The 132529-nt window shown below is 40.3% G+C and overlaps 2 long non-coding RNA genes, 1 other non-coding gene and 1 pseudogene across 5 annotated transcripts; 2 read left to right on the forward strand and 2 right to left on the reverse strand.

The window, feature by feature from the left end:
* Positions 1 to 8267: 8267 nt before the first annotated feature.
* On the reverse strand, positions 8268 to 9965 carry LOC136153194 (E3 ubiquitin-protein ligase RNF168 pseudogene; annotated as a pseudogene).
* Positions 9966 to 39686: 29721 nt separating this feature from the next.
* On the forward strand, positions 39687 to 91093 carry LOC136153257 (uncharacterized). 3 transcript variants are annotated; one of them, XR_010660379.1, is made up of 6 exons: positions 39687 to 39792; positions 40402 to 40534; positions 44182 to 44646; positions 77092 to 77226; positions 87294 to 87429; positions 88885 to 91093. It is a non-coding gene; the product is annotated as an uncharacterized lncRNA (long non-coding RNA). The 3 variants fall into 3 exon arrangements; XR_010660381.1 differs by lacking the exons at positions 44182 to 44646; positions 77092 to 77226 and having other exon boundaries at positions 87264 to 87429; XR_010660380.1 differs by lacking the exons at positions 44182 to 44646; positions 77092 to 77226.
* On the reverse strand, positions 52283 to 52389 carry LOC136154850 (U6 spliceosomal RNA). The gene has a single exon (XR_010660558.1). It is a non-coding gene; the product is annotated as a U6 spliceosomal RNA (small nuclear RNA).
* A 7-nt stretch (positions 91094 to 91100) lies between the features above and the next one.
* Positions 91101 to 96730, forward strand: LOC136153258 (uncharacterized). Its single transcript, XR_010660382.1, has 3 exons — positions 91101 to 91307; positions 94493 to 94541; positions 95784 to 96730. It is a non-coding gene; the product is annotated as an uncharacterized lncRNA (long non-coding RNA).
* Positions 96731 to 132529: the final 35799 nt, after the last annotated feature.

A 132529-nucleotide genomic window follows, 5' to 3' on the forward strand; every position in this document is an offset into this window, starting at 1 on the left:
GAAAATGTCTATTTAGATCTGTCCAGTTTTAAATAGGATTATTATTATTATTATTAGCTATTGAGCTGTATGAGTTCTTTGTATATTTTGGACATTAGCCCCTTGTCAGATATTTGCAATTATTTTATCCCATTTGGTAGGTTGTCTTTTAATTCTGTTGATGGTTTCCTTTGCTGTGCAGAAGCTTTGTAGTCTGATGTAGTCCCATTTGTTTTTGTTGCTTTTGCTTTGGTTTCAGATTAAAAAATCACTACCAAGATCTATGTCAAGGGGTGTACTGCTTGTTTTCTTCTAGGAGTTTAATGATTTCAGGTCTTATGTTCAAGTCTTTAACCCCATTTTGAGTTCATTTTTATGTATGGTTGAAGATACTGGCCAAGTTTCATTATTTTGGTTGTCTAATTTTCTCAACACCATTTCTTGAGGAGACTGTCCTTTCCCCAGTGTATATTCTTGGTTCCTTTTGTCATAAATTAATTGACCAGGGACTTCGCTGGTGTTCCAGTGATTAAGAATCAGCCTGCCAATACAGGGGACACAGTTTCCATCCCTGGTCAAGGAAGATCCCACATACTGAGAAGCAACTAAGCCTGTGCACCCCAACTACCGAGCCCATACTCTAGAGCCCACGAGCCGCAACTACTGAAGCCTGTGTGCCTAGAGCCCATGCTTGCAACAAGAGAAGCCACCACAATGAGAAACCTGCACACCAGAACTAGAGAGTAGCCCCTACTCACTGCAACTAGAGAAAGCCCACACACAGCAACAAAGACCCAGTGCAACCAAAAATAAACAAATAAATAAAAAATAATAAATAATCTATAAAAATAAATTAGTTGATTACACATGTGTCTAAATCTATATTTTTAAGAAATTGAGTGAACCCAAAGCAGAGTACAACTAAAGAAGTTTAGGAAAAGACATATCATAGTCAAAGCTCAGAAAAGTAAAGGCAAAAGGGAAGTCAGGGAAAGAAACACAACATACTACCTCTAGGAGAAAGTGAAGTGAAGTGGCTCAGTCATGTCTGACTCTTTGTGACCCCATGGACTGTAGCCTACCAGGTTTCTCCATCCATGGGATTTTCCAGGCAAGAATACTGGAGTGAGCTGCCATTTCCTTCTCCAGGAGATCTTCCCGACCCAGAGATTGAACGTGGGCCTTCCCCTTTGTAGGCAGACGCTTTACCATCTGAGCCACCAGGGAAGGAGAAAAGTGGTATATAAAGGACAGCAATTTCTTATCAGAAATGATGTGGTCCACAAGAAAGTGGCACATTTTTCACGTGCTAAAATAAAGGAACTGACAACCTCAAATCCTGTATCTAGCTTAATTATCCTTCAGAAATTATTGGGGATTAAAAAGGCATTCTCAAGTGAAGAAAGACTAAGAAAAAGTTTTCACCAGCAGATACACCCTGAAGAATGAATAAAGGAAACAGAAAGGAATTAGTAAAAGAATAAATCTAGAAACATCTGGAAGGAAGAACAGCCCCAAAATATGATTAAGTACTTTCGTTTTCTTCTTGAAATTTCCAAATTCTGTTTAATAGTATAAGCAAAATATATAACACCAGGGATGTCGCCGGAGGTCCAGTGGTTAAAACTCCACACTTCTACTAAGGAGCATGGGTTTAATCCCCAGTTGGGGAACTAAGATTCTGCACGCCATGCAACATGGTCCAAAAACAACAACAACAACAACAACAACCAAAAAACGCAGTATGATACTAAAGGATGTAATTTCAATGTATATAGCAGAAAACTTAGTGTCTTGTTCTACAAACCGTAGATGATAAAGGGACTTTATTGACCACACCAGTGGGAAGAGCTGGGCGTGCAGACACTCACCGCTGTTTGGGGCACATGTTATTTATTAATATGAATGTATAAGTCAATGAATGAATGACAGATAAGGATACACATTTTCTCCATATCCTAAACAGGCAGTTGGGAAGTGAACATTACCTCCTTGGATATTTGGTTACTTTGATTTCAATGACTTTTTCTCTTTCTTTAAAACATACCTCTGTTTGAACATGATGTTCCAAACTGTACTAACGCCTTTTATCTGATTTTGTCAGATCAATTCCCTGGTTATTAAATACTTCTTCTCTAAGGTCAAAGGACTCAGGGAAGCCTCGGAATTAGCCCTTGCATCTTTGTTAATCCCAATCTTCAGGAGGTTGGCAGAGAGATGAATTTAAGATAAATGAAAGGGGCATTGTGGGCCCACCTGGTAAAGCATGAAATCTACCAATAAAAGAATCCGAAGTGACAGGGCCAACCGTGTATGAAGGAACCTCTCCAGATAACCCATTTCTATTTACAGAAACAAACTATTATATCCCAGGGGAGATCCTGTGCAGAGATTCTACTAAACAGAGTTTGAAAAGGTCAGTTAGTGTGGACAACAGTAAAATGCACATTTGAGTAAGATAGGAATAACCCATGTGCCTCCCACAGCACAGAATTACCCAAACATAAGGGGGTGGTTTAGTCAACAAATGCAGTTCTGTTTGGGATGTGGTCATGATGTTGGATTTAACTCTGCAGAAATAAGTGCACAAAAGCTAGGTCCAGCCTGCCCAAGGCCCACTTCTCTTCAGGGCCCCCACTCAAGTACATGGCTCCATGCAGCAGGAGGAGGAGGCAGAATGCAAGGGGTCCCATACACCTTGGCTGTGTCTGAGCCAGGAAGAAAGGTATAGGAAGAAGGAAAAGAACCAGAAGGAGGAAAACTCATTTCCAAGACAAAATAGCGTCTTGTCTCTGTTCTCCAGGAAATAAAGACTTTCTGCTTCCAGGTTCTGCAGAATTCCAGAACTCAAGCCTTGAAACAGAATGAGCTCCACTTGAGCCCAAGTTGGCAGCATGTGCTGTTTGGGGTCAAGAAGCCCAAGTTAGCTGGAAGTAAAACACGCAGTCACAGAAACCTGTCCTCAATTGTAGTTCAGGACCTCTTCAAAACCACCAGCCCATGCATGGCAGCATGTGTCGAGCTTAACTCTGGGACCTGTCGGTGCTCCCATTGTGTGAATGAATACTGCATTGTCTTCATTTAATTTATTAAAAAAATCATTTGGTGGGCTTCCCTGGTGGCTCGGTGGTGAAGAATCCACCTGAAAATGCAGGACACACTAGTTCGATCCGTGGTCCAGGAAGATACTACATGCTGTGGGACAACTAAGCCCACACAACATAACTGCTGCGCCAGCACTCTAGAGCCTGTGAACTGCAACTACTGAGCACACATGCTGTAAAAACAGATGCCTGCATGCCTAGAGCCCGTCTTCCACCAGAAGAGAAGCCACCGCAATGAGACGCTACTGCACCACAACTAGAGAGTAGCCCCTGCTCGCTGCAACTGGAGAAGGCCCGTGTGCAGCATTGAAGACTCATTGCAACCATAAATAAGTCAATACATCTTTAAAGAAAAAGTATGTGGTGATGGTGCGGCTTTACTAAATGGGAAAATATTCAAGTCAAAATATCTGAGTTTTCTTCTGCCAGGAATGGGAGAGGGGGAGAAGCGACACAATCTAAGAAACCATACATGTGCTCTTCAAGACACCGCTGTCTCATTTCTTGGAAGAAATGGGTGAGAGTGAGCAGATTTGCTTGCCACCATCCTCTGCTGTTCATGAGAACACAGAATGTGCAATGAAACATCAGGATGGGGCTGATGTCAGAATGCCCTGGGCCAGGCTGCATCACCCCATCTTACTGTTGTGCTGCATTCTCACATCCTGCCCCTTTCCCCTTGCAACATCAATGAAAAATTTTTGAACATGAAGGGATTGTTCTTTTTATGTAGAATTCATGGTTTTATTTGCCAAGATAATAAAATTACTTTCTGCAATAACATATGACATGAATTTTTCAGAGTAGAGTGGTCATTTACAATTTATTTTAAAAACCTGTAACTCCATGAATTCACAGAAATCTAATGGATATGATTATCACATGGACAAAAAGGCGTAATTTGTTAAGAATTAGCACAGAATCCAGGGTATGAATATGACCTTGACCCCTTTGTTCATTTAACCTTCATCTTCACAATGTTTGCTTTTAAAGAATCTGTGTAATTCTCATTGCCAGTATTGACCCTTGTGTCATTTGATGGGATGCTCAGATGCCATCTGCCTGGAAGAAGCTTTATCATACATTTGCACTAATCAGGTGATTGTGAAATAGCTTCTAGGAAAAGATAATATTTTCTTTCTTCCTTGAAACAGAAAATTTCGCTACATACACCGATTGCTAGATGTTTTAGCAAGAGCAAATGTCACAGTAGGATACTAGTTTTCTCATTAACACCAAAACAGGCAGGGGTTGTTATAAACAAATGTGATGACAGGTACTGTTAGGTGCCAAGGATTGATATCAGGATGGTCAACTCTGGACTAAACCACCCACCTTCAATTTGCACAACAGTATCAATACTCAAGGTTATACTCACTACTGTTGAATTGTTTGATGTTAAAAGTTGTGTTTGATTTCTAAAGGTTAAAAAAAGCATAAAAACATTAATGCTAAACTTTCAGCCCTGAGCATGTTTAGTGAGACTGGTCATGCAAACATTTATAGTGCCATGCTCTTCAAGCCTATATTTTCTGATAGAAATGTTGCCCTATTTGTCTTCCCCAGTATATAGTGTTTTTATTTCATTGAGGGTGGGATCCATTACCTGCCATTTAACAAAATGAAGACAAAATAGAGAAAAAAAAGGAAGTGTGGGGGAAAAACTAGTGCACAAGAGTTGGGCTAGTTAAGTCCAGCACCACACTGAAGTAGACTCAGTGGTTTTGGAGCAAAGAAGATTTACTCTCGCATATTCTCTCATGCTCCCACAAAAGTCCATCAACAAATGTTCTCAAGTTCCTCTTGCCTTGTCATGGGGACTCAGGAATTGACCAAGAAAAACTACTTGGCCTCATGAAGGATGGCACTGTCAGTGTCTGTCCTGAAAGGAGCCTAGTCAGGAAGCAGTCTCAAAGTATACGGTCTTGATCATCTCATGAAGATGTGTGGCAAGTGACTCTCAGGAAGAATATTAAGTCTGGATCATTCACATGGCACCGTTGCATGGGAACATGGTGGCTCTGAACTGGAACTGAACTGCCTTCCACGCACTTGACCAAAGCAATGAGACTGACCAGTATGGGTGAAGTGAGTGTGAGTGTGTGTGTGTGTGTGTGTGTGTGTGCGTGCGTGCGTGTGCGCGCCCATGTGCATGCTCAGTTGTGTCACATTATTTGCGACCCCATAAACTGTAGCCTGCCAGACTCCTCTGTCCATGGAATTTTCCAGGCAAGAGTACTGGAGTGGGTTGCCATTTCCTACTCCAGGCGATCTTCCCAACCCAGGAATCGAACCTGTGTCTCTTGTGTATCCTGCATTTGAAGGTAGATTATTTACCATTGTGCCACCTGGAGAGCCCAAGGTAGGTTTAAAGAGAAAGGAAGGTTTTCTAATTTCCTTTGTCTTTGAGGGCTCAAGCTGAAGAAAATGTAACCACTGTTTTAAAGGAACCAGTTCCACTTGGCTGGATTGGATCAGAACTCATTTCATCCCAAGTCTTTAGGGCCTTTTGGTCTGGAAAAGTGACTTATCTCCTACTATTCACAACTGGTACACTCTCTCTGTAATTATGAATTGTTTTACATAAACTAAAAGAGAATGTCTTTGATCACTAGAGTTTGTCAGTGTTGGATTGCTTCCACTGTGATGTTCTGAAACTTTTTCACCTCGAAATATTAAAGCAGCTCATGTTAGAGACACTTTAACATGAACGTTTTATAGTTGAGACATTATATATATTTTACTGTTTATAATAAATGCCATCTATACAAAAGCCTGGGTGTTAAGTTTAATAATGGCACAAGATCTGTTTTCCATGATATGTTAACACCTACAATTTCACTAACTGTTGAGGGTATTTTCTATTGAGATTCTGAAGCCAAAGAAGCCTTGTGTTCTTTCTGTCCATTTTTCTTATTTCCTTGAAATAAGAGACTTTTGTATTGTCTTCACTGTGAAGATTTCAGATCAATCTTTGTATCACAGTTGGTTGTCTCTTAGCTATATAACTTCTAAGTGTAAATCATTGAACTCTTCAAAGAAACATTATAAGAGATAAATCATAATAGGTGTGAAGGAAAGCACAGTGTTGTGATACACCTCACTGAGTTGATGAAAGGAGTTGAGGCAACGAAGGAGGAGAAAAGCCTGAGTGATCTCAGTGATGATACAGAGATGGAACAAACCAGATTGTGGGGAGAGCTAATGGGTGGACAGAGTGTTCTGGTTAGGAATGTGACCCCAGGAGGCAGACAGGACCTCACTGGCAGATGGAGTCCACGGGACCTGGGGTCAGAGAGAGAAACTAAAGAGGGTGTATGGTCTCTAAGAGGTGTGGGGGACCCCTTAGTCACGAATCCTTCTGCTTTATGCCTGCTTCCTACTTTAAAGGAGGCTCTGGGAACTTCCCTACTGTCAGTGGACCTGGTCCTTCTCTGCCCTGTAGACCAGTGTCGGAAGTATATACTAATGACTGACACAAAACATTTACTGGTTTATCACAAAAATGCATTCATGGTAGGAGTACCAGAAAGAGTAATTGAAAAATTAAAATTTACCTTAAAAAAGATGTTAGGAAAACTTTACACAGACAAATAAGTGGCTATGTGTGCAAATCCTAAATACATTACACTGTTTTATATCCTTTTTGGTCATGGACTACTCCAGGAAGATGTAATTACAAAACTTTAATTCAAGGAGTCCTTAAAACATAAAGCAAAACAGGTCTTAAAAAACATTGGTTTGATGAAAAGAGAGATTTTAGTCTGTTTTAGACAAATTTGGTTAGTTTCTAACTACACTTCATTTCAGCACAATCATCACTCAGAGGACAATCATTTATGAAAGTGGAAATTAAAGTTTAAATTAGCTTCAGAATTTTACCCATTATCACCCAATTAACATTGAAGTATATGTCATCAAGTATGCAAAGATTACAGAATTTCAGTTATGTAATTTGCAGGCAAAAAACATAATAATGTATAAAATCATTGACAAACTTAAGCTAGAATTATTAGCTCTAGGATGTTTTATTGTATTATTACCTTAAAAGGATGGCAAACTAGACATCAGCAGAAATGCTGTTAAAACTGTTGTTTTTTTCACTCCAAGTTTTTCATATTAATGAAATAAAAGTTTAACAGTCTCTAAGTTAAATTTCACAAGTGAAATTGCTGCTCTCTGATTTAACTTTCAGGGATAAGACAGGGCAAAATCCCAGGATCATCCTTTCCATTTTTGTGCATAAACACAAATGAGTCAGTATCAATACAAATGACAACGTAAGGAAACAACATGTTTAGTCAGGTTCTACATCACAGGATATTATGACATAATTACTGCTACAGTAAATTCCCATTTTGTGTTTTGGAATAGCAGATTACATAGTATGGTGTGAAAAGCAGTAAAACACACATGCTTTCTGTGTCACTTAGCAAAGAAAGGACAAGAAAGAATACATTGCCAAACTCCACCTGCTACTCCATCCTAGACCCAGCTGTCTATCATCCACTCAGCTCCAGTACTTCCAAATTCTCAATCTAACCCACTCAGTCTCAAGCCAAGATTAACCCCTTTTGCACCAACTCTCCTTTCTCTCAGCTAAGTCATCATTTTCCAGAAAAGTCTGATTTTTCTGACTTCATGATTTAACCCATCTGAAGTCAAAGAAAATGCTGTAATACTGAAAGCAATTAAACTAGAGATGGAAATTAGTGTTGTGGAAGATACATTTCAAGTGCTCTGCGAGTGTAATGAGAAAGTTGCAAGAAAACAGATTTTAAACTCTGCCTGGCTTCCTTAGTTACTTGGTATATTATAATGTTGCTCTGATTACTAGTCAGGACAAAGAAGTGCTCAAAGTCACTAAAATATGCATCTTGGAGGGAAATGCATGGACATTAAGATTTCTTGGGAGTTGGCCAAGGCATTTTTACATCCATAAGGACCGTCAACTTAAACTTAGACCATCACAGTTGTTAAAAAATGAAAGGAGTGGAACTCTTGCTTACGACTGGGTTTGGCAGAAACACATCTGTATACTCTGCCCCTGTAATCACACAGGCCTTTAATTAGGGACAATGAGTGTGCCCACAGAGCAGCACTAATGAAAAATTTATAAAGAATCTATGATAGAGCTTCACAATCCAGCTTTACTAGGTTGTAAACACTCTTCTTACCCAAGCATTACTTTGTGTATCTGTAAAACATCTGAAAAATACTTTTCTTTGACTTGTCAGGCTGTAGGGAATGAGTCATTTTATGTACAAGTATCTATAGTAGAAGTTGGTAATTTCTTGCATTAACTGAACAATGTTACAACTGGAACTTAAAAGAAGGTTGCCAATTTTTACTTTTTGAGGCTCTGTGAGGTACTGGATGCTCTAGATCAGTTTGTCTTTTGAAGCTTCTCTCTTTGGCATTCTCCCTCTGTCCATTTAGTAATTTGCCTGGAGGTGAAGACATAGCCCGTAACTGATATTCATCTGGGGATCCTTTTAACCAAGTTGGCCTCATTTGTTCCTGATTCACCTCTTTCTGAAGCTGCAATGCTAATAACCTATCCTGTTCATCTTGTTTAATGTCTCTCAAAAAACAGACGTTCCAAATCTATCAGTTTTGGGGTGAAGTGGACTTGTTTACTCTTGGTCTGAGGAAGCTTTGAGGAACATTTTTCTTCTTTTTGTAGAACAGCATGGATTGCTGACTGCTTCAGACAAAGATTCCTGTTTTTTGCTCTGGAGATATCCTTATTGGTCAGTAGGTGAGACTCCCCATTTTCTGTCACAACTGTGTTATTTTTCAGTGTCTGTGTCACATCTGACACTGTACATCCACTCTCTGTTTCACCATAAGGCTTAACTGCAGCTTCTCCAGAAGAGGAAACTCCAGCTTTAGGTTCTTCATGACTGATGACACATGACTCTCTTTCATGACTGCTTTGTTCACTTTTCCTTCAAGGTACCATTCTCCACCACTGGCATATAACTGAGGTCTAGGTGACTCCACTGAAGCTTCTGCATCTTGCTTTTGAACTTCAAGGCATATTTGAGGAGAAAGTGCTGGCACATCTTCCTCAATTTCTGTGTCTTGCCATGTAGGGTTCTTCCTATCACTGCTGTCAGTTTCCTTGGACCTGGAGGTTTTCCTGTCTTCTTCTATAACTTCAGACTGTGACGCTGACTCAAGTTGAGAATTTGGTGACAAATACTTCTGAATGTCGCCAGTGTTTTTTTGTTTGCTCTTCCTTTTCCTTTGTGACTCGGTTGTGACGGGATTAGATTTTTTGGAATCCGAGCAGAAAGCCGAGACACTTTCCTCACAGACATTGCTAATAATAAGGCTTAGCCTTCTTGCCAGCGCTTCATCACTTTTCAGTTGTTCTTCCATCTCTCTGTGCCTTTTTTCTGCCTGTCTCTTTTCCTCTCTTCCTCCTCTGCCAGTAGTCTCCGTATGTATTCTTCACTGGCTTTGTTTTCTTCCTCCTGAATGGCTTGTCGCTCTGCCTCCACCTTGCTTCTCTCCTCTTCATATTCTCTTCTTAATTCCCCAGGTTGACTTAATAGATGAACTGGCTGAGAGTCATCAACGATTTCCTCTGATTGTTGCTCAGAGACTCTAAGCCGGGATTCCTCTGGATAGTGTTTTTGAATTATCTCCCACAGTTCCATATTGACAATTTCTTCGGGTGTGCTACCCAGTCCATGAAGAGACCCGGTGGCGACAGAAAGGACAGCACAAATTTGCCTTCTCTACAGTCGATTTGAAGCATGCTTTACAGAGCGTGTGGTTGCAAGGCAGTGTCACAGGCTCGATGAGGATTTCCACACAGATGTGGCACTGGCATTCCAACAAGGAAGGGACGGTGTCTTTGGGTACAGCCATTTTAATATGCTAATAAGGTGTATTCAACATCAATACCAGAATTCCAGGATTGGGAGCACCGGAATGTCTTTAAGTAAAAAGGTTCTGTGGGCCAGGTAAACAGTATGACCCCAGAAGGCGGTGTATTTGTCCGTGTTAAAGACAAGTATCCCAAAAGGAAGCAAACGAATGTTGACTGCCCCCAGGCACGGACAACCGTTGCAGTATGGCAGTGGTGGGCACAGGGCTCTCTAGTGAGGCAGAAGGCAGGCGCCAAGTTCCATTCCTCCCTGTTCCCAGGTGAGGCTTCTCCCTTAGTTCTGAGCAGCTAGGGCCAAGACCGCTGAGGTGCGCAGGCCCCGGGCCACCACTCCACGAAGACCAAAGCTTCTTCCAGGATGCCGCCCCAGCAGAGGGACTTCCGTTTGACCTTTGCTGTGGGGTCGCGCCTGTGCACTTCTCCGAGCGCGGAGCTGACCCTCCTCTCTCTTGTGCAGTGCAAGTCGCTCAGGGGTGTCTGACTCTTTGAGACCCTGTGGACTATACAGTCCATGGAATTCTCCAGGCCAGAATACTGGAGTGGGTAGCCTTTCCCTTCTCCAGGGGATCTTCCCAACCCGGGGATCGAACCCAGGTCTCCCGCATTGCAGGTGGATTCTTTACGAACGGAGCTATCAGGGAAACCTAATCTTGGAGGGGGAGGGGGTGCTGTAGCAATCTCAAAAGGGCTAGTGAGGTCACTACGCTCTCCCTCTCACCTTTTTCTTATAGGACACCAATCATTAGATGTAGAGTCTACGCTAAATACAGGATGGTTTCATGTCAATTGCATGATTTCATGTAGTTTCATGCCACAGACCTTATTCACCAAAATGGTCTCATCACAGGTTCAGGGATTGCAGTTTGGACATGTTTTTCATATGTCAGCCCATTATAGTGATACCAGGGTTGGGAAACTAAAATGAGATCTTACCTTTCCAGTATACAAACACATGCCTACATGCATGAATATATAAGTGCCTGCATAAGAAAGACTATAACGCATTCTTGAACAATGAAATGCAGATAAAAACATTCAGCAGGTGTTTTGGGGTTGTATGTTTTGGGGGAAGGTTGCTTTTCCGCTCTTTATTATATTATTTATTTTTTACCTAGAAGAGATGTCTATTGTTCTTGCAAGTGTTAAAAACATAAAATGGCAGGGAAGCAAGTACATTCTTACTACATCCCCAGAAAAGCCTTTAGAACGGTAATATTTTTCAGGGACAGGAAGCTAGATGAGAGGTTGAGGAAGCCCCTTCTTCCATATAACAAGAAAAAAAAATTCCCCTCCAATAGCAACCAAAATGATGAATATCAATTCTTTAAATTTCTTGTTATTAAATTGGAAGAAAATATTGGACCTCAGTTTGACATTTTAAATTTTTAAATGGAGGATAATTGCATTACAATGTTGTGCTGGTTTCTGCCATAGAACGTTACAAATCAGTTGTAGCTATGTATATGTATCCTCTCCCTCTCCCCTCCCCCCATCCTGCCCCTTTAGTTCATACAAAGCTGGAGTCTAGGTTCCCTGTGTTATATAGCAACTTCTCACTAGCTGTCTCTTCTACACATGGTAGAGCGTGTGTGTGTGTGTGTGTGTGTGTGTGTGTGTGTGTGTGTGTGTATAGTGCTACTTTTTCAATTCATCTCACCCTCTCATTCCCCTGCTATGTCCTCAAGTCTGTTCTCTGTTCTGTTTCTCCATTCCTTCCCTGCAAATAGGTTCATCAGTGCCATTTGTCTAGATTTCATATATATGCTTTAATATACTATATTTGGTTTTCTGTGACTTACATCACTCTGTATAACAGTCTCTAGGTTCATCTACCTCATTATGACTGACTCAAATTCATTCCTTTTTATGGCTGAGTAATATTCCATGGTATATATGTACCACTACTTCTTTGTCTATTCATCCATTGATGTATATGTAGGTTGCCCCTGTGTCCTGGCTATTGTAAATAGTGCTGCAGTAAAGATTAGGGTACATGTTTCTTTTTGAGTTGTGGGTTTCTCAGGGTATATGCCCAGTCGTGGAATTGCTGGATCATATGATAGTTTTGTTCTTAGTTTTTTTCAGGAGTCTCCATACTGCTCCCCATAGTGGCTGTATCAATTTACATTCCCACCAACAGTGTGCAAGAGGGTTCCCTTTTCTCCACATCTTCTTCAGCATTTATTGTTTATAGATTTTTTGATGATAGCCATTCTGACTGGTATGAGGTGGTACTTCATTGTAGTTTTGAATTGCATTTCTCTAATGATGAGTAATGTTGAGCAGCTTTTCATGTGTTTATTGGCCATCTGCATGTCTTTGGAGAAGTTTCAGTCTTCTGCCTATTTTTTTGATTGGGTTGTTTGTATTTCTGATATTGAGCTGACTGAGATGCTTATATCTTTTGGAGATTCATCCTTTGTCAGTTTTTTTGTTTGGAATACTTTTTGCTCCTATTCTGAGGGCTGACTTTTCATTTTGTTTATACTTTCCCTTGCTGTGCAAAAACCTTTACGTTTCATTAGATTGCATTTGTTAATTTCTGCTTTTATTTCCATTAGTTCAGGAGGCGGGTCCAAGAGGATCATGCTACGATTTATGGCATAGAGTGTTCTGCCTATGTTTTCTTCAAACAGTTTTATAATTTCTGGCCTTACACTTAAGTCTTTAGTTCAGTTTGAATTTTTGTGTATGGTTTTCCAGAGAGTTGTGTGCCCTGATGACAGTGAGTCTTATCAGGTGAGAATTAGCAGTGGGCACTAGTTAGAGGTGGGGCTCAGCAGGCACCTAGAATCTGTTCACATCTTAGTCTTGTAATTGCTTAGCCCTGCCCTCAATGTGCCTCATTTCCCTGATGTTTAAAGTTGGGCAACAGTAGCTTCTCCTCGTAGATTGTGGTGAGGGTTTAATGAGAAACTACAAGTTTAGCACTTACAACAGTGTGGGGAACTGAGGGAGTCAGCAATAATAATCAACAATTCTTAGGATTATCATACCTAAATTGGTCATTGGTGTTTCTATTACCATTTTTATGATTATATGGGCCTATATTATGTGTGACTTTTTGTGACCCCATGGACTCTAGCCCACCAGGCTCCTCTGTGCATGAGATTCTCCAGGCAAGAATATTGAAATGTGTTGTCATGACCTCCTCGAAGTCATCTTCTTAACCCAGGGATTGAGCCCCTGTCTCTCAGCTCTCCTGCACTTGCAGATGGGTTCTTTTATCACTAGCACCACCCAGGAAGCCCACATGGGTATTCCTCCAAAGAAAGCAGTTGTATAAAATGATAAGTAGGCCATCACCTGATTACTATGCTATAAGGTAAACACTTCCATTTATATAGCAAAATGTCTCAAAAACAAACATATACTCAAATGTTAAGAATTCTTCTCCATAAATAATATGGTTTTAAGAGGTTTTAATGATTTTTTCCTAAGTGCATTTTTCATTTTTTTCTACAAATAGAGTGTCTTGGATAAATCATCTTAAGTGAATAATGCAAAGAAATAAAAGAGAACAACAGGATGGGAAAGACTAGAGATATCATCAAGAAAATTAAGATATCAAAGGAACATTTTATTGCAAGGATGGGCAGAATGAAAGATGGAAACAGCAAGGACCTAACAAAAGCAAAAGAGATTAAGAAGTGGCAAAAACACATAAGAACTATACAAAAAAGATAGTAGTGACCCAGAAAGCCACGATGGTGTGACTACTCACCTAGAGCCAGACATCCTGCAGTGTGAAGTCAATTGGGCCTTAGGAAACATGATTATGAAAAGCCAGTGGAAGTGATGGAATTCCAGCTGAGCTATTTAAATCCTAAAAGATGATGTTGTTAAAGTGTTGCACTCAACATGTCAGCAAATTTGGAAAACTCAGCAGTGGCCATGGGACTAGAAAAGTCAGTTTTCATTCCAATCCCAAAGAAGGCCAAGGCCCAAAATGCTCAAACTACCATACAGTTGAGATCATTTCACATGCCAGCAAGGTCATGCTCAAAAACCATCAAGTTAGGGTTCATCAGTATGTGAACTGAGAACTTTCAGAGGCACAGATGGATTTAGAAAAGGCAGAGGAACCAGAGATCAACTGGCAGCCTCCATTGGGTCATAGAAAAAGCAAGGGGCTTCCAGAAAAACACCTGTACTAAGTCGCTTCAGCTGTGTCTGATGCTTTGCGACACTATGGACCATAGCCTGCCAGGCCCCTCTGTCCAAGGGATTCTCCAGGCAAGAATACTGGAGTGGATTGCCATGCCCTCCTCCAGGGGATCTTCCTGACCCAGGGATTGAAACTGTTTTGCTGATGTCTCTTGCACTGGCAGGCGGGTTCTTTACCACTACTGCCACCTGTTAGCATATGAAGTGAGCACAGCTGTACCATAGTCTGTGCATTCTTTGGCATTGCGTTTCTTTGGGATTGGATTGAAAACTGACCTTTTCCAGTCCTGCAGCCACTGCTGAGTTTTCCAAATTTTCTGGTCTATTAAGTGCAGCACTTTAACACCATTCATGTTTTAGGATTTGAAATAGCTCAGCTTGAATTCCATCACATCCAGTAGCTGTGTTCCTGGTAATGCTAGTTCCTAAGGCCCACTTGACTTCACACTCCAGGATGTCTGGATCTAGGTGAGTGATCACACCACTGTGGTTATCTGGGTCATTAAGGTCTTTCTGTATAGTTCTTCTGTGTATTCTTGCCACCTCTTCTTAATATCTTCTGCTTCTGTTAGGTCCATATCATATCTGTTCTTTATTGTGCCCATCTTTGCATGAAATATTCCTTGGTATCTCTAATTTTCTTGAAGTGATCTCTAGTCTTTCCCATTCTATTGTTTTCCTCTTTTTCTTTGCGTTGTCCACTTAAGAAAGCTTTCTTATCTCTCCTTGCTATTCTTTGAAACTCTGCATTCAGATGAGTATATCTTTCCTTTTTTCTTTTGCCTTTTGCTTCTCTTTTTCCCTCAGCTATTTGTAATGCTTTCTCAGACAACCATTTTGCCCTTTGAAACTTCATCTTCTTGGGGATGGTTTTGATCACCATCTCCTGTGAAATGTTATGAACCTCTGTCCATAGTTCTGAGAGGGTAACAGGCAGGAAGGCCAGGGGTCACCAAATGGAGGAAATAGGCTGCAAGTGCCAGACATTTTTATCTCTAGTAAGCAGCAGGAGGAAACAAACTAGCAATATTTTTTTCCTTCTCTATACAAATTTAAAAGGAGGTTTCTCTTAAAATACTGTGTTGCCATGACACCTGGTTTCACCTGAAGCTAACTATTCTCAAACCTTGAGTTAACCAATACATTTTTCTTATGGAAATGTTTGTCTTAAGCTATGTTAATGTGCTATGCATTTACCCCAGACTCTGTCATCAAGTGGGTTCCGCCAAATGGCTCAGAACCTACTTGACAATGTTATACTCAGATATTGTCCCCTTAATCTATGTAAATGAAACTATTTGTATGGTAATCTGCCCTTCTACAAGATTGGAGTCAATCATTTTATGGCCTGGGATGAATCATCTGGTGCCAGGATTATCACAAAATGCAATTTATGGATGAGGGGCCTGGTGCCATTCTGAGTTTTAAGACATTCCTTTCTTTTCATTAATAGACTGCTAGTGACTATATAACATCCAGCTGAGGACTAGAGGGGGATACTCTTTCTGTCCCTTTCTGATGCCTATGTCAGAAGCTTTCTCTATCTCCTTTATACTTTAATAAAACTTTATTACACAAAAGCTCTGAGCAATTCAGCCTCGTCTCTGGCCCCGGATTGAATCCATCTCCTCTGGAGGCCAAGAATCCCAGCGTCTTTTCGTTCAGCAACAACCTTTCAGTTCTTCAGGCATTCTATCAGATCTAATCCCCTGAATCTATTTTTCACTTGTACTGTATAACCATAAGGGATTTGATTTAGGTCATGCCTGAATGACCTAGTGGTTTTCCCTACTTTCTTCAATTTAATCCTGAATTTAACATTAAGCAGCTCCTGATCTGAGCTGCAGTCAACTCCCGGTCTTGTTTTTTCTGAGTGCATAAAAATTCTCTACCTTTGGCTGCAAAGAATATAATCAGTCTGATTTTGGTATTGACCGTCTAGTGATATCCATGTGTAGAGTCATCTCTTGTGTTGTTGGAAGAGGGTGTTTGCTATGACCAGTGCATTCTCTTGGCAAAACTCTATTGGGCTTTGCCCAGCTTCATTTTGTACTCCAAGGCAAACTTTGCTTGAAACTCCAGGTATCTCTTGACTTCCTCCTTTTGCATTCCAATGCCCTATGAAGAAATGGACATCTTTTTCTGGTGTTTGTTCTAGATGTTCTCTGGGAATGCTTCAATATCATGTGAACTCACTTCATATAATTTGAAATTACTTACTCCAGCCTTGTCAAGCAAGATTTAATGATTACTTTGTAATACAGTTTTCAATGTTATAATTTGAAAATAACATGGCTCATTACATTTTAAAAAATTGCTACCCTGGACAGAATGAAATGTGAGTACTGAAAGAAATTAGGATTCTGACATGTTCTGGAGGCTTCAGGACATAATGGGAAAAACTTTAGTGAAATCTAGGTTACATGACTAAGCACATATTAAAGAGCAGTTTTCCCCTTTTACCTAGCTTCTCCTAACTTCTAATTATGCTTGTTTTTGTTGTTCAGTTGCTAAATCATGTCGACCCTTTGCGACCCCATGGACTGCAGCATGCCAGGCTTCCCTGTCCTTCACCATCTCACGGAGTTTGCTTCAATTCATGTCCATTGAGTCGGTGATGTCATCCAATCATCTCATCCTCTGCCACCAACTTCTTTTGCCTTCTATCTTTTCCAGCATCAGGATCTTTCCCAGTGACTCAGCTCTTCACATCAAGTGGCCAAAGTATTGGAGTTTCAGCTTCAGCATCAAGTGCTTCCAATAAATATTCAGGATTGATTTCCCCTAAGATTGACTGGTTTGATCTCCTTGCTCTCCAAGGGTCTCTCAGGAGTCTTCTCTAGCACCACAAATCAAAGACATCTATTCTTCAGGACTATATTCAGACTTAAATTGAAGAAAGTAGGGAAAACCACTAGGTGATTCAGGTATGACCTAAATCAAGTCCCTAATGATTATACAAGGAACATGACAAATAGATTCAGGGGATTAGATATGGTAGACAGAGCACCTGAAGAACTACAGACAGAGGTTACTAATACTGTTCAGAAGGCAGTGATCAAAACCATCCCCAAGAAAAAGAAATGCAAAAGGGCAAAATGGTTGTCTGAGGAGGCCTTACAAATAGCTGAGAAAAGAAGAGAAGCAAAAGGCAAAGGAGAAAAGGAAACATATACCCGTCTGAACGCAGAGTTTCAAAGAATAGCAAGGAGAGATAAGCAGGGATTCTTAAGTGGACAATGCAAAGGAATAGAGGAAAACAATAGAATGGGAAAACCTAGCGATCTCCTCAAGAAAACCAGAGATGCCAAAAGAACATTCCATGCAAAGATGGGCACAATAAAGGACAGAAACTGTTTGGACCTAACAGAAGCAGAAGGTATTAAGAAGAGGTGGCAAGAATACACAAAAGAACTGCACAAAAAAAGGCCTTAATGACCAAGATAACCACGATGGTGTGATCACTCACCTAGAGCCAGATGTCCTGGAATGCTAAGTCAAGTGGGCCTTAGGCAGCATTACTAAGAACACAGCTCGTGAAGGTGATGGAATTCCAGCTAAGATATTTCAAGTTGTAAACGATGCTGCTGTTGAAGTACTGCATTCAATACGTCAGCAAACTTGGAAAACTCAGAAGTGGCCACAGGACAGGAAAAGTTGTTTTCTTCCAATCCCAAAGAAAGGCAATGCCAAAGGTTGTTCAAACGACCACACAGCTGTACTCATTTCACGTGTTAGCAAGGTAATGCTCAAAATCTTTCACGCTGGGCTTCAAGTATGTGAACTGAAATCTTCCAGAGGTCCAATATGGATTTAGAAAAGGCAGAGGAATGAACCAGACATCAAATTGCCACCGTCCTTTGGATCATATACAAAGCAAGAGAGTTCCAGAAAAACATCTACTTCTGCTTCATTGACTACACTAAAGCTTTTAACTGTGTTCAGTTCAGTCGCTCAGTTGTGTCTGACTCTTTGCGACTCCATGGACTGTGGCACTCCACAGCTTCGCTGTTCATCACCAACCCCCTGAGCTTGCTCAAACTCATGTCCATCGAGCCGGTGATGCCATCCAACCATCTTATGCTCTGTTGTCCTCTTCTCCTCCCACCTTCAATCTTTCCCAGCATCAGGGTCTTCTCCAATGAGTCACTTCTTTGCATCAGGTGGCCAAAGCATTGGAGCTTCAGCTTCAGTATCAGTCCTTCCAATGAATATTCAGGACTGATTTCCTTTAGAATTGACTGGTTTGAAAACCTTGCAGTCCAGTTCAGTTCAGTTCAGTCGCTCAGTTGTGTCCAACACTTTGTGACCCCATGAATCGCAGCACGCCAGGCCTCCCTGTCCATCACAAACTCCCGGAGTGTACACAAACTCATGCCCGTCGAGTCGGTGATGCCATCCAGCCATCTCATCCTCTGTCGTCCCCTTCTCCTCCTGCCCCCAATCACTCCCAGCATCAGGATTTTTTCCAATGAGTCAATTCTTCGCATGAGGTGGCCAAAGTATTGGAGTTTCAGCTTCAGCATCAGTCCTTCCAGTGAACACCCAGGACTTATCTCCTTCAGGATGGACTGGTTGGATCTCCTTTCAGTCCAAGGGACTCTCAAGAGTCTTCTCCAACACCACAGTTCAAAAGTATCAATTTTTCGGCACTCAGCTTTCTCCACAGTCCAGCTCTCACACCCATACATGACCACTGGAAAAACCATAGCCTTGACCAGATGGACCTTTGTTGGCAAAGTAATGTCTCTGCTTTTTAATATGCTATCTAGGTTGGTCATAACTTTCCTTCCAAGGAGTAAGCGTCTTTTAACTTCGTGGCTACAGTCACCATCTGCAGTGATTTTGGAGCCCCCCAAAATAAAGTCTGACACTGTTTCCACTGTCTCCCAATCTATTTCCCATGAGGTGGTGGGACCAGATGCCATGATCTTAGTTTTCTGAATGTTGAGCAATCTTAATTCCAGCATGTGCTTCTTCCAGTCCAGCGTTTCTCATGATGTACTCTGCATATAAGTTAAATAAGCAGGGTGACAATATACAGCCTTGACGTACTCCTTTTCCTATTTGGAACCAGTCTGTTGTTCCATGTCCAGTTCTAACTGTTGTTTCCTGACCTGCATACAGATTTCTCAAGAGGCAGGTCAGGTGGTCTGGTATTCCCATCTCCTTCAGAATTTTCCACAGTTTATTGTGACCTTGCAGTCCAAGGAACTCTCAATAGTCTTCCCCAATACCACAGTTCAAAAGCCTCAATTCTTCTGCACTCAGGTTTCTTTTGGTCCAACTCTCACATCCACATAAGACTATTGGAAAAACCATAGCTTTGACTAGATGGACTTTGTCAGTTAAATAATATCTCTGCTTTTTATTTTTTTTTTTAGTTTTATTTATTTATTTTTTTTAATATCTCTGCTTTTTAATATGCCGTCTAGGTTTGTCACAGCTGTTCTTCCAGGGAGCAAGTGTCTTAATTTCATGGCTGCAGTAACCATCTGCAGTGATTTTGGAGCCCAAGAAAATAGTTGGTCACTGTTTCCATTGTTTACCTATCTATTTGCCATGAAGTGATGGGACCGGATGCAAGATCTTCATTTTTTGAGTGTTGAGTTTTAAGCCAGCTTTCTCACTCTCCCTTTCACTTTCATCAAGAGGCTCTTTAGTTCGTCTTCACTTTCTGCCACAAGAGTGGTGTCATCTGCATATCTGAGGTTATTGATATTTCTCCCGGCAATCGCGATTCCAGCTTGCTCTTCATCCAGCCCGGCATTTCCCATGATGTACTCTGCATATAAGTTCAATAAGTAGGGTGACAATAAACAGACCTGACATACTCCTTTCCCAATTTGGAAGCAGTCCGTTGTTCCCTGTCCAGTTCTAACTGTTGCTTCTTGACCTGCACACAGATTTCTCAGGAGGCAGGTCAGGTGGTCTGGTATTCCCATCTCTATAAGAATTTTCCACAGTTTGTTGTGATCCATACAGTCAAAGGCTTTGGCATAGTCAACAAAGCGGAAGTAGATGCTTTTCTGGAACTCTGTTGCTTTTTCTATGATCCAATGGACATTGGCAATTTGATCTCTGGTTCTCTGCCTTTTCTAAATCCACCTTACTGGATTTCATATAAATGATTCCAGATCACTATGAACTAGAATCATTTATATGAAGTGTTCAAAAAGACTGTGTATATAGCTGTACCCAGCGAATTTCCCTCTTTTACGCAGACTTCTGGAAAGTTTCTATCTGGTGGGTTTGGGCTCCAGCACATGCCTGTTTAGGTGTGCCCCACTCTTTGTGACTCCATGGACTATAGCCCACCAGACTCCTCTCTTCATGGAATTTTCCAGGCAAAAGTACTGAAGTGGGTTGCCATTTCCTCTTCCAGGGCATCTACCTGACCCAGGGATCGAACTCGTGTCTCCTGCCGCTCTTGCTTGGCACACAGATTCTTTACCACTGTGCCACTTGTGAAGCCCCCAACGGTCCCTACATCCTTCCCTCAGGCTGCAATTAATGCTTCTGTCACAAGTGGCAGTAGTACACTGCCATTTTCAAATCTCTCTACAAAGATATTTATTTATTAAAGAGCGACAAATGAAACACAATACCCTTTCTTAAAATCCAACCTATGAATGGTAAGAACAGAATGATTCCAACACTGTCTGAAAAAAAACCTGACAATGTATAAGACTGTGAAAACATATTCTGAGCCTACATGTGATGAACTACCAGGTGGCAGAACTGCATGTAGACAGTGGTGGGTGAAAGGCAGTGCTGGTCCAGGGACATAACCGAGAGATTGGGGAATGAGATCAGCCTCTGGGCAGCTGTGTCCACTATCCTGGCCAGAAGATGATAGGCGGTGGGAGAAAGACTTGGTAGCAAGTACAAGGGTGGGATAATGCAGGGTGAATGCCCTGCTCCCTGCTCCCTAAGACAGACTTCTGCTGTGGTGCACATTGTACATAATGTGACTCTGATCAGGGATGAATCAATGAACGTGAAGTACACCTGGGGTCAACAACAAGCAGAACTGATTAATATGCACATCAATATGCCAAATAGAATTGCTATTGTTGTAAACAAACCATTTCATCACATCTTCTTACTCTGAGAATTGTAGTGCTTTCCATTAAAAGAAAAAAAAAAAAAAGACCAAACAGTTATGACGCCACATGGGGGCCAAATCCAGTATGGAAGCTCTGAGAGTGCCTGGAGAGAGGGTGCTGAGCAAGTAGGAGGGAGAGATGGAGTTTGGGAGCTTGACTTAATGGGAACGGCCAGGGTTTTCTGGATTTTCACGTAACTGGAGCAATCCTCTCTATCCATCACTTTTCTGTGATGTTAAAAAATTTCATTTCCTGAAATATGTAAACCTTAAATTGGAAGTCCACCTCCGGTCTGAACTGAGGGTTAAGCTGCAACTGTGAGTGAGTATTTGATATAGAAGAACCAGAGGGGACAGGGACAGAAACACACACACACAAAGTTAGCTCAGTTTGAAAAATCTATTTCATTTCCTCATGAAATTGAATATAAGGAATACTTTCACAAAATAATGAACAGTACACAGTAATTTTTGTCACTTGTTTACAAGTATTTTCTGCTTTCAAAGTTTTACCCACATACTAGCTTTCCTGAGTAGAGCATTTCAAACACTATATATGAGTATATTTATAAATTGAAATTATCCTACCACTTTCACCAGTCCTACTCCTACCCCCAACCCAAAGGGGGCTGTTGTCATAGGATGGTGCCTCCTTTCCAGGGACCTGTAGGTGAAGGCACACTTGCACGTGCTCAAGGTCTTTTCCAAGAGATTTTGTATATTTTCTTTTCCACTTGATATTATTCATAGGATTTAAAGAAGATTTTCATGATATTAGTTCCTGTGATTTTGGTATACTTTAACAGTTCATTGTTTCTCTATATTTTTTATGTGAATCTCAGTTGAAATTACTTGATTATCTCTTTGAAAGTAAGGATGTTGGGCAAATCACAGACACTAACCCAATTTCTGGGGCATAGCTTGCAAACATTTCCCCCAAATTCGTCACAAACTTCTCTGGGGTTTAAAATTTAGAATCTGCTTTTCAATTTCAATCATGTTGTGACTTTAAAACTTTACAGATCATAATACTAAAAAGCATTGAACGGCACTTCGAGAGCATGCAATATCATTCTACAGGGAGTTAAATCACTCAGAGCCCAGAAGGCATAAAGACAAGACGTGAAAAGTTTAGAGTAATTCCAGATGAGCTGCATAGGAAGACTATAAAAAGTGTTCCCTGGCTCACATTATCTCCTCTAAAGTCAGTACCCTGGTATGAATGCTGGTCATAATGATAGGTAATTTGAATAGCTGCTAGGATTAAAGATCATGAAATATAAAGTACAATTCCTTTAAGTACTTTCTTACATATCACTTTCCCTCCCTCCAGATCCCCTGCTCAAGGGCAATACCTGAGCTTCTGCCCGAGCCCCAGGGATGAGCCAATGCATGTGGCCCGGACACTGGGGTCAGCTGCCAGAAGTGGTGGGGTTTCATCTCCTCTGTCCTCTTCCTCACCCAGAGGGGTAGGTGAGTGAGTACTGCGGGACCACAACAGCAGGGGTGTGTGACCGTTTCTCCAGCCCTGGAAGCCCATCTTTGGAAAGGGAGGCTCCTCTGTGTCTCAGGGAGGGTGAGAAATAGGACCTCATCCCATCTGGACACTTAACTGCAGAGGTGACCCAGGCTCTGTCACCATGAGCTTGGGCATCTGTGACTTGGACTGACAATATCTTTGATACAGAGCTGTCCTGAGGGGTGAATGAGGAAACCTTCCCATAGTGGACAGCACGTGGTGGGACTTCAGTGACCTTTAAGTGTCGGGGGAAAGCCGTAGGGGCTGTCTGAGCCTTGGTCTTAAGGAAGGCACTGTGAAAAGTCGTATCTCAATTTTTTCTCCTTTAGGAAGGAAGGATATCTTTATGAAGGAAGCAAGTTATCTCTCTGTTATATCATGAGACAAACTTTTGAAATGGGATGACTCCTTCTAATTAACTGGTAATCTTTCAAAGAACTAATGATTTTAAAGAGAGAATAGCATTGAAACATACATTACCATATGTAAAAGAGCTAGTCAGTATCTCCATCTGTCCTTCTCTATTGTGCAAGTGACTTTCTTGATGCCCTTCCTGGAAAGATAGATATAGAGGAATGCCCACAGAAAGGAAAGTAATTTACACTATCTTGGATTGAAAGAGAAAGGCGTTGGAAAAGTGTTTTCCCTTTCTGTACACTATATGCAAATGCGGCCTTGTGTAGAGGCAACATCTGATTGGTTGGAATGCCATAACGGAAACCGAGTCACAAAACACTAGGGAGTTACCTGTGCTTGCGATATCTACTATGGTATCTCTATCTGTTCACACAGTCTGTTTTCAAAGTGGCTTTTCAGCCACCCTTCTGGACGAAGACAATCAGGGAAATGTTCAGCCACCAAGGACACACACTTACTCACAGTGCCTTGGATTGAAAGACAGAGGCGGCAGTGGTGCTAGTATTCCTATCTCTCTTTCTCCAGAAGGCCGGTAAGAAACCCACTTCCAACACAGACAAGGCTAGATGGATAGAGATAGCCCAGTAACAACTGCAAGCACATATAACTCCTGGAACTATTTGACAAGGTTTCCTTCCATTGTATTTCATAAAGTCAGATGGCGCTTGTGTTCAAGGCCTCATTTAGATACTATGATCCCCATCGACTTACTCTTTGATTTGATACTGTAAATGTCTATGCTCGTTAACTGAGAACTCCTCTATCTTTGCCCAGAAGCACATCAAGAATGCCACTTGGGAAACAGAATAACACGCAGATCAAGATAGCCCAGTAGATTGCAAGCCAAGGTAAATCTCTCGGGTTTTGTGACACGGTTACCGGTGCATTTCATCCAATCAGATGCTGCATTTACACAAGACCTCCTTTGCTTATAGGAAGGGTAAAAACATTTGCCAACATCGTTGTCTTTCATCTAAGACTGTAAACGTTTGTTCTTTCTGAGTGGGCATTCCTGTATATCTGTCTTTCCCAGAAAGGGCTTTAAAGAAGCACCTTCCACATCAGAGAAGGAGAGACAGAGAGAGATACTCCAGTAACACTTCCAGGCACACTTAACTTCCCGGAATTTTCTTGACATGGTTTCCTGTAGATCATTTCATCCAATCAGATGTTGTCTGTTCACACGGCCTCATTTGCATACAGCATATATAAACGGAAAACACTAGCACCACAGCTGCTTTTCTTTCAGTCCAAGGCACTTTAAATGTGTGTGCTTGGTGGCTGAACATTTCCCTAATTCTCTCATTGAACAGAGGCGTGCCTGAAAAGCCACTTTGAAAACAGATTTTGATGAACAGATAGACATAGCATAGGAGATCGCAAGCACAGGTAACTCCCTATGTTTTGTGATTCAGTTTCTGTATGACATATCATCCAATGAGATGCTGCCTCTACATAAGGCCTCAATTGCATACAATGTGTAAAATGGAAAATATGTTTGAGACAGCCATTCTCTTTCAATCCTAGAGACATTAAATGTCTGTCCTTCCCGGCTGAGCATTCCACACTCTCTATGTTTCCCCAGGAACCTGGCAAGGAAGCCATGTCCAATAAATACCTGTTCAAACATTATGTCTTCGTTGCAGTGTGTAGGTTCTTCATTGTGGTGCACAGGCTTCTCTAGTTGTGGCATGTGGGCTTCAGAGTGAGCGGGCTCAGTATTTGTGGTGGGTGAGCTTAGTTGCCCCACAGCATGTGGGATCTTAGGTCCCAAACTAGGGACTGAACTTGTGTCCCCAGGATTGAAAGGCAGATTCTTAACCACTGGAATGCCAGAGAAGTCCTGCAAAAATTAACATTTCTTTTTGGCTGTGTCACATGGCATGCAGGGTCTAGTTCCCCAACCATGGATTGGACCAGTGCTTCCCACAGTGGAAGCTCAGAGTCTTAACCACTGGACCTCCAGGGATGTCCCCAGGGTACATTTATCTTTTTGAATTAAGGTTTTTGTATTTTTCAGATATATGCCCAGGAGTGGAATTGCTGGATGATATGATAGCTCCATTTGTAGTTTTCTAGGGAACCTCCATACTGTTTTCCATAGTAGCTGTTCTAATTTACATTCCCACCAACAGTGCAGGAGGGTTCCTTTTTCTCCACACTCTCTCCCGCATTTATTATTTGTAGACTTTTTGATAATAGCCATTCTGGCTACTCTGAGGTGATACTTCATTGTAGTTTTTGAAACTGTGACCCTTAGATTGGGACTCAAGCCTGCATGACCTGCACTTCAGACGGAACTTGAACCCACAATCTCTGGCTTAGGAGGGGACTTGAACTCACAATCTTCCAGCTGAATCCGCACATCTGATCTCAGGATAATGAAATTCAGGTTGTTTATGTCTCGCTGCAGAAGGAATTCAGAGAGGAGCACAGTGATAGGTAAGAAGTAGATTTATTTGAGAGAGAGAGACAGGCTTCATGGACAGAGCATGGGCCATCTCAGAAGATGAGAATGGACCCCAAAATATGGGGTGGTTACTTTTTAAGGGCTGGGTAATTTCATAGACTAAGTGTAAAGATTATTCCAACAATTTTGGAGAAGGGGAAAGGACTTCCAGGAATTGGGCCAAAGACCAGTTTTTGGCCTTTTTTACCCTGGGAACTGCCATGGAGCCTGTGGGTGTGTCCTTTAGCATGCTAATGTGTTACAATGAATGTATAATGAGGCTCAGGGTCAACTAGAAGTCTTCTATCATCTTGGGCCTAGTAGGTTCTAACTAAGAAAGGAAGGAAGGGGGCAGGGCACAACCATTAAAAAATGACACTGCCATTAAGAGCAGGATGTCACAAAATCCCATGAGAACCTACCTAGAAACTATTCAGGGACAAGATGCCAATATTCCCCCATAACATTTTCTCTATTACAATCATACCCAGTCACAGTTCCTGATCATTTGATGTTCTTAAAAGATACTATTATTATTCACCAAGGATAGAACGTCTTTCCTTTTGTTGTTGGTCACTCGCTAAGTCACGTCTGACTCTTTGCAACTCCATGGACTGCAGCACACCAGGTGTCCCTGTCCTTCACCATCTCCTGGAGCTTGCTCAAACTTGTGTCCACTGAGTCCATGATGCCATCCAGCCCACTCATCATCCTCTGTCACCCTCTTCTCCTCCTGCCCTCAATCTTTCCCAGCATCAGGGTCTTTTCCAATGAGTTGGCTCTTCACATCATGTGGTCAAAGTATTGGAGCTTCAACATCAGCATCAGTCCTTCCAATGAATATTCAGGGTTAAAATGAACTATAATTCTGAAGGAACATAGATCACATTTATTTAAATTTTTAGCTGTAGCCACTGAACTTGATTTTATTTTTTGCCTTTTTAGATTATAAACCATATGAGCTAATTATCATTCCTACATTAATTTCAGTGGATCAAAGAGTTAGACAAATGTGTTTTAAGTGTATATTGAATATTATTTTATGCTCTTCAGTACTCTCACTGTTTATCATAATATCTTCCATATATACTGTTTCATGATGGATTATAAATATAAATAATTTATGTGTGATTTAAAATGCCTCACAGCTGGACAAAGTGAAATCCTTTGCATTCCACTCCCCAAAGGCAACCACTGCTACTGTTTGATTGGTACTTGGTATACGATTTTCTATGTATATTGAAATACATATACATAAATAGATACACTGGTCTACTCATCAACTGTTTTATTTATTTGTTAGATATGAAATTGGAATCACAGAATAATACTGGTCTGCTATTTATGTTCTTCACTTAACAAGATGCATACTTTTATTTTTTTATTTTTATTTTTTTAGATGCATGCTTTTAAATTGTTTTCATTAAGGTATAATTTAGAGAAAATAAAATTCACTTCTTTTAGTGTCCAGTTCGGTAAGCCTTGAAAATTACATACAATTGTATAACCACAACACAATCAGGATATACAAGAGTTCCATTATGCCAAAAATAGCTCCTGTGTCTTTTTGTAGTCAACCTGAAAACGACCTATGTGTTTTCTGACTCCCCAACTTTGATAGCTGTAGGTTTTTGCTTTTATTTTCATGTTAATACTGTTCTATGTATTTTTAATTGAAATATATTTGATTTCTGTTCTATGTATTTTTCATTTCCCTTGAGACTTCCTCTTTGACTCATGAATTAAATACGTGTTGTTCAGTTTCCCAGTTCTTGGAGATTTTCATGTTATCTTTCTATTATTGATTTCTAGAGTTTTATTCCATTATTGTCCGATAACACAATCTGTTTGGTTTCAGTTTTTTTTTAATTATTAAGATTTGGTTCTTGACTCAGGATATAGTCTATCTTGCTGAATGTTCTGTGTGCATTTGAAAAGAATGTGCATTCTGCTGTTTTGGAGTGGACCACTCTGCTGCTACTGCTGTTGCTAAATCACTTCAGTCGTGTCCGACTCTGTGCGACCCCATAGATGGCAGCCCACCAGGCTCCCCATCCCTGGGATTCTCCAGGCAAGAACACTGGAGTGGGTTGCCATTTCCTCTCCAATGCATCAAAGTGAAAAGTGAAAATGAAGTCGCTCAGTCATGTTCAACTCTTCGCGACCCCATGGACTGCAGCCTACCAGGCTCCTCCATCCATGGGATTTTCCAGGCAAGAGTACTGGAGTGGGTTGCCATTGCCTTCTCCGGGCCACTCTATATATGTCAATTAAATCTAGTTGGTTGATGGTGGTGGTCAGTTCATCTATAACTTTGCTGATTTTTTTTTGGCTACTGATTCTATCTATTAGTGAGAGAGGAATATTGAAGATCCCAATTATAATTGTGGATTTGTCTATTTCCCTTTCAGTTCCTTCAGTTTTGCTTCATGTATTTTAAGACTGTTGTTAGGTATAATACATATTTATAATTATTGTATCTTCCTGGTGAATTGACTGCCCCTCTTTACCCCTGGTAACTATGTTTGTTTTCAAGTTGACATTGTCTGATAATATAATCTATAGGTTCTCCTGCTTTCTTCTGATCAGTGTTTGCATGGTGTGTTTTTATTCATTGTTTTACTCTTACGCTACCTATGTCACTATATTTGAATTGAGTTTCCCGTAGCCAACATATAGTTGGAGCATTATTTGTGTTTCTCTTTATTGTTTTTTAAATCCATTCTGACAATCTAGTTCATTTAATTATGTATTTAGGCCATTGACAATTAATTATTGGTGGTATGTTTTGATTTAGATCTACCACTATTTTTCATGTTTTGTTGGTCCTCTCTGTTTTTCTTTACCCTGTTTCCCCTTTCTTTCTTTCCTCCGGTTTATCTGAATGCCTTGGAGTACTTCATTTTAATTTTTTTTACTCTGATTTTGAATATCTCTCTTTGTATAACATTTTTGTTGTTTCTCTGTGGACTATAAACTACCTACTTAACTTTTCACAGTCTATTCAGAATCAGTATGTTACTACTTCAATTGATATGTAGAAACCTCACCTTAATTGGTTCCTGTTACCACCCCCTTTATGGTATATTTGCCTTATGTATTATATATACATTGAAATGTACATAGGTATCTACTCTAGCTACTTTATTGAAAACTCCATCGGTTGGTGTTATATTTTGCTGTGGTTTTGCACTGCTTACCATTCTTTTAGAAACCCACTCAGCAGCGTCTTCATATTCACTTCCTCCCTAGATCTCTGTGAATCCCAAATTGGGGGAGGAGGCTGTGGGAATAATAAATTGCCATTCATAGTGTTTTCAAATGTGTAATTATAGCATAATTTTAAAGTAATATCTAGGTCATTATTCATACAAATGGCCAATTGCACATGAAAAGATGCTTAACATCACTAATTATTAGAGAAACGCAGATCAAAATTACAATGAGGTATTACCTCACAGTGTTCAGAATGGCCATCATTAAAAAATTCCACAAATAACAAATGCTGAAGAGGGTGTGGAGAAAAGGGAACCCTCCTACACTGTGGGTGGGAATGTAAATTGGTGCAGCCAAGAGGGAAAGCAATACGGAAGTTCCTTGTAGTTGTTGTTCAGTCACTAAGTCATGTTTGACTCTTTGCAACCCCATGAACTGCAGCATGCCAGGCTTCCCTGTCCTTCACTGTCTCCCAGAGTTTGCTCAAACTCATGTCCATTGAGTCCGTGATGCCATCCAACCATCTCCTCTGTTGCCCCCTTCTCCTCCTGCCCTCAATATTTCCCAGCATCAGGGTATTTTCCAATGACTTGGCTCTTTGCATCAGGTGGCCAAAGTATTGGAGTTTCAGCTTCAGCATCAGTTTTTCTAAAGAATGTTCAGGGTTGATTTCCTTTAGGATTGACTGGTTTGATTTCATTGCTGTCCAAGGGACTCCCAAGAGATCTCCAGCACCACAATTCAAAAGCATCAATTCTTCAGTGCTCAGCCCTCTTTATGGTCCAACTTTTACATCTGTACATGACAAGTGAAAAAAAACCATAGCTTTGAATATATGGACCTTTGTCAACAAAGTGATATCTCTGTTAGTTAATATGCTGTCTAGGTTTGTCATAGCTTTTCTAACAAGGAGCAAACGTCTTTCAATTTCATGACTGCAATCACTGTTCACAGTGATTTGGGAGCCCAAGAAAATAAAGTCTGTCACTGTTTCCATTATTTCCCCATCTATTTGCCATGAAGTAATGGGACTGGATGCCATGATCTTCATTTTTCAAATGTTGAGTTTTAAGCCAGCCTTTTCACTCTCTTCTTTCACCTTCACCAAGAGGCTCTTTAGTTCCTTATCACTTTCTGCCGTTAGAATGGTATCATCTACATATCCGAAGTTGTTGATAGTTCTCACAGCAATCTTGATTCCTGCTTGAGCTTCATCCAGCCTGTCATTTCACATGATGTATTCTGCATAAAGTTAAATAAGCAAGGTGACAACATACACCCTTTTTCTACTTCTTTCCCAATCTGGAACCAGTCCATTTTTCCATGTCTGGTTCTATTGCTTCTTGCCCTGCATACAGGTTTCTCAGGAGATGGGTAAGGTGGTCTGGTACTCCCATATCTAAGAATTTTCCACATTTTCTTGTGATCCACACTGTCAAAGACTTTAGTCAATGAAGCAGATTTTTTTTTTAAATTCCCTTGCTATTTCTATGATCCAACAGATATTGCCAATTTGATCTCTGGTTCCTCTGCCTTTTCTTTCTTTCTTTTTTTTTTCCATTTATTTTTTATTAGTTGGAGGCTAATTACTTTACAATATTGTAGTGGTTTTTGCCATACGTTGACATGAATCAGCCATGGATTTACATGTGTCCCCCATCCTGAACCCCCCTCCCACCTCTCCCTATCCCATACCTCTGGGTCATCCCAGTGCACCAGCCCCGAGCACTTGTCTCATGCATTCAACCTGGACTGGCGATCTGTTTCATGCTTGATAATATACATGTTTCAATGATATTCTCTCAGATCATCCCACCCTCGACTTATCCCACAGAGTCCAAAAGTCTGTTCTGTACATCTGTGTCTCTTTTTCTGTCTTGCATATAGGGTTATCATTACCATCTTTCTAAATTCCATATATATGCATTAGTATACTGTATTGGTGTTTATCTTTCTGGCTTACTTCACTCTGTATAATAGGCTCCAGTTTTATCCATCTCATTAGAACTGATTCAGATGTATTCTTTTTAATGGCTGAGTAATATTCCATTGTGAATGTACCATAGCTTCCTTATCCATTCGTCTGCTGATGGACTTCTAGGTTGCTTCCATGTCCTGTCTATTATAAACAGTGCTGTGATGAACATTGGGGTGCACGTGTCTCTTTCAGATCTGGTTTCCTCAGTGTGTATGCCCAGGAATGGGATTGCTGGGTCATATGGCAGTTCTATTTCCAGTTTTTAAAGAAATCTCCACACTGTTCTCCATAGTGCCTATACTAGTGTGCATTCCCACCAACAGTGTAAGAGGGTTCCCTTTTCTCCACACCCTCTCCAGCATTTATTGTTTGTATATTTTTGGATAGCAGTCATTCTGACTGGCATGTAATGGTATCTCATTGAGGTTTTGATTTGCATTTCTCTGATAATGAGTGATGTTGAGCATCTTTCCATGTGTTTGTTAGCCATCTGCATGTCTTCTTTGGGGAAATGTGTTTAGATCTTTGGCCCATTTATTGATTGGGTCATTTATTTTTCTGGAGTTGAGCTGCAGGAGTTGCTTGTATATTTTTGAGATTAATCCTTTGTCTGTTGCTTCATTTGCTGTTATTTTCTCCCAATCTGAGGGCTGTCTTTTCACCTTGCTTATAGTTTCCTTTGTGGGTGCTAAAGCTTTTAAGTTTCATTAGGTCCCATTTGTTTATTTTTGCTTTTATTTCCAATATTCTGGGAGGTGGGTAGAGGATCTTGCTGCGATTTATGTTGGAGAGTGTTTTGCCTATGTTCTCCTCTAGGAGTTTTATAGTTTCTGATCTTACATTTAGGTCTTTAATCCATTTTGAGTTTATTTTTGTGTATGGTGTTAGAGAGTGTTCTAGTTTCATTCTTTTACAAGTAGTTGACCAGTTTTCCCAGCACCACTTGTTAAAGAGGTTGTCTTTTTTCCATTGTATATTCTTGCCTCCTTTCTCGAAGGTAATGTGTCCATAGGTATGTGGATTCATTTGTGGGCTTTCTATTTTGTTCCACTGATCTATATTTCTGTCTTTGTGCCAGTGCCATACTGTCTTGATGACTGTGGCTTTGTAGTAGAGCCTGACCTTTTCTAAATCCAGCCTGCACATCTGGATGTTCTTAGTTCACATACTGCTGAAGCCTAGCTTGAAAGATTTGGAGCATTACCTTGCTAGCTTGTGAAATAAGTGCAACTGTGTGGTAGTTTGAACATTCTTTGGCAGTGCCTTTCTTTGGGATTGGAATGAAAACTGACCTTTTCCAGTCCTGTGGCCATGCAGAGTTTTCCAAATTTGCTGGCATACTGGAAGTTCCTTAGAAAACTAAAAATAGAGTTGCCTTGTGACTCAGCAATTATACTTCTGGGCATATATCTTGGAAAAAAAACCTCTAATTTGAAAAGATACATGTGTCCTAATATTCATAGCAGCACATTTTACAGTAGCCAAGACATGGTAGCAACCTAAACATCCATCAGCTGATGAATGGATAAAGAGGATGTGGTGTGTGTGTGTATATATACATGCTATTTGGCCATTAAAAAAGGATAAAATAATGACATTTGCAGCAACATGGACGAACCAAGCGATTATGATACTGAGTAAAGTAAGTCAGAAAGAGAAAGGCAAATGTCATAGGATATCACCTATATGTGGAATCTAAAATATATGTGATCTTATTTATAGAACAGAAACACACTCATAGACACAGAAGATGCACTTACAGTTACAAAAGGGGAAAAGGGGTGCAGGGAGGGATAAATTAGGAATTTGGGATTAGCAGATGCACACTAACATCTATAAAATAGATAAACAACACGGTCTTATTGTATAACACAGAGAACTATATTCAGTATCTTGTAATAAACTGTAATGAAAAAGACTATTAAAAAGGATATATATATATATATATATATATATGTATGTATAACTGAATCACTTTGCTCTATACTAGAAACTAACATATTTTAAATCAATTACACTTCAATGAAAAAGTAATATAGATCATTATTAACAAATCGAGCAATACCTTGGGCAGCACTGAATGCCAGTGTCAAGAGAGAAAAGAGTATTTAGAGCCCTGATAGCTTCAGAATATAATGGGAAAAGTTTTAGGGTTATTTCAAGTTCAAGTACTGTGCAGGCATTCAAAGCAGTTTCCCTGGTTTACTTCACCTCTCTTAACTTCTTACCCTTATCTGAAGTATAGGATTAAACAGGTAACTGAATAAGTGTTAAGTTTAAAGGAAATACATTTTAGAGAACCACTTGTCTACTTTAATTTTGTAAATATTAATTTCCTTTAACCTCCATATCATCTTTCATAGGGGAAGCATCTGTTGCTAATTCACATAATCCCCATACACTATTCTCTTGACCCCCGGGGCAGGATTCTATTGCTTTCATCATCATCAATCATCATTACCATCATCAACACCAACAGCAACAAGAGTGTTGTTGAATGAGTACTTGTGGGGAGTTTTAAATGACCTGTCCTTAACTCCTGATGGCCTATCACCTACATAAGAGGTCACTGTGTATATGCAGTGTTTGTCAATCTTCTTTCATTGTCAGGAACCTTTTCAGACTTTTTTTTTTGCCTAATCACCTCTAATCCCAATCGCCAGAAGAATGTGAAATTTTTAATACTCCAGATGTAGTTGATCTGTTTGTGTACTATGGCTGTGGTCTTTTGGAGGTTCACAGACCATTGTGGGTTGTTTTGTTTTTTGGTCTGCACCACACAGCTTGTGGGATTTTAGTTCCCTGACCAAGTATGGACTAACCACTGGACTGCCAAGGAATTCCCCCCCAGGATCATTATAATATCTATCAAACCTGACCCTCAAGAGCCCATCTTCGATCCCTTGGGCATGGTGTCACCTGTTGAGAATGCATGGTACATTGTTATTAGGGGAAAAGCTGGAATCCCATTCCTCCTACATCCATTCCTCGATTCATACTAGAAAAATATCATGATCAGATGCCAGGTCTCGATGGACCATCCATGGAGCCACCCCAAGCATTGATATAGAGCAGTGCTCAAGTCCCATCTCTTGGAGAGACCTGTAGACCTCCAACCTCATCCCTCTCTGGGAGAAATCTCACTTTCTTCTCTATTACCTGAGATCTCCTTTCTCCCCACCAGGTACAAGCAGCCTAGTCATTTCCATGCATGCATGTGCCTGCTTAGTCGCTCAGTCGTGTCTAACTCTTTGCAACTCCATAGACTGTAGCCTGCCAGACTCCTCTGTCAAAGGGATTATCTGGTTAAGAATCCTGGAGTGGGTTCCCAGGCCCTCCTCCAGGGGATCTTCCTGACTTGGGGATCAAACCACATCTCCAGTCTCCTGCATCACAGGTGGATTCTTTACCGGCTGAGCCACAAGGGAAGCCCGATCATTTCCATAAGGTTTCACAAAGGACAGAGGAAACACTGGCTTCAGACAACTTCTGCTTCCAGCTCTGTTATAAACCTCCCATGCAGCAAGGGGCAGGAGCCCAAGGCCTGGCTTCCTGTTGCAGAGAGGGTAAACACAGGGAGAGCAAAGATTAACCACTTCGGAAGTACATGTCCTGATACCTTTGCTAAAGCTCTGCCACCAGCAACTAAAAGTACCCAGGCTACCTGCTTCCAACCCTGGCTATGGCAGTTGTCATGGGGAACAACCTCTTGTTTGTTTCTCTCTGTGCTCAGGAGCACATGCTTTGAAGTCACACACATCCACGAAGAGATGATAATGACACCTCACTAGTACGGTTGTTGTGATATGAAATCTAGTCACTAACATGAAGAATCTAGATCTGGGTCCCTCTAAACAATCTGCCTCATAAATAGTAGCTCTCTCCTTTGTTGACTAGAGAACTCATGTGGTCCTGACCTGCTCATTCAGTCAGGGTCCCTTACCCAGATTGCAGGCCAGAATCACCTTTGGGATCTTTCTCTAAACCCTCATATAAAATTCCCTTGTTGGTGAAAATAGGGCTTCTGTATCAAAAGCCATTCAAGTTATTCAGCCATAATGATATGGGCCTTAAAAGATACATATGCCCACTTGGCAACAATAGTGTATCAGTCAGTTAGTCAGTTCAGTGGCTCAGTCGTGTCTGACTTTTTGTGACCCCATGGACTTCAGCAGCCCAGGCTTCCCTGGCCATCACCAACTCCTGGAGTTTGCTCAAACTCATGTCCTTTGAGTCGGTGATGCCATCCAACCATCTCACCCTCTGTTGTCCCCTTTTCCTTCCATCTTCAATCTTTCCCAGCATCAGGGTCTTTTCAAATGAGTCAGTTCTTCATATCAGGTGGCCAAAGTATTGGAGTTTCAGCTTCAGCATCAGTCCTTCCAATTGAATATTCAGGACTGATTTCCTTTAGGATGGACTGGTTGAATCTCCTTGCCATCCAAAGGACTCTCAAGAGTCTTCTCCAACACCACAGTTCAAAAGCATCAATTCTTCGGTGCTCAGCTTTCTTTATATCCAACACTCACATGCATACATAACTACTGGAAAAACTATAGTTTTGACTAGATGGACTTTTGTCGGCAAAGTAATGTCTCTGCTTTTTAATATGCTGTCTAGGTTGCTCATAACCTTTCTTCCAAGGAGTAAGTGCCTTTTAATTTCATGGCTGCAGTCACTATCTGCAGTGATTTTGGAGCCCCCCAAAAATAGTCTGTCACTGTTTCCACTGTTTCCCTGTCTATTTCCCATGAAGTGATGGGACCAGATGCCATGATCTTAGTTTTCTGAATGTTGAGTTTTAAGCCAGCTTTTTCACTCTGTTCTTTCATTTTCATCAAGAGGCTCTTTAGTTCTCTTCACTTTTTGCCTAAGGGTGGTGTTATCTGCATATCTGAGGTTATTGATATTTCTCCTGGCAATCTTCACTCCAGCTTCTGTTTCATCCAGCCCAGCGTTTCTCATGATGTACTCTGCATATAAGTTCAATAAGCAAGGTGACAATATACAGCCTTAATGTACTCCTTTCCAGATTTGGAACCATTCTGTTGTTCCATGTCCAGTTCTAACTGTTGCTTCCTGACTTACATACAGATTTCTCAGGAGGCAGGTAAGGTGGTCTGGTATTCCCATCTCTTTCAGAATTTTCCACAGTTTATGGTGATCCACACAGTCAAAGGCTTTGGCATTGTCAATAAGGCAGAAATAGATGTTTTTCTGGAACTCTCTTGCTTTTTCTGTGATCCAACAGATGTTGGCAATTTAATCTCTGGTTCTTCTGCCTTTTCTAAATCCAGCTTGAATATCTGGAAGTTCATGGTTCATGTACTGTTGAAGCCTGACTTGGAGAATTTTGAACATTACTAAGATGTGAGATGAGTACAATTGTATGGTAGTTTGAGTATTCTTTGGTATTGCCTTTCTTTTGGATTGGAATGAAAAGTGACCTTTTCCAGTGGTGTGGCCACTGCTGAGTTTTCCCAGTTTGCTGGCATATTGAGTCCAGCGCTTTCACAGCATCATCTTTCAGGATTTGAAATAGCTCAACTGGAATTCCATCACCTCCACTAGCTTTGTTCGTAGTGATGCTTCCTAAGGTCCACTGAAGTTCTCATTCCAGGATGGCTGGCTCTAGTTGGGTGATCATTCCATCATGATTATCTGGGCTGTGAAGATCTTTTCTGTATAGTTCTTCTGTGTATTCTTGCCACCTCTTCTTAATATCTTCTGCTTCTGTTATGTCCATACCATTTCTGTCCTTTATTGTGCCCATCTTTGCATGAGATGTTCCCTTGGTATCTCTGATTTTCTTGAAGAGATCTCTAGTCTTTCCCATTCTACTATTTTCCTCTATTTCTTTGCACTGATCACTGAGGAAGGGTTTCTTATCTCTCCTTGCTATTCTTTGGAAGTCTACATTCAAATGAGTGTATCTTTCCTTTTCTCCTTTGCCTTTTGCTTCTCTTCTTTTCACAGCTATTTGTAAGGTCTCCTCAGACAACTGTTTTGATTTTTTGCATTTCTTTCTCTTGGGGATGATCTCGATCCCTGTCTCCTGTACAATGCCACAAACCTCCGTCCATAGTTCTTCAGGCACTCTGTCTATCAGATCTAATCCCTTGAATCTATTTGTCACTTCCACTGTATAATCCTAAGGGATTGATTTACATCATACCCGAATGGGTTTTCCCTGCTTTCTTCAGTTTAAGTCTGAATTTGGCAATAAGGAGTTCATGATCTGAGCCACAGTCAGCTGCCAGTCTTGTTTTTGCTGAAGCTTTGTTTAGAGCTTTCCCATCTTCAGCTGCAAAGAACATAATCAATATGATTTCGGTATTGACCATCTGGTGATGTCCACGTGTGGAGACTTCTCTTGTGTTGTTGGAAGAGGGTCATTGCTATGACCAGTACGTTCTCTTGGGAAAACTCTATTAGCCTTTGCCCTGCTTCATTCTGTACTCCAAGGCCAATAATGTATGGCAATGTCCACTTACCCTTCATTCTACCAGCGTCAGTCATTAACAGCTTTCTTCTTTACTTCCAAATGTGATCTCTTCATTTTTCCCTGGCAGTCCCCAGTGAAGAATCACCTCAGAAGGTCTGTTCTTAGACTTATAGGTTCACATGCTCCTTTGCTACGGTTGCCAGATTTAGCAAGTAAACACACAGAATGCCCAGTTGCACTTGAACTTCAGATGAAGAAAGAAATATTTCTTGCAACAAATTTACACTAAGAATATTTGTTTTCTATTTTAAATTCAAATTTAAATGGTTTAAATATAATCCAGTAACCCTACACATGGAGCGATCTGGAGGACAACCAAGATGCTCCTATCAACAGCCCCAGCTGATTCCCCAGCAGAAGCCAGTACCAATGCTCATCCATGTGAATGAGCTTTCTTGGATGTTCCAGCCTAGTGGAGCCTCCAGCTGACAACAGCCACAGGTGAGACTCCACGTGGAGCAGAAAACCACCCAGCTGAACCCAGTCAACCCACAGTATCCTGAGAGATGAAAATATGGCTATTGTATTGGTGGTGTTTGTCAAACACAAATGGATATCTGAGCCATATGGTTTTGGTGATTTCTCTTTTTCTACAGTTTTAACCATTGTATAAGACAGGGTTTTGCTGATCTTTGAAGGTTTGGTAGGATTTCATAATTTTAGCTATAGTCTGTGTGTGGGTTTATATGTGGGGATAGGTTTTGAACATTTCCTCAATTCCTTTTTGGATTCCCAGGATAAAATTTCATGATGTATGATTTTCATCATATTCTTGGAATATCAGAATTTTTTTCCAATCCCGTTGCCCAGACAAGGCTTTGCTGCAGCCATGTTTGTGCAGGGAAGAAGAGGGTATTGCTGCAAACTGCTCCCTGAGATGCATAGAAAGCCATATCCTCAGAAGATGGCTTTGTGAGTACACAGTCAGAACAAGCAGAGTTTACCCATTTTGAGAAGAGTTTCTCAAAGAAGGTGTCCTGAAACACTTTCTCCTGCTACAAGGATAGACTTGCAAGGAAGCCACTCTTCTTGAGTACACATAGGATGCCTTCACTAGAACGCAGAGAGATATGCATTGCAGTCCTGGTCCTTTCTGACTGTCCAGATATATCACTGCAGGTTGGATAAATCTGTGCAGTTCTGGGGTTCATGAATACGAAGCCCACTTGCCTTGTGTGAAATCTTAGGCACATTCTACAGTATCAGCTTTATGAGGAACAAAGTTGATGTATTTTTCTCCTTAATTTTCGTATTTCTTAATTGCTTTGGAGTCAAGATGTGGAAGAATGTAATTGGAGCAAAACCGTAGGAATAGTTTGGGAGTCAGTGAGACAGAAAAGAGCAGAAGAGCTGTGGATCTGTTTGTAGACCCACTCCTGAAGGCAGAGCAAACATGTGCTCTATAAGGGCAGCTTGCTTCAAGAGTTTGATGGGAGAGGGCCTCCACTGTGCAACTTGTTTGTTCATCCAACCTCACTAATCACGGAAATGATTCTCTAGGTAGAGGAGTGAGTGTATATAGAGAGGCCTCATGGGTTCGGTCATGCCTGTTCCTCCACGTAGGAGATAAAATATCAAGAATGGAGGATAAAAATTCCCCCAGGAAAAACCAATGTATGGTTTAAATGACTTAGTTTTCTGCCTATTAAGTGTTTTAGGTTTGCCTCCTTGAAATGACTCAGATTTCTTCATTGACATTTTTCTGTATGTATCTAGATCATTCAGTCATGTAATCAGACAGTTTATTTCTTTGCAGATGGCTAACTGCTTAGTATGGTCTGTGATCGCATACGTTAAGTTCACGCTCAGAGGGAGGGCTAACTCATCTCCCCAGAACCTTAGGATATCTCTCTGGGTCTCCATGTTCTAATAATACGTCCCCGGTGGTGGTTTAGTTGCTAGGTCGTGTCCGACTCTTGTGACCCCATTGTCTGTAGCCTGCCAGGCTCCTCTGTCCATGGGATTTCCCAGGTTAGAATACTGGAGTGGGTTTCCTTCTCCAGGGGATCTTCCTGACCCAGGGATCAAAACCCTCCACCCCTCCCCTACATTGCAGGCAGATTCTTTTACCGCTGAGCCACCGGGGAAGCCCCCTACTGTCTCTTTAAGGCAAATGCAATTCCTGACCACAAGCACAGAATCTGTCCCACCATACTGGACAGAAGATTTTTGCTAGTTTGCCGGGGTCCCAGTCTAGTGGCTCTAATGAGTATGTTTTCTCAGGTGCAGCCTGAAGAGTTGAGGTGTTTTACTTTAAACTAAAGACAAGGGAGTGCAGGAGGGTGGGAAGGTGTTGGTACTTAAGGTGGTGGAGGATCTGCCTGCGCCTGGAGGTTGCTATAGAAACATGACGTCAACGAGGCGACCTTGACGACATTTTAATAGAGACAGAAGCGCCTGGAGAGGAGAGCAGGTTTCGGCCTTAGGTGTTTGGAACTGAGTTGGGAGAGTAAGTTCCTACCGTGGGCGCTGGACCCCCCTGGGGTGTGGGGAGACAAAGTTATCCACACTCAAGTGGCCGCTTTCCCGCTTTGGGTCTCGGTGGCCCGCTGTCTCGTAGGTAAAGCACTGGGGTCCCGCCCGGCCCCAGTGAGTGCGGTGTCCTGCTCCAGGGGCGTCCTGGAGCTACTTTCCTCCTAATGCAGGGGCGCGGGAGGTGAGACAGGTAGCGACTCTCTCTGAGCCTAACTTTCCCCTCTGTAAAATGGGGGTAAGAATGCTTTCCCCCACAGGATCACTGAGAACATTCAGTGCTAACACAGGAGTAAGCCGATGGCCCTGTGGTTATTGCGGGATCATGAACGTCTGTATGAATTCAGGCCACTTCTTATTACTTTTTCACCTTGTTGTTAAGGGATAGATGAGAAAAGGAGAAGAAAAAGGCCATGGTGGGAAGCTCATTGTAACATCTGGTTGTTACGATCACTACCTGATTGTTTCAGTGGCATTGTAACTACACAGTGACTAGCATGGTGTGGGGCACAGTTACACTGATAAACCGTGGTGATTGCTGGATGTGTCTCTCCTTAACCCTCATGCCAGTGGCCTTTCTCATCAGGTGTCTGAAGGAGACAGGTTCTGAGGATCAGTGTCCTGTTGACTGATGGAGCTTCTACTAGAAGTTCAAGGGCAGCGGTCCTCAGGAGACCCCAACACTTCACATCTTCAGTTGGATATGACGCCTGACTCAAGTGAGTTCATAGATCTGACAAAAGCACGTTGTGGGATATCTCTGTAAGGTTCACAAACTAGCCTAAAAGTAGCTACTTTGATGTCATCATGGGAATGAGTTTGGCAGGTGGGATTTCATTCCATCAGCTGCTACATGCTTTTTAATAACTCTTGAGGCCCATCTGAGAGAAGACTTTTTTCCTTTGTGATGAAAATCAGTGGATTGTCCAATTGGGAAGGAAGTTTAACTTTCATTTGTAATAAATATAGTTAAATTAAATAAGTAAACATACGTTATAAATAATGATAATCAGTGATCCCCTTGTGTCTCTCAGATGGATATGCAAATATGCAGTTGTTAGATCTTCCTAACAATTTGACATTGTAATGTAGATTGTTCCCTGTTGCAGATAGGTTTTAGTCCCTTTTATAATGACATGTTTTTAGAAATACAGACAATTTCCAAGTGCTAGTTTAAAATGTCAGCCATAGAATTTATTATTTAAAAGCAAGCAGTTTTGCTTTAGAGTTTGTCCTAACAAAATGATACTCAGCCACATTGCCTGAAAGAACCAATTCCTATTAAATATCATTATGATTTCCCTGGGATGTAATATTTTTATTTCTATACTTCAGAAAGAAATGAACATCAACTTACCCTAAATATTTGGGTATATTTTACTGCATATGATTATTTTGGTTATATGGAGCATGCCCCATTTGATAAGATATAATGTGGATGTGTTAATACCACAAGAGCACAACTGTAGGAATTTTTCACCTGATTAATTGCATCAGAGAATTATGAATACATCAATATATTTCAAATATTTTACTGAAGTATGGTCAACATACAATAGTACTGTGGATATTTAAAATATATGCTCTAAGTTTTGATATATGTATGCACCTGTGACTCTAATACTACAGTCAAGATAATGAACATATCTATCATCTCAATAGGCTTCCTTGTGCTCCTTGGTAATATGCCCATCAAGCTCTCCTTTGCCTCTCTCTCTACTTCAACCTACCTCATTCATAGGCATCCAGTGACTTTTGTCGCTATAGATTAGTTTCCCTTTTCTGTAATGTCGAACTACCCCATTATTTGGATATATGACAATTTGTTGTCCATTCACCTGTTAATGGATATTTGGGTTGTTTCCAATTTGGGGCTCTTGGAAATAAACCTTCTATGAACATTTGTATATAATTCTTTCCTGGGACATATATTTTCTCTTTCTATGTAAGTACTTACAAGCTCAATGGTTGGTAAAATTGGTAGTTGTAAAATTAACTATCTAAGAAACTGCTAAACTTTTTTCCTAAGTAGTCAGAGCATTTTTCATTGCCACCAGCAGTGTATGAGATATGAGGGTTCCATCCGCCACAACCTTGCCAATATTTGGTATGGTCATTCTTTTTAATTTTGGATTGGACTTTCTCAGAGGGGGTGTAGTGATATCTCATAGTTTTCATTTATATTTTCCTAATGACTAATGATGATGAGCATCTTTTCATGTGCTTGTTTGACAGGTGTTTATCTTAGGTGAAGTATCTGTTCAAATCTTTTGTCCACTTATTTATTGACGTGTCTGTTTTCTACTGACCTTTGTGAGATTTTTAATTCTGGATGGCAGATCTGCAAATTACAAATATTTTCTCTCATTCATTCAATGGCTTGTCTTTTTATTTTCTCAACAGTGTTCTTAGAAGAACATAAGTTTGAATTTTGTGGAAATTCAGTGCATCAATTTGTTCATTTATGGTTTGATTTTGCTTTTGATGTCATATCTAAGAAATCTTTACCAAACCTAAGGTCACAAGAACTTTCTACTGTATTTTTCTAGAGTCTTAGAATAGTGTTAACTTTTATGTTCATGTCAGGGATTCTTTTTGAGTTAACTTTTGTTTGTAGTGCATTATATGCATCAAAGTTCACATTCAGATGCTCACTCGTGTCCTGTGACCCCTTAGCTTGTCAGGCTTTTCTGCCCATGGGATTTCCCAGGCAAGAATACTGGAGTGGGATGCCATTTCCTCCTTCAGGGAATCTTCTCTACCCAGGGATCAAACCTGCATCTCTTGCATTTCCTGCATTGGCAGGTGGATTCTTCACCACTAGTGCCACCTGGGAAGCCCCATCGATCACAGTCTATATTTGTGCATATGGCTATCCAATTGTCCAGTTCCATTCATTGAATAGACTCCTTTTTCCACTGAATTGCCTTTGTAGCTTTGTTGAAAATCAGTCGCCTGTATATGTGTGGGTCTATTTCTGGAATTTTAATTTTGTTCCTTTGATACACATTCCTACCTTCATCCCACTACTACAGTGCCTTGATTACTATAGATTTATGAGTTTTGAAATAAGAAAGTGCTTATCCTCCAACATTTTCCTTCTTTTCAAAGTTGCTTTTTGTAGACTAAGGCCTTTGCATTTTCAATGACTTTTTAGAATAATCTCATCAATTTCATTTTATAAAAAAGAACACTTGGGTTTTTATTAGGATTGCAAGGAATCTCAGTTTGGGAAGAATAGACATCTTCACAATACTGAGTCCTCTGACCATGAAGGATGATATATCCCTTCATTTATTTAGGCCTGTTTTAATTTTTCTCAACAGTGTTTTACAGTGTTCAGAGTTTAGGCCTTGCACATTTGTGGATGCAGATGTACACTATAGATTATCTCTATGTAGTTCATACTTTTTGATGATATTGTCATGGGAATATTTTTATTACAATTTCCAGGTAATTATATTTTCACTGAACATGTCAGTAGCTGACTATTGCTGGGAAATCTTTGTGGTTTAAAGCACAGGTTACTCTAGGATGGAAAAGATACTTGAGTTTTAATACCTATATTAGTCAGAGTTCTCAAAGAGAACCAATGGGATGTATACATAGAGAGATTTATTTTAAGGAAGTGACTTATTAGTTTGTGGAGTCTGGTGGGGGAAGCCAGCAAGCTGGAGACTCAGGAAAGACTTTTAGTTGGAATCTGGAGGTAGTCTGCTGGTGAGTCATGAGAAGCTGATGATGGAGATAAAGTCCAAAGGAAGGAATTCCCTGGCAGTTCAGGGGTTAGGACTCTGCACTTTCACTGCTGAGGGTCTATGTTCAATCCCTGGTCAAGGAACTAAGATCTCACAAGCCACGTGGTGGCATGGCCAAAAAGAAGAAGAAGAAAATCCAAAGGAGCTTAATTGTCAACCCATATGGAAATGCAATCTGTGGTTGCAGATGGGAAGGGAGGGCCAGTGTATTTTTCAGTAATTACATTAACAGAGACACACCAGCTATCAGAGACCTCTGTATGGCAGACTTTAACTTAATAGTACACTGATGTCAGATGTGTAGGTCAGGATTTTTCCAAGGGTGGTCCATAGACAACTTCATCAAAACTGTCCGGGGTGCCTGTTGGAACAGCCAATTTCTGGGCTCACCTTGGGTCTGCTGTATCTAAAATAGGGAGGTGGATTGGGAAGGTGTGTATGTGTTGAATAATTTCTCCTGTTGGTTGTGATATCATCCAAGTTTGAAAAGCACTGCTGTGGCTTTGCAAGAAGGTGGTGTTAAAAAATGAATCCTTTAATGTATAATTTTGGTGTCAACTTCTCCCTCATACAACTCAAATTTAAATATCTGCATTTGATCCCGGTAGGTAGAAAAGTCCGATGAAGGTCCATATATTCAAAGCTATGGTTTTTCCGATAGTCATGTACGGATGTGAGACAGCTGAGTGCTGAAGAATTGATGCTTTTGAACTGTGGTACTGGATAAGACTCTTGAGAGCCCCTTGGACAGCAAAGAGATCAAACCAGTCCGTCCTAAAGGAAAATAACCCTGAATATTTATTGGAAAGACTGATGCTGAAGTTGAAGCTCCAATACTCTGGCCACCTGATGCAAAGAGCCGACTCATTGGAAAAGACCCTGATGCTGGGAAAGACTGAGGTCAGGAGGAGAAGGAGGCGACAGAGGATGAAGAATGTTGGATGTCATTTTCGACTCAATGGACATGAGTTTGAGCAAACTCTGGAGATAGTGAAGGACAGGGAAGCGTGGTGTGCTGCAGTCCATGGGGTCACAAAGAGTTGTACATGACTGAGTGACTGAACAACAACAAGGTAAAAAAGGGAACAATTCCTTCTTTTCAGTAATAATTTTCAGCATTTTATATGGGAGGGACTGCAGTAGTTTCCCAAGGCTGCCATGACAAAATACCACAAGCTGGGTGGCTTAAACCATAGAAATGTATCATCTCACAGTTCTGGAGGGAGAAGCCTGAAAGCAATGTGCTAAGAGGGCCATGAGCCCTCTGAAACCAGTTGGGGAATCTGTCTGAGCTTCTTCCTAGCTTCTGGTGGCAGTCTTTGCATTTCTTGGCTTGGCGCTGTATAACTCCCACCTCTGCTTGTATCATCACGTGATGTTATCCCTCTTCTTCTGTCTTCATGCAGCTTATAAGAAAGGATACCAGTCACACTGTTTCAGGGACCACGCTACTCCAGTATGACCTCATCTTAACTAACTACATCTGCAACAGCCATAGTTTCAAGTGAGGTTATTTTAGGAGACCCTGGGAGTTAAGACTTCAACATATCTTTTTGGGTGACATTTCAACCCATCACATTCACTGAAGTAGTTCCTGGGGATGCAACACAGTGAATAAGAAAGGGCAATATGCCTAGAACTTTTACTCTAGTTTGAGAAACTGGCAATAAGCAGGGAAACAAATCAATAAGCAGGGCCATTTTATATGGGAATAAATGCTTGTATCAAAATAAAATCCATTAGTAGAAAATTATAAGGACAGGAATTGTTGTAGACAGAGTTGTCAGTGAAGCTCTTTCTTAGGATGTGATATTCAAGTTGAGTCCAAATGACAAACTTTATTAAAGACAAATGGAAACTTTATCAAAGTTAGCATGTCCTTATGAAAACTCTACCATTTATTGAGCTGATATTGTATGCCTCATACCACTCCAAGTATTTACATGTATTAATTCAATTTATTATCAAAACAACAATTCATGATGTAAGGACAGTTGTTCTCCTTAGAGGAGGATACTGAGGCCCAGAGAGGTTCTTTCATTCTCTCATGGTTCAGAGAGAGCCAGCTATCCCAAGGTCTCTGCAGTAGAATTTTTAAAATTATGTAATTCCTCATTGTTTATCCTTGTAGAAACCAAAGCAGAAAGCAATATTTTTTGCCTTGAACTTCTTTCTTCTATGTCAGTTCTTTATAAGTGCTGTTTTGCAGATGAAGCAGTTCAGTGGCTATGAGGTGAAGTAAAAGTGTTCAAATTCATACCATTTAAAAATTTATTTATTTATTATTGAAGGGTAATTGCTTTTACAGAATTTTGCTGTTTTCTGTCAAACCTCAACATGAATCAGCCATAGGTTTACATATGTCCCCTCCCTTTTGAACCACCCTTTCATCTCCCTCCCCATCCCACCCCTCTAGGTTGATCCAGAGCCCCTGTTTGAGTTTCCTGAGCCATACAGCAAATTCCCATTGGCTATCTATTTTACATATGGTAATGTAAGTTTCCATGTTACTCTTTCCATACATCCCACCCTCTCCTCCTCTCTCCCCATGCCCATAAGTCTGTTCTCTATGTCTGTTTCTCCACTGTTGCCCTGTAAATAAATTCTTCAGTATCATTTTTCTAGATTCTGTATGTATGCATTAGAATATGATGTTTATCTCTTTCTGACTCACTTCACTCTGTATAGTCGGTTCTAGATTCATCCACCTCATTAGAACTGAGTCAAATGTGTTCTTTTTTAGGGCTGAGTAATATTTCATTGTGTATATGTACCACAACTTCTTCATCCATTCATCTGTCGACAGACATGTAGGTTGCTTTCTCGTTCTAGCTATTGTAAATAGTGCTGCCATGAACAATGGGATACATGTGTCTCTTTTAATTGTAGTTTCCTCAGTGTATATGCCTCGGAGTGGGATTGCTGGGTCATATGGTGGTTTTATCCCTAGTTCTTTTAAGGAATCTCCATACCATCTTCCACAGTGGCTGTATCGATTTACATTCCCACCAACAGTGAAAGAGAGTTCCCTTTTCTCCACACCCTCTCCAGCATTTTTTGTTTGTAGACTTTTTGATGATGGCCATTCTGACAGGTGTGAGGTGATATCTCATTGTAGTTTTGATTTGCATTTCTCTAACAATGAGCAATGTTGAGCATCTTTTCATGTGTTTGTTAGCCATCTGTATGTCTTCTTTGGAGAAATGTTTGTTTAGGTCTTTTTCCCACTTTTTAATTGGGTTGCTTGTATTTCTGGTATTGAGTTGCATGAGCTGCTTGTATATTTTGGAAATGAATCCTTTGTCAGTTGTTTCATTTTCTATTATTTTCTCCCATTCTGAGGGTTGTCTTTTCACCTTGCTTGTAGATTCCTTTGCTGTGCAAAAGCTTTTATGTCTAATCAGGTCCCACTTGCTTACTTTTATTTTTATTTCCACTACTCTAGGAGGTGGTCCTAAAGGATCTTGCTTTGATTTATGTCATCCAATGTCCTGCCTATGTTTTCCTCTAAGAGTTTTATAGTTTTTGGTCTTACATGTAGGTCTTTGATCCATTTTGAGTTTATCTTTGTGTATGGTGTTAGGAGGTGTTCTCATTTCATTCTTTTACATGTAACTGTCCAGTTTTCACAGCAACATTTGTTGAAGAGGCGTCGTTGCCCCATTGTATATTCTTGCCTCCTTTGTCAAAAATAAGGTACCCATAAGTGCATGGGTTTATTTCTGGACTTTCTATCTTGTTCCTTTGGTCTATTATTTCTGTTTTTGTGTCAGTACCATACTGTCTTGATGACTGTAGCTTTGTAGTATAATCTGAAGTCAGGAAGGTTGATTCCTCCAGCTCCATTCTTCTTTCTCAAGACTGCTTTGGCTATTTGGAGTCTTTTGTCTTTCCATATGTTTTATGAAATTTTTTTTCTAGTTCTTTGAAAAACACCATTGTTAATTTGACAGGGATCACACTGAATCTGTAGATTGCATTTGGTATTGTAGTCATTTTCACAATATTGATTCTTCCTGCCCAGGAACATGGAATGTCTCTCCATCTGTTTATGTTATCTTTGATTTCTTTCATTAGTGTCTTATGATTTTCTGTGTGCAGTTCTTTTGTCTCCTTAGGTAAGTTTACTCCTAGGTATTTAATTCTTTTTGTTGCAATGGAGAATGGGATTGATTCTTTTCTTTAATTTCTCTTTCTGATTTTTCATTGTTAGTATATAGAAATGCAAGTGATTTCTGTGTATTGATTTTGTATCCTGCCGCTTTGCTAAATTCACTGATTAGTTTAGTTTTAGTTTAGTCACTAAGTCGTGTCCGACTCTTTGCAACCCCGTGGATTGTAGGCTACTAGGCTCCTCTGTCCTCGGGATTTTCCAGGCGAGAGTACTGGAGTGGGTTGCCATTTCCTTCTCCAGAGGATCTTCCCGACCCAGGGATCGAACCCAGGTCTCCCACATTGTAGGCAGACACTTTACTGTCTGAGCCACCAGTTTAGTTCAGTTCAGATACTCAGTCATGTCCAACTCTTTGCAACCCCATGAATTCCAGCACGCCAGGCCTCCCTGTCCATCACCAACTCCTGGAGTTGACTCAAACTCATGCCCATCGAGTTGGTGATGACATCGAGCCATCTCATCCTCTGTTGTCCCCTCCTCCTCCTGCCCCCAATCCCTCCCAGCATCAGGGTCTTTTCCAATGAGTCAACTCTTTGCATGGGGTGGCCAAAGTACTGGAGTTTCAGCTTCAACATCAGTCCTTCCAATGAACACCCAGGACTGATCTCCTTTAGGATGAACTGGTTGGATCCCCTTGCAGTCCAAGGGACTCTCAAGAGTCTTCTCCAACACCACAGTTCAAAAGCATCAATTTTTCGGCACTCAGCTTTCTTCACAGTCCAACTGTCACGTCCATACATGACCAGGGGAAAAACCATAGCCTTGACTAGACGGACCTTTGTTGGCAAAGTAATGTCTCTGCTTTTTAATATGCTGTTTAGGTTGGTCATAGCTTTTCTTCCAAGGAGCAAGTGTCTTTTAATTTCATGGCTGCATTCACCATCTGCAGTGATTTTGGAGCCCAAAACAATAAAGTCTGGCACTGTTTCCATTGTTTCCCCATCTATTTCCCATGAGGTGATGGGACCAGATTCCATGATCTTAGTTTTCTGAATGTCAAACTTTAAGCCAACTTTTTCACTTTCCTCTTTCACTTTCATCAAGAGGCTCTTTAGTTCCTCTTCACTTTCTGCCATAAGGGTGGTGTCATCTGCATATCTGAGGTGATTAATATTTCTCCCGGCAATCTTGATTCCAGCTTGTGCTTTTTCCAGCCCAGCGTTTCTCATGATGTACTCTGCATATAAGTTAAATAAGCAGGGTGACAATCTACAGCCTTGATGTACTCCTTTTCCTGTTTGGAACCAGTCTGTTGTTCCATGTCCAGTTCTAACTGTTGCCTCCTGACCTGCATACAGGTTTCTCAAGAGGCAGATCAGGTGGCCTGGTATTCCCATCTCTTTCAGAATTTTCCACAGTTTATTGTTATCCACACAGCCAAAAGCTTTGGTGTAGTAAAGCAGAAATAGATATTTTTCTGGAACTCTCTTGCTTTTTTGATGATCCAGAGGATATTGGCAATTTGATCTCTGGTTCCTCTGCCTTTTCTGAAACCAGCTTTCACACCTAGAAGTTCTCAGTTCATGTATTGCTGAAGCCTGGCTTGGAGAATTTTGAGCATTACTTTACTAGTGTGAGAGATGAGTGCAATTGTGCGGTAGTTTGAGCATTCTTTTGGGTTGCCTTTTTTAGGGATTGGAATGAAAACTGACCTTTTCCAGTCCTGTAGCCACTGCTGAATTCTCCAAAATTGCTGGCATATTGAGTGCAGCACTTTCACAGCATCATCTTTTAGGATTTGAAATAGCTCAACTGGAATTCCGTCACCTCCACTAGCTTTGTTTGTAGTTATGCTTTCTAAGGCCCACTTGACTTCACATTCCAGGATGTCTGGCTCTAAGTGAGTGATCACACCATTGTGATTATCTGGGTCGTGAAGATCTTTTTTGTACAGTTCTTCTGTGTATTCTGCTTCTGTTAGGTCCATAGCATTTTGGTCCTTTATTGAACCCATCTTTGCCTGAAATGTTCCCTTGATATCTCTAATTTTCTTGAAGAGATCTCTACTCTTTCCCATTCTGTTGTTTTCCTCTATTTCTTTGCATTGATCGCTGAGGAAGGCTTTCTTATCTCTCCTGGCTGTTCTTTGGAACTCTGCATTCAAATGGGAATATCTTTCCTTTTCTCATTTGCTTTTCATGTGTCTTCTTTTCACAGCTATTTGTAAGGCCGCCTCGGACAACCATTTTGCCATGGGGATGGTCTTGATCCCTGTCTCCTGTACAATATCACGAACCTCCGTCCATAGTTCATCAGGCTCTCTGTCTATCAGATCTGGTCCCTTAAATCTATTTCTCATTTCCACTGTATATTCATAAGCGATTTGATTTAGGTCATACCTGAATGGTCTAGTGGTTTTCCCTACTTTCTTCAGTTTAAGTCTGAATTTGGCAATATGGAGTTCATGATCTGAGCCACAGTCAGCACCAGGTCTTGTTTTTGCTGACTGTATAGATCTTCTCCATCTTTGGCTGCAAAGAATATAATCAATCTCATTTCACTGTTGACCATCTGGTGATGTCCATGTGTAGAGTTGTCTCTTGTGTTGTTGGAAGAGGGTGTTTGCTATGACCAGTGCGTTCTCTTGGCAAAACTCTATTAGCTTTTGCCCTGCTTCATTCCATACTCCAAGGCCAAATTTGCCTGTTACTCCAAGTGTTTCTTGACGTCCTACTTTTGTATTCCAGTCCCCTATAATGAAAAGGACATCTTTTTTGGGTGTTAGTTCTAAAAGGTCTTGTAGGTCTTCATAGAACCGTTCAACTTCAGCTTCTTCAGCATTACTGGTTGGGGCATAGGCTTGCATTACCGTGATATTGAATGGTTTGCCTTGGAAACGAACAGAGATCATTCTGTCGTTTTTGAGATTGCATCCAAGTACTGCATTTCAGACTCTTGTTGACCATGATGGCTGCTCCATTTCTTCTAAGGGATTCCTGCCCACAGTAGTAGATATAATGATCATCTGAGTTAAATTCACCCATTCCAGTCCATTTTAGTTCGCTGACTCCTAGAATGTCGACATTCACTCTTGCCATCTCCTGTTTGACCACTTCCAATTTGCCTTGATTCATGGACCTAACATTCTAGGTTCCTATGCAATAGTGCTCTTTACAGCATTGGACCTTGCTTCTATCACCAGTTACATCCATAACTGTGTATTGTTTTTGCCTTGGCTCCATCCCTTCATTGTTTCTGGAGTTATTTCTCTATTGATCTCCATTAGCATATTGGGCACCTACTGACCTGGGGAGTTCCTCTTTCAGTATCCTATCATTTTGCCCTCTCATACTGTTCATGGGGTTCTCAAGGCATGAATACCAAAGTGGTTTGCCATTCCCTTCTCCAGTGGACCACATTTTGTCAGACCTGTCCACTATGACCTGACCGTCTTGGGTGACCCCACATGGCATGGCTTAATTTCATTGAGTTAGACAGGACTCTGAGCCACCAGGGAAGTCTAATTCACTGATTAGATTTAGTCATTTTCTGATACTACCTTTAGGGTTTTCTTTTTTTCCCCCTCATTTATTTTTATTAGTTGTAGGCTAATTACTTTACAATATTGTAGTGGTTTTTGCCATACATTGACATGAATCAGCCATGGATTTACATGTATTCCCCATCCTGATCCCCCCTCCCACCTCCCCCCCCATCCCATCCCTCTGGGTCTTCCCAGTTCACCAGCCCCAAGCCCTTGTCTCATGCATCCAACCTGGGCTGGTGATCTGTTTCACCCTTGATAATATACATGTTTCAATGCTGTTATCTTGAAACATACCACCCTCGCCTTCTCCCACAGAGTCCAAAAGTCTGTTCTGTACATCTGTGTCTCTTTTTCTGTTTTACATATAGGGTTATCGTTACCATCTTTCTAAATTCCGTATATATGCGTTAGTATACTGTATTGGTCTTTATCTTTCTGTCTTACTTCACTCTGTATAATGGGCTCCAGTTTCATCCATCTCATTAGAACTGATTCAAATGAATTCTTCTTAATGGCTGAGTAATATTCCATGGTGCATATGTACCACAGCTTCCTTATCCATTCATCTGCTGATGGACATCTAGGTTGCTCCCATGTCCTGGCTATTATAAACAGTGCTGTGATGAACATTGGGGTGCATGTGTCTCTTTCAGATCTGGTTTCCTCGGTGTGTATGCCCAGAAGTGGGATTGCTGGGTCATATGGCAGTTCTATTTCCAGTTTTTTAAGAAATCTCCACACTGTTCTCCATAGCAGCTGTACTAGTTTGCATTCCCACCAGCAGTGTAAGAGGGTTCCCTTTTCTCCACACCCTCTGCAGCATTTATTGCTTGTAGACTTTTGGATAGCAGCCATTCTGAGTGGCGTGTAATGGTACCCCATTGTGGTTTTGATTTGCATTTCTCTGATAATGAGTGATGTTGAGCATCTTTGCACGTGTTTGTTAGCCATCTGTATGTCTTCTTTGGAGAAATGTCTGTTTAGTTCTTTGGCCCATTTTTTGATTGGGTCATTTATTTTTCTGGGATTGAGCTACAGGAGTTGCTTGAAAAATATGGAATGCTTCACGAATTTGGGTGTCATCCTTGCGCAGGGGCCATGCTAATCTACTCTGTATTGTTCCAATTTTAGTATATGTGCTGCTGAAGCGAGCACTCTTTAGGTTTTCTATGTACAGTATCATGTCATCTGCAGACAACGAGAACTTTATGTCTTCTTTTCCAATCTGGATTCCTTTAATTTCTTTTTCTTCTCTGATTGCTGTAGCTAGGGCTTCCAGAACTATGTTGAATAACAGTGGCAAAAGTGGACACCCTTGTCTTGATCCTGATCTTAGGGGGAATGCTTTCAGTTTTCCACCATTGAGCATAATGTTTGCTGTAGGCTTATCATATATGGCCTTTACTATGTCGAGGTAGGTTCCTTCTATGCCCATTTTTGAAGACTTTTAATCATAAATGGGTGCTGAATTTTGTCAAAGGCTTTTTCTGCATCTATTGAGATTATCATATGGTTTTTATCTTCCAATTTGGTAATATGGTGTATCACATTGGTTGATTTGCATATATTGAAGAATCCTTGCATCCCTGGATTAAACCCAACTTGATCATGGTGTATGAGCTTTTTGATATATTGCTGAATTCTGTTTGCTAAAATTTTGGTGAGGATTTTTGCATCTATGTTCATCAGCAGTATTGGCCTGTAGTTTTCTTTTGTGTTGTCTTTGTCTGGTTTTGGTATCAGGGTGATGGTGGCCTCATAGAATGAGATTGGAAGTGTTCCTTCCTCTGCAACTCGTTGAAAGAGGTTTAGAAGGATAGGCATTAGCTCTTCTCTCATATGTTTTATAGAATTCTTCTGTGAAGCCATCTGGTTCTGGGCTTTTGTTTTTTGGGAGATTTTTGACCACAGCTTCAATTTCAGTGCTTGTAATTGGATTGTTCATAATTTCTATTTCTTTCTGCTTCAGTCTTGGAAGATTGAACTTTTCTAAGAATCTTCCCATTTCTTCCAGGTTATCTATTTTATTGTCATATAGTTGTTCATGATAGTCTCATAATCCTTTGTATTTCTGCATTGTCTGTTGTAGCTTCTTTTTCATTTCTAATTTTGTTGATTAGATTCTCCTCTCTTTTTTTCTTGATGAGTCTGGCTAAAGATTTGTCATATTTGTTTATCTTTTGAAAGAACCAGCTTTTAGTTTTAGTAATCTTTACTACTCTTTCTTTCATTTCCTTTTCATTTATTTCTGCTCAGATCTTCATGATTCCTTTCCTTCTACTAATTTTTTTTTCTGTTCTTCTTTTTCCAGTTGTTTAGGTGTAAAGTTAGGTTGTCTATTTGATGTTTTCTTCTTTCTTGAGGAAGGATTGTATTGCTAAAAACTTCCCTCTTAGAACTGCTTTCACTGTATCCCATAGGTTTTGAGTTGTTGTGTTTTCATTGTCATTTGTTTCTAGAAATTTTTTTATTTTTCTTTTGATTTCCTCAGTAACCTGTTGTTTACTTAGAAATGTGTTGTTTAATCTCCATGTGTTTGTGATTCTTACACTTTTTTTCTTGTAATTGATATCTAGTCTCATAGCATTGTGGTTGGAGAAGATGCCTGATACAATTTCAGTTTTCTTAAATTTACTGAGGTTTGATTTGTGACCCAAGATGTGGTCTATCCTGGAGAATGTTTCATGTTCACTTGAGAAGAAGGTGTATTCTTCTGCATTTGGATGGAATGTCCTGAAGATATAAATGATATCCTTCTCCTCTAATGTATCATTTAAACCTTGTGTTTCCTTATTAATTTTCTGTTTTGATGATCTGTCCATTGGTGTGAGTGGGGTGTTAAAGTCTCCTACTATTATTGTGTTACTGTCAGTTGCTCCTTACATGTCTGTTAGTGTTTGTCTTATGTATTGAGGTGCTCCTATGTTGGGAACATAGCTATTTACAATTGCTATGTCTTCCTCTTGGATTGATCCCTTGATCATTATGTAGTGTCCTTCCTTATCTCTTGTAATCTTCTTTATTTTAAGGTCTATTTTGTCTGATATGAGCATTGCTACTCCAGCTTTCTTTTGTTTCCAATTTGCATGGAATATATTTTTCCATCCTTTCACTTTCAATCCATATGTGTCTTCAGGTCTGAAGTGGGTTTCTTGTAGACAGCATATATATGTCTTGTTTTTGTATCCATTCAGCCAGTCTGTTTCTTTTTGTTGGAGCATTTAATTCATTTACATTTAAAGTAATTATTGATATACATTTTCCTATTGCCATTTTCTTAATTGTTTGGGGTTGGTTTTGTAGATCTATTTTCTTCTCTTGTATTTCTTGACTATGTAAGTCCCTTTAACATTTGTTGTAAAACTGGTTTGGTGGTTCTGAATTCGTTTAACTTTTGGTTGTCTGAGAAGCTTTTTACTTCTCCATCAGTTTTGAATGAGATCCTTGCAGGTACAGTAATCTTGGTTGTTGATTTTTCCCTTTCACTACTTTAAATATATTCTGCCATTCCCTTCTGGCCTGCAGAGTTTCTGCTGAAAGATCAGCTGTTAAGCATATGGGGTTTCCCTTGTATGTTACTTGTTGCTTTTTCCTTGCTGCTTTTAATATTCTTTCTTTGTGTTTAGTCTTTTTTAGTTTGATTTATTTGTGTCTTGGCATGTTTCTCCTTGGGTTTATCCTGTATGGGACTCTTGGCGCCTCTTGGCGCCTCTTGGATTTGATTGACTATTTCCTTTTTCCATTTTGGGGAAATTTTCAACTATAATCTCTTCAAAAATTTTCTCATACTCTTTCTTTTTCTCTTTTTCTTCTGGGAACCCTATAGTTCAAATGCTGGTGCATTTAATATTGTCCCAGATGTCTCTGAGACTGTCCACAGTTCTTTTCATTCTCTTTATTCTGCTCTTCAGAAGTTATCTTGAACATTTTATCTTCCAGCTCACTGATTCGTCCTTTTGCTTCAGATATTCTGCTATTGATTCCTTCTAGAGCACTTTTAATTTCAGCAATTGTATTGTTTGTCTCTGTATGTTTATTCATTAATTCTTCTACATCTTTAATTGATTCTTGCATTTTCTCAATTTTGTTTTCAAGGTTTTTGATCATCTTTCCTATCACTATTCTGAATTGTTTTTCAGGTAGTTTGCCTATTTCCTCTTCATTTATTTGGACTTCTGTGTTTCTACTTTGTTCCTTCATTTGTGCAGTTTTTCTCTGCCTTTTCAATATTTTTTTTTAACTTATTGTGTTTGAGGTCTCCTTTTCCCAGGCTTCAAGGAAAGTTGAATTCTTTCCTTGAAGAAGATTGAATTCTTTCTTCCTTTTGGTTTCTGCACTCCTAAGGTTGGTCCAGTGGTGTTTGTGAGTTTCCTACAGAGTGAGATTTGTGCTTTGTTTTTGTTTGTTCGTTTGTTTTTCCTCTGATGGGCAAGACTGAGTGAGGCGGTAATCCTGTCTGCTGATGACTGGGTTTGTATTTTTGTTTTGTTTGTTGTTTAGATGAGGTGTCCTGCCCAGGGTGCTACTGGTGGTTGGGGATGCTGGGTCTTGTATTCAAGTGGTTTTCGTTGTGTGAGTTCTCACTATCTGATACTCCCTATAGTTAGTTCTCTGGTAGTCTAGCGTCTTGGAGTCAGTGCTGCCACTGCAAAGGCTCAGGGCTTGGTCTCTGGTCAGGAATGAAGATTCCACACATGGTTTGTTATGGCATTAAGTGCAATTAAAACAAATATCCAAAAATGAGGATCCAAAGATGAACCCTCAGACAAATGGCAGTTACAAAATCAAGCAGTTCAGTTCAGTCGCTCAGTCATGTGTGACTCTCTGTGACCCCATGGACTGCAGCATGCTAGGCCTCTCTGTCCATCACCAACTCTCAGAGTTACTCAAACTCATGTCCATTGAGTCAGTGATGCCATCTAACCATCTCATCCTCTGTCGTCCGCTTCTCCTCCCGCCTTCTATCTTTCCCAGCATCAGGGTCTTTACCAATGAGTCAGTTCTTTGCATCAGGTGGCCAAAGTATTGGAGTTTCAGCTTCAACATCAGTCCTTCTAATGAATATTCGGGACCGATTTCCTTTAGGATGGACTGGTTGCATCTCCTTGCTGTCCAAGGGACTCTCAAGAGTCTTCTCCAACACTATAGTTCAAAAGCATCAATTCTTCGGTGCTCAGCTTTCCTTATAGTCCAACTCTCATATCCATACATGACTACTGGAAAACCACAGCCTTGACTAGATGGACCTTTGTCGTCAAAGTAATGCCTCTGCTTTTTAATATGCTGTCTAGGTTTCTCATAACTTTTCTTCCAAGGAGTAAGTGTCTTTTAATTTCATGGCTGCAGTCACCATCTGCAGTGATTTTGGAGCCCCAAAAGATAAAGTCTGTCACTGTTTCCCCATCTATTTCCCATGAGGTGATGGGACCAGATGCCATGATCTTAGTTTTCTGAATGTTGAGCTTCAAGCCAGCATTTTCACTCTCCTCTTTCACTTTCATCAAGAGGTTCTTTAGTTCTTTGCTTTCTGCCATAAGGGTGGTGTCACCTGCGTATCTGAGGTTATTGATATTTCTCCCAGCAATCCTGATTCCAGCTTTTGTTTCATACAGTCCAGCATTTTTCATGATGTACTCTGCATATAAGTTAAATAAAGATGGTGACAATATACAGCCTTGACATACTCCTTTCCCTATTTGGAACCAGTCTGTTGTTCGATTTCCATTTGTAACTCTTGTTTCCTGACCTACAAACAGATTTCTCAAGAGGCAGGCCCATTTTTTGATTGGGTCATTTATTTTTCTGGAATTGAGCTGCAGGAGTTGCTTGCATATTTTTGAGATTAATCATTTATCTGTTGCTTCATTTGCTATTATTTTCTCCCATTCTGAAGGCTGTCTTTTCACCTTGCTTATAGTTGCCTTTGTTGTGCAAAAGCTTTTAGGTTTCATTAGGTCCCATTTGTTTATTTTTGCTTTTATTTCCAATATTCTGGGAGGTGGGTCATAGAGGATCCTTCTGCGATTTATGTCGGAGAGTGTTTTGCCTACGTTCTCCTCTAGGAATTTTATAGTTTCTGATCTTACATTTAGATCTTTAATCCATTTTGAGTTTATTTTTGTGTATGGTGTTAGAGAGTGTTCTAGTTTCATTCTTTTACAAGTGGTTGATCAGTTTTCCCAGCATCACTTGTTAAAGAGATCATCTTTTTCCATTGTATATCCTTGCCTCCTTTGTCGAAGATAAGGTGTCCGTAGGTACGTGGATTTATCTCTGGGCTTTCTATTCTGTTCCATTGATCTATATTTCTGTCTTTGTGCCAGTACCATACTGTCTTGATGACTGTGGCTTTGTAGTAGAGCCTGAAGTCAGGCAGGTTGATTCTTCCAGTTCCATTCTTCTTTCTCAAGATTACTTTGGCTATTCGAGGTTTTTTGTATTTCCATACAAATTGTGAAATTATTTGTTCTAGTTCTGTGAAAATTACCGTTCGTAGCTTGATAGGGATTGCACTGAATCTATATGTTGCTTTGGGTAGTATAGTCATTTTCACAATATTGATTCTTCCACTCCATGAACACGGTATATTTCTCCATCTATTTGTGTCCTCTTTGATTTCTTAAATCAGTGTTTTATAGTTTCATATATATAGGTCTTTCTTTTCTTTAGGTAGATATACTCCTAAGTATTTTATTCTTTTTGTTGCAATGGTGAGTGGTATTGTTTCCTTAATTTCTCTTTCTGTTTTCTCAGTGTTCGTGTATAGGATGCAAGGGATTTCTGTGTGTTAATTTTATATTCTGCAACTTTACTATATTCATTGATTAGCTCTAGTGATTTTCTGGTAGAGTCTTTAGGGTTTTCTATGTAGAGGATCATCTCATCTGCAAACAGTGAGAGTTTTAATTCTTCTTTTCCCATCTGGATTCCTTTTATTTCCTTTTCTGCTCTGATTGCTGTGGCCAAGACTTCCAAAACTATGTTGAATAGTAGTGGTGAGAGTGGGCACCCTTGTCTTGTTCCTGACTTTAGGGGAAATGCTTTCAATTTTTCACCATTGAGGATAATGTTTGCTGTGGGTTTGTCATATATAGCTTTTATTATGTTGAGGTATGTCCCTTCTATTCCTGCTTTCTGAAAAGTTTTTATCATAAATGGATGTTAAATTTTGTCAAAGGCTTTTTCTGCATCTATTGAGATAATCATATGGTTTTTACCTTTCAATTTGTTAATGTGGTGTATTACATTGATTGATTTGCAGATATTAAAGAATCCTTGCATTCCTGGGATAAAGCCCACTTGGTCATGATGTATGATCTTTTTAATATGTTGTTGGATTCTGTTTGCTAGAATTTTGTTAAGGATTTTTGCATCTATATTCATAAGTGATACTGGCCTGTAGTTTTCTTTTTTTGTGGCATCTTTGTCTGGCTTTGGTATTAGAGTGATAGTGGCCTCATAGAATGAGTTTGGAAGTTTACCTTCTGCTATTTTCTGGAAGAGTCTGACTAAGATAGGTGTTAGCTCTTCTCTAAATTTTTGGTAGAATTCAGCTGTGAAGCCATCTGGTCCTGGGCTTTTGTTTGCTGGAAGATTTCTGATTACAGTTTCAATTTCTGTGCTTGTGATGGGTCTGCTAAGATTTTCTATTTCTTCCTGGTTCAGTTTTGGAAAGTTATACTTTTCTAAGAATTTGTCCATTTCTTCCAAGTTGTTCATTTTATTGGCATGTACCTGCTGGTAGTACTCTCTCATGATCCTTTGTATTTCAGTGTTTTCTGTTGTGATCTCTTCATTTTCATTTCTAATTTTGTTGATTTGGTTCTTCTCCCTTTGTTTCTTGATGAGTCTGGCTAACGGTTTATCAATTTTATTCACCTTTTCTGAAAACCAGCTTTTAGCTTTGTTGATTTTTGCTATGGTCTCTTTTGTTTCTTTTGCATTTATTTCTGCCCTAATTTTTAAGATTTATTTCCTTCTACTAACCCTGGGGTTCTTCATTTCTTCCTTCTCTAGTTGCTTTAGTTGTAGAGTTAGGTTACTTATTTGACTTCTTTCTTGTTTCTTGCGGTAAGCCTGTATTGCTATGAACCTTCCCTATAGCACTGCTTTTACAGTGTCCCATGGGTTTAGAGTTGTTGTGTCTTCATTTTCATTCATTTCTATGCATATTTTGTTTTCTTTTTTGATTTCTTCTGTGATTTGTTGGTTATTCAGAAGCGTGTTTTTTAGCCTCCATATGTTGGCATTTTTAATAGTTTTTTTCCTGTAATTGAGATCTAATCTTACTGCATTGTGGTCAGAAAAGATGACTGGAATGATTTCAATTTTTTTGAACTTACCAAGGCTAGGTTTATGGCCCAGGATGTGATCTATTCTGGAGAAGGTTCCGTGTGCACTTGAGAAAAAGGTGAAATTGATTTTTTTTCGGGTGAAATGACCTATAGATATCAATTAGGTCTAGCTGGACCATTGTGTCATTTAAAGTTTGTGTTTCCATAAGGAAGCTGTGGTACATATACACCATGGAATATTACTCAGCCGTTAAAAAGAATTCATTTGAATCAGTTCTAATGAGATGGATGAAACTGGAGCCCATTATACAGAGTGAAGTAAGCCAGAAAGATAAAGAACATTACAGTATACTAACACATATATACGGAATTTAGATAGATGGTGGTGACAACCCTATATGCAAAACAGAAAAAGAGACACAGAAGTACAGAACAGACTTTTGAACTCTGGGGGAGAACGTGAGGGTGGGATGTTTTGAAAGAACAGCATGTATACTATCTATGGTGAAACGGACCACCAGCCCAGGTGGGATGCATGAGTCAGGTGCTCTTGCCTGGTGCACTGGGAGGACCCTGAGGAGTCGGGTGGGGAGGGAGGTGGGAGGGGGGATCGGGATGGGGAATGCGTGTAACTATATGGCTGATTCATGTCAATGTATGACAAAACCCACTGAAATGTTGTAAAGTGATTGGCCTCCAACTAATAAAATAATATTTAAAAAAAAAAAAAAAAAAAAAAAAATAAAGTTTGTGTTTCCTTGTTAATTTTCTGTTTAGTTGATCTATCCATAGGTGTGAGTGGGGTATTAAAGTCTCCCACTATTATTGTGTTATTGTTAATTTCCCCTTTCATTCTTGTTATCATTTGCCTTACATATTGTGGTGCTCTTATGTTGGGTGCATATATATTTATAATTGTTATATCTTCTTCTTGGATTGATCCTTTGATCATTATGTAGTGTCCTTCTTTGTCTCTTTTCACAGCCTTTATTTTAAACTCTATTTTATCTGATATGAATATTGCAACTCCTGCTTTCTTTTGGTCTCCGTTTGTGTGAAATATTTTTTTCCAGCCCTTTGCTTTCAGTCTGTATATGTCCCTTGTTTTTAGGTGGGTCTCTTGTAGACAGCATATATAGGGGTCTTGCTTTTGTATCCGTTCAGTCAGTCTTTGTCTTTTGGTTCGGGCATTCAACCCATTTACATTTAAGGTAATTATTGATAAGAATGATCCCATTGCCATTTGCTTTGTTGTTTTGGGTTCTCTTTCATACAACCTTTCTGCATTTCCTGTCTAGAGAAGATCCTTTAGCATTTGTTGAAGAGCTGGTTTGGTGGTGCTGAATTCTCTCAGCTTTTGCTTGTCTGTAAAGCTTTTGAATTCTCCCTCATATCTGAATGAGATCCTTGCTGGGTACAGCAATCTAGGTTGTAGGTTATTCTCTTTCATTACTTTAAGTCTGTCCTGCCATTCCCTTCTGGCCTGAAGAGTTTCTATTGAAAGATCAGCTGTTATCCTTATGGGAATCCCCTTGTGTGTTATATGTTGTTTCTCCCTTGCTGCTTTTAATATTTTTTCTTTGTGTTTGATTTTTGTTAACTTGATTAATATGTGTCTTGGGGTGTTTCACCTTGGGTTTATCCTGTTTGGGACTCTCTGGGTTTCTTGGACTTGTGTGACTATTTCCTTCCCCATTTTAGAGAAGTTTTCAGCTATTATCTCCTCGAGTATTTTCTCATGGCCTTTCTTTTTGTCTTCTTCTTCTGGGACTCCTATGATTTGAATGTTGGGGCATTTCACATTGTCCCAGAGGTCCCTGAGGTTGTCCTCATTTCTTTTGATTCTTTTTTCTTTTTTCCTCTCTGCTTCATTTATTTCCACCGTTTTATCTTCTACCTCATTTATCCTAATTTCTGCTTCTGTTATTCTACTGTTAGTTTCCTCTAGAGTGTTTTTTCTCTCATATGCTGCATTATTCATTTTTAATTGACTCTTTTTTACTTCTTCTAGGTCTTTGGTAAACTTTTCTTGCATCTTCTCAATCTTTATCTCCAGGCTATTTATCTGTAACTCCATTTTGTTTTTAAGATTTTGGATCATTTTTATTATCATTATTCCAAATTCTTTTTCAGGTTGATTCCCTATCTCCTCCTCTTTTGCTAGGCTTGGTGGGTATTTTTCATGTTCCTTTACCTGCCGGGTATTTCTCTGCCTTTTCATCTTATTTAGAGTGCTCTGTTTGGGGTGGCCTTTCTGTATTCTGGTAGTCTGTGGGTCCTTTTTATTGTGGAGGTTTCTCCCAGTGGGTGGGGTTGGGCATTTGGCTTGTCGAGGTTTGCTGGTTAGGGAAGCTTGCGTCGGTGTTCTGGTGGGTGGAACTGGATTTCTTCTCTCTGGAGTGCAATGGAGTGTCTAGTAGTGAGTTTTGAGATGGGTCTATGGGTTTGGTGTCACTTTGGGCAGCCTGTATATTGACGCTCAGGGCTATGTTCCTATATTGCTAGAGAATTTGCGTGGTATGTCTTGCTCTGGAACTTATTGGCTCTTGGGTGGTGGTTGGTTTCAGTGTAGGTATGGAGGCTTTTGGATGATCTCTTATTAATTAATGTTCCCTGTAGTCAGGAGTTCTCTGGTGTTCAGGTTTTGGGCTTAAGCCTCTTGCCTCTGGATTTCAGTCTTATTCTTCCAGTAGCCTCAAGACTTCTCCATGCATACAGCACTGATAATAAAACTTCTAGGTTAATGGTGAAGGGAATCTCCATAGTAAGTGACACCCAGAGAGGTTCACAGAGTTCCATGAAGAAGAGGAGAGGGAGGAAGGAGATAGAGGTGAACAGGAGGAGAAAAGGGGGGATTCAAGAGGAGAGAGACAGATCTAGGCAGTACTCTGTTCCCTAAGTGTTCTCCATAGCCCAGAACACCCAAAGAGATTCACAGAACTGGATTAAGAAGAGAAGGGGGAGGGAGGAAATAGAGGTGATCTGGGGGAGAAAAAGGATAGTCAAAAGGGGGAGAGAGTGATCAAACTAGTAATCACACTCCTGAGTAAAAATGGGTACTTAAGGTTGGATTCCTATTGTCCAAATTGATATAAAATACTGAAAAACAAAGATTAAAAATGTAGAGTAGATTTTAGACTCTTAAAAATACAATATTAGAAAAAACAAAAACAAAAAATTTAAGAAAAATATATGAAGTTTGCTTTAAAAATAGGGTCCTTTTTTTTTTTTTTGCCAGGTTATAGTGGGTTATAAAAAGGAAAATTAAGGAGTAATAGAGGAGTAACAGAGGACTTAAAAAAAAGAAAGAAGAAAAAAAGGTTTTTTTAAATAAAAAATAATAATAATAGTAAAAATATATCTAGGAATTTCTCTGGAGCTGTTGCGGGCAGTGTGGGTTCGGTTCAATTCCAGATAGTTCCTTGGTCCAGCTTACACTTCTCAATATCTATAGGCCCCTTCTAGTGTAATCAATGTTAACTACAGGGATTTTAATCTGTTGCACCTGTCACTTCTCCCATCCAAGTACTAACCAGGCCCGACCCTGCTTAGCTTCCGAGATCAGGCGCGTTCAGGGTGGTATGGCCGTAGACGCACCTGTCACTTCTCAAGCAGTTCCCTTTGTTTATTTGGCTTCTGTTTGCAGGTCTCTTCAGTATCTAATTTCCACCCTGACACAAAGTGGCGGAGGTGTTCTCTTGTTTAGGTTCGCTTGTTCAGTCGTGCTGTGGGGAGGGAGGGGCACTGCAGACAAACATCACTGGTGTGTGTGGGGAGTGCTCGCAGTGTTCCGGCCACACTGGGTTTGCCCCTGCTCAGAGCATGTGTGCTTTCCCTGTCTACACTGCTCAGGCTCCAGGCTGCTTTACAGGAAGCGGGTCCTGAGTTGCATGCACTTCCCAGGCCTAAGCCGCTCAGGTTCAGGTTCTCGGGTACTCCACAAAGGCCCAGACTCATTTGGGCCTGCGTTTTGTGCCTTCCCCATTGGAGCTGCTCAGGCAACCAGGAGCTTGACGAGCGCACTCTCCCCAGGTGCAGTGCGCCTTATTTCCTCCACGGTCCCAGCCTCAGTTTCCAGGCGCGCCAGTCCGGTGTGTCTTGTGTCTCTTCTGGGGAGCTGATCTCTGGCTGCGACCCTCCTGGCAGATGTCAACCCTCCAGAATCTCAGGAAGCCTTAGGTTAGATGCTGGAAACCTGTTTGCAGTTTGGTAGGGGATGCTGTCTCTGGGGCCGAGTTTGCCCCTTCCCCTCTCTCCTGTCTCGGCCTCCGGTGGGGGATGGGCCAGTACCAGCCGGCTAGCTCTTCTCTGCTATTTGCTCAGTCCTTTGTTCTGGGAACGTGCGGGTAGTGCTTAGGGCTTTTCCCAGGTTAATTCTCTCTCTCTCTTGCTATCCCGCAGTTTAAGTTGCTGTCTCACGTTAGCTCCCTCCGATTGCCCTCAGTGCATTCAGGCCTGGTCCTTACCCTAAGCAGTGCCACCCCCTCCTCTCCATTCAGCCCCCACTTGCTGGTGGCTGATGTGAGCGTCTGGGGTACTTTTCTGCTGGGAGTTGCTTTTAGGCATGTAATCTGTGGGTTTTATTTATTTTTCCTCCCAGTTAGGTTGCCCTCTGAGTTTCGAAAACTTCCCCCAGACCCGCCAGTGAGAGGATTTCCCAGTGTTTGGAAACTTCCTCTTTAAGACTCCCTTCCCAAGATGAATCTCCTTTCCTAACTCTATTGTCTCTCTTATTATCATTTCTATTTTGTCCTACCTCCTTTCGAAGGCAATGGGCTGCTTTTCTGGGTGCCTGATGTCCTCTGCTAGCAATCAGAAGTTGTTTTGTGGAGTTTGCTCAGCCTTCAAATGATCTTTCAATGAATTTGTGGTGGAGAAAGTGTTCTTCCCATCCTATTCCTCCGCCATCTTAGCTCCTCCTCTGTTATTTTGTTTTGATTGCTTTCTTTATTGCCCACTTGGCACCTTGCTTTAGTTTTATTTTCCAGTTTCCCCTTTAGTTAGTTTTTTTCTTAACTGTTAAATACAATTTCTCATTTCCTTTGTTCACCGAGTCAATCTATTCTACTTTATTTTTGTTGAACTGTTTTCACTTTGTTTATGTGTATATTCCATTATTTTAATTATTATTTGCCTGATTTTGATGCTAGTAAAGTAATGCTCAAAATTCTCCAAGACAGGATTCAACAGTACATGAACCATGAACTTCCAGATGTCCAATCTGGTTTTAGAAAAAGCAGAGGAACCAGAGATCAAATTGCCAATATGCATTGGGTTATCAGAAAAGCAAGAGAGTTCCAGAAAACATCTATTTCTGCTTTATTGACTATGCCAAAGCCTTTGACTGTGTGGATCACCACAAACTGGAAAATTCTTAAAGACGTGGGAATACCAGACCACCTGACCTGCCAGACATTTCTCCAAACAAGACATACAGATGGCTAACAAACACAGGAAAAGATGCTCAACATCACTCATTATCAGAGAATTGCAAATCAAAACTACAATGAGATACCAGTCAGGATGGCTGCTATCCAAAAGTCTGCAAGCAATAAATGCTGGAGAGGGTGTGGAGAAAAGGGAACCCTCTTACACTGTTGGTGGGAATGCAAACTAGTACAGCCGCTATGAAGAACAGTGTGTAGATTCCTTAAAAAACTGGAAATAAAACTGCCATATGACCCAGCAATCCCACTCCTGGGCATACACACCGAGGAAACCAGATCTGAAAGAGACACATGCACCCCAATGTTCATCACAGCACTGTTTATGATAGCCAGGACATGGGAGCAACCTAGATGCCCATCAGCAGACGAATGGATAAGGAAGCTGTGCTACATATACACCATGGAGTATTACTCAGCTATTAAAAAGAATTTATTTGAATCTGTTCTAATGAGATGGATGAAACTGGAGCCCATTATACAGAGTGAAGTAAGCCAGAAAGATAAACACCAATACAGTATACTAATGCATATATATGAAATTGAGAAAGATGATAACGATAACCCTATTCGCAAAACAGAAAAAGAGACACAGATGTACAGAACAGACTTTTGGACTCTATGGGAGAAGGCGAGGGTGGGATGTTTTGAGAGAATAGCATTGAAACATGTATATTATCAAGGGTGAAACAGATCACCAGCCCAGGTTGGATGCATGAGACAAGTGCTTGGGGCTGGTGCACTGGGAAGACACAGAGGGATGGGATTGGAAGGGAGGCGGGAGGGGGGGATCGGGATGGGGAACACATGTAAATCCATGGCTGATTCATGTCAATGTATGGCAAAAACCACTACAATATTGTAAAGTAATTAGCCTCCAACTAGTAAAAGTAAATGAAAAAAAAAAAAGAAGAAGAAAACAAAATAACAGATATGAGGAAAGGAAAGAAAGATAAGAAAGAATAGTTATGCAAAGTTAAATATAGGTAGATGAAGAAGATTTATATACATTAAAAATTAATTACAAGGGGAAAAGAGCAATAGGAAAGGAAGCAAAGGAATAAATGTAGAAAATAATATAATAGGTTTAAAAAATTAATAATATTATGAAAAAGAGACAAGAAAAACAGCCAAAGAAAGAAAAAAGAAAAGAAAAACTCCACAGAACTGCAAAAGCCCAACATAGAGGCAGAGGTTTATAACAATAGAAAGTGTGACTGAGTATATACATATATACCCATAAGCAAAATCAAAACAGTCCAACAAAAATAAAGTAGAATAGATTGACCTGGTGAAGAAAGGAAGCCAAAAATTATATCTATCAGAACAAAACTAATTAAAGCACCCACTGGAAAAGAGAACTAAATCAAGGTGTCAGTTGGGCAATAAAGCAATGAAAATAAAACTAAGAAATATGTTGAGTGGAAAGGAGAGAAAGTAAAGAAACAAAGGCTAGATATGCAAAGTTAAATAGAGGTAGATAAAGATTTATATATGTTAAAGATTAACTGCAAGGGGGAAAGGACAGTAGGAAAAGCAAACAAAGGAATAAATGTAGAAAAAAATAATAATAGGTTTAAAAAATAAATATTAAAGTTTAAAGAAGAGAAAAGAATAAAGAGGAAAACTCCACAGAATTGGAGTTTTTGCACAAGACTGCAAAAGCCCAGTGTAAAGGCAGAGGTTTATGACAACAGTAAAAAATGTGACTGAGGAAAAAAAAAAGCTCCAAAGCTTAATTGGATTTCTTAATGCCAATAAAATTGACCACTACAACAGAGGGGGGGAAAGGTTGAGGGGGGGAAGAAAAAAGAATCCAAAAGAATCTACAGAACAAGTCAAAACATAAGAAGAATAAATGCTTTTCTTGAGTCACTGCTGTCAGAGTCCTTTCCCTCGCTGGGAGTCACAGTCCACCTTACCTCCCTAGGATGCTCTCCAACACTGTGCTGATCTCTGGACCTGCTGTGGGGGCAGCTCAGGTTCTAATCTAGTCCTACCCCTGTGTGTTCTTGCCTCCAATGTCCACAGCTATCAGAACTAGTGAGTTTTCTTTTGTGGGAGCTCTCAATGGCCTTTTATATATGCCATAGACACAGAGTCTGCCTAGTAGACCGTGTGGGTTTAATCTGCAGGTATATAGCTGGTGGGAAGGTTTTGGTCTTCTTCCTTAGCCACACTGCCCCTGGCTTTCAATTGTGGTTTTAGTTCCACCTCTACATGTGGTTTGTTCACTGGGGTTTAGCTCCTGAGGCTACCCTGGAGGGCTTGGGTTTGCCCCTGTGAGGGCCAGGTGTGGAGGTGGTGCAGTTGCTTGGGTTGCAAGGGTTCTGGCAGCACCAGGTACTCGGGGGGGTTGGCGGCTAGGGAAGTAGGAAATATAGTATGGTAACCAGTATTGGCCAATACGCTCCAGTATTCTTGCCTGGAGATCCCCCCTCTCTGACAGAGAAGCCTGGCAGACCACAGTCTGCTGCTGCTGCTGCGGCTAAGTCACTTCAGTCCTGTCCGACTCTGTGCGTCCCCATAGATGGCAGCCCACCAGGCTCTCCCGTCCCCGGGATTCTTCAGGCAAGAACACTGGAGTGGGTTGCCACTTCCTTCTCCAATGCATGAGAGCGAAAAGGGAAAGTGAAGTAGCTTAGTCGTGTCAGACCCTCAGCGGCCCCATGGACTGCAGCCTGGAAGGGGATTTTCCAGGCAAGAGTACTGGAGTGGGGTGCCATTGCCTTCTTCGGGCCACAGTCTACAAGGTTGCAAAGAGTCAGACACGACCCGAGAGACCCTGGGCGCATAGACACAGACTTTTTGCCTGTGGCAGCTCTGCCCCAGTGAGAGTTAAGCGTGAAGATGGCACAGCTGCTTGACTTGTGGAGACCCTGGCAGCACCAAGTGTGCAGGGACATGGAATGCCTCTGCCACAGGAGTTATGGTCCAGTCAGAGTCTTTCTCAAGCCTGTTGTAGCTGGCGACCAGAAGGCCTCTTTGGCCAGTCGTTCTCTGTAGCTCCACCCATTCAGTCACTTGGAAGGCTCCCTCGCCTGGGGTCCTTCTCTGTTGTTCCGCGAGTCAGGCACATAGAGGGGCCCCCTGGTCGGGGTCCTACTCTGTAGATCGATGCGTCAGGCACTTAAAGGGGCATCCTGGGTGGGACCCTACTTTGTAGTTCAGTGTGTCAGGCGTTTGATGGGCCAGCCTCGCTATTGTTCAGCTGCTGATGCTGGTGTGTGGGGCGAGAGAGGCTATGGTGATGGGCTCCATCCCCTGTGTGACTCAGCAGTATTGCCTTGCTTCCATGGCTGCCTGGCTTTCCTCCACCGGCATTTCCCACTACGATCTCCTCCCTCACATCCCCTCAGTCCGTCTTTCCACTGTCAACATCAGCCCTCGCCCTGGGATTGCTCCACAATCCCTAAACTTCAGCTCCCAGCTGCTGCTCCTTCTAGGGGACCAGCGTTCCTGTCCGGGGTATGTATGACTGCGACAAGGACTGTCTGATTCTCATTCCATTTAGACTGCCACAGATCAGCTGTTTGACTCTCAGCCTTAAGAGTTTCTCCTCTAACTCAGACAATTGCCTTGATGTGGGGATAACACCCCTGCTTTGGTTCCCCCTCCTGCCGAGGGCAGGTCCAGTCCTACTAACACTCCTGTTTTTCCTCCTAGTTCCTTCTTCCTACCAAGTTTTTTTGTGGTTCTATATATTCCTTTTCACTGGTCAGGTACTCCTGTCTGCTCTCGGTGTTCTCCATGCACTTCTGTGCCTCAGGTGTATTCCTGATGTATCCATGGAGAGAGATGTACTCCACATCCACCTACTCCTCCGCCATCTTGTTCTCTGAAGTTCATACCATTTTTATAAGTGGTGGAATGACGGTTTGGGCCTCGTCTGTCTCCAGAACCTACACTCCTAGCCGTTATACTTATGAAGAAGAAAGAGACATTTGTTGAACTATGTCAGCCCCTGTTAGGTGATATTAGGTGAAAACTATGCTTCGGTAGGCATTTTTGCATATTCAGACCATATTTATTTAACAAAAATGTGAAGATGACAATTGTAAAAATTAGAAGATAATACTCATCACAGTTACTACGCAGTAGACAATGTGATATTTTCCATTTTTTCTCCTTTTTGTTGTTCTTATAGATACGTGGTAGTAGCTCATGGTGGTTTTAAGCATAATTTCTCTGAAATCTTGATCTCTTTTCATCCAAATGTCCTTTTTTAAATCTCTATTTATTTACTTATCAAGCTGGATCTTTTTCCTGGGGAGTCTGCATTCTGGATTACACTGATTATGTCTCTGTTGTGCTGTGGTTCTATTCTTCTGGCTATCCTATTTCCTTTAAATTGATAAAATAGATGTACATATAGAGGCTTGCTCAGATTCAGATTTGTGGAAAGAGTACCTGAGATGTGGTGGTGTACTTCCTATAGCCCTATATCAGGAGCCTCTTCATTTCTGGTTGTCTTTCCTCCTGTGTCCTTGAGACTGATCACTTGGTGGGGGTGGGGTGGGGTGTTGTCAGTCTGATCCATCCATATGACATTTCCCATCTGCCTTTTAACTCATGTTTTCTTAGCCTCTTGAAATTTATGGCCTAGATCTATATTTCATTAATGGTTGCAAATGATAATGTTTTAATTCTATAATTCCATTTCCATTTATTAGCTGGAATTCTAAGACAAACTTTCCTTCATCAACTATGAGGTTACACTGATGTCTGGTTGACACAGAAGAGAAGAATTAACACTTAAATCTTTTGTATTAATTCTGATTTTCAAGATAAGTGAATTGTTTCTATGGGATCCTCCAGAAGTGAAAAATTGAGTTTTTTTTTCTTTTAGAGTGTCATCATGTGCTCTAGATGTTTATATACTTGATGTTTAAATCCACTGATGTTCAAACTGTTCTATTTTTGGACTGTGAGAGACTTTTGGTTGGCTTCTGAGTCTGTAGGTTGGCTGCTGTCTCTTTAACATGTGTTCTGATATGAGAGTTTGGTTCAGACTCATCTGCTACAATCCCCACTTAGTCCTAAAATCAGCCTTTTCTCCAAAGAAGGCCAGTTCCTTTTAGTGTGAAATGTGTCTAATTCAATCTGAGCAAGTAGAGTTGCTCTTTACCACTGGGTTGGTCATCGTTTCTTGTCCTTTTCAGTACCTGGAGTCAGTAATATGTATTTTATTTTTTAATGAGAATATATATCATCTTCCATCCTGAGCTGCTCCTCTGTCATCTTATAGGTAATCATTTTTATGAATTTGAGTTTTAACTTTCCATTTTAAAAGTATAATCAGGTTTGATGCATGATACAGGGTGCCCAGGGTTGGTGCACTGGGATGACCCAGAGGGATGGGATGGGGAGGGAGTTGGGAGGGGTGTTCAGGATGGGGAACACATGTACAGCCATGGCAGATTCAAGTCAATGTATGACAAAACCAATACAATGTTGTAAAGTAAAATAAATAAATAATAAAAAAATAAAAACTTATTCTTTAGAGATAAAAAAATAATAAAAACACTCATGCCAAAAAAAGTATAATCAATTACAATACACATATTTTTTTCTCTCACATTGCAAGGTAGATTGTTAACCACTGGACCACCAGGGAAGTCCCTAACTCACATTTAATAAAGAAATGTGATGTAGATGCTGGAGTAAGCAGGAGATGAAAACTATCTAATTGTCCTTTCATCCTCTTTATACACATATGATGGAGAAGGAAATGGCAACCCACTCCAGTATTCTTGCCTGGAGAGTCCATGCACAGAGGAGCCTGGCAGGCTGTACAGTCCATGGGGTCACAAAGAGTCAGACATGACTGAGTGACTGAGCACACAAAGTGCGTGTGTGTGTGTGAAATTAAAATCAGATACTCACTTTAAGGGAGTTTAGATAAATCAGGGCAACAACTTCATTTTCTTAGGATCAACAGTTAACTCTGGAATTGTTCTACAGTTTTTCACTTTTCATCTTGAATCTTCTGGGCTCTGCATGATTTAAAGTCTAAGGCTGACTTATTTGCACTTAGAGTGTTGTTCACTGTACTTTCAGAGTTGTCAGCTGCATAATTTTGAAGTTGTAATATTATTGAGATTTAAAACACATTTTGTGTGGAGAATATCTGAAGAATTGTTTGAAAACAAGAGAGACAGCATTTGCAAACTACCATTCAGCTACTGGGTTAGTATCCCTGGCTTGTGATACACACTTAATAACAAGTGAAGAGATTGGCCCATAATTTAAACAGCGAATTCATATAAAATTACAAATGAACAATAAGCATGTCAAAATATGCCCAAGCCACAGACAAGATGCAGATATAAATCTTGAGAATTCATACTGAGTGGAAAAAACAAGATGCAGAAGATGAGTAATGTGAGTCTTATTTTGGAAGAGATTCTGTGTGTGTTCAGGGTGTCAGGTGCCTTCACCATAGGCACACATCTGGCCGGGCTGGAAGGCATCATTCAGTGACCCTTTTGGGTCAGGGGGTAGGGTCATATTACTAAGACATGCAGGAGAATTTCATTTTATAGATGTACTTTCATACATTGCTTGAAATACTGTGTATTCAGGGAGAGTCTTTTAATAAAAATTTGAAAGCTGAATATACTTGCAATCAGATTTGGGAGAGTAATGTACACATACATTCATTACTACTTTGGAAAATCTTTTATTTTATTCAGTTACATGGAAAATGAAGTAGGAAAAAATAGAATTGAAAATGTCTCTGTCTGCACACATGTGTGTTTTGAGGTTTCCTTCAGCTCTATCACCCTAAGTACTGACACTCTCACAGCTGCAGCTTTATCTTCAGTTCAAAGCAAAGCTAGACTTCCAATCTCAGCTTTAGATTTCCTAGAAAATGATGGAAACAGGTAGATGACTGCCAGTAGGTTAAAAAATTCCATAAAACTCTAGCAGAAACCATTAGACCAATATCTGCACCTCCAATCTGTCCCTCTGGGCCTGGAACTCTCAGAGCTAGCTAGCATCCTGGATCCCGCTACCTGAAAACAGCCACCTTCACTTTTCTTTTTCCTTTTTTAGGAAAGGGAGTACATGTACCAAAAAGGAATAAATGTCATCAAATAGTTTGTTTACAAAGATATGAATTCTGTTTGGAAAATTCACATCTCTTAGCCGTCCGATTCGCTGGTGATTCTACATCGTGTTCAATATTGATTTCTCTCTTGTTAGTTGGCGGATCCCCACTATAGAGGGGTCCCTCTCAGAGGGCAGGGCATCCATTCTCCCATTACCCAACCCCTGTAGAGACAGCCCAGTCCATCTCACATCCTGTGTCAGCTCTGTATTCCTCTGCCCAGGACCCTGGACACAGCTGTTGAGATCCCTCTCGCATGCTCCATCTTCTCCCCGCTACCATTTCGCCCACCCACTGTCCCACTGCCAAGGCGCTACTGCCACCTGGTGTTTCATCGTGAGCAGTTCTCATCAGAGTCGTAAAGTATATGTTTTTACAGTCTTTGCCTAGAGAATTAATTCCATGCACAGAGGAGCCTGGCGGGCCACAGCCCATGGGCTCGCAGAGTCGAACACGGCTGAGCAACTAACCCTTTATACTTAGCATTTTTTTTCAGACAGAATTAGAATAATTTTGTGCATAGGTTCAAAAGCTATGTTTTGAAAGAATTTGGGGTTTTTGTTTTTGATTTGCTTTGGTCCAAGGTGATCCTTTTTTGTCTGGAATTTTGATGATGGCGGTACATTGTTGCCACCTCGTGACAGAAACCTCGTGAACTGCAACTTGAACACCGTGAAGCAGAAAGATGGGAGGGAGGGGCTGTGACCCAGGCAAGCAGTACGGAGCTTTCTGGAAGTCTTGGTGGAAAGGGGGCAGTCCCAGATATCCAGGCAGAAAGTACAGCCTTCTATGGTGAAGAAAAAGTTTCATGGGAGTGGAAGTAAAAGATTATTTAAACATATTACTCTTGATTTAAAAAAAATAAAATTGCACATATTACTCTTGGAAACCTCTGGATAAATAGCTAGAGATCTTATTAGCCAAAATGGAATAAGTCCACGTATAACCTTTGTAATCTTCTTTTGCACTTTTATGGCCATCTTTTCACATAAATTTATTTCTATGACATATTTTTAATATTTTTATAAAATTTCATTTTTCAGTATTGATTATTGCATCATATGATGCTCTAAACTATTTCACTAGTACCCAAGTAGGGGAAATTTAGTGCCCTGACCATACTTCCTGTGACAAACAATAGTATACTTAACACCCTTGCCTATATATATATACACATATATCTTTGAAATATTTCATAATTTTTTTAAAATGTCATTTATAAACCATGAAAAATGTAACATTTCATATTTACATAACACTGGAAATATTCCTAACATCATTGTGAGAAAGTGCCTGTTTCTCCACACATTAGAGATCACGCGAATCATTGCTTTTTGTGTAGGCAACAAACCATTTCTCATTGTTTTGATCATCACTTGTTTTTGCTGCTTGTCTAGAATTCCATCATAATGTTGGTGAAAATAGGCAATAAACAGCCTATAATGGAAACAGAAAAGAGTTTTTTTTTTTTTTTTTGAGTCAAACTGAGGACTGTAGCGTAGAGGACAGAAGCATAGTTTTTGGCACAGATTCATATTTTGTCAGAACAAAGAACTTTAAATAACTGAGGGATACATTCCTTCAAGATTTCAAAGAATAACAACAACAACAACAAACAGATTAGCAGATACTCAGCAAGTCAGTATGGCCTTGGCAGCTGAGAAGGGAGTCTTAGCATCAAAGGAGTACCAGCATTAGCATCCCAGGAAGGGAGGCTTTGGAGCTTTATTTTTAACAGGGACATCCGTTACTTCTGGTCAGTGTATCTTTTTGTTTAATAATTAAAGCAGATGTACAATGCATGTTTGAAAGGCCACAAAGGCTGTAGTTAGCGCAAAATTCAGATTAACTCATGTATACGTGAGAATGACTTCCCTATACCTCAATACATGAGAATTTCTTTTATCATTATGGATGTGACATAATTCTCACAACCTTGTGTTACATAGAGTGTTTTTGATATTCCCTACTAACACTGGGAATGACATCTTCTCAGTGTCTGTATACTGCTAAAGGACACATTCCTCATAGATATGTGCACAGTGAGCTGACTGTGTTTTCTTTGAGTCTAGAAAAGCGTTTTGGGACAATTCTAGTATTATGATAACAGAACCAGTTTGGTATGTGAGTGTGTCTGTGTGTGTGTGTTTGCATGTGTGCACGTGCACAGGCAGCCACATTTCCTTCTGATTCCTTCTGTGCCTTCATGACGTTGCTTCCTATTTGGTCTCCCTTTCTATACTCAGACCCAGAAGTGAAGCTAGGGAATTACCAGAATGGTCGTCTTTATAACAAGCCCTAATCACCATCCTTAACTACATCCTGAATGTTCACTTCTGAAAAAGAAATTGTTGGTGCAAAGGGTGTGCAACTCTATGTGCCTTTGAGAAGGCCTGCCATACTGATACCCGGAAAGATAGTTCCAGTATAATCTCCCCAGAGTGGAATCACATGAGAAAGGCCACAGTTACGTGCAGGAAGTAGTAAGGCTGGAACCATGTCATAGAGGCCAGCCCTGGATCCTATCATAAACCCAGTTTCAAGTCACCACCACAGTGGGAAGATACAGAGGTGACCATATGTAAATTAAACTTCACACACAAGGGTGACCTAAAATAATCTGTGGGAGAAAAGCATTGCTTAGAGGAACAGAGGACACAGAGTCAGCAGGCCTGGGATACAGGCACACATTTATGTAAATTAACATTTATATAAAACGTGACTTATGTAAAACATGTGCATCTAGACCTTTGTATAGAAAAGGTTTGTTGTTACTGTGGTAAAACAAGACCACACCATTACCATTAAAATTTTTTTTAATTTAATTTTATTTTTTGGCTGCACTGAATCTTCATTGCTGTGCGTGGGCTTTCTCTAGTTGTGGTGAGCAAGGGCTACTCTTTGTTGCAGTGTGTGGGCTCCTCATTAAGGTGGTTTCTCTTGTTGCAGAGCACAGGCTCTAGAGCATGTGTTCAGTGGTTGTGGCATAAGGGCTTTGTTGTTCCGGGACATATGGGATCTTCCCAGACCAGGGATTGAACACACGTCCCCTGCATTGGCAGGCAGATTCTTAACCACTGAACCATAGGGAAGTCCCAGTATTATACTTTTAACAACTTTTTTTGGGAATATAATTTACAGAGTACAAAGTCCACACACTTTCCACAAACGGTACAGTTTGATGATTTTTAGTAAACTGTGCAGAGTTGTACAACCATTATCATAGTTGAGCTTTAGATGTTCCATCACCCCCAAAAAGTCCTATAGTGGAGACCAGTATGGAGATTCCTTTAAAAACTAGAAATAAAACTGCCATATGACCCAGCAAGCCCACTACTGCACATATACCCTGAGATAACTGTAATTCAAAAAGACACCTGTACTCCAGTGTTCACTGCAGCACTATTTACAATAGCCAGGACAGGGAAGCAACCTAGATGTCCATCGACAGATGAATGGATTAAAGAATTGTGGTACATATATACAATGGATTATTACTAAGCCCTGAAAAAGAACGAATTCAAGTCAGCTCTAATGAGGTGGATGAACCTAGAACTTGTTATTCAGAGTGAAATAAGAAAGAGAAAAGCAAATATATTAATGCATGTATATGGAATCTAGAAAATTGGTACCAGTGAACCTATTTGCAGACCAGGAATAGAGATGGAGAATAGAGAACAGACTTGTGGACACGGGGCATGAGAGGGTAGGACGAAATGAGAAAGTAGCACTGAAGTATATACATTTCCATATGTAAAATAGGTAGCTAGTGGGGATTTGTTGTATAACACAGGAAGCCCAACCCGGTCCTCTGTGACAACCTAGAGGGTGGGATGGGGTGGGGAGTGGGAGGGAGATTCAAGAGAGAGGAGACATATGTATATTTATGGCTGATGCACACTGTTGTATGACAGAAACCAATTGAACATTGTAAAGCAATAACCCTCCAAGTAAAAAAGGGGGAAAAAAAAGTCCCATTGTGCTTGAATTCCATTAAAGCCCATAACCATCCCAACCCCGTGTTCTCTCCAAAGACTCATCTATTCTGGACATTTCATATGATGAAATGTCACACTATTCTCACTTCTAAAGAATAGAGTTATTCTTTATAACAAGCTCCACCTGTTTTTCTGATATGTGGTTTCTTTCACTTGACATACTGTTTTTCAAGGTTCATCCATTTTGTAGCATGTACTTCATTTCTTCACTTCTTTTTTGAAATTCTTTTCTTCATTTTACTTCAGTACTTCATTTCTTTTTTGTTGCTGAATAATACACTACATTTGATTTATCTATTCATTAATTGGTAGACATTTGAGTTGTTTCCGCTTTTGGCTATTATGAATAATGATGCTACATACATTCATGTACAAGTTTTTATGTGGACAAATGTTGTCATTTCTCTTGACTGTGTACCTAGAAATGCAATCGCTGGGTCATATGGTAACTGATTAACTGTTTGAGGAATTGACAGACTGTTTCCATGACCTTGACTATCTTGAAGAGTACAGGCATAGTCTGTGGTTGTGGGTTTTGAGAAAGAATACTACAGAGTTGAAGCGCCCTTCTCATCACAGCATATCTGGGAGGACATGGTACCTGCATGACATCGCTGAATCACTAGAATTGTTAAACCTTCATCACCGGGTTATGGTGGTGTTTGTTGAGTTTCTGCAGCATACAGTAGCTGTTTTCCATTCGCCTACTCTATTCCTTAGGTCACCAAGTCCACCCTGCCCTCAGAGGTGGGAGGCAGATTTCACGTTCACTTTATAGAGATAGGGTATCTACATGTACTATTTAGAATATAATATTATACTATATAATATTTAGAATATGTCTCCTCTCATTCATTTCATTATTAAATATTTATATAATTGTTTCTGTCAATATGGCTTCATTTTTTTTAAAGTCTGTATTTTATTTCATTTAGCATCATCCTATCCTTTTATTTTCCACTCTAGAATCTTTTGTTACTTGTCTTTATGTGTCATTTGACTAACAGGAATATGCAGTGATGTCAGCCCCCTCCCACCTGCATGTCCACTGGCCCAGGCAATCAGGAATTGTAGCCTGAGCTCCAGCCTTTGACTCCAAGTGTGGGAAAGTCATCCAGACTGAGTCAGTAGAAGACTTTCTGGTATGTTCAGATTTGTGTGGCACTTGTCTCTTGTTTGTTTGCTTGCTTGCTTTTAATCATGGATGGGCATGGACATGAATCTAGAGCTGCCAGTGAGCATACCTAGCCTTCCTTGGAGCAAATTACAAAAAGGATGGTGACCAGTTAAGGTCACAGGGTGGTGTTCTTTCATTTTCCTCAAAAAATTTGAGCACTGGGTTGTTTTTTTGTTTTGTTTTGTTTTCACTTTCAAGCACACATGTTGGACAGATAAATCCCACCATGTTAGCTTGGCATGATGAAAAGTACATCCCAGTTCAATGCCCAGTAAAATGGAATTGGTTCTTATTCCTTTCTTGATATTTCATCAAACTTTCTCTTTAATTGTGTGCATTGATTATCCATACTCTAAGGAGCATTAAGCATCTGTGTGTATGTGTGTGTGTGTGTGTGTGTGTGTGTGTGTGTGTGTGTGTGTGCGCGCGCACGCACACCCAACAAAAAGCAAAGGTAATTCTAGACACATGGAGAAGAAATCATTGTGTTCCATCAGAACAATGCTAAGTGTGTTTAGAGCTGAATGAAAATGGTCTTTATAACCAGAAAAACAAGATAGGCAGCAGACATACAAAATTAAGCTCAGTTCTAGCAATGAGGCTAATCCTTGTCAGTTCATGTTTTAGAAAAAGTCTTTGTGGTAATATGTACCTGTAACAAGAGCCTATGCAGATTTTAATGATATAAAAGTATTAGTTAACAGAGTTAAAACTTGTTGATACAGGAAGTGCCATAGTTTGAGTGTTTGTGTCCCCTCAGAATTCATATGTTGAAATCCTAACCTGTAAAGTGATTGGTGGTGGTGTGTCTTGGGTTGATTAGGTCATGAGGGCAGAGCTCTAATGAATGGGCTTAATGCTGTTATAAGAGACTTCAGAGAGCTTCTTCCACCATGTGGAGATACAGTGTGAAACCTGTGACCTGGAGGAGGGCCTTTTCCTGACCATGTTTGCAACATGATCTCAGACTTCCAGCTTCCAGAACTACAAGAAACATATTTCTGTTGTTTATAAGCCTTGCGGTTTTTGGTATTTTTCTTATAGCGCACGAATGGAATAAGACAGGAAATGATGCCTCATACAAGAATGAAAATAGTTTCTGTTAAAAATGAAAAGCCAGAGATTAAGTTAGTTGTTTACATCAAAAGAAAGCTCAAAAAAGAACAGGCAAGGGAATTTCAAAATGAATAAAACCCCATTATTTGGCCACAACTCACTTTTTGTTTAGTGATTTAAAACAAGAAAAATCAAGGGAATTTCCTGGCAGTCCAGTGGTTGGTACTCTGTGCTTTCACTGCCTAGGGTATTGGTTCAATCCCTGCTTGGGGAACTCAGATCCCACAAGCAGTGCTGCCAAAACAGTGACAACAAATCTATCCTCATAGTTTTGGAGGACAGAAGTCCAAAATGGGTATTACTGGGCTAAAATTAAGATATCACCTGGGCTGCATCCCTCCTGGAGGGTTTAGGGGAGGACAAGTTTCCTTGCCTATTCCAGCTGACTGGAATGGCTGACTGCATTCCTAGGCTTGTGGCCCCTTCTGGCTCATGGATTGAGGTTTGTGGCCTCCATCTTCAAAGCCAGCAGAATAGCATCTTCCAAACTTTTTCTCACTTCTATCCTTGCATCTGTGGTAATATCTCTTTCTCTCATCCTTTTGCCTCCTTCTTTCCCTTGAAATGACACTGTTTTACAAATAACTGTGGTAAAATATACATGATTCAGTTTTAACCAATTTCAAGTGTACAGTTCAGTAGCCTTACTTACATTCACAATGTTGTGTAAGCATTACCACTATGTATTTCTAGAGCTTTCTTATCATCTTGAATAGAAACTCTGTACTGATTAAACAATAACTCCCCATTCTCTTCTTCCCCCAGTCCTTGGTAACCTCTCTTATACTTTCTGTCTCTGAGTTTACCTATTCGAGATACCTCATATAAGTTGAATCATACAGTACTTGTCCTTTTGGGTCAGGATTATTTCCCATAGCGTAATGCTTTCAAGGTTCATCCATATTATAGCATATATCAGAATTTTATTCCAATTTAAGGCTGAATAATATTCCATTGTATGTGTATATCAGATTTTTATTTTTTTAATTATTATTTATTTATTTATTTTATTTTTTATTTTTCAGTGGGTTTTGTCATACATTGATATGAATCAGCCATAGAGTTACACGTATTCCCTATCCCGGTCCCCCATCCCACCTCCCTCAGATTTTTAAAAATCCATTGATCTTACTGATGGACACTTGGGTTGCTTCCACCTTCTGGCTGTTGTGAATAATGCTGCTATGAACTTTGGTGTGTAAGTATCTGTTTGAGGCCCTGCTTTCAGTTCTTTTGGGAATATGCCTAGAAGTGGAATTGTTAGATAATATAGTAATTCTGTGTTTACTTACTTGAGAACCCAGCATACTGCTTTCTGCACAGATGGCACCATTTTACATTCCCACCAACAGTGTACAAGTGTCTTAGTTTCTGTATAACCTTGCCAACACTTGTTAGTTTCCATTAAAAAAAATAATATCCATACCATTAGATGTGAAGTGGTTTCTCATTGTGGTTTTGATTTGCATCTCCCTAGTGACTAGTGTTGAGCATCTTTTCATGTGCTTATTGTCCATTTGTTTATCTTTTTTGGAGAAATGGGTATTCAAGTCCTTTCTCCATTTTTGCATTGTGTTGTTAGTTTTTGTTTTTGTTCCTGAGTTATAAAACTTCTATATATCCTAGATATTAATCTGTTATCAGATATTTGATTTACAAATATCTTCTCCCATTCTGTATATTGTCATTTCACTCTCCTGACAGTGTGCTTTGATTCAGAAAAGTTTTAAATTTTGATGAAGTCCAATTTATTTATGTTTTCTTTTGTTTCCTTATACTTTTGCTGTTGTATTCAAGAAATCACTGCCAAGTCTAGTGTCATGAAGGTTCCTCCAGTGTTTTCTTAGAGTTTGATAGTTTTAGCTCTTATGTTTAGGTCTTAGATCCATTTTGAATTCATTTTAAAATATGGTATAAAGTAAGGGTGTAACTTCTTTTTTATGCATATGGATGTCCACCTTCCCCTGCACCATTTGTTGAAAAGATTTTTCTTTTCCCATTGAATAGGGTTGTCAGTGAAGCTCTTCAATTGAGTTCTTATATTGAATCACTATGTTGTACACCTGAAACTAATATTATATGTCCATTTTTTATCCATATAAAACCCCCAAAACAAGAAAGTATGCCTCAGGTGATGAATAGGATTCAGCTACAAGATTATTAGACTTTATTAAAGACACATGAAAACTGTAAAACTATCAAAACTATGAAAATATCAAGTTGCTCATATTTATACAAAGTCTAACATTTATTGAGCTGTTACTGTGCCTAGCACTGTTCAAAGGGATTTCACCTATTAATTAAATCTCAAAGTAACAACCCATTGGGAACAAGACAAGGATGCCTGTTTTCGCCACTCCTGTTCAATCTAGCATGGGAATTTCACTACACGGTAGGCATCGAGCTAATGGTACAGAAAGAGAACATTTTACTGACAACCCCATCTATAGTAATCCCTGACCCAGTGTTTTCTGCTCTATTTATGTGTTTATTTTCTTCAAAACACTCATCCCCATGTGAAATTGCCCTGCTTATTCATTTACCTACTTATTGCCAGTTTTCCCAAACTAGAATGAACTAGTATGGTCCATGAACTTACCATGGACCACACGTGGGAAAATTTTGACCAAACTGCTGACATTGTGTAGCATTAATTTAATGCCTACCATGCAGAGTTCTATGATTTCTGGGATCTCCATTAATGTAATTACTCAAAAATGCATTGGTCCTTCCCCCCCACATACAGACACAGACTTTTTTCCCACATGGGCACATACCTAAACTCCACAATACTCCTGGGTGGTCAGAAGCATTGGGTACTGTTATCCTGTTGTATAGAAGGCAATGGAGAGAAGGGTGGTGACTTACCTAGAGTGTCCCGATGATAGGGCCCAATCTCTTCACTCTTGCTCTAGGAACCTGTCTAGCAGATTCAGCATCACAGATGGTTCTTGTCTACTGAATCCTGTTTCTGGGGCTCAGTGTCCACATCCTTCTGTGATGTCGCACTTTAAGGAAGAGTAAGGAGATAAGACAGCGCATGGAATAGAGAGGAAAGTGAGAGGAGGGGAAAGTACATGAAACACAGGGAAAAGGGTTGGGGATGGCCTGCCTGTCCCCTCTCAGTTCCCTGGAAGCTGTGCAGTGATGCCTCCCCAGCTCCATCACACAGCCCCCTCCACACACAGCCCCCTCCACACACTGTGAAACTATTTTGCAAAGAGTAAAAGATGTCTTAAATGGTTTGTTTTCTTTGATATCAACTCTTTTTGGAAAATTCATATGTATTCAAAGCAGTTCCAAATGCTCTTGACCACAAGTCTGCATTATTTTTGTTTAGCCATAACTTCCCTCAACAGTGTAGGTTGACTGGCCCACACTGTAGAGGGGCCCCTCCCAGAGAACAGGGTATTCACCCTCCATTACCCCACCTCTGTACAGGCTTCTCAGACTTTCTCCCACCACCTGTCATCCTTTGTCCACAACACTGGACACAGCTTTTTAGACCCTGCTCCTATGCCCCATTGGTCTCTCAAGTCACTTTCCCCCTTGCCCTGTGCTCCTTTTTGCCCACCCACCACTCACTGCCAAGGTACGACCAACAGTGTTTCACCTTATGCAGGCCCCGGAGTACATGTTTCTACAGACTTTTACAACTACCAGTTTTTTTCAGATAAAAGGACCATTTTACACATTCACAGGCTGCCTTCTAAGAGAGGGTATTGCTTTTTTTTTTTTTTTTTTGCTTCTCCTTGTCCTTGTTTGTCGAATTTGAGGATGGCGATACGTTGGTGCCACCTCGTGACAGAAGCCTGAACTGCAGCTTGAAAACCCGCAGCGGAGCAGAGGAAGGTGGGTGGGAGGGGCTGCGTCTCACACAGACCTGGCAGAGCCTTCTGGAAGCCTGAGTGGGGAGTGCGGGCAGATTGCTATGGTTCGAGGATATTGATGGCCTCTAGACAGAAAGAGCAGACTCCATCTATGTTAAAGAGAAAGGTCAATGTGAATAGAAGGTATTATTTTAATTTCTATTTTACTGGTCCATAAATTGAAAAATTGATGAATCAATAGAAAATAGTGATATAGCCCCAGTTATAATTAGAAATTTAGACCATAACAAAAGGAGCATTACAAATCAGTGGAGATATGATGGAGGATTAAGAAGTGGTTTTGAGATAACTAGATAACCATACGGTTAAAAAGATAAAAAGGGATCCGTTTCTATATCTTATAGCAGGATACATTCCAAAATGGTTCTGAATGAAATATAAAATAAATGTGCATACAAGTATTAGAAGAAAAATAAAAGAAATGTCCATACAAGTATTGGAAGAAAACAGGGGGATTATATGATCTGGAAGCAGAGGAAATTTTCCTAAGTATGTCAATAACCAGGCGCATTAAAGAAGAAAATTGACATATTTGAGGACATAAGAATAACAATGACAACTCTGCATGGCAAAAATACACTAGCCAATTAAAGACACTGGGAAAAACATTTGCAGCTAATGTCTTTAACAAAGCATTAATATCCCTCCAATATAAACACTTATCAATATAAAAACATGAAAAAACCCTATCAAAGTTAACAGAAAAAAATAGATTGCCTTTAAACATATGAAAAAAGTCTCTGGCTTGTTTTAATTAAGAGAGATGCAATTAACACTACACTAAGATACTAGTTTTTTTACTCTTAGATTAGCAGTGATCCAGATGTTTGTCAATACAGTGGGTGAGGATGTGGAAAACCATCTCCTTTTGCACCCTGCTCACAGGGATGCAAAATGGTGAGCTCACTGTAGTAGGCTTAATGGTCTCTGCAAAGATAGCACGTTCTAACCCCTGGATCCTCTAAATATTGCCTTATATGGAAAAGGGTGTTTGTAGAGGTAATTAAGTTAAGGATCTCAAAAAGGGGAGATTAGATTTTTCACATGGGCCCTAAAGGCAGACCCAAGTGTCCTTATAAGAGAGGAGCAGAGGGACAGTTGACACAGAGAAAAGAGGAGAAGGCAGTGTGGCCAAGGATGCAGATGCTGGAGTGATGGAGCCACACGCTAAGGAATGCTGGTAACCAACAGAAGCTGAAATGAAGGAGGCTGAAATGACTATAAGTAGGCTCCCTTATAGTCTCAGAAAGAAGTTAAGTCTGCCAACACCTTGATTTTGGCCCACTGAAACTATTTTTGGACTTCTAGCCTCCAGAACTATGAAATAATATTTCTGTTGTTTAAGGACACTAAGTTTGTAGTAATTTATTTTAGTAGTCATAGGAAACTAATGCAATCATTATGGTGGGGCATTTTATAATATGGTGGGGAATTTTATATGCCTTTACCCTTTGACTCATAGGTCTTATATAGGAATATCCTGATGATATATTGGCAGTGATAGAAAAGGATTTTAGATATAATAAAAATATAGATATGGATATTCACTCTGGCACTATTTGAACAGCAGAAGAATGGCAACAACTTAAATTTCATCAGTTATGTGATGGATGAATAAAGTACCAAATAACCACACAAAAGTGTACACTAAGTAAGGTGTAAAGAATGATGAAAATTTCCACATAGGCCATGGAAGGATCTCCAGAATATAATGTTAAGTGAAAAAGTCAATGTACATAAAGGTCTATATGGATGTATTGTTTACTTACATTATGAATATAGTAAAGTTGCAGGATATAAAATTAATACCCAGAAATCCCTTGCATTCCTATACAGTAACAATGAGAAAACAGAAAGAGAAATTAAGGAAACAATACCATTCACCATTGTGACAAAAAAAAATACTTAGGAATAAATCTACCTAAAGAAACAAAAGACCTACAAAGAAACAAAAGGCAAGGGTGGGATGATTTGAGAGAATAGCATTGAAACATGTGTATTACCATATATGAAATAGATCACCAGTCCAAGTTCGATGCCTAAAACAGGGCACTCAAAGCCAGTCACTGGGAGAACCCAGAGGGATGGGATGGGGAGGGAGGTGGGAGGGGGATTCGGAATGGGGGACACATATCCACCTGTGGCTGATTCATGTCAATGTATGGTAAAACCCACCACAATATTGTAGAGTAATTAACCTCCAATTTAAATTAAATTTAAAATAAATTTAAAATTCAATTTAAAATAAATAAATTATTATTTAATTAAAAAAAAGTAGATGGTAAGAACTTCTGTTTTGGAGACCAGAAGGAGTATGTACACTTCTTCCTGTTTTTTTTTTAATTTACTTTTTTTTTTTTGGCTGTGCTGGATCCTCATTGTGGCTGGATCTTTCTCTAGTTATAGCATGTATGGGCTTCTCTAGTTGCAGTGCAGGCTTAGCTGCCCTGTGGCATGTGGGATCTTGGTTCCCCAATCGGGGATGGAACCTGCGTCCCCTGTATTGGAAGACTGATTCTTAACCACTGGGCCACCAGGGAAATCCCTACACTTGTATTTCTTCTGCAAGGTGCGGCTAAAATCTCTGGATATTACATATAAAATAAATATAGAATTCTGAAAGGTGGAAAGAAAAAAGAAAGTATCTTGGGACTTGGGGACCCAAGGTATGGCATGCATTGAATTCCTTTGGTTTTATTTCTGTCTAGTATGTCCAAGGTGGGGTGCTGGAAGAGCAAGTGACTCAAAAACGCCAACAGGAAAAGGCAAGAATAGCTCAACATGGAACCAGAAAAGAAAGAAAGCTTTTAGACAACAACTGCCCTAACATCACATAGTAAAACACAGCTGTGCCCTCACCATGGCAGCAAAGACTGAGTGGGAAATGTGGATTCCACACTTACTTGATTGTAACCAGGTACCCCTCCCCCACTCTTTGGGATGGTGTCAGAGAAGACCCCATTGGGAAAGAGGGACTGTCATCCCCACCTGGTGGAAATGAGCACCCACCTTACTGCCCTGCACAGTGTCGAGGGAGGCCATATAGAGAGCAGTAAGGAAGTGTCTTTCCCTACCTTCCAGGGTGGTATCAGTGGAAGCTTGGTGGGGAGTGAAATTCTACTTTAACCAAGCAGTAGTAACGAGGCACCACTTCCCTTCCACTCCCATCCCTCTCCCTCCCCATGTTAATAAAGATTGAGTGGGAAGCCTGGACTTTTATCTTCTTTGCCATCTGTCTCTGTGGTTAGGAGGCATTAACATCCATGGAGAGGATCTTAATACCTCACTAGCAAGGTTGTGGTGAGGAATAAATTCAGCCAACAAGTTGAAAAACCTATCCCTTGGCCATGTATTTTTTTTAAGCTTTATAAATATTAGCTGTCTGTCCCCCACAGATCACAGAACTCATGTAGTTTCTTTATCTGCGCCTCCTCAATTAGGGCTCTTTAACCTGGATGCAGGTCAGAATCACCAGCATTGAAACATGTACATTATCATATGTGAAATAGATCACCGGTCCAAGTTTGATGCATGAAACAGGGCACTCAAAGCCAGTGCACTGGGACAGCCCTGAGGGATGGGATAGGGAGGGAGGTGGGAGGAGGGTTCAGGATGGGGGACACATGTACACCCATGGCTGATTCATGTCAATGTATGGCAAAATCACTACAATACTGTAAAGTAATTAGCTTTCAATTAAAATAAATTAATTAAACAAACAAACAAACAAAAAGAATCACCTTGGGAATCCTTTCCTAAACCCTCCCTCACCCCAAATTCTCTTGTTGGTAGAAATAGGACTTCTATATCCAAGGCCATTCAAATCATTCTGCTGTAATAACATGGGCATTAGAAAGTGGATATGCTCATTTGGCATCAACAGTGTATTCCAGTGTCCATTGCCCCTTCATTGCTCCAACACCATCCATTACCATCCTATGTCTTTATCGTGAATCTGATTGCTCATTTCCCCTGACCTGGCCTATAGGAAGGGTCATCTAAGATGACTGGTCTGAAGACAAGAAGTGTTTTGTTCTGATGAAAGGGGTCATAGTGGTGACTCAGACAGTAAAGAATCTGCATGCAGTGTGGGAGACCTGGGTTCGATCCCTGGGTCAGGAAGATCCCCTGGAGAAGGGCATGGCTACCCACTCCAATTATCTTGCCCGGAGAAGCCCATCAACAGAGGAGCCTGGTTGGCTTACAATCCATGGGGTCGCAAAGAGTCGGGCATGACTGAGTGACTAAACACACATAGTGCCCGGGCACACACTTACCACCTGGAGGTTACTATAGAAACGCGACGTCAACAAGGCGACCTTGACGACTTTTTAATGGAGACAAAAGCGCCCGGTGGCGGCGAGGAGAGCAGGTATTGCCTTCAGGTGTTTGAAATTGAGTTGGGAAAGTGAGTTCCTGCTGTGGGCGCTGGACCGCCCTGGGGTGTGGGGAAACAAAGGGATCCACACTCAAGTCGCCGGTCTCCCGCTTTGGGTCTCGGTGCCCCGCTGTCTCGTAGGTAAAGCACAGGGGTCCCGCCCGGCCCCAGTGAGTGCGGTGTCCTGCTTCAAGGGTGTTCTGGAGCCAGTTTCCTCCTAAAGGCAGGGGCGCGGGAGGTGAGACAGGTAGCGATTCTCTTTGGCCTCAGCTTTCCCCTCTGTAACACGGGGATAAGAATCTTTCCCCCACAGGATCTCTGAGAACATTCAGTGATAACACATGAGTAAGCCAATGGCCCTGTGGTTATTGCGAGATCATGAACGTCTGTATGAATTCAGGCCACTTCTTACTCCTTTTCCACCTTGTTGTTAAGGGATAGATGAGGAAAGGAGATGAAAAAGTCCGTGGTGGGAAGCTCGTTGTAACATCTGGTTGTTATGATCACTACCCAATTGTTTCAATGTCATTGTCACTAACACAGTGCCTAGCACGGTGCGGGGCACACAGTTACACCGGTAAACCATGTTGATTGCTGGATGTGTCATTCCCTGTGCAGCCCTCATGCCGGTGGCCTTTCTCATATCAGGTGTGTGAAGAAGACCGCTTCTGAGGATCAGTGTCCTGATGGCTGACGGAGCTTCTACTTCTACTCTGTTCAAGGGCACGGTCCTCAGCAGACCCCAACACTTCACATCTTCAGTTGGATATGAGGCCTGACTCAAGTGAGTTCATAGATCTGATAAAAGCATGCTGTGAAATAGCTCCTGTAAGCTTCTAGCCTAAAAGTAGAGAAGCTATTTTGATCTCATCATGGGAAAGAGATTTAGCAAGTGGAATATCATTCCATCAGGTGCTAGCTACATGCATAGTAGTAGTCCTGAGGCCCATCTGAGAGAAGACTTTTTTTTTTCCTTTTTGGTTGAAAAGCAATGAATTGTCCAGTTGATAAAGGAACTTACTTAGTCTTAAACAAGCATTTGCAATAAATATACCAAATTGTTTTCACTGTACAAATAATAATCATCATTTCCCATGTATCTCTCAGATGAATGTGGAAATATACAGTTTTTAGCTCTACTAGCAATTTGAGATTGTATTATAGATTGTTCTCTGCTGACCATGTTTTTTTGTTCCATTGTATATTGAAATTTTTCAAAGAGGCAAGTATTAGTGTATTTATTTATTGTTTGGCTACACCTCATGGCATGTGGGAATTTTAGTTTCCCAACCAATAATCGAACCCATGCCCTCTGCAGTGGAAGTGCAGTCTTAACCACTGGACCACCGGTGAAGTCCAAGTGTTAGTCTAAAATGTCAATTATTGGAACTTAATATTTAAAAATAATCATCCTAGAGTTTACTCTCTTATAATGGTACTCAGCCTCATTCTCCAAAAGAACCAGTTACTCTTAAATACCATTATGATTATTTTCCTAGAATATAATATTTTTATTTCTGTATTTCAGATAGAAATCAGCTTTCCCTAAATATTTGGACATTTCGTTGCAAATGATTATTTCTATTTTGGCTATATGTTGTGTGGACCAATCTGATAAAACATAGTGTGGACCTGTTAATACTATAAGAGCATAATTGTGGGAATCTTTCAACTGATTAATTGTATCAGAGAATTTTAAATATATAAATATATTACAAATACTTTATTGAGGTATGGTTGACATACAATATAATGTACATATTTAAAGTATATGCTTTGATGTTTTGATATATATATATGCACCTGTGAATCCAATACTACAGTCCAGATAATGAACATATCTATCAACTTAAAAAGTATCCTAGTGCTCCTTTGTAATTTACCTACCTACCTCTCTACATCACCCTACCCCTTTCCCAGATAACTAGTGATCTTCTGTTACTATAGATTAGTTTTCTTTTCCTATCATGTTATATGAATGGAATCATACAATGTATAGTTTTTGTCTTCTTTCCTTCGACCTAATTATTTCTGGATTTATCCTTCTGTTACACATACAAATACTTCTTTCTTTTTAATGTTGACTAAGATTCCATTATATGATTATACCACAATTTGTTTTATCCATTGATCTGTTAATGGGTATTTGGGTGGTTTCCAATTTGGGACTCTGGTAAGTAAAGCTGCTACTGACATTTGTATATTAGTCTTTGTATAGACATAGACTGTCTTTCTCTAGGATAAATGGCCGGATAATATGATGGATGTGAAGTTAATGGTATAAGAAAACACTAAACTTTTCCAAAGTGGCTGCACCATTTTTCACTGCCAATAGCAGTGTACGAGAGTTCCGTCTTCCACAACCTTGCCAAACTTTGTATGGTAAGTCTTTTAAATTTTGGCCTTTCTCAGAGAGGTATAGTGGTATCACATAGTTTTCATTTATATTTCCCTAATGACTTTGAATGTTTGACAAAAGATGATTAGCATCTTTTCATGCACTTATTTGACATTTGTATATCTACTCTGGTGGAGTGTCTATTCAAATATTTTGTCCATTTATTTGTTAGAGTGTCTGTTTTCCTGTTTACCTTTGTGAAATTTTCTATATTCTGGGTGCAAGACTTTTATCAGATACATGATTTGCAGATATTTCCTCCCAGTGAGTGGCTTGCCTTTTAATTCTCTCAACAGAGTCTTTGGAATAGGAGAAATGTTGAAGTTTGGGGTATTCCAATTTATTCATTCACTTATGGATTGTAGTTTTGGTTTTGCATCTATGGAATCTTACCTGACCTAAGGTCACAAGGATTTTCTCCTGTGCTTTCTTCTAGAAATTTTATGTTTTATATTTGGGTCTGTGCTCAATTTTGAGTTGACTTTTGTTTATGGTGCATTACACATATCAAAAGTTATATTAGAGCATGTGGATATTCATTTGTCCCAGCCCCGTTTGTTGAAAAGACTATCTTTTCTTCACTGAATTGCCATTACAGCTGTCAAAAATCAGCTGTCTGAGTCCAGAAATGGACTCCTTATTCTATTCCATTGATATCCTTGTCTTCCTTGATGGCAGTAAGTACCACACTGTCTTGATTACTGAAGATGTATAATGATTCTTGAAGTCAGGTAGTTTTGATCCTCTGGCTTTGTTCTTTTTCAAAGTTGTTTTTCATAGTCTAGGTCCTTTACACTTCAATACGAATTTTAGAATCAGTCTGTCACTTCATGGCAAATAGACGGGGAAACAGTGACAGACTTTATTTTTGTGGGCTCCAAAATCACTGCAGATGGTGACTACAGCCATGAAATTAAAAGATGCTTGCTCCTTGGAAAAAAGCTATGACCAACCTAGACAGCATATTAAAAAGCAGAGACATTACTTTGCCAACAAAGGTCCATCTAGTCAAAGCTATGGTTTTTCCAGTAGTCATGTATGGATGTGAGAGTTGGACTATAAAGAAAGCTGATCACCAAAGAACTGATGCTTTTGAACTGTGGTGTTGGAGAAGACTCTTGAGAGTCCTTTGGATGGCAAGGAGATTGAACCAGTCCATCCTAAAGGAAATCAGTCCTAAATATTCATTGGAAGGATTGATGCTGAAGCTGAAACTCGATTGATGCTGAAGCTGAAACTCCAACACCTTGGCCACCTGATGCAAAGAACTGACTCATTTGAAAAGACCCTGATGCTGGGAAAGATTGAAGGCGGGAAGAGAAAGGGACGAGAGAGGATGAGATGGTTGGATGGCATCACCGACTCAATGGACGTGAGTTTGAGTAAACTCCAGGAGTTGGTGATGGACAGGGAGGCCTGGCATGCTGCAGTCCATGAGGTCGCAAAGAGTTGGACACGACTGAGCGAGTGAACTCAACTGAACTGAGAGAAGAACCAGTTGTGGTATTGAGTCTGCTAGTCCCGTTCCTGGAGCAAAAGTTGAGAGGGTAACAGGCAGGAAGGCCAGGGGTCTCCAAATGGAGGAAATAGGCTGCAATTGTCAGACACTTTTATCTCTCTTAAGCGCAGGAGGAAACAAACCAGCGATATTTTTTTTTCTTTTCTATACAAATTTAAAAGGAGGTTTCTCTTAAAATGCTGTGTTGCTATGACACCTGGTTTCACCTGAAGCTAACTATTCTCAAACCTAGAGTTAACCAATACATTTCTTTTTCTTATGGAAATGTTTGTCTTAAGAATGTTAATTTACCCCAGACTCTGTAAGTTCCGCCAAAAGGCCTAACCTACTTACTCAGATATTGTTCCCCTAATCTATGTAAATAAAACTATTTGTTGGTAATCTGCCCTTCTACAAGATTCAAGTCAATCATTTTATGGCCAGGGATGAATCATCTGGTGCCATTCTAAATTCTAAGACATTCCTTTCTTTTCATTAACAGACTGTGAGTGACTATAAAACTTACAGCTAAAGACTAGGAGAGGGGTACTCTTTTGCCCCCTTCTGATGCCTATGTCAGAAGCTTTCTCTATCTCCTTTATACTTTAATAAAACTTTATTACACAAAAGCTCTGAGCGATCCAGCCTCGTCTCTGGCCCCGGATTGAATCCATCTCCTTCAGAGGCGAAGAATCCTGGCATCTTATCGTTCAGCAACAACCTTTCAGAGTGAAGAGATTGGACCCCCATCATTGGGACACTTTAGGTAAGTCACTACCCTTTCCCATGCCTTGTCTATACAACAGGATAATGCTCCCAACCACCCAGAATTATTGTGAAGCTTAATTGTGATCATGTGGGAAAGCAATCAGTAGTTGTAGGTGGGAGGGAAGGGCCAGTGTACTACATTAACAGACAAACTCCAGATATATTAGAACTCTGCACGGCAGATGTTAAAGTAGTGCTACACAAATGTCACATGTTTAGGTCAGGATCTTTTCAGATGTGGTCTGTGGACCACTTTATCAAAATTGTCAGAGGTGCTTGTTGAAATTGCCAATTTCTTGGCTCAGTCTAGGTCTGAGGGGAGGTGGGTAGGAAGTGTAAAACAGTTGGTTCTAGCTTACCTTAGTGAAAAACACTGCTGTTGGTTTGCAACAAGGTGTTCTTAAAACTTTGAATCTTTTGATGTGTATTTTCAGTTTCTTTTGTCACTCAGGTGTTTTTTGGTAGCTTAAAAATGTGTATTAAAGTATAGTTGATTTACAGTGTTGTGTTAAATTTCTTCTGTCTAGCAGAGTTACTCAGTTATGTGTATATATACACACATATTCTTTTTCATATTCTTTTACATTATGGTTTGTCACAGGATATTGAATACAGTTCCCCATGCTATATAGTAGAACCTTGTTGCTTATCCCTCCTATATGTAATAGTTTGCCTCTGCTAATCCCACACTCCCGTTTCAGTTTTTAATATCTGTGTCTGCTCCTGTGTTTCAGATAAGATAACAATTCCTTCAAACTTTTTTTTAAAAATTGATTTATATGCAGGGCATTGAACTAGGCACAGGGGGACACAACCCAGAGAAACAAGATAGACAAGGTCCCTGAATCTTTTGTTTTAGTTTGGGAAAACTGGCAATAAGCAGGCAGGTCTGTAAGTGGGGCAATTTCATATGGGGATGAGTGCTTTGAAGGAAATAAACACATAAATGGAGTAGAAAACTTTGGGTCAGAGGTTACTGTCCATGGGGTTGTCAGTGAAACTCTTTCTTAGGAAGTAACATTTGAGCTGAGCCCTGAAAGACAAGCAGATGCCAGGCCCGAGCAGACCTTTTTGTCAGGAGGCTTTCACTGTGCGAGCACCAGTTATTCCAGGAGGAGATGACGAGCTTGAGTGATTGGAACCTGGCAGACAAAGTGTGGAGTGGTAGATGAGGTCAAAAAGCCAGACAGGAGCCAATCCAGTGACTGTAAGGTGAAGTGATACTATTTACACTCACACGTTTTACAAGTGACAGATCTTGCATTTGGCCCTGGTCTGTCTCCAGAGCCCACACTCCTAAAAGTGAAAGTGTTAGTCGCTTCTGTCATGTCCGACTCTTTTCGACCCCATGGGCTGTAGCCCGCCAGGCTCCTCTGTCCATGGAATTCTCCAGGCATGAATACTAGAGTGTGTTGGTATTCCCTTCTCTGGGGAATCTTCCCAACCCAGGGATCAAAACCGGGTCTCCTGCACTGCAGGCAGATTCTTTACCGTCTGAGCCATCACAGTTTTAACTGGTACACTTATGAAGAAGAAAAAGACGTGTTGAGATGTAACAGCCCATAGTGACTGATGTTAGGCCAAGACCGTATCTGTTTGGATGAAGACTGTGTTTCAATAGCTGTTTTCCCTTTATAGAGAGCATTTATTTAAGAAAAATGAAAAAATAATTATAAAAACAAAAAAGTAATAATTATTACAGTTACTATGCACTAGACAATTTGGCTGTTAAAATAGTTATGTGGACGCCCATGGTGAATTCTATTCTTTTTATGATTTCAGAGTGCTGTCCGAATGGTGATCTTATTGCTCTATGTCTGAGGTCTTCCTGGTTGGGCATCAGGGATAGTCTGATTCACTTGATAGGTGAGACCAGAGGAAGTGCGGTGACTTACCGAATGTCACATAGGGTTAGTGGGTTAGGTCTTCCCCTTGGGTGACTCCTGTCTACCACCCAGTTTTCTGTCCATCAGACATGGCACTAGCCTGTGTTCCTATATGTAGTGAATCACTTCTTGACTCAGAGGATACATGCTTCTTTGAGGTTAACCTGCAGGTAACATAGAACAACACTAAGTGCCTTCAATTAAAAGGCACTTCAATTAAAAGGCACCAAACTCAGTTGGGAGATTAGAAGAAAAATTCCTAAAATCTTATGGCATATACTCTTTTGTGTCTGGCTCCTTTGAGTAAACATAATGTATATGTGATTTTATTACTGTTGTCTGTAGTGGTAGATCATTCATTCTCATTGGTGTACAGTATTATATTATGTGGATATTTCACAATATATGTATTTATAATGGAGGTTTGAGTATTTCCCAGTTTTTGACTTACTGTAAATAATGTTGCTATGAATGATCTTGTGCATAGCTTTTGGGTAGATGTTTATTTTCTTTCTCTTGGGCACGGACCTAAGAGAGGCATTTCTGCATCATAGGACTGAGCTCAGTAGGAATTGCCAAATAGTTTTCAAAGGGTTCTTTTCAGTCTATATTCCCTATCATTGGCAACACTTGGTAGTTTCCATGTTTCTCATTTTTGTTGTTCGGGTAAGCATGCTATAGTATCTTACTGTGGTTTTAATTGTGATTTCTCTGAAGTCATAATTCTCATGTATATAAAAAAGGCCTCCTTTTCTTTTTAACCTTCCACCCATTTGATTAAGAAATCGCATCTTTTGTCCTGTGAAGTTTATATTCCTCATTCCGTTGAATATATCCTTATTGTTTTGTTGTTTGTATTCCTCTGCCTTCCTCCTCTATTACTGTAAAAGTGGTGATTAGATTTAGAGGTTTGATCCAGTTCACATTTTTTGGTAAGAATGCTTCAGATTTAATGTTGTACATCTTTTAATCTTACACCAGGAGGCTCATTTTGTCTGGCTATCTCTTCTGGCACTAAATTGATCACTGGATTCAGGTGTTATCAACCTGATCTATCCATTAGAAAGTATCCCATCTGCTTCTTACCTCATGTTTTTTTGTAGCCTCCCAACATAGTTGCCTAGATCTGCTTGTCATTAACGTCTGTAAAAAGGTGATGTTCAAGTTCTGTGATTTCATAGGCATTTATTAGCCAGAATTCTTCTATAAAACAAACTTTCCCTCATCAACAGTTAGGTTACTCTGAGGTATAGTTTGCACAGGAAGGGCAGGCTTAATGTTTTTAATTCTTTTGCAGTATTTCCACTTTTTGAAAGAATGAGCCTTTTCCCTGGGATCCTCCAAAGGTGAGCAGTGAATTAGTTTTGTGTTCTGCTTTTCTTTTAGAATTTATATATTTGTCTAATTGATATAATTTGTCTATAATTTATATAATTATAATTCCTTTAGAATATTCTTTTAGAATAATTCTTTTAGAATAAATTCTTTTAGAATTTACATATTTGTCTAATTTATACAATTTTTCTATAATCTAATATATATAATTTTTAATATAATTTGCCTAATATATATATTAGACATTTATATATTTGTCCATTGTAGTCATTATTTTACTTGGTGTCAAGTTGTTCTATCTTTGACCAGTGGGAGGCCCTTCAAGCTGGCTTCTGAGTCCTTTTGATGTGCTTTCTGGTATGAGAGTGTGGTCTAGACACATGTGTACAGTTCCTTCTTTGGAGCTAGAATCAGCCATTTCTCCAAAGGAGCCTGGTCTCCTTTAGTGGGATATGTGCTTAGAGGGTTCAGTCTGGGGGCTAGAATCATTCATTGCTACTTGATTGATCATAGATGTTTCATCCTGAGAAACCCATTGTAAGTTGAAAATGCATTTAATACAGCAAACATACCAAATCTAACCTACCTTAAACATGCTCAGAGCACTCATATTAGCCTACAGTTGTGCAAAATCATCAAACACAAAGCCTATTTTATAATAGAGTGTTGAGTATCTCATGTAATTTATTGAATGCTGGACTGAGGTGAAAAGCAAAATGGTTGTATGGGTACAGATTGGTTGGAAGAGTACCGGTTGTTTACCCTCATGGTCTTGTGACTGACTGCAAGCTGTGGCTCAATGCCACTACCCAACATTACAAGAGAGTATCATATCACATATCATTAGCTCGGGGAAAGATCAAAATTCAAAATTTGAAATGCAGTTTTTACTAAGTATATATGATACCATCTCACATCCTTTGGTTTCAACTTAAAGAACTCTCTAGCATTTTTAACAAGGTAGGTCTAATTGTGATGAACTCCCTCAGGTTTTGTTTATCTGGGATGGTCTCTTATTTCTCCTTCATTTTAGAAGCAAAGTTTTGTCAGATAAAGTATTCTTATTTGGGATTTTTTTCTCTCAATACTGAATATCTCATTGGACTCCCTTCTAGTCTTCTGAGAAATCCACTTATAATTTTATGGGACCTCTCTTGATACATGGTGATCCACTTCTTCTTGCTGGTATCCAGATTTGCTCATTGTCTCGACTTTTGACAGTTTGTTATAATGCTTGTTTGTGTTCATCCTAGTTGAAGTCAAAGCTATGGTTTTTCCAGTAGTCATGTATGGATGTGAGAGTTCGACTATAGAGAAAGCTGAGCACCGAAGAATTGATGCTTTTGAACTGTGGTGTTGGAGAAGACTCTTGAGAGTCCCTTGGACAGCAAGGAGATCCAATCAGTCCATCCTAAAGGATTTCAGTCCTGATTATTCATTGGAAGGACTGATGCTGAAGCTGAAACTCCAATACTTTGGCCACCTGATGTGAAGAACTGACTCATTGGAAAAAACCTTGATGCTGGGAAAGGCATCCTGCTGAAGGTAGGAGGAGAAGGGGACGAGAGAGGATGAGATGGTTGGATGGCATCACCAACTCAATGGACATGGGTTTGAGTAAACTCCGGGAGTTGGTGATGGACAGGGAGGCCTGACAAGCTGCAGTCCATGGGGTCACAAAGAGTCGGACACGACTGAGAGACTGAACTGAACTGAACTGAACTAGTTGAAGTCATTTAAGCTTCTTGAATTTGGATGTCCATTTCATGAAATTCATGGCCACTATTTCCTCAAATCAACTCTCTGCCCTCTTCTCTCCCTCTCCTCCTTCTTGGAGTCCTATAATGTATATACTGATCTTCTTCCTGGTGTACTATGAATCTCTTAAGCTTTCTTCACTTTTTTTCATTTTTTTTTCTTTTTGTTCCTCTGACTCCATGCTTTCAAATGACCTATCTGCAAGTTTGCTGATTCTTCTGCTTGATCAAATATTCTGTTGTTGTTGTTGTTTAGTCACTAAGTTGTGTAGACTCTCTGCAACCCCACGGACTACAGCACGCCAGGATTCCCTGTCCTTGACCAACTCCCGGAGCTTACTCAAACTCATGTCCATTGAGTGAGTGATACCATCCAGTCATCTCATCCTCTGTTATCTCCTTCTCCTTCAGCCTTCATTCTTTCCCAGCATCAGGGTCTTTTCCAGTCAGTCAGCTCTTTGCATCATGTGACCAAAGTATTGAAGCTTTAGCTTCAGCATCAGTCCTTCCAATGAATATTCAGGGTTGATTTTCTTTAGGATTAACTGGTTTGATCTTCTTGCAGTCCAAGGACTCTCAAGAGTCTTCTCCAACACCACAGTTCAAAAGCATCAATTCTTCAGTGCTCAACTTTCTTTAGGTTCAACTCTCACATCTGTACATGACTACTGGAAAAACCATAGCTGTGACATTATGGACCTTTGTTGGCAATGTCTCTGCTTTTTAATAATACACTGTGTAGGTTTGTCATAGTTTTTCTTCCAAGGAGCAAATATATTATTTTAATTTCATGGCTGCAATCTCTATCTGCAGTGATTTTGGACCCCAAGAAAATAAAATCTGTCACTGTTTCCATTGTTTCCTGGTCTATTTGCCAAGAAGTGATGGGACCAGAAGCCATGATCTTCATTTTTTGAATGTTGAGTTTTAAGCCTGCTTTTTCACTCTCCTCTTTCACCTTTATTAAGAGCCCCTTTAGTTCCTCTTTGCTTTCTGCCATGAGACTGGTGTCATCTGCATATCTGAGGTTATTGATATTTCTCATGGCAATCTTGATTCCAGCTTGTGCTTCATCCAGCCTAGCATTTCACATGATGTACTCTGCATATAAGTTCAAAAAGCAGGGTGACAGTATGCAGCCTTGATGTACTCCTTCCCCAATTTTGAACCAGTCCATTGTTCCAGGTTTGGTTCTAACAGTTGCTTCTTGACCCGCATACAGGTTTCTCAGGAGGCAGGTCAGGTGGTCTGGTATTCTCATTTCTTGAAGAATTTTCCACAGTTTGTTGTTATCCACACAGTAGAAGGCTTTAGCATAGTCAAGAAAGCAGATGTTTTTCTGGAATTCTCTTGCTTTTTCTATGATTCAACAGATGTTGGCCATTTGATCTCTGATTCCTCTGCCTTTTCTAAATCCGGCTTGTACATTTGGAAGTTCTCAATTCACGTACTGTTGAGCCTAGCTGGGAGGATTTTGAGTATTACCTTGCTAACATGTAAAATGAATGCAGTTGTGCAGTAGTTTGTACATTCTTTGGCATTGCCTTTCTTTGAGAAATGAATGGAATGAAAACTGACCTTTTCCAGTCCTATGGCCACTGCTGAGTTGTCCTAATTTGCTGTCATATTGAGTGCAGCACTTTCATAGCATCATCTTTTTTTTTTAAATTTTTTAAAATTTATTTAGTTATTTTTTTTTTCAGTGGGTTTTGTCATACATTGATATGAATCAGCCATAGAGTTACACGTATTCCCCATCCCGATCCCCCCTCCCACCTCCCTCTCCACTCGATTCCTCTGGGTCTTCCCAGTGCACCAGGCCCGAGCATCATCTTTTAAGATTTGAAAAAGCTCAGCTGGAATTCCATCACCTCCTATAATGAAATTTTCAATTCAATTATTGTATTCTTCAGCTACATAATTTGTTTGGTTCTTTTTTTTAATATATAATTTCTATCCCTGTTGATGTATTCATTTTGTTCATGATCACTTTCCTGATTTTGTTTCATTGTCTCTGATGATAATTTTGAATTTTCTGTCACATAATGTTCGATCATTTATTTATGATTCATTTCTCTAGATTTATTTTGTTCCTTTGATTGGGCCAGGTTTCTCTGCATGCCTTTATTACTTCTTTTCTGGGATTTGATAAAGCAGTCTTCTCTCTTAGTCTTTTTTAAAAGTTATTTTTTTTTTATTTGGCTCTGTCAGGTCTTAATTGAGCATACTGGATCTTTGTTGTGGCTCTTGAGCTTAGTTGTTCCATGGCATGTAGGACCTTAGTTCCCTGACCAGGGATCAAACCCACGTTCTTTGCATTGCAAGGTGGATTCTTAACTACTGAACCACCAGGGAAGTCCCCTGCTCCCAGTCTTCATGGCCTGGTTTTATACAGGGTAAGATCATCTCCAACCCAACCTGGCTGGAAATTCTGGGGGCCTTACAACACTTTTTTGAGGATGCATGTTCTCCAGCTTTGTTCAGGTAATTTCCCAATTTGAGAGATTTGCTGGACTTCTTTTCTTCTTTGGAGTTTGTAATCTCTTTCTCTCTCTGATGTCTGTGGTCCTACAGGTTCTCTGGTTGCACAATAGGCTGCAGAGCTCTCATTTGTTCTCAGTGGCCCCCAGGCATCCAGAGTAGACTGATTCCCTGTCTGGAACTAGTCCCTTGGGAAGTGCCTGAAGAGACACCATGTTTGATATATGAATCACTCTTCTCTTTTCCTCCTAAGAGGAAAGCTGCACTTGGCTAACTGGTTGGCAAAACTGGTGAGCATGCTTCCAATTTAAGGGGCTTTATTTGGAGGGAACAGAAAGCCCACACAATGACTGTAGAAATAATAATGGTCAGTTTAGGTATGATAAGGATGATAAGAACGATAAATATGTATTGCTGTCTTCCTCAGTGACCAACAGTGATATAAGTGCTAAAAGTATACTTACTAGTTTCATCCTCACTATAACCTATGAGGAGACTTTGAGCATGAGGGAACTTAGGCACAGTGAGGGCAGGGGTAGCAAGTGGTGGGGCTTTGATTTGAATACAGTTTTGTAGTTCCTGAGCCTTTCATCTAAGCAGTGTATGCTACTGCCTTTCAGATGATAAGACCCTACTTTTTCAATCAAGGTAAATCAAAATGAAACACAGTAAAGTACCATGTTTTTCTCCTAATTAACTAAGCAGAGATTTAAATATTGATAATAATTAATGTAGTGTAGAATTTGGGGGCCTGTGACCTGTCCTACCGGTAGGTACTCCCCCAATATCTTGTCTCCCATCCTATGCATCTGGGTGTTCCTTTTCTAAAGTTGAGTTGCTTTCTTGTAGGTTTCCTGTAAGGCTAAAATGCTTCAATTTCTCAGAATGTTATTAGTTTAAATAATTGAAACAGTGTGTACTGTGGGGTGGTTAGTAGAATAAAAAATTAATTACTAAAAAAGGAAAGAAAATATCCTGAAACGTATCACCAAGAGAAAAGCCCCACTAAGATTTTCATTTGTATGTCCTTTTTTTAAAATAAAAAAAAAACTTATCATTGGAGTATAGTTGATTTACAGTTTTGTGTTAGTTTCAGATGTACAGAGAAGTGAATCAGTTATTTGTATACACTTATTATACTCTAGAAATTTTCTCTTGCTGTTATTTATACATTGGTGCATGTGTGTCTGTATTTACATATTTACGTACAAAAGATAGGTTCTCATCATACATTGAGTTTTGTGACCCACTCACCTTCTGTCAGCATACCTCCAGAGTCAGTGATTAAAAATCAGTTTATACCACAGGGATGGTAGAAATGCTTATAGCCAGTGAAGATATAAACAAAGAAATAAAAATGACTAAAATGCATTTAACCAAGTGCTTTTTATGTATTGACTCATTGTGCTTGCAACAGTAGTATGAATTAGATATGGTGTTAACCCACATTTCATAGATGAAATGATAAGGGACAGAGACATAAGGACTTAGCTCAGAACTGCACAGTTCGGAACAGAGCATTTTGGGTTTGTACCCAGTTTCTCATGCTACAGAACCGGGGAAAATGTCAAAGATTTGTTAGGAGCAGTCTATGCAAGTGTACATATTTTAGATGGTCATTAAAAAGTAATAGTATTTGTATATTAATATATTTGTAGAAAGTATTGGACTTAGTGACCAAAAAGGTAGCTTGTGACCTCAGTGAGTGCACGTTCATTGCAATCACAGGGACAGAAGCTACAGTGCAGTGAGATAAGGAGACAGTGGGAAGTGACGAATGTTAACAGGGAATGCAGAAAACGCTTCCTGAAACTTTTGATGAGAGAACAAAGAGAGATTTTTTAAAAAAAATCTTCAAATCCTTGAAACTTTAGCAACTTTAAAAGTTATACTAATACAGCCACTATGGAGAACAGTGTGGAGATTCCTTAAAAAACTGGAAATAGAACTGCCATATGACCCAGCAATCCCACTTCTGGGCATACACACCGAGGAAACCAGATCTGAAAGAGACACGTGCACCCCAATGTTCATCGCAGCACTGTTTATAATAGCCAGGACATGGAAGCAACCTAGATGCCCATCAGCAGATGAATAGATAAGGAAGCTGTGGTACATATACACCATGGAATATTACTCAGCCATTAAAAAGAATTCATTTGAATCAGTTCTAATGAGATGGATGAAACTGGAGCCCATTATACAGAGTGAAGTAAGCCAGAAAGATAAAGACCATTACAGTATACTAACACATATATACGGAATTTAGATAGATGGTAGCGATAACCCTATATGCAAAACAGAAAAAGAGACACAGATGTACAGAACAGACTTTTGGACTCTGTGGGAGAAGGCGAGGGTGGGATGTTCAGAGAGAACAGCATTGAAGCAAGTATACTCTCAAGGGTGAAACAGATCACCAGCCCAGGTTGGATACATGAGACAAGTGCTCAGGGCTGGTGCACTGGGAAGACCCAGAGGGATGAGATGGAGAGGGGGGAGGGGGGATCAGAATGGGGAACACATGTAAATCCATGGCTGATTCATGTCAATGTATGGCAAAAACCACTACAATATTGTAAAGTAATTAGCCTACAACTAATAAACATAAATTGGAAAAAAAAGTTATTGTGAAGCTCATCTCAGAAATAACCCTTGAATTTGTCCTTTCTACACTCATATTTGCACTGTGGAGTTAAGAAGACACTTCCAATGGAATAGTATGGGCCCTAAAGCTCAATATATGTTAAGGTATCAGTGAATGGAAGAATGGATAATTGTCTGTCAAGAAATGGTAGTAATTTGTGGAATTTTGCCTCTCAGGAGGCAACACATGGCAGAAATCTTGGTGTGATATGGCTGGAAAATGTATGATCTGTGAGCCGCTGCACTGGTGACTATAGCGTGAGTCCCAAATTTTCTTATCAATGTATTAACATAAGGAGCAGTCCAGGAGCAGAAGTTAGACAAACACCCTGGTGCCATCTCTCACTGAGCTCATCAGGTGAGTCAAAAGCAAGCCGGTCTTCCCAGGGTGGGGACTGGATTAGGATCAACACACAGGTATGTTGTGAGCAGCTCTTAGGAGATTCTGTAAAACCAAAGAAAGAAGAGAACCTGCTATCTCAAACCTTCAAGTCAGCACATGTCAGAGAGTTGTTTGCTCCCTTCCCCTAGATGCATGTAATCTCTGTAGGAGAAACAGTGAGAAATGACTTTTCACCATGTCTTCCTTAGGACCAGGGCTCAGATAGCCCCCATTGCTATTCAGTTCAGTTTAGTTCAGTTGCTCAGTCATATCTGACTCTTTGTGATCCCATGGACTGCAGCACGCCAGGCCTCCATGTCCATCACCAATCTCCCGGAGTTTACACAAACTCATGTCTATTGAGTCGGTGGTGCCATTCAACCATCTCATCCTCTCTCGTCCCCTTCTCCTCCCACCTTCAATCTTTCCCAGCATCAGGGTCCTTTCAGATGAGTCAGTACTTCACATCAGGTGGCCAAAGTATTTGAATTTCAGCTTCAACATCAGTCCTTCCAATGAATATTCAGGACTGATTTCCTTTAGGATGGACTGATTGGATCTCCTTGCTGTCCAAGGGACCCTCAAGAGTCTTCTCCAACACTACAGTTCAAAAGCATCAATTCTTCGGTGCTCAGCTTTCTCTATAGTCCAACTCTCACATGCATACATGACTACTAGAAAAACCATAGCCTTGACTAGATGGACCTTTGTTGGCAAAGTAATGTCTCTGCTTTTTAATATGCTGTCTAGTTTTGCTCATAACTTTTCTTCCAAGGAGTGAGCATCTTTTAATTTCATGACTGCAGTCACCATCTGCAGTGATTTTGGAGCCCCAAAAATCAAGTCTGCCACTGTTTCCCCATCTATTTGCCATGAAATGACGGGACCGGATACCGTGATCTTAGTTTTCTGAATGTTGAGCTTCAAGTCAGCTTTTTCACTCTCCTCTTTCACTTTCATCAAGAGGCTCTTTAGTTCCTCTTCGCTTTCTGCCATAAGGGTGGTGTCATCTGCATATCTGAGGTTATTGATATTTCTCCCAGCAATCTTGATTCCAGCTTTTGTTTCATTCAGCCCAGCGTTTCTCATGATGTACTCTGCATATAAGTTAAATAAGCAGGGTGACAATATACAGTCTTGACGTACTCCTTTCCCGTTTTGGAATCAGACTGTTTTTCCATGTCCAGTTCTAACTGTTGCTTCCTGACCTGCATACGGATTTCTCAAAAGGCAGCTCAGGTGGTCTGGTATTCTCATCTCTTCAAGAATTTTCCACAGTTTATGGTGATCCACACAGTCAAAGGCTTGGTATAGTCAGTAAAGCAGAAATAAGTGTTTTTCTACAACTTTCTTGGTTTATTGATAATCCAACGGATTTTGGCAATTTTATCTCTGATTCCTCTGGGCTTCCCTCATAGCTCAGTTGGTAAAGAACCCACCTGCAATGCAGGAGACCCTGGTTTGATTCCTGGGTCAGGAAGATCAGCTGGAGAAGGGATAGGCTACCTACTCCAGTATTCTTGGACTTCCCTTGTGGCTCAGCTGGTAGAGAATCTGCCTGCAATGCGGGAGACCTGGGTTCCATCCCTGGGTTGGGAAGATCCCCTGGAGAAGGGAAAGGCTATCCACTCCAGTATTCTGGCCTAGAGAATTCCATTGACTGTATAGTCCATGTGGTCACAAAGAGTCGACAAGACTGAGAGGCTTTCACTTTCACTTTCTTTCCTCTGCCTTTTCAAAAACCAGCTTGGACATCTGGAAGTTCACGGTTCACATACTGCTGAAGCCTGGGTTGGAGAATTTTGAGCATTACTTTACTAGCATGTAACATGAGTGCAATTGTGTGGTAGTTTGAACATTCTTTGGCATTGCTTTTCTTTGGGATTGCAATGAAAACTGACCTCTTCCAGTCCTGTGGCCACTGCTGAGTTTTTCAAATTTGCTGGCATATTGAGTGCAACACTTTCACAGCATCAACTTTTAGGATTTGAAATAGCTCAACTGGAATTCCATCATCTCCACTAGCTTTGCTCATAGTGATGCTTTCTAAGGTCCACTTGACTTTGTATTCCGGGATGTCTGGCTCTAGGTGACTGATCACACACCATCGTGATTATCTGGGTCGTGAAGATCTTTTTTTTGTATTGGTCTTCTGTGTATTCTTGCCACCTCTTCTTAATATCTTCAGCTTCTGTTAGGTCCATACCACTTCTGTCCTTTGTTGTGCCCATTTTTGCATGAAATATTCCCTTGGTATCTCTAATTTTCTTGAAGAGATCTCTAGTCTTTCCCATTCTATTGTTTTCCTCTATTTCTTTGCATTGATCACTAAGGAAGGCTTTCTTATCTCTTCTTGCTATTCTTTGGAACTCTGCATTCAAATGGGTATATCTTTCCTTATCTCCTTTGCTTTTTGCTTCTCTTCTCTTCACAGCTATTTGTAAGGCCTCCTCATACAGCCATTTTTCTTTTTTGCATTTCTTTTTCTTGGGGATGGTCTTGATCACTGTCTCCTGTACAATGTCATGAACCTCTGTCCATAGTTCATCAGGCACTGTGTCGATCAGATCTAATCCCTTGAATCTATTTGTCACTTCCACTGTATAATCGTAAGGGATTTAATTTAGGTCATACCTGAATGGTCTAGTGGTTTTCCCTGCTTTATTCAATTTAAGTATGAATTTGGCAATAAGGAGTTCATGATCTGAGCCACAATCAGCTCCCAGTCTTGTTTTTGCTGACTGTATAGAGCTTCTGCATCGTTGGCTGCAAAGAATATAATCAATCTGATTTCAGTATTGACCATTTGGTGATGTCCATGTGTAGAGTCTTCTCTTGTGTTGTTGGAATGAACAGCAGAAGTTAAAATTTTACATAATCTCCTTCTCTTTCTGCCTCTGTAACTCAGCTTGCCCCTTGCAAATCTAGATCACATAGGTCATGCAGTCTCAGAAAGTGGGGACTTGCAATACTAGGAACTGAAGTCTATCTCACTCACCCTTGTCCTGCTCTTTGCAATTGCCCAGCACCTGCAAACCTGCTTAATCATGCCTGTCCAGGCCAGGCATCCCCCTCCCCATCTTGATGACTATCCCTGTGCATGCAAAACCCCTTGGTTTAAACCAGCCTATTAAGAGCTAGTGTTGCCCACTACAGTCTGTCTATAAAAACTCTGTAATCCCTTTGTTCAGGGCTCAGAGCTTGGAGTGTTAACTCCTCTGGGCCCACTGGCATAATAAACCTGAGTTCTCCAACTCTCCGAGTGTTGTGCTTGGTTTCTCAAGTACTGGTTTCTGTAACAGGAGGAGGGTGTTTGCTATGACCAGTGCATTCTCTTGGCAAAACCCTATTCATTCTGTACTTCAAGGCCAAATTTGCCTGTTACTCCAGGTGTTTCTTGACTTCCTACTTTTGCATTCCAGTCCCCTATAGTGAGAAGGATATCTTTTTTGGGTGTTAGTTCTAGAAGGTCTTGTAGGTCTTCATAGAACCGTTCAACTTCAGCTTCTTCAGCATTACTGGTCGGGGCATAGACTTGGATTACTTGGATATTGAGTAGTTTGCCTTGGAGAAGAAAAGAGATCATTCTGTCGTTTTTGAGATTGCATCCAAGTACTGCATTTCGGACTCTCTTGTTGACTCTGATGGCTACTCCATTTCTTCTAAGGGATTCTTGCCCACAGTAGTAGATATAATGGTCATCTGAGTTAAATTCACCCATTCCAGTCCATTTTAGTTCACTGATTCCTAAAATGTTGATGTTCACTCTTGCCATCTCCTGTTTGGCCACTTCTAATTTGCCTCGATTCATGGACCTGACATTCCAGGTTCCTATGCAATATTGTTCTTTATAGCGTTGGACTTTCCTCCATCACCAGTCACATCCACAACTGGGTGGTGTTTTTGCTTTGGCCCCATCTCTTCATTCTTTCTGGAGTTATTTCTGCACTGATCTCCAGTAGCATATTGGGCACCTACCGACCTGGGGAGTTCATCTTTCAGTGTCCTATCTTTTTTCCTTTTCATACTGTTCATGGGGTTCTCAAGGCAAGAATACTGAAGAGGTTTGCTGTTTCATTTTCCAGTGGACCACATTTTGTCAGAACTCACCACCATGACCCGTCCATCTTGGGTGACCCTACACGGCATGACTCTTGGTTTCATTGAGTTATACGACTGTGATCCATGTGATCAGATTGGTTAGTTTTCTGTGATTGTGGTTTTCAGTCTGTCTGCCCTCTGATGGAGAAGGATAAGAGGCTTTTGGAAGCTTCCTGATGGGAGAGACTGACTGGGGGGGGGGGGTGGGAACTGGGTCTTGTTCTGGTGAGCCATGCTCAGTAAATCTTTAATCCAATTTTCTGTTGATGGGTGGAGCTGTGTTCCCTCCCTGCTATTTATCAGGGGCCAAACTATGGTGGAGGTAATGAATCCTTCAAAAGATCCTTCAAAAGATCCCATGCATGTACTGCTATGCTCACTGCCCCCAACCCTGCAGCAGGCCACCACTGACCCACACCTCTGCTGGAGATTCCTGGACACCCTTGGGCAAGTCTGGGTCAGTCTCTTCTGGGGTCACTGCTCCTTTCTCCTGGGTCTTGGTGCACACAAGGTCTGTTTGTGCCCTCCAGGGGTCTATTTCCCAGTCCTGTGTGAGTTCTGGCAGCTATATGGTGGGGTTAATGGTGACCTCCTCCAAGAGGGCTTTTGCTATTCCCAAGTCTGCTGCACCCAGAGCCCCTGTCCCTGTGACAGTCCACTGCTGACCTGTACCATACCTCCACAGGGGATGCCCAAACACAGTTCTGTCTCAGTCTCTATGGGGTCCCTGAGTCCTGGTGCACACAAGGTTTGTTTGAGCCCTCTGAGCATTTCTGGCGGGAATGGGCTTTGATTTTAAATGTGAATTTGCCACTCCTACCACCTTGCTGGGGCTGCTGTACCCCAACATTTATTTAAATGGAACTGAAGTCCCACCACGTGCCATAAACTCTGGGCAGGTTTCCTCGTTCACCCCTCAGGACAGCTCTGTGACAAAAGCACCATGAGTCACAGTCACAGATGCCCAAGATCATGGTGACAGAGCCTGGGTCACCTCTGCAGGTAAGTGTCAGGATGGGATGAGGTCCCATCCCTCACCCTCCCTGAGGATGCAGAGTGGCCTCCCTTTCAGAAGATGGACTTCCAGGACTGGAGAAATGGTCATACACCCCTCCCGTTGTGGCCCCTCAGTACTCACTCACCTACCCCTCTGGATGAGGAAGATAACATGCCAGGTGGCATCATATCCATCTCTATTTTTGTTCTTTTTTTAATGAAAAGGAGTATATTTGGAAAGAGTAAACTAGGAAAAAACTGATTATGATGATAGCAATTCTATTTGGGAAATTTTTATTTGTGTTGAAGCAGTTCCATCTGCTGTTGACTACTCCAAATTTGCATCACGTGCACTGATTTATCTCTTCTCTTATTAATGTTTGCTAATGTACAGTGTGGACTCTACAGAGGGTCCCTACCAGAGAACACGTGCTAACCCCCATTACCCTCCAGGCTGCACATGCTGCCCATTCTTTCTCTCACACACTCTGTCATCCCCTGCTGGGACACTGAACATTACCGCTCAGGCTGCCCACACCAGGATCCAAGGTCCCATACTCCATCAGTCACCTCTTTCCTGCCCTTTGCCTGACCACCAACTGCTGCTGCCACTTGGTGTTTCATCTTGTGCAGGCCCCAGCATATATCTTTTACAGCCTTCTTTTACACCTATCAGTGTTTTCTAACAGTATTAGTTTCATTCTGTACATATATTCAGAGGCTGAACTTTAATTTTTGATAGCTGTTTGAATAAAGTCATTTGTAAGAAAATTGAAAGTGGTGATTTGTTAGTGCCACCTGGTGTCAGATGCCTGAACATTTCAAGACAGAAAGGTGGGAGGGAGGGCCTGTGGCAAAGAGCCACAACAAAGAGCTTTTTGGAAGTCTGGGTATAAAGGGGGGGATTCCTTGGGTACAGCTATATTGATGACGTCTTTCTGGACATTGCATGTAGATAGAATCATATGCTATGTGGTTTTTTGCATATTTGGCTTCTTTTAATTGGCATACTGTTTTTTTTTTGCTTTCTTTTTTTTTTTCTTTTCTTTATTTTTTTCATTTATTTTTATTAGTTGGAGGCTAATTACTTTACAATATTGTAGTGGTTTTTGTCATACATTGACTTGAATTAGCTATGGATTTACGTGTATTCCCCATCCTGATCCCCCCTCACACCTCCCTCTCTACCCTCTCCCTCTGGGTCTTCCCAGTGCACCAGGCCCGAGCACTTGTCTCATGCATCCAACCTGAGCTGGTGATCTGTTTCACCCTAGATAACATACATGTTTCGATGCTGTTCTCTTGAAACATCCCACCCTCGCCTTCTCCCACAGAGTCCAAAAGTCTGTTCTGTACATCTGTGTCTCTTTTTCTGTTTTGCATATAGGGTTATCATTAACATCTTTCTAAATTCCATATATATGTGTTAGTATACTGTAATGGTCTTTATCTTTCTGGCTTACTTCACTCTGTATAATGGGCTCCAGGTTCATCCATCTCATTAGAACTGATTCAAATGAATTCTTTTTAATGACTGAGTAATATTCCATGGTGTATATGTACCACAGCTTCCTTATCCATTCGTCTGCTGATGGGCATCTAGGTTGCTTCCATGTCCTGGCTATTATAAACAGTGCTGCAATGAACATTGGGGTGCACGTGTCTCTTTCAGATCTGGTTTCCTCGGTGTGTATGCCCAGAAGTGGGATTGCTGGGTCATATGGCAGTTCTATTTCCAGTTTTTTAAGAAATCTCCACACTGTTCTCCATAATGGCTGTACTAGTTTGCATTCCCACCAACAGTGTAAGAGGGTTCCCTTTTCTCCACACCCTCTCCAGCATTTATTGCTTGTAGACTTTTGGATAGCAGCCATACTGACTGGTGTGTAATGGTACCTTATTGTGGTTTTGATTTGCATTTCTCTGATAATGAGTGATGTTGAGCATCTTTTCATGGGTTTGTTAGCCATCTGTATGTCTTCTTTGGAGAAATGTCTGTTTAGTTCTTTGGCCCATTTCTTGATTGGGTCATTTATTTTTCTGGAGTTGAGCTTCAGGAGTTGCTTGTATATTTTTGAGATTAATCCTTTGTCTGTTGATTCATTTGCTGTTATTTTCTCCCAATCTGAGGGCTGTCTTTTCACCTTGCTTATAGTTTCCTTTGTGGGTGCTAAAGCTTTTAAGTTTCATTAGGTCCCATTTGTTTATTTTTGCTTTTGTTTCTAATATTCTGGGATGTGGATCATAGAGGATCCTGCTGTGATTTATGTCGGAGAGTGTTTTGGCATACTGTTTTCAACGTTCATGTTGAAAACATTATGGCATCTAGTAATACTTCATTCCTTTTTATCGTCAAATAGTATACAATATTTTATTTACACATTCTTTAGTTGGTGGGCATTTGGGTTGTTTCCACTTTTGGCTCTTGTGAATGCCATATACATTTGTGTGCAAGTTTTTATGTAAATATATGTCCTCGTTTCTCTTGGTTTTGTACATAGGAGTACAATTGATGGGTCATAGGGTAACTCTCTGTGTAACCATTTGAGGAACTGTTACACTGTTTTCATGACCCTGACAATCTTGAGTACAGGCTGTTTTTTAGTTTCCTTGTGATTAGGCAGTTTGTTAGATTATTTGTGGTTATCAGTTCTAAGGGAAAATACCACAGAGTTGAAGTGCCTCTCTTATCACCTCATATCTGAGAGGACATGGTACCCACATGACATCACTGAGTCACTGGATATGATGACCTGCTTCACTGGGTTAATGTGCTGTTTGTCCAGTTTCTCCGATGTACAGTAACTTTTTCCATTTGCCTTCCCTATCCCTCAGAAGTCAGTCACTAAGTCCTCTCTGCCCTCAGAGGTAGAAGCCAGAATTATGGTTTACTTCATGGAGGCAATCAGGCTTCCCCAGTGGCTCAGCAGTAAAGAATCCACCTGTAATACAGGAGATGATGCTTCAATCCCTGTGTCAGGAAAATCCCCTGGAGGAGGAAAAGGCAACCCACTCCAGTATTCTTGCTTGGAGAATTCCAAGGACCAAGGAGCCTGGCAGGCTATAGTCCATGGGGTCACAAAGAATCGAATACGACTGAGCACACACGCAGGCACACTTCATGGAGGCAATGGTATTTACATATATTATTTGGAATTATTTGATAAAGACATTTATTTTCAACACCATTTCTTTACTAATTCAGACATTTGTTGATATCAATATGGATTCATATATACTTTTTGTAGGTTGGGTTTTCTTTTTCTTATTTAATGGATACACCCCAAAAGAAAGTCAAGCATCATAATTTCTACAATCCAGTAAAAGAATTTTGACTTAACAGGAAACTGCAAAAGAGGTCCCTGTCCCTACCAATATATTGTCCAAATATGGTATATTGCACAATTCTTTCAGAAAGTATATTTTCATGGCAGAATTTGAAATAGCAATATAATTTCAGACAATTTTATTCCCTACTTGCTAAGTCCTTGAGAAAGAAAGAAATGGATAAAACAGAGGTTATTGAAGTGACTATAAAAATTATTGCTAACTTGCACTTAACATATTTGCAAAATCAATTTCATTGAACCAAAATTATGAGATATGTCTGAGAAAAAATGTGCTTCATTTGAAAGCCAGTTGTTGAAAGCACAGACTTCATGTTATCTAACTCTTACTCCATGGAATGTATTTTACAGCTTGAGCTTTTGGATAACTGACTGTCCTGTAATGTGATTCCCCATCTGTACTCAAGTAATTGAATTCTGAACTACAGAAGGGAAATTCTCTTCTCTCTCTCTTTTTATAAAAAAAGAAAATTTATTTGGCTACATGGGGTCTTAGTTGCTGTATGTGGGATCTCTTTTAGTTGCAGCATGTGGAATCTATTTCCCTGACCAGTTATTGAACCCTGGCCCCCTGCATTAGGAGCAGAGTCTTAGCCACTGGACCACCAGGGAAGTCCTGCAAGCCTTTTCTCTTGAGAAAGTAACCTTATTTGCCTGTATTTGAAAAATCCTTTCAACATTCTGGATCTATTGTATAAGTGTGACAAACAAGTGGTTGTTGAGTTGGCAAGTGTAATTTCAGTGACAGTGCAGAGGAACACAGCCTCTTTACATGAGGGAAGGGAGATGCAGGAAGATGTGAATTAAGTGTGTGGAATTCTTGGTAGAACTTTGGTGCGAGAGATAATCTATGGAAAGAGGACAGTAACTAGATATGTGGAGAGGGGGCTAGGGCTTAAAGCATGTTTTAGAATCATCAAATAGAAACTTGAGCCGGTTGAAATCTTAATGTGCATTGGTCGTCAGTTATTTGCTTCAGGTCGCTCTTTGTGATCCTACGGACTGTAGACCACCAGGCTCTGCTGTCCAAGGGATTCTCCAGGCAAGAATACTGGAGTGGGTTGCCGTGCCCTCCTCCAGGGGATCATCCCGACCCGGGGATCGAACTCATGTCTCTTATGTCTCCTGCTTTGGCAGGCAGGTTCTTTATCACTAGTGCCACCTGGGAAGCCTGAAAGCTTAAAGGGAGGGAGCCATGTCTTCTTAGAGGTAACAACTGAATTTTCCACACCTGTTTTCCTACACTTTAATTTCCTATTGATATTCTAGAGAAGCCTAAAACTTAACCAAAGAGATCATATAAACTTTGGTCTTAATACCTGTTAACTGGATGAATAGATGAATGGATGCAGGATGTGTCAAACACGTGCTGGGTATTCACAGATTTTTATGCCCCAGTGCAGAGCTCTTCCTGCAGATGACAGAACCCATGGTGTTGGATGACTGCGAGGATGCAGCTTGTCAAGACTGCAAATGATGGTAACAACATAGGAGACATTTCAGGTGTAGTTAACAGGGCTTTGCACTGCAGTTGCCGTAGAAACCTGACCTCATTGCGGCGACCGTGATGACTTAATACAGACAGAGGCTGCCTGGCGAGGAAAGCAGGTTTCACCTTCAGGTGTTTGGAACTGAGTTGGGAGAGTAAGTTCCTGCAGTGGACGCTGGCTCACCCTGGGGTGTGGGGAGACAAATGGATGGACACCCAAGTCACCTCTTTCCCGCCTTGGGGTTCAGTGCCCTGCTGTCTCGCTGGTAAAGCATCGGGGTCCCGCCTGGCCCCAGTGAGTGCAGTGTCCTGGAGCCACTTTCCTCCTAAAGGCAGGGTCACAGGAGGTGAGACAGGTGGCAACTCTCTCTGCGCCTCAGCTTTCCCCTCTGTAAAATGGGGGTAAGAATGCGTTACCTACAATATCTCTGTGAACATTCAATGGTAACACACGAATAAACCCATGGTCCTGTGGTTATTGTGGGATCATGAATGTCTGCATGAATTCAGGCCACTTCTTATTCCTTTTCCACTTTGTTCTTTGGGGACAAATGAAAAAAGGAGAAGAAAAGGGCCTTGGGAGAAGCCCATTATATCCTGTGCTGGATGTGTCTCCCTGCAAGGCCCTCATGCCGGTGGCCTTGCTCAGATCAGGTGTCTGAAGGAGACAGCTTCTGAGGATCAGTGTCCTGATGGCTGATGGAGCTTCTACTCCAGGTTCAAGGGTAGCAGTCCTCGGGATACCCCAACACTTACATTTTTTTGGTTTTCCTACACTGATACTGGTTCCCACGGAAGTTTCTGCTGATGGGTTTTGCTTTCGAAAGTTGTATTCTCTGTATTCACCTGTGTCTTTAATTTTGGAGACAGAAATTTGACTTGTGGCCTTACCTCTCTGATCTGAGAAGAGCTGTTTTTTTTTTTTTTTTTTTTTTTTTTTCTAGTTTGGCTTTTTACTTATTAGGATGGAGTGCTGACTTCGAAGCTCCTTACATGTCAGATTAGAATTGAACACCTATTTATGTTTTATCTATTTTGTTGCATGTGCCAATATTTTTTTTTTTTTTTTTTTATTGCTGAGTAGTAATCCAGTATATGAAAGGGTTATTTGCTCAGTTGTGTCTGACTCTTTGTGACACCCTGGACTGCAGCCACTGCAGCCCGCCAGGCTCCTTCCTCCATGAGATTTTCAATGCAAGGATACTGGAGTGGGTTGCCATTTCCTTCTTCAGGTAATCTTCCTGACCCAGAGATTAAACCCGAGTCTCCTGCTTTGCAGGCAGATTCTTTACCCTCTGAGCCACCCATCCAGTATACGCATATGCCACAATTTGCTTTATTCATTCACCTCTTGAAGGACATTTAAGGTGTTTCCAAGTTGGTTTCTTCTAAATAAAGCTGCTATGAACATTGATGTGTAAATTTTGGCATGCTTTCTTCCTCTACAATACATCCTTACCAGTGCAACAGCTGGATCATATGGTAGATGTAAGATTAACATCGTAGGAGATAAACAAACTGTTTTCCAAGGTGGTAAGACCATTTTCATCACCATCATTAGTGTATGAGAGTTCCATGCCCCACAGTTGTGCCAAAACTTGATTTGGTCATTCTTTTTCTTCATGAACATTCCCTTTCAGGTGTAGTGGTAGCTAATTGTAGTTTTCAATTATATTTCCACAATGATGATAATGATAAGCATAGTTTCATGTGCTTCTTTGCCATTTCTATGTCTTCTTTGATGAAGTAGCTCTTGAAATCTTTTGTCACTTTATGTGTCTGTTTTTGTCTGTTTTGTCAATGAGTGTGTCTGTTTTCTTCCTATTGACCTTTGATTCTTTTTTCTGTATATAAGTCCTTTATCAGATATATGATTTATGAATATTTTCTTCCAATCAATGGCTTGTCTTTGTGGAGGATGAGGTTTTGCATTTGTCTTTAGCAGTCTCACCTTGTGGTTACAGGAAATAAGGGTCTCCTCCAGGGCACTAATGAAAGCTTACAGATCCTTTATGAGGTACTTGAGCTGGGAATTCCAATTTCTGAGCTCATTCTTTTCTTTCTCCATTTTGTCTAGTGACGTTAGGGGCAATCAGTCAATCTTCTTATATTTGTTATCTTGCAAAAATGTTTGAAAGTATCATATACACAGTCACCCACATCCTTTCTTCTTTTAAGTGTCTGCAGTGGTGACATTTAGGTTATATCCATTCCCAGATCACAGCATGGACTATCAGGACTCTCTTTACTACTGGAAATATAGTCCATAGCACCTTTAAATCTGATCAGATTCAAGAGCCAATTCCAGAAACCTCCCCCCGGCCCAGGCCAGTTCAGAAAATTCAACCTTAAATTTCTCTTCCTTTAAAACCACTGTTGGTACCAAAATCTGTATTAGTCAGAAACAGAACCAATAGTCTATTATAGAGGGGGGAGTAGACTGACTTCAGAAATTGTCTCAAGTCATTATAGAAGCTGAGAAGTCCCACAATCTTTAGTCAGCAAGCCCTGGGCCCAAGAGAGCCAATGATGTAAGTTCCAGTCCAAAAGCCACCAGGCTCAAGACCCAAGAAGAGCCCATTTTTCATTTAGTCTGAGTGCAGGAACAAGCTGCCAATATGCTTTACTTCCTGCACCCTTTCAAATGTTAATCTCATCCAGAAAACCCCCCATAGATGCACAGAATGTTTAACCAAATGTGTATGCACTCTGGCCCCATCAGGTTGACACATGAAATTAACCATCACATCCTCCAATTTATTTGCATAAGAAGCTATGTCTTTTGTTCTGTGGAGTTTTCATTCTAGATGTCTGACTTTTTGCGACTCCATAGACTGTAGCCCACTAGCCTCCTCTGTCCGTGGAATTTTCCAGGTAAAAATACTTGCCGGGGTCTAGCCTCGGCAGGATCCAGGGGGTACCCTCAGGATGAACGGCGTTGGCGAGAGAAGACACATGAGACTAGCCTTGATAGGGCCAAGTCTGCGAGGGAGAGAGAGAGAAAGAGAGTGACCAGACGGGGGGTGCAGCAGAGTCTGGCAGGGTCTGGCAATGCTTTATTTTTTACCATAGCTTTTATACCCTAAGTTAGTACATCTCTAAGGGGAAGATAGTTTAACATTACATCAGCTTGTTCTTCCAGAAACCAGGGTGTTTTCTGCATACTTCTTTGTTTATGAGGGTCTTGTACATTATTTTCTGGCCTTGGGGCCCATTAACATTTTATGCAGGTCAGGTGAATGTAAACCTATTTTCCGTTTCTGTGGTGACCTTAACGGAAAGGTAGCGGTCTCATAGGGCAACAGTACAGAGTAGAAGTATAACCTTGTTAACACAAAAATTAATCCTTCTGCAGAAGTTGTCAGTTGAGTTTATCTAAGAGATTTACCCCACACAGACTCTGTGGCTTCAGTGAGGCAGCCTCTACCTAGCACTCCTGAGTGACAATTAACAACTATCTCATTGTTACCACACTAGGGCTAAGCTCTTATTTTTCTAGATCTATAACTATATTAACAATGGTTTCTATAACACAACCTTAGCACATTAAGAGCAAAAACACAGCAAGCAAATGTTAACCCAATAGCTACTTTTAGAATAATTTTTCTTGGATTTTCTAATAGGGCTTCCTCACTCCCCAAAGGGCTCTATGTATATTAGGGCCTTTATATGATCAGGTTCTTTATGCTGTTTTATGATTAGGGTATTATAAGCAGTCATGTATATTAGTACCAAGAGCATAGACACATCTGCCAAACAAACTAAAATACCAGCAAAGGGGTTTAAATTAAAACACTCCTTTCACCCTGGATAATCTCATAAAATACCACCACCCAGGAAACTTATTGATTAAAGTTTTAAATTGACTCTTATTTGGAAAGAGATCAGGGAAGGCCTTCTGCCTATTCACAGAAATTAGGGAGTAGTCTATTAAAGCAAGCATCAGAAAGACAGATATCATCTTTAAGATGAGTGCCAGGGGCAGCTTTTCGGAATCCTTGAAAACCTGATCCGCCTTGCCTGTCAGGTTTTCTCCCTCATGGCCTTGTCATGGGTGGGATCTCGTGTGCCGGCTCCCGGCAAATACTGGAGTGGGTTGCCATTTCTTCCTTCAGGGATCCTCCCAACCCAGGGATCAAACCCATGTCTCCTGTGCCTCTTGCATTGCAGGCGGGTTCTTTACTCGCTAAACTATCAGTCTGCTGACTGTATCCCTATTGTGTTGTTTATGTTGTTCTGTACCCTTTCCCTTCAGATTGGTGACTCAATTGAGAAGGTATATCCAATTCAGATTTTTGGCAAGCATACCTCAGATGTGGTGGTGTTTACTCCGTAGCCTTCTACCAGGAGGCTCATTGTGTCTAGTTGTCTCTCCAGGTGTGACACTAAGGTTGATCACTGGTTTCATGTGTTGTCAGCCTGCTACAGCCATGGTAACATTTCCCATGTGTTTTTAACCTGGATGTTTGTGGTCTCCAAAGATCACTGCCGAATCTGCCTTTCATTAAAGGCTGCAAAATTTTGTATACATTTGTTAGTTGGAATTCCTTTATAAAAGGAATTTCCTATTCAGTTATGGGTGTCACAGGAGGATAGGATGAATGTTGGTGAGTCCACAGTTGGAACAAGGGTTTATCAAAGGTGTCCTGAAACACTTTCTCCTGCTACAAGGATAGACTTGCAAGGAAGGCACTCTTCTTGAGTACACATAGGATGCCTTCACTAGAATGCAGAGAGATACACATTGCAGTCCTGGTCCTTTCTGACTGTCCTGATACATCAACGCAGGGTGGATAAGTCTGTGCAGTTTCAGGTTTCATGAATGCAAAGCCCACTTGCCTTGTGTGAAATCTAAGGCACATTCTATAATATCACCTTTATAAGGAACAAAGCTGATATATTTTTTCTTTATTTTTCATATTTCTTAGTTGATTTAGAGTCAAGATGTTGAGAATGGGTGTATTTTTAGGGCCCCTTAAAGACTCAACCATTTTGGAGCATACTGTAGAAATAGTTGGAAGCCAGTGAGACAGAAAAGAGGAGAAGAGCTTTGGATCTGTTTGTAGATCCACTCCTGAGGGCAGAGCAAACATGTGCTCCATAAGGACAGCTTTCTTCAAGAACTTTGAAGTGAGAAGACCTGCACTGTGCAACCTGTTTGTTCATCTAACCTCACTAATCAGGGAAGTGATTCTCTAAATAGAAGAGTGAGTGTATGGAGAAGTCACATGTGTTTGGTCGTGGCTGTTTCTCCACGTGGATGAAAAATATCAGGAATGGAGGATAAGAATTCCACTGGAGAAAGCAATTTATGGTTTTCAATTGACTTAGGTTTCTGCCTATTAAATGACTGTGATGTTTTAAGCCTGCCTCCCTGGAATAAGTGTGAGATTTCTTAAATGACATTTTTTGTGTATGTATCTAGATCATTTAGTCACATGATTATAGACAGTCTTATTTCTCTGCCACATACAGCTAACTGCTTAGCATGGGCTGTGGTATTACCAATCACTCTTCAAATGTTAGTTCATCTCCACGAAACCTAGGATACCTCCTTGAGTCCTCTGCTACTGCCTCGTTAAAGCAAATAGAATTTCTGATGACAGAGACTTTGTTCTATCAAATTGGGGAGAGTTCCACCAATTGCCCAGAACCCAGTTTAGTGTCTCTAATCATTATGCTTTCTCATGTGGCGGTGTGAAAAGCAAAGGTGTTTTGCTCTTAACAAAGGGCAAGGGGATGAAATGTGTGAAAGTGTTTTCTGTGTGGAGGACCTGCCTGTGTATGGCAGCTTCCATAAAAAGTACTATCAATATGGCAGCCATGACAACCTTTTAATAGATGCCAAGATGTCCTGGCAAGAACAGGTCTCACTCGTCACATGTTTGGGACATTTGGGACTCTCCTGGGAGGATGAGGGCTATTCCCCAAAATAACCAATTACTCTTAAATATTATGATTATTTTCAGAGGATGTAATATTTTTATTTATGTACTTCAGAAAGAAATGGACATCAATTCTAAATATTTGGATAAATTTTTTTTTGCAAAAGACTGTTTCTATTTTGGTAATGTGTAGCAGCAAATTTGTAAAACTCAGCAGTGGCCACAGGACTGGAAAAGATCAGTTTTCATTCTAATCCCAAAGAAAGGCAATCCCAAAGAATGCTCAAACTACCACACAATTGCATTCATCTCACACGGTAGTAAAGTAATGCTCAAAATTCTCCAAGCCAGGCTTCAGCAATATGTGAACCATGAACTTCCAGATGTTCAAGCTGGTTTTCAAAAAGGCAGAGGAACCAGAGATAAAATTGCCAACATCTGCTGGATCATCGAAAAAGCAAGAGAATTCCAGAAAAACATCTATTTCTGCTTTATTGACTATGCCAAAGCCTTTGACTGTGTGGATCACAATAAACTGTGGAAAATTCTGAAAGAGATGGGAATACCAAACCACCTGACCCACCTCTTGAGAAACCTATATGCAGGTCAGGAAGCAACAGTTAGAACTGGACATGGAACAACAGACTGGTTCCAAATAGGAAAAGGAGTACATCAAGGCTGTGTATTGTCACCCTGCTTATTTAACTTATATGCAGAGTACATCATGAGAAATGCTGGGCTGGATGAAGCAGAAGCTAGCGTCAAGATTGCCAGGAGAAATATCAATAACCTCAGATATGCAGATGACACCACCCTTATGGCAGAAAGTGAAGAGGAACTAAGAAGCCTCTTGATGAAAGTGAAAGAGGAGAATGAAAAAGCTGGCTTAAAGCTCAACATTCAGAAAACTAAGATTATGGCATTTGGTCCCATCACTCCATGGGAAATAGATGGGGAAACAGTGGAAGCAGTGTCAGACTTTATTTTTTTGGGCTGCAAAATCACTGCAGATGGTGATTGCAGCCATGAAATTAAAAGACGCTTACTCCTTGGAAGGAAAGTTATGACCAACCTAGATAGCATATTAAAAAGCAGAGACATTACTTTGCCAACAAAGGTCCATCTAGTCAAGGCTATGGTTTTTCCAGTGGTCATGTATGGATGTGAGAGTTGGACTGTGAAGAAAGCTGAGTGCCGAAAAATTGATGATTTTGAACTGTGGTGTTGGAGAAGACTCTTGAGAGTCCCTTGGACTGCAAGGAGATCCCACCAGTCCATCCTAAATGAGATCAGTCCTGGGTGTTCATTGGAAGGACTGATGCTGAAGCTGAAACTCCAATACTTTGGCCACCTCATATGAAGAGTTGACTCATTGGAAAAGACCCTGATGCTTGGAGTGATTGGGGGCAGGAGGAGCAGGGGACAACAGAGGATGAGATGGCTGGATGGCATCACCGACTCGATGGACATGAGTTTGAGTAAACTCCAGGAGTTGGTGATGGACAGGGAGGCCTGGCGTATTGCGATTCATGGGGTCGCAAAGAGTCAGACATGACTGAGCGACTGAAGTGAACTGAACTGAGTGTGGATCAATTTGATGAGACATAGTATGGATCAGTTAATACTGCAGGAGCATTACCCTAGGATTCTTTCACCTCATTAATTGCATCAGAGAATTTGAATGTGTAAATTCTTTATTGAGGTATGGTTGGCGTATAATATGCTATACATATTTAGAGTATATTCTTCAGGTTTTTATATATGTATGTACCTGTGAATCCAATACTACAGTCAAGATATCCAACTCAACAAGTTTCTTCATGCCTCTTTGTAATGCACCCACTTACTCTCTATTACTTTTCTCTCCATTGCCAGGCAACCACTAATCTGTCACTATAGACTAGTTTTACTTTCTTATAATTTTGTGTAAATGGATTCATACAATGTGCATTCTTTCTTTGTCCTGTTTCCTTCAACCTAATTATTTCTAGCTTTATTCATTTCTACATTTATGAATAGTTCCTTTTTATTGTTGATTAATATTTCATTATATGGACATACCAAAATTTGTTGTATCCATTCAGTTAATATTGGATATTTGGGTTGTTTCCAATTGGGACTCTTGTAAATAAAACTGCTATGAACATTTGTGTCTGTCTTTGTTTGGACATATAGTTTCTTTCTCTTAGGTATATACTTAGGATTACAATAACCAGATCATATGAGAGTTTTAAGATTAATTTTGTAATAAACTGATAAAAATTTTTCTGGAGTGATTTCACCATTTTTCGTGGCATTAGCAGTGTGTGAGAGTCCTCTCCTCCATAACCTTCCCAAAACTTGGTATGCTCAGTCTTTAAAATTTTGGCCTTTCTCAGAGGGGTGTAGTGGTATCTCTTTGTAGTTTTCATTTATATTTCCTTAATGATTAATGTGCTGAACTCAATATGCCTTCAAATTTGGAAAACCCAGTAGTGGCCACAGTACTGGAAAAGGTCAGTTTTCATTCCAATCCCAAAGAAGGGCAATGCTGAAGTATGTTCAAACTACTGTACAGTTGCACTCTTCTCACAAGCTAGCAAAGTAATACTCAAAATTCTCCAAGCTAGGCTTCCACCGTTTTGCCTTTTTGCATTTCTTTTTCTTGGGTATGGTCTTGATCACTGCCCTCTGTACAATGGCACAAACCTCTGTTCATAGTTCTTCAGGCACTCATGTCTATCAGATCTAATCCCTTGAATCTATTTGTCACTTCCACTGTATAATCGTAGGGGATTTGATTTAGGTTATACCTGAATGGTGTAGTGGTTTTCTCTACTTTTTTCAATTTAAGTCTGAATTTGGCAATAAAGGAGTTCATGATCTGAGCCACAGTCAGCTCCCGGTCTTGTTTTTGCTGACTGTATAGAGCTTCTCCATCTTTGCAAAGAATATAATCAATCTGATTTTGGTATTGACCATCTGGTGATGTCCATGTGTAGAGTCTTCTCTTGTGTTGTTGGAAGAGGGTGTTTGCTATGACCAGTGCGTTCTCTTGGCAAAACTCTATTAGCCTTTGCCCTGTTTCATTCTGTACGCCAAGGCCAAATTTGCCTGTTACTCCAGGTATCTTTTGTTTTCCTACTTTTTCATTCCAGCCCCGTAATATTGAAAAGGATATCTTTTTTGGGTGTTAGTTTTAAAAGGTCTTGTAGGTCTTCATAGAACTGTTCAGATTCAACTTCTTCAGCATTACTGGTTGGGGCATAGACTTGGATCACTATGATAGTGAATGGTTTGCCTTGGAAATGAAGAGATATCATTCATTTTTGAGATTGTACCTGAGTACTGTATTTCAGACTCTTTCGTTGACTCTGATGGCTACTCCATTTCTTCTATGGGATTTTTGCCCACAGTAGGAGATATAATGGTCATCTGAGTTAAATTTGCCTATTCCAGTCCATTTTAGTTCACTGATGCCTAAAAGGTTGATGTTCAATCTTGCCATCTCCTGTTTGACCACTTCCAATTTACTTTGATTCATGGCAACCTAACATTCCAGGTTCCTATGCAGTAGTGTTCTTTATAGCATGGGGCTTTACTTCCATCACCAGTCACATCCACAGCAGGGCGTTGTTTTCACTTTAACTCCATCTCTTCATTTTTTCTGGTGTTATTTCTCCACTCTTCTCCAGTAGCGTATTGGGCACCTACTGACCTGGGAAATTCATCTTTCAGTGTCATGTCTTTTTGCCTTTTCATACTGTTCATGGGGTTCTCAAGGCAAGAATACTGAAGTGGTTTCTGAGTGCCTACTCTGGTGGACCACATTTGTCAGAACTCTTCACCATGACCCATCCATTTTGGGTGGCCCTGCACAGCATGGCTCATAGTTTCATCCAGGTAGACAAGCACGTGGTCCATGTGATCAGTTTGATTAGTTTTCTGTGATTGTAGTTCTCATTATGTCTGCCCTGTGACTGATAAGGATAAGAGGCTTATGGAAGCTTCCTAATGGGAGCAACTGACTGTGGCGGAAACTGGGTCTTATTCTGATGCGGGGGGGGGGGGGGCATGCTCAGTAAAACTTGAATCCAATTTCCTATTGATGGGCGGGGCTGTGTTCCCTCCCTGTTGTTTGATCTGAGCCAAACTATGGTGGAAGTAATAAATATAATGGCAACCTCCTTCAAAAAGTTCCATGCACACACTGCTGCACTCAGTGCCCCTGACACTGTAGCAGGCCATCGCTGACCCACGCTTCTGCCAGAGACACCTGGACACTCATGGGTACATCTGGGTCAGTCTCTTCTGGTGTCACTGCTCATCCCCCTAAAAAAAGACCATCCCCAAGGAAAAGAAATGCAAAAATGCAAAATGGTTGTCTGAGGAGGACTTACAAATAACTGAGAAAAGAAGAGATTCTAAAGACAAAGAAAAGCAAAGATATAACCATTTGAATGCAGAGTTCCAAAGAATAGCAAGGAGAGATAAGAAAGCCTTGTTCAGTGATCAATGCAAGAAAGAGAGGAAAACAATAAAATGGGAAAGACTAGAGATCTCTTCAAGAAAATTCATAATACCAAGGGAACATTTCATGTAAAGATGGGCACAATAAAGGACAGAAATGGTATAGACCTAACAGAAGCAGAATATATTAAAAAGAGGTGGCAAGAATACACAGAAGAACTATACCAAAAAGATCTTCATGAACCAGATAACCACGATGGTGTGATCACTCACCTAGAGTCAGATAACCTGGAATGCGAAGTCAAGTTGGCCTTAGGAAGCATCACTATGAACAAAGCTAGTGGAGGTGATGGAATTCCAGCTGAGCTATTTCAAATCCTGAAAGATGATGCTGTGAAAGTGCTGCACTCAATATGCCAGCAAATTTGGAAAACTCAGCAGTGACCACAGGACTGGAAAAATCAGTTTTCATTCCAAGCCCAAGAAAGGCAATGCCAAAGAATGTTCAAACTATTGCAAAATTGCACTCATCTCACACGCTAACAAAGTAATGCTCAAAATACTCCAAGCCAGACTTCAACAGCCCATGAACCATGAACTTCCAGATGTTCAAGCTGAGTTTAGAAAAGGCAGAGGAACCAGAGATCAAATTGCCAACATCTGTTGGATCACATAAAAAGCAAGAGAGTTCCAGAAAAACATCTGCTTTATTGACTGCCCCAAAGCCTTTGACTCTTGTGGGCCACAACAAACTGTGGAAAATTCTGAAAGAGATGGGAATACCAGATCACCTGACCGACCTCCTGAGAAATCAGTATGCAGGTCAAGAAGCAACAGTTAGACCTGGACATGGAACATCAGACTGATTCCATATAGGGAAAGGAGAACATCAAGGTTGTATATTGTCACCCTGCTTATTTAACTTATATGCAGAGTACATCATGAGAAATGCTGGGCTGGATGAAGCACAAGCTGGAATCAAGATTGCGGGGAGAAGTATCAGTAACCTCAGATACAGAGATGACACCACACTTACAGCAGAAAGCAAAGAACTAAAAAGCCTCTTGACAAAAGTGAAAGAGGAGAGTGAAACAGCAGGCTTAATACTCAACATTCAGAAAATGAAGAATCATGGCATCCAGTCCCATCATTTCATGGAAAATAGATGGGGAAACAATGGAAACAGTGACAGACTTTACTTTTTTGGGCTCCAAAATCACTGCAGATGGTGACTGCAGCAGCATATTAAGAAGCAGAGATATTACTTTGCTCACAAAGGTCTGTCTAGTCAAAGCTATGGTTTTTCCAGTAGTCATGTATGGATGTGAGAGTTGGACTATAAAGAAAGCTGAGCACTGAAGAATTGATTCTTTTAAACTGTGGTGTTGGAGAAGACTCTTGAGAGTCCTTCAGACTGCAACAGATCCAACTGGTCCATCCTAAAGGAAATCAGTCCTGAATATTCATTGGAAGGACTAATGCTGAAGCTGAAACTCCAATACTTTGGCTACCTGATGCGAGGAAGTGACTCATTTGAAAAGACCCTGATGCTGGTAAAGATTGAATGCTGGAGGAGAGAGGGACGACAGAGGATGAGGTGGTTGGATGGCATCACCAACTCAATGGCCATGAGTTTGAGTAAGCTCCGGAAGTTGCTGATGGACAGGGAAGCCTGGTGTGTTGCAGTCCATGGAGTCGCAAATAGTTAGACATGACTGAATGACCTGAACTGAATGGAGGCTTCAACAGTACATGAACCGAGAACTTCCAGATGTTGAAGCTGGATTTTCAAAAAGGCAGAGGAACCAGAGATCAAATTGCAGCATTTGTTGGATCATAGAGAAAGCTAGAGTATTCCAGAAAATCATCTATTTCTGCTTCATTGACTGTGTTCAGCCTTTGACTGTGTGGATCACATCAAACTGTGGAAAATTCTTCAAGAGATGGAAATACCACACCACCTTACCTGCCTACTGAGAAATATGTATGCAGGTCAAGAAGCAACAGTTTGAACTGGTAATGGAACAACAGACTGGTTCCAAATTGGGAAAGGAGTTCGTCAAGGCTGTATGTTATCACCCTGCTAATTTAGCTTATATGCAGAGTACATCATGGAAAATGCTGGGCTGGATGAAACATAGGCTGGAATCAACATTGCCAGGAGGAATATCAATAACCTCAGATATGCAGGTGACACCACCCTTATAGAAGAAAGTGAAGAAAAACTAAAGAGCCTCTTGATGAAGGTGAAAGAGAAGAGTGAAATAGCTGGCTTAATACTCAACATTCAGAAAACGAAGATCATGGCATCTGGTCCCATCACTTCATGGAAAATAGATGGGGAAACAATGGAAACTGTGACAGATTTATTTTCTTGGGCTCCAAAATCACTGCAGATGGTGACTTCAGCCATGAAATGAAAAGACACTTACTCCTTGGAAGAAAAGTTATGACCAACCTAGACAGCATATTAAAAAGCAGAGACATTACTTTGACAACAAAGGTCCACATATTCAAAGCTATCTATGGTTTTTCCAGTAGTCATGTATGGATGTGAGAGTTGGACGATAAAGAAGGGTTAGTGCCAAAGAATTGATGCTTTTGAATTATGGTGTTGGAGAAGACTCCTGAGAGTCCCTTGGCCTGCAAGGAGTTCAAACCAGTCAATCCTAAGGGAAATCAATCCTGAATATTCATGGGAAGGATTGTTGCTGAAGTTCCAATACTTTGGTCACCTGATGTGCAGGGCTGACTCATTAGAGTTTGTCATAGCTTTTCTCTTCCAATGAATATTCAGGATTGATTTTCTTTAGGACTGACTGGTTTGATCTCCTTGCAGTTCAAGGAATGCTCGAGTCTTCTCCAACACCACAGTTCAAAAGCACCAATTCTTTGGCACTCAGCCTTCTTTATGGTCCAACTCTCACATCCGTACATGACTACTGGAAAAACCATAGCTTTGACTAGACGTGCCTTTGTTGGCAAAGTAATGTCTCTGCTTTTTAATATGTTGTCTAGGTTTGTCATAGCTTTTCTTCCAAGAGCAAGTATCTTTTAATTTCATGGCTGCAGTCATCATCCTTTGGAACTCTCTGTTCGGATGGGTACATTTTTCCTTTTCTCCTTTGCCTTTCACTTCTCTTCTTTCCTCACCTATTTATAAGGCCTCCTCAGACAACCGTTTTGCCTTTCTTTTTCTTGAGGATGGTTTTGATCACTGCCTCCTATACAGTGTTATGAACCTCTGCCCATAGTTCTTCAGGCACTCTGTCTAGCAGGTCTAATCCCTTGAATCTATTTGTCACTTCCACTGTATGATCCTAAGGGATCATACCTGATTGGCCTAGTGGTTTTCCCTACTTTCTTCAATTTAAGTCTGAATTTAGCAATAAGGAGTTCATGATCTGAGCCACAGTCAACTCCCGGTCTTCTTTTTGTTGACTGTATAGAGTTTCTCCATTTTCAGCTGCAAAGAATATAATCAATCTGATTTCAGTATTGACCATCTGGTGAAGTCCACATTTAGGGTTGTCTCTTGTGTTGTTGCAAGAGGGTGTTTGCTATGACCAGTGCATTCTCTTGCCAAAACACATTTTCCCTACTTCATTTTGTACTCCAAAGCCAAACTTGCTTGTTACTCAAGGTATCACTTGACTTCCTACTTTTGCATTCCAATCCTCTAGAATGAAAAGGACATCTTTTTTTGGTGTTAGTTCTAGAAGGTCTTGTAAGTCTTCATAGAGCCATTTGACTTCACCTTCTTTGGCATTAGTGGTTGGGACATAAACTTGGATTACTGTAATACTGAATGATTTGCCTTGGAAACAAATTGAGATCATTCTGTCATCTTTGAGATTGTATCCAAGTACTGCATTTCAGATTCGTTTGTTGACTATGAGGGCTACTCTATTTCTGCTAAGGTATTCTTACCCACAGTAGTAGATATAATGGTCATCTTAATTAAAATCACCCTATCATGTCCATTTTATTTCACTCATTCCTAAATGTCGATATTCACTTTTGCCATCTCCTTTTTGACCACTTCCAATTTACCTTGATAAATGGACCTCACATTCCAGGTTCCTATGTTATATTGTTCTTTTTTAATGAGTTAATTTATTTCAATTGGAGAATAATTTCTTTACAGTATTGTAGTTGTTTTTTGCCATACATCAACATGAATCACCCATGGGTGCAATGTGCCTCCACATCCTGAGGCCCTCTCCCATCTCTCTCCCCACTCCCATCTCTCTGGGTTATCCCAGAGCAATGGGTTTGAGTGCCCTGCTTCATGCATCGAACTTTCACTGGTCATCTATTTTACATATGGTAATATACATGTTTCAGTGCTGTTCTCTCATATCCTCCCACCCTCGCCTTCTTCCCACATAGTTGAAAAGTGTTTTTACATCTGTGTTTCTTTTGCTGCCTTGCATATAGGATCGTTTTTACCATCTTTCTAAATTCCATATATCTGCGTTCATTGGCTGTATTGGTGTTTCTCTTTCTGACTTACTTCACTGTGTATAATAGTCTCCAGTTTCATCCACTTCATTAGAACTGACTCAAATGTGTTCTTTTTTATAGCTGAGTAATATTCCTTGGAAGGAAAGTTATGACCAAGCTAGATAGCATATTATAAAGCAGAGACATTACTTTGCCAACAAAGGTCCGTCTGGTCAAGGCTGTGGCTTTTCCAGTGGTCATGTATGGATGTGAGAGTTGGACTGTGAGGAAAGCTGAGTGCCGAAAAGTTGATGCTTTTGAACTATGGTGTTGGAGAGGACTCTTGAGAGTCCCTTGGACTGCAAGGAGGTCCAACCAGTCCATCCTAAAGGAGATCAGTCCTGGGTGTTCATTGGAAGGACTGATGCTGAAGCTGAAACTCCAATACTTTGGCCACCTCATGTGAAGAGTTGACTCATTGGAAAAGACCCTGATGCTGGGAGGGATTGGGGGCAGGAGGAGGAGGGGACGACAGAGGATGAGATGGCTCGATGGCATCACCGACTCGATGGGCATGAGTTTGAGTAAACTCCAGGAGTTGGTGATGGACAGGGAGGCCTGGCGTGCTGGGATTCACAGGGTCGCAAAGAGTCGGACACGACTGAGTGACTGAACTGAACTGAACTGAATATTCCATTGTGTTTATGTACCACAACTTCCTTATCCATTCATCTGCCAATAGACATTTAGGTTGCTTCCATGTCTTAGCTATTGTAAACAGTGCTACAACGAACATTGGGGTACATGTGTCTCTTTCAATTCTGGATTCCTCGGTGTGTATGCCCAGCAGTGGGACTGCTGGGTCATATGGCAGTTCTGTTTCCTTCCAGTTTTTAAAGGAATTTCCACGCTGTTCTCCATGGTGGCTGTACTAGTTTGCATTCCCACCAGCAGTGTAAAAGGATTTCCCTTTTCTCCACACTCTCTCCAGCATTTACTGTTTGTAGACTTTTTGGTGGTGGCCATTCTCACTGGCTTGAGATGATACCTCATTTTGATTTTGCATTTCTCTGATAATGAGTGATGTTGAGCATCTTTTCATGTGTTTATTAGTCATCTGTATATCTTCTTTGGAGAAATGTCTGTTTAGTTCTTTGTCCCACTTTTCGATTGGGTTGTTCATTTTTCTGGTATTAAACTATATGAACTGCTTGTATATTTTAGAGATTAATTCTTTATCAGTTGTTTCATTTGAAATTATTTCCTCCTATTCTGAATGCTGTCTTTTTACCTTGCTTGTAGTTTCCTTCATTGTGCAAAAGCTTTTAAGTTTAATTATGTCCCATTTGTCTATTTTTGTCTTTCCATTACTCTAGCAGGTGGATCATAGAGAATCTTGCTGCAATTTATATCAGAGAGTGTTCTGCCTATGTTTTTCTCCAAGAGTTTTATCATTTATTGTCTTAAATTTAGGTCTTGAATCCACTTAGTGTTTATTTTTGTATATGATCTTAGAAACTGTTCTAGTTTCATTCTTTTACACGTGGTTGACCAGTTTTCCCAGCACCACTTGTTAAAGAGATTGTCTTTTCTCCACTGTATATTTTTGCTTCCTTTGTCAAAGATAAGGTGTTCATAGGTGTGTGGATTTATCTGTGGGCTTTCTATTTTGTTCCATTGATCTATATTTCTGTCTTTGTGCCAGTACCATACTGTGTTGATGACTGTGGCTTTGTAGTATAGTCTGAAGTCAGGACGTCTTGATTCCTCTAGTTCCATTCTTCTTTCTCTAGATTGCTTTGGCTTTTTGAAGTTAGCTTTGTTTCCATACAAATTGTGAAATTATTTGTGCTAGTTCTGTGAAGAATACCATTGGTAGTTTGATAGGGATTGCATTCAGTCCATAGATTGCTTTGGGTAGTATAGTCGTTTTCACTATATTGATTCTTCCAATCCACGAACATGGTATATTTCTCCATCTATTTGTGTCATCTTTGATTTTTTCACCAGTTTTTTATATTTTTCCACATACAAGTCTTTTTTGTTTTTTAGGTAAATTTATACTTAAGTATTTTATTTCGTTGCAATGGTGAATGGGATTCTTTCCTTAATTCCCCTTTCTGTTTTCTCATTGCTGGTGCATAGGAATGCAAGGGATTTCTGTGTATTAATTTTATATCCTGAAACTTTACTATATTCATTGATTAGCTTTAGTAATTCTCTGGTGCTGTGTTTAGGGTTTTCTATGTAGAGGATCATGTCATCTGCAAACAGTGAGAGTTTAACATCTCCTTCTCCAATCTGGATTCCTTTTGTTTCTTTTTATTCTCTGACTGCTGTGACTATGACCTCCAAAACTATGTTGAATAGTATTGGTGAGAGTGGGTACCCTTGTCACTTTCCCGATTTTAGAGGAAATGCTTTCAGTTTTTTGCCATTGAGGATAATGTTTGCTGTGGGTTTGTTGTATATGGCTTTTATTATGTTGAGGTATGTTCCTTCTATGCCTGCTTTCTGGAGAGCTTTTAAAATTAATTTTTATTTATTTATTTTTTTTTATAAAGTGGGACATGAGTACATTTAATATATGTCACATAATGTTGGCTGGCAGTTCCAAAAATAGGCTTGGGAAGACTTCCTCAGGAGTGAAAGCTGAGCCACACCTTGACTGCATCGTGGGTACAATATGCCAGAATTGGTATATGGAAGACAGAGGAGAGCTTTTTTTAAGTCATAAATGGGTCTTGAATTTTGTCAAGGACTTTATCTTCATCTACTGATAATCATATGGTTTTTATCTTTCAATTTGTAAATATGGTATATCCCACTGATTGATTTGCAAATATTGAAGAATCTTTGCATCCCTGGGATAAAGCACACTTGGTCATGAAGTATGATCTTTTTAATATGTTGTTTTATTCTGTTTGTTAGAACTTTGTTGAGGAGTTTTCATTTATGATACTCATCTATGGTGTTTTACTTTTTTTTTTTTTTTATTTTATTAGTTGGAGGCCAATTACTTCACAACATTTCAGTGGGTTTTGACATACATTGACACGAGTCAGCCATAGAGTTATACGTATTCCCCATCCCGATCCCCCCTCCCACCTCCCTCTCCACCCGACTCCTCTGTGTCCTCCCAGTGCACCAGGCCCGAGCACTCGTCTCATGCATCTCACCTGGGCTAGTGATCTGTTTCACCATAGATAATATACATGCTGTTCTTTTGAAACATCCCACCCTCACCTTCTCCCAGAGAGTTCAAAAGTCTGTTCTGTACTTCTGTGTCTCTTTTTCTGTTCTGCATATAGGGTTATCATTACCATCTTTCTAAATTCCATATATATGTGTTAGTATGCTGTAATGTTCTTTATCTTTCTGGCTTACTTCACTCTGTATAATGGGCTCCAGTTTCATCCATCTCATTAGAACTGATTCAAATGAATTCTTTTTAATGACTGAGTAATATTCCATGGTGTATATGTACCACAGCTTCCTTATCCATTCATCTGCTGATGGGCATCTAGGCTGCTTCCATGTCCTGGCTATTATAAACAGTGCTGTGATGAACATTGGGGTGCACGTGTCTCTTTCAGATCTGGTTTCCTCGGTGTGTATGCCCAGAAGTGGTATTGCTGGGTCATATGGCAGTTCTATTTCCAGTTTTTTAAGAAATCTCCACACTGTTTTCCATAGTGGCTGTACTAGTTTGCATTCCCACCAACAGTGTAAGAGGGTTCCCTTTTCTCCACACCCTCTCCAGCATTTATTGCTTGTAGACTTTTGGATAGCAGCCATCCTGACTGGTGTGTAATGGTACCTCATTGTGGTTTTGATTTGCATTTCTCTGATAATGAGTGATGTTGAGCATCTTTTCATGTGTTTGTTAGCCATCTGTATGTCTTCTTTGGAGAAATGCCTGTTTAGTTCTTTGGCCCATTTTTTGATTGATTCATTTATTTTTCTGGAATTGAGCTTCAGGAATTGCTTGTATATTTTTGAGATTAATCCTTTGTCTGTTTCTTCATTTGCTATTATTTTCTCCCAATCTGAGGGCTGTCTTTTCACCTTACTTATAGTTTCCTTTGTTGTGCAGAAGCTTTTAAGTTTCATTAGGTCCCATTTGTTTATTTTTGCTTTTATTTCCAATATTCTGGGAGGCGGGTCATAGAAGACCCCGCTGAGATTTATGTCGGAGAGTGTTTTGCCTATGTTCTCCTCTAGGAGTTTTATAGTTTCTGGTCTTAGATTTAGATCTTTAATCCATTTTGAGTTTATTTTTGTGTATGGTGTTAGAAAGTGTTCTAGTTTCATTCTTTTACAAGTGGTTGACCAGTTTTCCCAGAACCACTTGTTAAAGAGGTTGTCTTTTTTCCATTGTATATCCTTGCCTACTTTGTCAAAGATAAGGTGTCCATAGGTTTGTGGATTTATCTCTGGGCTTTCTAATCTGTTCCATTGATCTATATTTCTGTCTTTGTGCCAGTACCATACTGTCTTGATGACTGTGGCTTTGTAGTAGAGTCTGAAGTCAGGCAGGTTGATTCCTCCAGTTCCATTCTTCTTTCTCAAGATTACTTTGGCTATTCGTGGTTTTCTGTATTTCCATACAAATTGTGAAATTATTTGTTCTAGTTCTGTGAAAAATAACGTTGGTAGCTTGATAGGGATTGCATTGAATCTATAGATTGCTTTGGGTAGAATAGCCATTTTGACAATATTGATTCTTCCAATCCATGAACACGGTATGTTTCTCCATCTGTTTGTGTCCTCTTTGATTTCTTTCATCAGTGTTTTATTGTTTTCTATGTACAGGTCTTTTGTTTCTTTAGGTAGATATACTCCTAAGTATTTTATTCGTTTTGTTGTAATGGTGAATGGTATTGTTTCCTTAATTTCTCTTACTGTTTTTTCATTGTTAGTATATAGAAATGCAAGGGATTTCTGTGTGTTGATTTTATATCCTGCAACTTTACTATATTCATTGATTAGCTCTAGTAATTTTCTGGAAGAGTCTTTAGGGTTTTCTATGTAGAGGATCATCTCATCTGCAAACAGCGAGAGTTTCACTTCTTCTTTTCCTATCTGGATTCCTTTTACGTCTTTTTCTGCTCTGATTGCTGTGGCAAAAACTTCCAAGAGTATGTTGAATAGTAGTAGTGAGAGTGGGCACCCTTGTCTTGTTCCTGATTTCAGGGGAAATGCTTTCAATTTTTCACCATTGAGGGTGATGCTTGCTGTGGGTTTGTCATATATAGCTTTTATTATGTTGAGGTATGTTCCCTCTATTCCTGCTTTCTGGAGAGTTTTAATCATAAATGAGTGTTGGATTTTGTCAAAGGCTTTCTCTGCATCTATTGAGATAATCATATGGTTTTTATCTTTCAATTTGTTAATGTGGTGTATTACATTGATTGACTTGCGGATATTAAAGAATCCTTGCATTCCTGGGATAAAGCCCACTTGGTCATGGTGTATGATTTTTTTAATATGTTGTTGGATTCTGTTTGCTAGAATTTTGTTAAGGATTTTTGCATCTATGCTCATCAGTGATATTGGCCTATAGTTTTCTTTTTTTGTGGCATCTTTGTCTGGTTTTGGAATTAGGGTGATGGTGGCCTCATAGAATGAGTTTGCGAGTTTACCTTCTTCTGCAATTTTCTGGAAGAGTTTGAGTAAGATAGGTGTTAGCTCTTCTCTGAATTTTTGGTAGAATTCAGCTGTGAAGCCATCTGGTCCTGGGCTTTTGTTTCCTGGAAGATTTTTGATTAGAGTTTCGATTTCCATGCTTGTGATGGTTCTGTTAAGATCTTCTATTTCTTCCTGGTTCAGTTTTGGAAAGTTATACTTTTCTAAGAATTTGTCCATTTCTTCCAAGTTGTCCATTTTATTGGCATAGAGCTGCTGGTAGTAGTCTCTTATGATCCTTTGTATTTCAGTGTTGTCTGTTGTGATCTCACCCTTTTCATTTCTTAATTTGTTAATTTGGTTCTTCTCTCTTTGTTTCTTAATGAGTCTTG

Source organism: Muntiacus reevesi, chromosome X, assembly GCF_963930625.1.
Source record: "Muntiacus reevesi chromosome X, mMunRee1.1, whole genome shotgun sequence".
NCBI lineage: Eukaryota > Metazoa > Chordata > Mammalia > Artiodactyla > Cervidae > Muntiacus > Muntiacus reevesi.